The sequence below is a fragment of the Ustilaginoidea virens genome, chromosome 2, assembly GCF_000687475.1.
Source record: "Ustilaginoidea virens chromosome 2, complete sequence".
NCBI classification, from domain to species: Eukaryota; Fungi; Ascomycota; class Sordariomycetes; order Hypocreales; family Clavicipitaceae; genus Ustilaginoidea; species Ustilaginoidea virens.
The window spans coordinates 29,556-148,104 of NC_057317.1; the positions used below are offsets into that span (position 1 = coordinate 29,556).

General features: G+C 51.9%; 33 protein-coding genes across 33 annotated transcripts; 5 read left to right on the forward strand and 28 right to left on the reverse strand.

Annotated features, from left to right (window-relative positions):
• Positions 1-2,790: 2,790 nt before the first annotated feature.
• On the reverse strand, positions 2,791-4,645 carry UV8b_01771 (uncharacterized protein; the record flags this gene model as incomplete). The annotated part of the gene is made up of 5 exons (XM_043139269.1): positions 2,791-3,046; positions 3,120-3,134; positions 3,188-3,406; positions 3,476-4,432; positions 4,485-4,645. The coding sequence occupies 5 exons, from the start codon at positions 4,643-4,645 to the stop codon at positions 2,791-2,793; spliced, it is 1,608 nt and encodes a 535-aa protein (XP_042995203.1).
• Positions 4,646-8,458: 3,813 nt separating this feature from the next.
• On the forward strand, positions 8,459-9,342 carry UV8b_01772 (uncharacterized protein; the record flags this gene model as incomplete). Its single annotated transcript, XM_043139270.1, has 2 exons — positions 8,459-8,997; positions 9,081-9,342. 2 exons carry the CDS (start codon positions 8,459-8,461, stop codon positions 9,340-9,342), a joined length of 801 nt encoding a protein of 266 aa, XP_042995204.1.
• Positions 9,343-10,431: 1,089 nt separating this feature from the next.
• On the reverse strand, positions 10,432-11,812 carry UV8b_01773 (uncharacterized protein; the record flags this gene model as incomplete). Its single annotated transcript, XM_043139271.1, has 5 exons — positions 10,432-10,515; positions 10,586-10,650; positions 10,701-11,126; positions 11,203-11,378; positions 11,445-11,812. The coding sequence occupies 5 exons, from the start codon at positions 11,810-11,812 to the stop codon at positions 10,432-10,434; spliced, it is 1,119 nt and encodes a 372-aa protein (XP_042995205.1).
• A 3,034-nt stretch (positions 11,813-14,846) lies between these two features.
• UV8b_01774 (uncharacterized protein) lies at positions 14,847-16,714 on the reverse strand (the record flags this gene model as incomplete). Its single annotated transcript, XM_043139272.1, has 5 exons — positions 14,847-15,427; positions 15,493-15,793; positions 15,853-16,101; positions 16,176-16,433; positions 16,499-16,714. 5 exons carry the CDS (start codon positions 16,712-16,714, stop codon positions 14,847-14,849), a joined length of 1,605 nt encoding a protein of 534 aa, XP_042995206.1.
• Positions 16,715-17,678: 964 nt separating this feature from the next.
• On the reverse strand, positions 17,679-18,996 carry UV8b_01775 (uncharacterized protein; the record flags this gene model as incomplete). Its single annotated transcript, XM_043139273.1, has 4 exons — positions 17,679-18,262; positions 18,320-18,652; positions 18,703-18,829; positions 18,883-18,996. 4 exons carry the CDS (start codon positions 18,994-18,996, stop codon positions 17,679-17,681), a joined length of 1,158 nt encoding a protein of 385 aa, XP_042995207.1.
• Positions 18,997-21,091: 2,095 nt separating this feature from the next.
• Positions 21,092-22,773, reverse strand: UV8b_01776 (uncharacterized protein; the record flags this gene model as incomplete). Its single annotated transcript, XM_043139274.1, has 2 exons — positions 21,092-22,546; positions 22,615-22,773. 2 exons carry the CDS (start codon positions 22,771-22,773, stop codon positions 21,092-21,094), a joined length of 1,614 nt encoding a protein of 537 aa, XP_042995208.1.
• A 1,025-nt stretch (positions 22,774-23,798) lies between these two features.
• On the reverse strand, positions 23,799-24,989 carry UV8b_01777 (uncharacterized protein; the record flags this gene model as incomplete). The annotated part of the gene is made up of 1 exon (XM_043139275.1): positions 23,799-24,989. The coding sequence occupies one exon, from the start codon at positions 24,987-24,989 to the stop codon at positions 23,799-23,801; it is 1,191 nt and encodes a 396-aa protein (XP_042995209.1).
• An 863-nt stretch (positions 24,990-25,852) lies between these two features.
• On the reverse strand, positions 25,853-26,245 carry UV8b_01778 (uncharacterized protein; the record flags this gene model as incomplete). Its single annotated transcript, XM_043139276.1, has 1 exon — positions 25,853-26,245. One exon carries the CDS (start codon positions 26,243-26,245, stop codon positions 25,853-25,855), a length of 393 nt encoding a protein of 130 aa, XP_042995210.1.
• Positions 26,246-27,219: 974 nt separating this feature from the next.
• UV8b_01779 (uncharacterized protein) lies at positions 27,220-28,494 on the reverse strand (the record flags this gene model as incomplete). Its single annotated transcript, XM_043139277.1, has 2 exons — positions 27,220-28,316; positions 28,386-28,494. 2 exons carry the CDS (start codon positions 28,492-28,494, stop codon positions 27,220-27,222), a joined length of 1,206 nt encoding a protein of 401 aa, XP_042995211.1.
• Positions 28,495-29,808: 1,314 nt separating this feature from the next.
• On the forward strand, positions 29,809-30,885 carry UV8b_01780 (uncharacterized protein; the record flags this gene model as incomplete). The annotated part of the gene is made up of 1 exon (XM_043139278.1): positions 29,809-30,885. The coding sequence occupies one exon, from the start codon at positions 29,809-29,811 to the stop codon at positions 30,883-30,885; it is 1,077 nt and encodes a 358-aa protein (XP_042995212.1).
• Positions 30,886-30,923: 38 nt separating this feature from the next.
• On the reverse strand, positions 30,924-31,594 carry UV8b_01781 (uncharacterized protein; the record flags this gene model as incomplete). Its single annotated transcript, XM_043139279.1, has 2 exons — positions 30,924-31,419; positions 31,476-31,594. The coding sequence occupies 2 exons, from the start codon at positions 31,592-31,594 to the stop codon at positions 30,924-30,926; spliced, it is 615 nt and encodes a 204-aa protein (XP_042995213.1).
• A 1,652-nt stretch (positions 31,595-33,246) lies between these two features.
• UV8b_01782 (uncharacterized protein) lies at positions 33,247-35,813 on the reverse strand (the record flags this gene model as incomplete). The annotated part of the gene is made up of 3 exons (XM_043139280.1): positions 33,247-34,506; positions 34,607-35,308; positions 35,415-35,813. 3 exons carry the CDS (start codon positions 35,811-35,813, stop codon positions 33,247-33,249), a joined length of 2,361 nt encoding a protein of 786 aa, XP_042995214.1.
• Positions 35,814-41,618: 5,805 nt separating this feature from the next.
• Positions 41,619-41,960, reverse strand: UV8b_01783 (uncharacterized protein; the record flags this gene model as incomplete). Its single annotated transcript, XM_043139281.1, has 2 exons — positions 41,619-41,709; positions 41,776-41,960. 2 exons carry the CDS (start codon positions 41,958-41,960, stop codon positions 41,619-41,621), a joined length of 276 nt encoding a protein of 91 aa, XP_042995215.1.
• A 69-nt stretch (positions 41,961-42,029) lies between these two features.
• On the forward strand, positions 42,030-43,318 carry UV8b_01784 (uncharacterized protein; the record flags this gene model as incomplete). The annotated part of the gene is made up of 4 exons (XM_043139282.1): positions 42,030-42,267; positions 42,412-42,467; positions 42,567-43,003; positions 43,069-43,318. 4 exons carry the CDS (start codon positions 42,030-42,032, stop codon positions 43,316-43,318), a joined length of 981 nt encoding a protein of 326 aa, XP_042995216.1.
• Positions 43,319-44,659: 1,341 nt separating this feature from the next.
• UV8b_01785 (uncharacterized protein) lies at positions 44,660-44,978 on the reverse strand (the record flags this gene model as incomplete). Its single annotated transcript, XM_043139283.1, has 2 exons — positions 44,660-44,805; positions 44,879-44,978. 2 exons carry the CDS (start codon positions 44,976-44,978, stop codon positions 44,660-44,662), a joined length of 246 nt encoding a protein of 81 aa, XP_042995217.1.
• A 296-nt stretch (positions 44,979-45,274) lies between these two features.
• UV8b_01786 (uncharacterized protein) lies at positions 45,275-46,852 on the reverse strand (the record flags this gene model as incomplete). Its single annotated transcript, XM_043139284.1, has 1 exon — positions 45,275-46,852. One exon carries the CDS (start codon positions 46,850-46,852, stop codon positions 45,275-45,277), a length of 1,578 nt encoding a protein of 525 aa, XP_042995218.1.
• A 2,392-nt stretch (positions 46,853-49,244) lies between these two features.
• UV8b_01787 (uncharacterized protein) lies at positions 49,245-50,232 on the reverse strand (the record flags this gene model as incomplete). Its single annotated transcript, XM_043139285.1, has 5 exons — positions 49,245-49,645; positions 49,713-49,802; positions 49,893-49,942; positions 50,017-50,067; positions 50,183-50,232. The coding sequence occupies 5 exons, from the start codon at positions 50,230-50,232 to the stop codon at positions 49,245-49,247; spliced, it is 642 nt and encodes a 213-aa protein (XP_042995219.1).
• A 1,475-nt stretch (positions 50,233-51,707) lies between these two features.
• On the reverse strand, positions 51,708-52,925 carry UV8b_01788 (uncharacterized protein; the record flags this gene model as incomplete). The annotated part of the gene is made up of 1 exon (XM_043139286.1): positions 51,708-52,925. The coding sequence occupies one exon, from the start codon at positions 52,923-52,925 to the stop codon at positions 51,708-51,710; it is 1,218 nt and encodes a 405-aa protein (XP_042995220.1).
• Positions 52,926-53,908: 983 nt separating this feature from the next.
• On the reverse strand, positions 53,909-54,506 carry UV8b_01789 (uncharacterized protein; the record flags this gene model as incomplete). Its single annotated transcript, XM_043139287.1, has 3 exons — positions 53,909-53,971; positions 54,059-54,230; positions 54,400-54,506. The coding sequence occupies 3 exons, from the start codon at positions 54,504-54,506 to the stop codon at positions 53,909-53,911; spliced, it is 342 nt and encodes a 113-aa protein (XP_042995221.1).
• A 751-nt stretch (positions 54,507-55,257) lies between these two features.
• Positions 55,258-56,574, reverse strand: UV8b_01790 (uncharacterized protein; the record flags this gene model as incomplete). Its single annotated transcript, XM_043139288.1, has 4 exons — positions 55,258-55,655; positions 55,741-56,097; positions 56,154-56,244; positions 56,317-56,574. 4 exons carry the CDS (start codon positions 56,572-56,574, stop codon positions 55,258-55,260), a joined length of 1,104 nt encoding a protein of 367 aa, XP_042995222.1.
• Positions 56,575-57,619: 1,045 nt separating this feature from the next.
• Positions 57,620-58,447, reverse strand: UV8b_01791 (uncharacterized protein; the record flags this gene model as incomplete). Its single annotated transcript, XM_043139289.1, has 1 exon — positions 57,620-58,447. One exon carries the CDS (start codon positions 58,445-58,447, stop codon positions 57,620-57,622), a length of 828 nt encoding a protein of 275 aa, XP_042995223.1.
• A 7,038-nt stretch (positions 58,448-65,485) lies between these two features.
• Positions 65,486-67,318, reverse strand: UV8b_01792 (uncharacterized protein; the record flags this gene model as incomplete). Its single annotated transcript, XM_043139290.1, has 2 exons — positions 65,486-65,734; positions 65,807-67,318. The coding sequence occupies 2 exons, from the start codon at positions 67,316-67,318 to the stop codon at positions 65,486-65,488; spliced, it is 1,761 nt and encodes a 586-aa protein (XP_042995224.1).
• A 1,036-nt stretch (positions 67,319-68,354) lies between these two features.
• Positions 68,355-69,969, reverse strand: UV8b_01793 (uncharacterized protein; the record flags this gene model as incomplete). The annotated part of the gene is made up of 3 exons (XM_043139291.1): positions 68,355-68,850; positions 68,951-69,825; positions 69,922-69,969. The coding sequence occupies 3 exons, from the start codon at positions 69,967-69,969 to the stop codon at positions 68,355-68,357; spliced, it is 1,419 nt and encodes a 472-aa protein (XP_042995225.1).
• A 1,008-nt stretch (positions 69,970-70,977) lies between these two features.
• UV8b_01794 (uncharacterized protein) lies at positions 70,978-72,923 on the forward strand (the record flags this gene model as incomplete). The annotated part of the gene is made up of 2 exons (XM_043139292.1): positions 70,978-71,389; positions 71,530-72,923. The coding sequence occupies 2 exons, from the start codon at positions 70,978-70,980 to the stop codon at positions 72,921-72,923; spliced, it is 1,806 nt and encodes a 601-aa protein (XP_042995226.1).
• A 502-nt stretch (positions 72,924-73,425) lies between these two features.
• UV8b_01795 (uncharacterized protein) lies at positions 73,426-74,463 on the reverse strand (the record flags this gene model as incomplete). Its single annotated transcript, XM_043139293.1, has 3 exons — positions 73,426-74,079; positions 74,190-74,331; positions 74,417-74,463. 3 exons carry the CDS (start codon positions 74,461-74,463, stop codon positions 73,426-73,428), a joined length of 843 nt encoding a protein of 280 aa, XP_042995227.1.
• Positions 74,464-75,865: 1,402 nt separating this feature from the next.
• On the forward strand, positions 75,866-77,701 carry UV8b_01796 (uncharacterized protein; the record flags this gene model as incomplete). The annotated part of the gene is made up of 3 exons (XM_043139294.1): positions 75,866-76,298; positions 76,429-77,410; positions 77,671-77,701. 3 exons carry the CDS (start codon positions 75,866-75,868, stop codon positions 77,699-77,701), a joined length of 1,446 nt encoding a protein of 481 aa, XP_042995228.1.
• Positions 77,702-78,009: 308 nt separating this feature from the next.
• Positions 78,010-79,153, reverse strand: UV8b_01797 (uncharacterized protein; the record flags this gene model as incomplete). The annotated part of the gene is made up of 3 exons (XM_043139295.1): positions 78,010-78,052; positions 78,131-78,254; positions 78,319-79,153. 3 exons carry the CDS (start codon positions 79,151-79,153, stop codon positions 78,010-78,012), a joined length of 1,002 nt encoding a protein of 333 aa, XP_042995229.1.
• Positions 79,154-80,184: 1,031 nt separating this feature from the next.
• UV8b_01798 (uncharacterized protein) lies at positions 80,185-80,625 on the reverse strand (the record flags this gene model as incomplete). The annotated part of the gene is made up of 4 exons (XM_043139296.1): positions 80,185-80,198; positions 80,284-80,334; positions 80,420-80,523; positions 80,588-80,625. The coding sequence occupies 4 exons, from the start codon at positions 80,623-80,625 to the stop codon at positions 80,185-80,187; spliced, it is 207 nt and encodes a 68-aa protein (XP_042995230.1).
• A 2,765-nt stretch (positions 80,626-83,390) lies between these two features.
• On the reverse strand, positions 83,391-85,576 carry UV8b_01799 (uncharacterized protein; the record flags this gene model as incomplete). Its single annotated transcript, XM_043139297.1, has 4 exons — positions 83,391-84,679; positions 84,793-84,856; positions 84,944-85,030; positions 85,169-85,576. 4 exons carry the CDS (start codon positions 85,574-85,576, stop codon positions 83,391-83,393), a joined length of 1,848 nt encoding a protein of 615 aa, XP_042995231.1.
• A 2,935-nt stretch (positions 85,577-88,511) lies between these two features.
• On the reverse strand, positions 88,512-88,840 carry UV8b_01800 (uncharacterized protein; the record flags this gene model as incomplete). The annotated part of the gene is made up of 2 exons (XM_043139298.1): positions 88,512-88,665; positions 88,725-88,840. The coding sequence occupies 2 exons, from the start codon at positions 88,838-88,840 to the stop codon at positions 88,512-88,514; spliced, it is 270 nt and encodes an 89-aa protein (XP_042995232.1).
• A 3,519-nt stretch (positions 88,841-92,359) lies between these two features.
• UV8b_01801 (uncharacterized protein) lies at positions 92,360-93,974 on the reverse strand (the record flags this gene model as incomplete). The annotated part of the gene is made up of 3 exons (XM_043139299.1): positions 92,360-93,577; positions 93,647-93,866; positions 93,931-93,974. 3 exons carry the CDS (start codon positions 93,972-93,974, stop codon positions 92,360-92,362), a joined length of 1,482 nt encoding a protein of 493 aa, XP_042995233.1.
• A 383-nt stretch (positions 93,975-94,357) lies between these two features.
• Positions 94,358-96,161, reverse strand: UV8b_01802 (uncharacterized protein; the record flags this gene model as incomplete). Its single annotated transcript, XM_043139300.1, has 4 exons — positions 94,358-94,852; positions 94,939-95,498; positions 95,577-95,690; positions 95,780-96,161. The coding sequence occupies 4 exons, from the start codon at positions 96,159-96,161 to the stop codon at positions 94,358-94,360; spliced, it is 1,551 nt and encodes a 516-aa protein (XP_042995234.1).
• A 4,187-nt stretch (positions 96,162-100,348) lies between these two features.
• UV8b_01803 (uncharacterized protein) lies at positions 100,349-101,111 on the reverse strand (the record flags this gene model as incomplete). Its single annotated transcript, XM_043139301.1, has 3 exons — positions 100,349-100,886; positions 100,964-100,998; positions 101,070-101,111. The coding sequence occupies 3 exons, from the start codon at positions 101,109-101,111 to the stop codon at positions 100,349-100,351; spliced, it is 615 nt and encodes a 204-aa protein (XP_042995235.1).
• Positions 101,112-118,549: the final 17,438 nt, after the last annotated feature.

Consider the following 118,549-nt stretch of genomic DNA (forward strand, 5'->3'; position numbering starts at 1 on the left):
AGCGTCTGATGCATGAGTGCATCCGGGTCTGAGTCTGGGGGCGGTTCTTTAAGTTCGCGCCAAATGATTTTCTTCTGCGGGGTATCTAGATGCATCGTATGCCGGGGGTTTTTAGAAGTGTGGGGCGGTGACGCTTCTAAAAGGTTTAAAGGTTATATACCAAACCAGGGGGCCGGGCCTATATCCCCGGCTCGCATGCAATCTGCCCATCGGCTGTAAATGTACTTACTACATTGGCGGGCTGGGTTTCGGGCCGGCTTTTAGCACAAACTGTTCGACCAGGTGTTGCACTCTTTCGATCTCCTGGGTCCCCCTCCCTTAAATTCCTTTCATAAGCTTGGAGACCTTTGGCGAAAGCTGGTCTTTTAGAAGTGAAACTGGTGTACTCAAATTTCCATCTTACCGGATATACATGCCCTTGTTCCGGAAACAAGGGCTAATACATAAGTTGAGTGCAATGGTTGTCATTTAATTCCTCAATTCGAGCCGTACTACAGTACCTCTTTACTGTTGTAACTCTCACACTTGACCTTACTTTTCATTGGGTAACCTCCAGCTATTATACAATGCTGCGGGAAGCTTGCATCCTGGGACCCTTTGTTAACGATAACGTTGCCATCCCTCGCCGAGTGCATACACTCTGTTTGACGCTCCACTAGGCAGAAACTGCTTGTCGCTAGATTTGGATCCAAATGTCTTATTCCTCGTTGCTGCGAATATCTGTGCAATCGCTGGCATCACCGCGCTCGAATAGTGAGCGCTTATTTCGCCTCGTGGGTTTGTCCATCAGGAATCATTGTCAGTATCAGGCCTGTCGGCCACGGCAACATATCCACTGGCTTTCATATTGAACCGATGTGCCGGCGGGAAGTGTGTAAATCTATATCTTATCCTTCTCAAAAACTGCAATTTCTTATCGTAGAACCCAACCACAATCCAGGCCAAGAATTTCCAGCGCCATATAGCTAACTTATTCCACGCTCTCGGAATGAAGTTATACATGCCAGCATACTCGAAGAACCTGGAGTACAATCCTCCAGAATCCCAATCGATAATCCATCATTGTCCGTCAGGGTCGAGTACATATAATATTACGACGTGCCAAGTCATGGTGTGTAAAGACGAATGGATGACTGTATGCAAACATTGGTCTCGGGCAGGTCACATGCTCTTCCGGCGTCTTCTTGACCTCCCGGCCGATAGAGATGAAATTAGCCCAAAAGTTCAAAAACGCATCTACTTGGTGAAGAGATGGTCTGGTTAGTAAACCAAAAGAGCCTTCAAGGAAATACGATTTGCATTTGCCTATTGCCAGTGACCCAGGCGAGTCTGAAACAGCCGATCTAAGAGGGCGAACAGCGCCACGGAGTTGAAAGGCCAGTCGAAGGCTGCGTATCCAACCAAGCCTAGGCCACACCATATCCAATGTTGTGCCAGGAATCCGATCCATAATTTAGAAAAAGCCACCATCAGTGGGAACAACTCGCTGAGTGTGCGGAACGCGGATACCAAGCTGAGAAGAGAGTTTTGGGGCGCTTAAAGCATCTTCGAGGTCGTCCCCTGAATCCCTTTGGCCAAATACTTTGCAGATAATGGTACAACGTTTGAAAAGTCGGGTAAGGTGGGAAGAGATTTGATTACTTAGATAAGTTCTGCATCTGTGCAGTCAAAGAGCCTCGTGTCGTCAAAATTTGAATCCATCTTACTAGTATCGTTTGATGAAAAGAAAGAACAGGTTATTACCCGACGTTTTTCCCGATAATCTCTATGTAAAAATGTTAGATCTCTAGACGCTGCCTGTCGAGCGTATCGCCGAGGGATAAGAAAAGACCAATTGAATAGTTCCTCATTTCCACCCCTGTCCCTGCAACAAGTACTAGCTCGTGTAATAGCTAGGGGTCTAGATACTGCCTGTTAGGCGCATCGCCGAGTAGTAAGCAATGAACAATTAAATCCTTCCTCTTTCCTCCCAGAGCGAATTTGCTAGCTTGAGCTATAGGTTGTGGTTGGATGTGAGCAGGTATGGCTTCTGCAGACTGCAAATATTTAACCGTGGTTGTTTAATGGTTTTTGGGTCGCAGTCGTTATTTGCCGGGCACGTGAACTGCCCTGCCCGTCTATCTACATCGTCGCGCCAACCCCTTTAGTAAGGTGATTTATTCGGTTGGGCTCTAACTGGCTAGAATTGATGGCGAGACTTGAGCTACATTTTTCGGGAAAGTATATTAGTAAAAATAGCGATTTAAATGCATGGACAGAAAATTAGGTGTCTATCGCAGCAGGCATCTATAATAACATATATTTATCTTAAGAAAGGCCTTTTATCCCTTCTTATCATTATGAAATTCCAACAGAAGCTGGCTATTGTTTATCCCTCCGCTTTTTTATGAAGTTTAACCTATATAAATTGAGTAGACAAATGTGAAACTGCATCTATGTAAAAGGAATCAGGTCTTATTTAACTGGGCCATGATCGCAATCCAAACAAGAGAAAACCCGCTAGTTGTAAAGCCCCCACTAAGTAAATGTAAATATCAAGTTTCTCATTCAGTCGTAAAAGCATGTGCGAACATGACTACATCTACTAAGAAAGAGAGATTCTTGACCTCATGTGAAGGCTGCATATGCCGCCGGTAATAAATGCTTCGAAGTTCTGGCGTTTTCAGAGCATATTTCACTTCAAGCAAAGTTATACGCTCGTTCGGCGACACGACTACTTGACCATTGCACGTCTCATGGCGTTTATTAAAAACATCGTTTGGCGGTAATATGGACATTGATGCACCACGCTCAGCGAGTCTGAGCCTCGGCGCGCGCCGCATTCCGTTTCCCGATGCCTTGACGGTACTCGTCCCAGTTCCAGTGGCCGGTTGAGTGACCAGATTGGATTGGATTGACCTTATGCACATACATGGCGTCAATCTCCTCGAGGCTGCGATCCTTGGACTCGATGACGAAAAAAAACACGATGAGTACGAGAGCAGAGCAGCAGCCCGCAAAGACCAAGCCGTACAAGTAGCCAATTTTATCCGTGATAAAGCGGGTGCTATCAAGAGTCAGTAATTGTCTTGCCAGTCATAGCTCAAAAACGGCAGGTTTAAAGCGACGATGCAGCGTACAAGAACGAGATCAAACTAAGTACAGCGTTAGCACAAGTTCCGGATCATACTGTCGGTCGCACACTTACAAATTCCACAGCCAGTTGGAGGCCGTTGCCAAACCCATGCAAACACTGCGATAGCGCAGGGGATACAGCTCTGAGTTGACGGCCCACACCAACGGACCCCAGCTCACAGCAAACGCACCAATGGCGAAGCAGGAGAAGGCAACCAAGACAGATCCAGCTGCGGGGGTGTTTGTCGGGTTGCTATGATCGAGGGCAAATTGTCCGACAAAGGAAAATACGCTGTTCCAATATTAGCAAGCCACTTGATTCCGGGCCCCCGACTTACCCGCGCTTCGTCCTTCGACTTACAAGTAACATATTGTCATCAAAGCGGCGCCAATCATAAGCACGCTGCGGCGACCGAATCTCTTGGTTACCCATAGAGAAATCAAAGTGCCTGCCATATTGACGGAGCCTAGGATTATCATGGTGGTGTAGCTGTTTTTGACACCAGCGGCCGCAAACACGGCTGTGCCAAAGTAAAAGAAGAAATTCGCGCCGGTTAGCTGCTGTCCTGCCTGGAGGGCGATTCCAAGGACAGTACGATAAAGAATGCGCGGCGCAGTCAGGATTTCGGAGAAGCTGAATTCCGCTGAGCTTTGGCTCTCTTGGTGTAAGTTTGCCTGGATATCGGCGATTTCGCGAGTCACTAGTTGGGAATCCACCGAAAGCCCGGATAGCTTTGCAATCGTCTCACGAGCGCGCTCAACCTGCCCGCGGTTGCAGTCGTAACGGGGACTCTCGGGCATGGAAAGTATGAGGGTTCCGAGAAGAACAGCCCACGCAAACGACAAACCGTTGGTGGTCCGCCAAGAAGCGCTGCTCTCTTGACCTTGCGTCCCCCAATTCACCATTTCTGCCATCCAGATGCCCAGCGTAACGAAAAGCTGGTAAGAAGAAACAATCACGGCACGGATGACGGTGGGAGCAGATTCGGACTGGTACATGGGGACAACGACTGAGAGGGCTCCGATGCTGGCACCGCTCACGAAGCGTCCCATGGCGAACTGAATCCATTGGTTTGAAGAAGAAATTTCAATCGTAGTTCCAATGCAGGCGAAAAGGGCAGCTGCAGATATACTCTTTCGTCGTCCAATTTTATCAGCCAGCTTACCAGCGATGAGCGAGCCAACCGCGGCACCGACACTGAGCATACCAACTATGGTTCCTTGACGCGCTGCGCTGAAGATGTGTGCACCGTCGGGCTGAGGCTCACCAAATCGCCTGGCAAAGTCATCCATGAGGAAGAAGCCAGAAATCTGACCACTAAATAGAGATTAACAATCGCTCCGTATCCGATAGGTCAATCGAGACATACCTAACATATCCGAAAATGAGGCCACCAATACTGGCAATGGCACCTTGAGAACAAGCCATGAAAGTAACCTTTTCCTTGGCGAGTGAAGCTATTTCCTTTCTTTCATTTTCGGCATTAGCGCCATTGATACCTTCAACGAGCTTCTCTTCCGAGAACTGCATGCTGGATTGTTGTCTTCGTGCCTATTGACGCAATCAAGAGACTAGCCCAAGGGGATGTTTTGCTTTGGTAGCAAATACTCAATGTGTGCGGCTCTCAGGAAGGACTTGTGCAAAACTGAGAACGAGTCAATACAGAGGGGATAGGACATGTATTTAAATACAAGGAGGGAGATGGCAATACGGGAAGGAGAAAGGGAAGAGGGCGGATGAGCCGAGGAGAGCTAGGCAAAGATGCGGTCCTTGGGCATCGACCATTATAATCGGGGTATGAGTTGATGGCGGACAGAGGATAGTGGGCTATTCGACGTTAATCCCCAAAACAGAGAAGATTTTCTTGAACCTGGCCATACATTGGCCTTCATGGTAGAAGTTGGAGTTATCGGGCCGACGCTTTGCCTCAGAGTTTCGATGTTACTATGTCATTGACGGCGGTCCATTGGCCCCGTTGACCCTTTCCAACTGCCACGTGGGCAACGGGTATCGTCGGACACAACATTTGACTGGGACGTCATGAAGCAGAGAGGCGGAGATAACTTCTGATTAAAATGGATATGGACATGGCAATCAATGTGATGGCGCGCTGGACGACCTCCACAACACGGAGATAGTGGCGAGAAAAAAACCAGCGAGGGTCGCATCGATCTTGAGGAAATGCCGGTGTCGTTTCGGTGGAGAGGATAGGGTTTTCGGCTGTTGTGAGGTCAGAGTTGCGTTTTTGTTTTACCCTGGTGCGGGGTGGCAAAGCGGTTATGCCTCATACCAGCGACCTGAGACAGTCGCAGAGCTTGACGGTCTGGGCCGAGTGAAAAGACTTCTAAATTGAAATGGGTTTACTTTATTGCAAGAGAATTTTTTTTTTTTTCAGAAACGCTCTGATAAACATTTTAGCAGTTCCACCAAGGAAAAAGAGATGTAAACTTCCGCGATGCGGTGCGGCTTGGCGATTGCGGTGCTGGCGACCGTGGTGGAGCTGGCAAAGGGCGGCAGATGACGGAAACATTTGCATCCCGTGGCAAGCACGCTGTTGCAAGTCTTTCAGACGGCACGGCACGCCTGTCAGTGTCAAAGGCACAGTGAAAACGAAGGGGGCCAGGGGCGTTAAATATTACTCCGGTTTAGCTGCTATGTCTCGCTATTATCTATTATGCTCACCTACCTCCCTGCAGGTACCTTACCTCAATCAATAACAAATGTAGCGCAATCTCTGCCACAATCACCTGCGTCCTCCCCTTCAGGTCCGCGAATCGCAGAGGACGTGGAGATGTTTATGAACCATCTCCGCAATCCTTCTGAGCTCTGGTGGGGAAAGCGCCCCTGTGGTTGTCGACAAAATGTTGGACAATGGGAAGGTAGCACCAATGGTACTATTTAGAGGCATGAGCATTTTCCATGACCGCATTTGAACCCTAACCCTGTTGGTGAGGGGGCAAGGTGCTGCCAGAGAAGCGCACGAATTGCCTCGAGCCGGTCTGTTGCACATTTTATCCCTTTGACTGTGTTCAGGTGCAGCTTTTGCAACGGACCAGGGTTTAAGCCAATAGAAAACCGTAAATTAAAGGGTATAACAGCAGGCTAGGAAATAGTATAATAATATGAGTACCGGCAATTTCCAGATTTACAAAAAGCTATATCGCACTTATCGCATCTATAGGGCCCGGCATATAGCGCTATAAGGCTATTCCCACTATATTGGGCTATCAATTTAGCAGTAATAAAGGCAGTAAGAAATGCCAGAATTCCTAGTATAAGGATTTTAGTGATAAAGGTTTGGTGACTAGGCCGGTTGCTAAAAAGATACCTAGTAGGTATTTAGCAAAGAGTGGGTCTGATACAAAAGCCGCACCATAACACAGCCAAAGGGATGCATAATAAAAACGCTAGGGGTGTTAAATATCGCTATATAGTCCTATTAAGCACCTCAGGGAGATAATCCGGAGAGGAAAAGCCCGAGTGCCGGGTGAAAAATCTTGCTGTCTTGGGTGCTGCCCTGATTGATCAAGGGAAGCGATGTGTGCCCTGCCCGGTGCTAGACCCCCCCATGCAGATGGATGGAAAGACTTGCCCTAGTCCGCGGCTACTTTCCGGGGCTGGAGAGTTGGCAAAAGCCGCCTCGTGGAAATTAAAAGAATATCCAAATCAGATGGCTTGAAAGACAGTCGGCAGGTAAATGCCGTACGCACGACTGTATAGACTAATAGCTATAGATGCAAGCGAGATCTGTCGCATATTTGATGTTAGAACGACCAAGGAATGCCAAGGTCATGAATTAGGTCCGCAAGTAGTGCAAGGTCATAGTAGAAAGATTGGATAGACTAGAAGATGCCAACTGAGGAGGAAAATGAAGCTGGCGATGTGCCCTTTGTGTGGGGGTGCGGCGCAGCCAATTACAGCGTGCTTCACTGCAGCGATTCCGATGAGAAGAAGCCAGCCCGGTGACACTGGCCCTACATATAGATGAATCGTGCACTATGTTCTGCCCATATATACTATCCTGTTACTACTATTTATCCTGTGAAATGCAGCAGGACAATGATGCTATCTAAGCTATCTAGAAGAGGGGAGAAATGCCTATCTATATATCCGGCGCTGTGCCTAGTATGTGAGGCTGCTACATGACTCATAGAGCCTGTTAGCACACAGCTCGGCTAGTCAAACAGCGCGCAACAGAGGGCACAAAGGCTGCTCAAACAGGGCATCAAATAGAGCCTATGAACATAGCCCTCGACATATCCTCACTTACAAGAGTGACTACTACTATTGCCGGTTGTGACAGCTCGTAGTGATGTACGCGAGGAGTGTGCTGCCTCGCGATAATAGGCGATCAGGTGAGATCACAAGTGTGCGCTGCTTATTTTCTTCCTTTTAACAGTGGGCACGGAGTCCGGAAAATGGATACCCTGATTACCTGGGCTACGCGGAATATCGGGCCGCTTTAAGGCTTGGCGCAGCCCCAGTCTTGTGGGCACTAAAAGTTGACGACCTGATGGCTGCTTATAAGCGTCGTCGCGGACTCTCGGCTGGGTCTAAGAAAGGTGAGACTGATATTTGAAAGTCTTCGTTTGGGAGCAAGGTCCGAGGTTGCGGCTGATTTTTTGGAACCCTGGACCGAGGGACCGAGAGACCGGTTGCGGGGCTGAAGACGTCTCACAAGTGGTCAACTTCAATACCCTGGCCTGGTGCTTGCCCCAGATGTTTGTCGGTAGCCGGGTTTAAGCGACGCCGGGAAACATTCACGACATTTTGGTGGGGCACCGCAGGTTCTTCAGCTGGACGAGGGGGATGATATTGAATTAAATAAAGTTAAGTCCAGTTTCAATCGTGGCTGATAATGTAGAAACGTATGTATTCAAGCGTCTATGCCTCGTAGACTACGTGAGAGGCTACCAGCGACTTCACTACACAACCGTGCTCGTGAGTCGTGGCCTGGGGCTGTCTGTAATGCCAAGCTGAACAAGCGTTGACAGGCGCTTCCGTAAGCTTACGCTGGGGCTATTTGCTGACACTTCCGAATTCGTGATCGTGTGCAGTGGAACCGTCGTGGCATACGATGCTGCAATATTCTACTAATAGAAAGAAAAGAAATGTCCACCAATTGAAAGTTGACCCTCTCTTAGACCAAATCACATCACATCACATCGGAAGCGAAATCCACTCTTTACGAGGAGGCAGACATTGTTCCTTCAAGAGCGTATTATCCATCAGTTCTCGCATGTATAAAACAAAGCGATCCCCTCCATGCTTTTTCCCTCCATCCCACATCAGCAACCCTCGACCAGCATTCTACCTCTGCCATCCCAAGTACTTGCAACAACAATGAAGTCCATCAATTGCCTCATCACTTCGGCCGTCCTACTTGGAGTCCCCGCCGTCTTGGCCAACAACCCCGTGCCAGGCAGCGCCTTCACCAACAACAACGGCTTGGCCGCCGCCGAGGCTGCCGCTCCAATGTGGTACATGGCCTCCGGAACGTGCATGCCATCCGCTGCCGAGGACGGCTGGGGCCACCAAACCAACGGCGTTGATGCTGACCTTTGCAACATCGGGAAGCTGTCTAGTGGCTGTCCCGCCCAGCCTCGCTGGCAAGGCATCAACACCTTTTATGGCAATGTACCGGGTGAGCCCTTTGGAACCATCCCTACCTACTGGGCCGTCAAGAATTGCGGCAACAACTGGAAGATCATCTATTATGTGTACTTCAAGAAGGACACGGGTCACAAGAGCGACTGGGAGGGCATTGTCGTTAGCTTCAGAAACAACGGCGGTGACTCCTGGGTGCGCGACACTGTCAAGATGGAGCAGGACGGCAATCATAAGCAGATTGGATGGGGCGACATCAACGACACCTTTGATGGGTACGTTTTCAGGCCGTTTCACGCGGAGGCTCTTGGATGACGCCGTTGCTAGTGGCTAGTGGCTAACCACTATGTGAAAACAGTTTTGGCGACTGGCAAAACTTCCAGCAAAAGAACCGCGACCATGGCAAGTTCTACTTTGGCAAGTGGCATCACTCTGTCCATCAGGACTGGCACACAAACACCTTCAAAGACACATGCCCGCCCAACTCGGTAAGCGACTTCCGCAACGCCGATTACCAGTTCTGGGCCAGGAACAACCTCCGACATGTGTCCAACTTGAATCCCGGCTGGAACTGGGGCAAAGCGACTTCACCTGCGACGATTGATATCTGCAGCTACTAGGAACTGAGTGAAAGGCTCCGGAGCTTCTGACGAGTGTTGGCGTGATTGGTGATCATTGTTTCTGGGCAAGGGGTACCCTCATCGCTGGTGATGGCTTAATTGCCCGTCAGACGCAACTGCTAAAATCTGCGAATCCGGATACCTGTCGTTTACCCTAATAACTTGCTATGTAATTGAAAATGATAGCACGAATGTTCGATCTGGTGCTGGCTAAGTCATGTTAGCACTTATTGGAATCAATTGACAATTTACATGACATAGCCTTGGCGGGGAAAGGACAGCAACGATCGAAATCTGCTCCCGTTGGTATCGGTAGAAATCTTGATCCGCCCGACTCAACTTTTTAACTGGCTTATCCATAACCAGCCGCTGTATAGAATCTACAAGCTGAAAGCCAGAGAGCACTCACGTGGTACCTATGTAAGTACTCCGTAGGCTTGTACAATGCAAAGGGCGCCTAAAGCACAAAGCATCATGTGACTGCTTTAAATAAAAAAGCCAAGTGCGTATGCATGTTGAGTCAAAGAATGGTCGTCGCGCGCTATATTGCATCGACATCAATCAACTAGATCGGGGCTTTGATTATTTTACACGTATCATATCGCATCACTTGCAGAGTTTAGCGTTAGCGAATAAGCCTTGTGGAGCGTCCAGGAGCCAGGATATAAACGAGCACGGGCTGGAGTTGCAACTGCCCAAGAATAGCGAGAACTCAGACTCAAACCATATACACCAGGCGGGCATTTTCAAGAAGATGGCATGTCATGAGTATTTGAACCGATACAACACATTCAGTTTAGGGACCGTTTTATGTGTGGAAGGTGAGTGCGAGAACGAGGTCACTGTTTATATATGTATATTACTGGGAGCCCACGATGCGAGGTGCAGGAAAACCGGCGAGCGGTGCCGCAATAAGTAATGCTCAATATTAAGCATTTTCATACATGAAATGGTGGGAAAAGGGAATAGTTCTGGGGTAGAATAAGCTAATAATAGAGGAGGTAAGCAAAAACGCACTAATATTAGCGCATAAGAGTCGGCCTACACTTGCGGAAGTAGTGCATGAGACATAAGCTTAGGAAACCACCCTCAGATATAAGAAGCCTCGACAAGATAGCTGACTACGATTTTGGCATGGGTTAGAATAGTAGGCCACATAATCTTGTCATAGGTCTGCAATAAGTTAGCAAAGCTTTGGGAGAGATTTTCCAAACCCGGCTCAACGAAACATAAAAAGACTTACATCCTCTGCACTGTGAATGTAGGGACTGGCGTTGCTAAAAACATCGTCGGCAACAAACGCAGCAGCTAATATCAGTGTGAGCTTGGTGCACAGATCAACGACACGTAACACTTACGGAAACCGTTCGCTCTAGCACTGGCATGATCAGAGCATGCATATCCACAAGAAGACGTGTTGGGCGTAATCCCAAGATACTCCTTGATGAGAGTAGTGACGTAACGCGTCAAGGCAGGGCTAACGTAGTCCTGATACACAGCAGGAGTACCACTTGAAGAATATCCCGCCATGTCCTGATTGAGGTATGAAATTACGCTCTTCCTAGAAGTTTTGTAGTTTGCCCAAACGTCCGCAGAGCCCAACAAGCCAGCTTCTTCGGCTGCATACCAGTGGAATTCGATCGTGTTATTCGGCCTTAACCCCGACTGTGCGAGAACGCGGAGGGCCTCCAATATGACCACGGTGCCGGAGCCGTCGTCTTCTGCGCCGGGGGAGCGGCCGTTGAGAGTTTTAGTTACACTATCGAGATGTGCCCCAACGACGACTGCAGTATTTAAGATGAGTACTTGTACGCGCTGGAGGAAAGATGGGAAGACGGATTGGAGAAACGGGGGACGCACCCAAGTCGGAGCTATTGCCAGGCAATTGTGCAATGATGGAACGCTGATTAAAGGACGAGTGCCTGAATTGCTTGACGGTGATGGCGGAGTTGTTAGAGGCAATCGATTTTACTTGGCTAAAAAGCCAGTTGGCTGCTTGGACACCTGTCGAAGTCATGTAGTTTCGTGTGTGGAAGCTAAAATTTTGAAAATAGTATTCATAGTTAGCAGCTGATACGAAATAGCGATAGTCAATGACTTACTCGGAATATGTCTTTAGCCAAGACTTGGGTCCCTCTACGCTGGTCTTTGCAAGCAACTGATCGCCTTCATCTTTGTGCAAGGCCCCCTTGGGGTAGATGACGGCCCGGGTGATGAGCTGGGGCGACGACTCGCCACTGAGGATGGAAAGAACCTCTTGATCCCTGGTGTCGGTGATGTCGACAAAACCAATGTTCTGTGAAGTGAAGCGGTCAAACTTTTCTTGCTCGGTGACCCACTGTCCTGGGTCCGACTCGGACGTCTTGACGAGACGGAGGCCTTCTTTTGAAAGGGCAGCATTAGTGGCAGGAGCGGCGAGGAGAGGTTGGACGGCTGCGGTGAAAGCCAATAGAGTGTTGATTCGAAGCATCGTTGATAGCTAGTGAAAGATGATCGTGGACGGTGCAGATAATGCTACTAGAATATAATTCCTTTTCTAAATGATCATGCGTCAAACGAAGTGGCCTCGTGAGCACTGCAGCTGGTGGCTACAGTTCACATGCTTTTTCGTGGGGAACATAGCCAGCTATGGTGCACCTGTACCAGCAAGGTTGTGTGTGGCCCAGCTGCCATAACTGCGTACTCGACAGCTGCGTAAGGCCGTGAGAGACTGATCCATCCTGCCGCGAAGACCAGTGACTCTACACAGTTGTTTACTATTGAGCCCGGCAATTGGCATCCGCAAGCAAGGCTTGACGTGCCCTCTTATCGGGTGGCGCCTTCCCCAGAACTTTACTTGCCAAATCGGGCAGGGACTGTGGAGTTATTGAGGTACCAAAAGCTTGGCGCATTTGGAGCGAGCAAGTAGACGGATTCTCAAACTCTGCGTCCTGCCCACTCCGGCAACAGTATGAATTTCGCGTGACTAGCAACCTCGTCTGCCAGCAGGCAGCCAAGGTATCTCCTGCTCTTTTTACTCAAGGTTGCTGCACGCACTAATTTTCCGATTACTGCCTCAATATTCAATATCGCGCATAAAAATTCTCTATCTGTAGAAGGCAACCCTCCTACCTCCGTCTTTTTTTTTGGTGTGTCATGTCTGGATTGTTGTGTAACATAGGAAAGACCCCACCATAAATAAATATGTTCAGCTGCCAAGAATGCAACTCGTCCTTCTCGCTAGTCAAGCATGAATGGACACAAGGTGCCAGATAATTCCGGTATCCCGGAGCACCTCACTGTGCTAAAAGAGGGCAAAATCATGTCTCCTTCCTAATAAGCGTTTGCAATATTTCCTTGCCGGATGGTGGTTGGACGATATCTATCGAGTCATGAATGCAAGTGCCTTATTGAGCAGGTCGCATTCAAAGTAGAACCGATTTAATGAAGCACATAGATAATGAATTGATCCAATGCCCCAAAGCCGATGAGAAGCAGATTGAGTGATCCGCTCAACGAAATCACGCGCGACGAGTAAAAATGTAAATAATTGTGTAATATAACGGCACAATAATGATGCAAAAGGACGATGATAATGACTATCTAGCTAGCTAAGAAAGAAGAAAGGAAGCTATATCTATCTATAAGATATTAGGCAGGATGCCTAATATATGAGGCTGCAATATGCCCCTGAGTCAACTAGCAAACAATAGCTCGGCTAGTCAAACATCCCCTATAAAGGGCACAAAGGATGCTCAAACAGAGCATCAAACAGATCCTCAAGTGGTGCCCTCAATAATAATGATATGCATCATCATGTCCGAGCGTACATACGCACTGCGTCACGGTCCTGAAGCTCATTAGAGCGAACTCAACCTCAAGACTGTGCTTACTGAGAGCAGGCTTCTTCTTGAAAGGCGCTTTGTTAATAGTGTTGCAGATGTTGAGGCTACCAGGTCTGATGATGCCGTCTCTATTGGAGCTGTTGATTTGAGGTCTCTACAAGGTAGCCGTTGCTAAAATTTCACTTCTACCCCTGGCTCCTTGAATCACAGTGGCTATAGGTCATGAACTCCGCCTTCGGGCATCGCAACTGCTCCGGAAACAGCCAAATTTCGACTGGGAGTAGTAAATGGATCCATGCGTACACTATTTGTCCTCATTATAAGATTTATATACACGGAATACATGCTACGGGTGCTTTCTGATTGATATCGCAAAATCTTGTCATGTGATCCAAACTCAGCGCATATCCTTACAAACTCACAAACGCTCTCATTTTCCTCTAGGTTTTTGCAATCGGTGAACCTGTCTCTAATAAGTTATCGTGTCGGGTAGTAATGGTTTCAACTCAAGAATTGCGCGAAAAATGGCGCCCTACTGCTTGCGGCGTAAAATTTGTTGTGGCGATATAACTCCAGGATCGACTGATATTGCCCCGGTCATTTAGGGCGGGAAGTAAGAAGAAAGAAGCATTCTCGTGAAAAATAATGATGTCGTCATTGGCACCAAGTTCGATCTGAAGGTCAAGTGACGGAAAAAACCCTGCCAGGAGCAGACTCGAACGAGTAGTATCCGCTGCCTACTATTTGCAAGTCCAGTTCGAGCGGCTTAACTAGCTTGCTGTCCGAGAGCTTTACTGCATCCTCAGTAGCATTGAACAGATAACCCGTGGTCATGACGTCTCACACCAGGCACCGTGTCCGTCATCGCCATCAATGCCAAGAATAATGGCGCCCTCCTTGCTCATGGGATTGTAGTCTCGAGCGGAAGTAATGTCTCTGTAGAAGGATTTGAGAGTACCATAGGCAGCATTGCCGTCACAGCTGCCTACCTAGTTGCAGCGATATGTATTGATAGTACCTGATCTGGGCTGAGTCTCAGGAGCAACAGCAACGCATGTCTGGCGTAGTCAGGTAGTTCTTGACCAAGCTCTAAAACAACTCTCGCTGCAACAGGCAGTAAAGTTCAGCGTCATGTCTATTGACTGCATTATTTCTAGCGTTTGGTACTTTAATTGTCCGAACATCTATGGGCGGAGATAAAGCAATATGAGTCAAATGTATGGAAATATCAGCTGCACATATGTATTCACTTCTTCATTTTTTGACTTTTGACTCCTATCGCCGACTAAGTTAACGTCTCAAGAGGCGATAATATGGAAAAAAAAATATACAACATAATTAGGCCCTTTGTGCCGTCCAAAATCTGGAACGGACAGGACATTACTCGTGTAAAGCTAAAGGTAAGTTGAGATGCAAGTGTGCGGTCCGGCGAGGACTTTGCTGACTATTTTGCAGCTGGAGTCCGAGTCGCTCAAGTCCTTAAGTGTTTAGGCCGCAGCAGAGCGAAGGTCCATCTTTATTTAGTAATCTTCTGCTGCACTTGACACAGCTAATGTCATATAGGAGCAAGTGTTTCTTGATGTAAGCTCCTCGGCCAACCTGGTAGGTCACTTGCCCCAATCCTGCGACTATACAGCAGACGGTGGTCTTACACAAGCCCCCTTCCACGCATCATCCCGGTTACTCATTATCCCTGACATCGATGACGGTCGAATTGAACTTTCTAGCAGGAACCTTGCGGTTGAACAAGATATCAATCTCACGATAAGTACGATGTTTCAGCTCGGGAAGAAAGAAATAGGCAGTGAGCCAGCATACGATGGCGGTTCCACCCCAGACATAACCGCATTTGCCTGCAAGATTCCACCCCGTTGGATTGAGCAGCTGAGAAGCAAGGAAGATCATTGGGATTTCCGCAACATAATAGGCAGCGCGGCCAACACCCGTGCTGAGAGCCCGCAGACGGACGGAAGATGTCTCCGAGATGATGGAGTAGGAGATGGGCCCGAGGGAGCCAGCAAAAACGAAGGAGATTATTATGCCGAGAACGGCCTGGGCGTAATTGGTCGACGAGTTTTGTGGTATAGAGGCACAGATGCCGAGGAGCATGAGGAAAGTGACGTTGGCGGCCGTGCCCCACAGGTAGATGGTTCGGCGGCCGAACCAGGCCGTGAGAAACCACGAGAGGGCATTTGCGACGAACTGCAGGCACGAGTTGATCAAGTTGAGCTGGAAAGCCAAGTCGGACGAGATTCCAGCCTCTGCAAAAGCGTCAATTCTGTCTTGATCCAAGAGGCCGTGGGTGTAACGGAGGCAGACTACTCACGCTCGAAGAAAAAGGTGGCTTGGTTTGCAATCAAGTTTCCCGCAAAGTTCTGCGATGCGTACATCAGGCAGGTGATGGTTGTTCGTCGCAGATCTGTGCCCTTGAACAGGTCCAGGAGGGTGGGGGCTCCGCCCATTTGAGCCTCAATCTCGACGGTGCGCTCCATCATAGCAAGGGATTGTTGGGCGTGCTGCTTGTTCCCGAGGCGCTCAATGGAGCGAAGGGCTTCTTCCTTGCGCCCGCGACGGACGAGCCACCAGGGCGATTCGGGGGCTTGGAATATGAGAACCAGGAGGGGGGTCTAGGGCGCGGTCAGCTGTTACTTGCGCGCGTTTATACGAGCTGAAGAGGGAAACCGACGGGAAAGATCCACTGCAAGCCGATGGGCACTCGCCACGCCCACTCGTCGTCGCGCTTGTTGTAGCCGTACGTGGCGGCGGCGACGATGATCATGCCGATGGACCAACTCATCTGCAAGGTGGCCGTGCAAGCGCCTCGCAGGGCAAGGGGGACAATTTCGGAAGCATACGCCGGGGCGTTCGCAATGAAGAAACCCCACGGAAGACCTTCCAGTGCTTGTCCGACGGTAAGAAGCGTAAGCGAATTAGCCTGGATGGGTCAGTTTGTCAGAAGTAGACAAAGTGAGGAGCTGGGACAGCAACGTAGCCAAGGGGATTACATGCGAAAAAGGAGATGAAGATGGTGGCATTCATCAGGGCAAGGGCCAAGATGGTGGTCCAACGATAGCCAAGGCGGTTGGTAACGGGGCCAGCCAAGAAGACACCAACAAAGGCGCCACACTGGCCGGCTTGGAAGAGAGCACTTTGCCATTTGGTCTCGATGATGTATCCAGATCCCTCGACATAGACCCCGTATGTTCTCCGAAACACGGGCAGCGCGACAAAGTTTCCATTCAAGAACATGTCGAAAGACTCCATTACCTAGCGGCTGTCAGCTTTGCATTCGATGAGTGGCTTACGCGGGGGATGTAACGAGGAGACCTAACAATGGTAAAACACATGGTGAAGGCCCAGAAGCAAGCCCAAGGGTGCTTCTTGGCAGCCGCCCACACTCCCATCTCATGCTCACGGTTCTCGCCATCAAAAGCATCGCTCATGAGATCCTTGTTCACCAGGACGTCGGAATGAGATACATGGCCCGTGAGGCCATAATCCCGATCGGTATCATGCTTTTCATGTTTCTCCAACACATCTGTAGCCATTGTCTTCGGTTTTGGATTAGGGTGTCTGCCACGTCAGAATCGATGGGGAGATTTGGGAAATAGTACGTCCATGGAAAGAAAGACGGTGTCTGGAGAAAGGTGAGAGGCAGGTTTCCTGGGTAGCATCGAGTAATATACCTATTCCGTTTACAAATTCCTGTTGCATCGCGGTCAGCCTTGAGAGGGAGGGGGGAGGGGGAGAAGGGGTTGCGGGGCTCTGATTGGTGCGTGTGCATCGTGCATAAACTAACCCCAGAAGCATCGGAATTGCCTGTCATTTCCAAACAACTTCCAATCCACCCCAACACTCCACAAACTGAACCTTGCTTAAGGCTTTTCTCCCTTTCTCTCCGTACCTCTTTCTCAGCCACGATGGAGCAATTCGTCGTCCAAGCGCAGCATTCCGGGACCATCAATCACGCACACAGCTTCCTGATTTCCTCCAACATGGTTTCGCTCGCCAGAGAAATTCGCATTGCGGTGACCGTCGTCGCCGTTGCCTGGGTCACCGTCAAAGCATTCGGCATCTTCAATAAAAGGCCAGAAAAAAGACATGAGGGCTGACAGGCAGGGCGGCAGATTCGGCTCCCAGTCGCTCAGCATTGCGCATTCCACGGGGACTTCTACGAATCTTTCAAAAAGGACCACCCTGAATTGTATATCCTTGCGTAGCTTGGAAAGTTGGAAGGATTGGTTCTGCTCGAAATGCTCGCCGCTGGCTCAAGAATATCTTGCTCGCCATGGACGGGATTGAGATGCCGTCATACCCTCGCCTGCAGAAGAATCTACAACCATATTGGGCACAGCAAGCCTTTCTCTACAGTTGTCCTGTTTATCACGCTGCGCACCCCGACTGGAAAGCCGCAATATTACTGTTGACCTGGGTTCATTCTGCCCTGATCGATATTCCAGGGTGTTCACCCATCAACTAGCTAGTAGAGCAGGCATCTTTCATCTCGGCGCTTCATAACTCGTCCCTCGTTTCATGGCCAGTTCCATCTTGCGCGTCCGCCAAACCTCTCTTGACCATGGAGCTCAGAATCTCATACACAATCTGCGCAGCTGCCAAGGCCGTCTCCTCCCCGCGTCCCTGGTACGCAGGACTTACCTCCACAACATCAGCTCCCACGAGATTCAATCCCTCGATTCCCCTCAAGATTCTTATCAACTCCCTCATTGTCCAGCCACCCGGCTCCGGCGTTCCAGTGCCCGGCGCAAAGGCGGGATCCAGAACATCAATATCAACAGATAAATATACGGGATCCTCGGTTCCCAAAACCAACATAATTCCGTCAATGATACCCTTGGTTCCAATTACATCAATGTCATCAGCTGTAAAGCGAACCCAGTTTTGTGAAGTATCAGACGCGTGATCTGTCCAGTCATCCCCGCTAAGACGAGTGCGCAGTCCAGCGTGAACAGATTTACCAGTCGATGCATTAGATAGGAGTCCTTCCTTGTGGGCCATCCAGAACATGGATCCGTGGTTAAAATGCGTAGAGCCCCAGTGAGATGGGAACGCAGCGGGCTCCCACGTATCCAAGTGAGCTACTTTGTCAGCTTGCGCAACGCTATCCTCTGCCCTGCCCATCCAGCTCTACTTACCATCAAAGTGGAGAACGCGAGCTGGCACCCCGTAAATCTCCTTTAGCGACCTCAAAGCAGGTAGAGCCAAACTATGGTCGCCGCCGAGCGCAACCAGCTTCGGTTTGCCTCTGCTCAGCAAACTATCGGGCTTCCCTTGGCCCAGAGCCCTGAAAGCCTGTGTCATTTGCTCCCTCGCAACGTCGTTATGAAACGGTGTGAGGGGCATGTCACCGCAATCGATAATCTTGGCCCAGTTCTGGTAGGGATTGATGTTTGCGCGAGCATTAAAGCCTCGGAAGGAAGTTTGACGCGCTGATGCCGCTCTAATAGCCCTGGGTCCAAATCGAGCCCCTGGAATCATTTAGGTGCCGTCGTTCATCTTGGAGAGACGGGTTTCCTACCTGGCCTGAACGAAACTGCTGTGTCGAAGGGGACGCCGACAATGGCAATGTCGTATTTTTCACTGGGGTTGGTGAGGCATTTGACGTGGTTCAGATGGGCAAAGGAGCCGATTCCATTGAAGGACCACTGTGGAAAGTCAATGAACAAGTTGTGTGTGGCTGCGACGATCGCATAGTTACCTCGGATCCCCACTTAGCATGTAGCTCAGCCAGCTCCTCCTTGGACCATTCCCGCTCGTCGTGAGCATAACTCGAGCTTACGAGGAACAAGGGAAACAGCAACTTGGGCTTCATTGCGAATTTTGTGGGAATAAGAGTGTCTGGTGGCTCTGGGGACGGTAAGCCTTGGTATTGAGGTAAACGTCCGGCTCCACCAACACTTGCGGCTTCCCGGCGCTAAATCCCTGCAGGCTAGGTAGGGGAGCTCCAAGCCAACCAACCATTCATTGACGCTTGTGCAGAAATAACCTCAGATTAGACCCCGCATATATCGTCGGATTCATCATCAACGGTCGTCAATCTCTCATCCAGCGGCTACAATCTACGACTTGGCGACTGCAATGTGGTTTCTCCTAAATTAATATAATGCTTACAGTACCCGCATGGGTGAAAAGTGGGAATTGAATCAAGGACTTCAATATCTAATTTTTGGCTCTATTATTCTCAATCTCCCAACGATTAATGTACCACGCAGGGAGTTCTGTCGCGTTCGGCATGCCAACTTGATTATTGACGGATACGGAGTGAAAACAGCCTATTCTCTTTTCAAGGAGTAGTTTTTGCCAGTGAGCTACATCGCCCGTTCATACGGCCGCACTGCAACCCTCTTCTACGATCAAATTGTCTCGATGCCGGCGCCGACTGTAGACACGGGACAAGGTTACGACGATACTGAGCTTGTCGGGTCGTCAGTATATGGACGTCCTTTCATACAGGTCTCTATTTTGGGCTGCAAGGGCCTCAAAGGCTAGTTACCCGAGTCGCGCAGCCTCTTGGATAATTCATATCGGATTATTAGCTTGAGCGTCAGTTTGCAGCTCGTAAAAACGCTTCTCCGTCCAGTCGAATATGTTGTTGGACTGGAAAGCTCGCGCCGCGAATAAGTTACTAAACAGTCTGGGAAGGTACATATCATCCGGCGATTCGACATGCTGAAGTGACTGAGCGTATGTTAAATATGTTGCAAATTCCTCTGGAAGTCCCCTGCAAAGATCTTCCACGTTGTTCTTTTTCCGCTGAATTTGCTCCATCCGCTCTTTTTCAGTCAATGACTCTAAGCCCTGTCATGGTAGTGAGCCACGGGCCAAGTACACAAGGACATAACCCAAGGTTTCAAGATTATCACCCCGATATTGTGCTGCTTCATGTTAATTCGCAAGCGTCGTGATTGCTTGCTGGGTATGGCACACCGAGTTTCCTGTGATTGTTGAGACTAGCGTACCCGACGGTGCCTCCCAAAGGCCCGTAATTCGGGATTCCGTGGCCTTTGGCTGTACTGAAGTGCCTGGCTAGGCCAAAGCCGATAAAACAAATTATTTTGCCGTTACTCCCTACTCCCATGAGGCAGTTGTCAGGTTTAATATCAGTGCAGATGGCCCTTGCTATGAATATGTCCGATCCGGCGAATTGCTTGGTCGGCTACCAGAAGCACTGTCTTCAAGGAGATTCTCCGACGGGTATAATTAAAAAGATCTTCCAGAGACGGTGCCAGGGGCTCATGGACTAAAACTACCTTCTATCAAGCAGTTTAACAATTCGAGACAGGAAGACGCTTCTTCATCTCGGTGGCTGCAAGTCAACACACGAAAGAATGATGAAGTATCCCAATCATGCTCACCACCCATTCGTTTTACCCGGAGCTTGTGACCTTTGCTGATTGTCGTGGGTAGTTTCTGGGCAGCATCTTTCCAGTGGGCAGGCACATACGAACGCTACGAAATATCTTTTTAACGCGTCCAACTTTCAGAGAGAAATTCTAGTGTGCATACTGGGAAAAAGGAAGAAAAAGAAGCGCGGTGTGGAAACCAGGAACTTACATGGGATTCAAGATATGAAGCCGACGTGCATGGGCTCCAAATCTAGGCATTTGTCGCGCAAAATCAAGGATACTTATTCTACTTCGCAATAGACCTCTTTTTATCGCGGTGAAGGCATCATGGAACACTAAAGAAGATTACAGGAATACGTTTAATCTGGTTAGGTACGACTGCAGGTAAGACGTGACTAACATAGGAAATGCACCGAATTAAGCTTGTGAGATTCCAATCTTGAGACTAACTACTTGCAACAAATCATTCACATCTTTATGGCCGTTCAGCAGTTTCTGTGAGCCAAAATCCTAGTAAACACCTCGGGCTCGAAGTGTCGTTCATATATTTATGACTTTGTATCAGCCCCTGCGAATCGATTGCCGTTTAAACACCTCGGGTTCGGAGAGACTTCCATTATGCCGCCATTTGATGACGCAGATCCTTGAGCAAGTATCATTGCATCCAAACGCGAGCTTGAAGAATTCAGCATCCTCATAGGTAAACCGCCCGCGACGAATAAGGTGATTCCGGCAATATACAAAGGTAAAGACATCGTCGCGGAAATGCGTCAACAAATAAATTTCCTCTGTAGCTTCATGAATTCGAAATTCCGCCCGTAGGGTCGTATTGTCCCTGGAATCAATGAAGATGTATATCTTCATAGTTAGAGCATCATTTTGGTATTGCCCAGTGTAATCAATCAGGTCCCGGTGCGCTCTTCCCGCCCTTCTGTTATTCAGTAAATTGACCATAGTCTGGGGATTCCATTGAGTCGCTTTTTCGGCAGTTTCCCTTGCAAGACGCACATAGTCATTCTTCTTGGCAACCCCAAGATACGCCTCGAGATACATTTGCCCAAGCCAGTCGGCGACGTCGTTGAGACCTAACGTGTTTGTCAAAACAATGATGGCCCCCTTTGTCGATGGGACAAGGCTAACTGCGGCCAGGTTGCCCGACCGGCTCCCCTGGTTGTATAGTATGTACTGCGTTGGATGCCCAGTGGCCACGTCAGGCATTGGCCTTGGATGCATGATTCTCGGGTTGAGCCCGCCGACACCCATAGGGGCAGGAGTTTGCACCCTTATCCAGCCGAGCCCGGAGGATTCCCTGTGAGCATAGGCCTCGCTCATAGCTGCTCTCGGAAGCAGCATAAATGGAACCTGCTTCAGTGGTGATCCTGGCGTCTCTGTCGTATTGTTTTGCAACTGATACGCATAGTCTTCGAGGAACCTGCTGTACAGGCGGACCATGTCGCTCATGCAGCTGTACATCGATGCATCAGGGCCTCCGGCAAAATCGCCCGATATCACCGACGGCTCAACTTTCACGTATTGACCCCTTGCCATAAGAGCGCCGTACGTTTGTGAAATGTTGGTTTCACGTCCCTCCTCGTTGCGGCCAGGCTGTGTGGTAGTCCTCAGCATGGACAATGGTTGAAATATGCGAGAATCCAGGACTGCTGGGCAGGGAATTCCTCTCAGCTGGCGGAGAAGCATGCCTGAGATATCATAGCCAACACCTCTGTAGATAGGGCTGTTTCTGAAGGTTTCAAACTGCTGCAGACTGTTGGTCTCGTCGCTCGATCCCGTCGCAACCCAGTTCTGCGGGTGATTTATCCTCGGCCGCTGGGCGAGACAATCCACGGGGGTCATTTGCCTGAACAGGGGCGCTCTGGGGAATATTCCCGGAAGAAGCGCCTCAAGACGATCGTCCCAAGAGAGGTTGCCTTCGTCGACGCACTGCGCAACGGCTGCCGCAATGACCGTCTTGGTCAAGGCCGCGCAGGGGAACACGGTAAACGGATTGACTGGTAGCTAGCAAGAAACAGAGATTAGTATACCTTTGACCTGGCGAAGAAGAGTCCCTTTCGCACCCGACATACCTGTTGCGCCACATTTCGAACTCCAATACACTCGATATGAAGCAATCGTCCGTCGTGGATAACAGCAATGGCGGCGCCGAGACATCGGCCGGCTCTCATGATCTCTTCGGCATCGGGCCGCCGCATCTCCAGCCTACTTTTGATTTCACCGTTCTCCATGGTTGCTGAAACACACAAGATTGATTTGGCTTGATTCTCTCTCTTTTAGCTGGTAACAAAGTTGTACGAGATGTGTGCAGTGCATTCTAAACGGCCATGTGCGTCTTCTTATACCCATCCAGAATCTTCTGCGAAAAGAAAATAAATGAATTCTTTCCTCAACGCCCGAATCCTTGACATGACTTTCCTGGCGCGATTTGTGAACTCCTTTGCGGAACCGTATGCCATGCCCGACCAGAGGCCTCGGAATAGTATCCGCTTCATTTCGCAAAAAGTCATCTCCACGTTCAAGACTATGCGAGAATGTGCATATAAGGGAAAATCGCACATGGCGTAAATGACGACATACGCTTGCCTGGTCCCGAGACGTCAGAGTCTACCCCGGCGCTCGTGCCTCGTGCTGGCCGCCTCGTGGCCTTTGCGTTTTGAACGACGCGACATGCCCCTGAACCGGCTTCCGTTTCCGCCCTTACTGTTTTTGAACACAAAGAAAGCCATGTAGATAAGAAGGGAAGCAGCAATCCACTGTGTCGATTCACTCGCCTGTCTCATGGCAAGAACCCCGTTGCCGGGCCCCGTCCGAAATATAACCCGTGTGTTCAGAAGCATTAGGGTCCCCCGCTCAAACTACGTGGGATCTAAAAACTGTAGCTTTCAGAAGGCAGATCTGGCCTAATTCGAGTGATACCTTGGTCCGGTTTGACAGATCGTGTGCTCCGTATCACCAGCGAGATTCGGCCCCAAGCAGCCTATAACTTGTGGTTCTAGGTATGACGGGTGTGGCCATGGCGCCTCAAAATCGGCACTGAGCAGCGGAGCCAAGTCGGTCGATTATCAAATGGTGTATTGTAGACGAAATTTACAGTAGAATCAAGGCCAACGGTCAACATGCTTGCCAGATAACACCAACGAGACCGCATCAGGACCAGCAAGTCGAGCTTCTTGAACAAAGTTTGTGCGGCCCGTGTCGGAGCTTGTCTCCTTTTTCCACCGCCACTTGCAGTGATGCAAGCCGATCATTCACTCTAATCACAAGACTTCCTGCGCCTGTCAAAGCTCATCCCCGGATCCCGGCACACGCAGCTATTCCTGCTCTTATCATAATGGGCCTCCGATCCGCAGTCCTTCCAACAATGGCGACCATTCCACACTGTATCCCTGGGGCACTTGCACGCCTTGTCAACCGCGTCAAAAACCTGGCCGTGCAGTGTGCACACACAGAGCTTCTTCTTTTCGCTGTACCAAGCATCTGACCCGCAGTTGCGTGCGGCTTCACATCGATGGCCCGTCCAGGTCTGGCCGCCAGGACACACGCAAGTCTCGGTTTCTTTGGAAAATACCCGCCCGGTCTTTTTGCAATTGTGATTGGCGTTCTTTTTGCTGCAGTCGGCATCGTTTCCGCAGTCGGTGCGGCACTTGGAGCCGTTCCAGGCCGTGCCGGCAGGGCATTTGCAAGTGCTGTCCTTGACGTCAAAGACCATGCCGTTCTGGCACCGGCAACCGTCGGAGTGTCCGTCCTGGCTAGAATCCTTGCCGCAGGCTTGGGTGCATTGCCGTCCGTTCCAGTGCTTGCCGTCGGGGCAGCCGCAAGTCCGGGTCTTGTCGTTGAACACCATGCCGGGGGTTTTGCACTTGCATTTCTTCTCCTTGCCGTCGTATTTAGCTTCCTTGCCGCATTTCAGAATGCACGATTTGCTCTTCCACTTGGTTTCGGCGCCGGGGCTGCAAGTCTTGGTGCCGTCGTTGAACTTCATGCCGGGCAGCTTGCAATGGCAGCGTTGAATCTTTCGATTCCAATCGGCGTCTCTACCACAGTCGGGAAGACAGGCTTCCCCGTCCAAGACATGCCCAAGTGGACAACCGCAAGTCTTGGTCTTTTTGTCAAAACGCTTGCCCTTTTCTCTGCAGACGCACTCATTTTGTTTCTGGTCGAATACAGCATCCTTGCCGCAGCCTTTTTGTTCGCACCTGCTGTTCATCTCGTTCCATGTGGCATCAGCAGGACATGAACATTTCTTGGACCCCGGGTCGTAAATCAAGTCGCGCGACTTGGTACAGACACAAGCCCTTCTGCCGCTTTCCCACTTGGCCTCACTGCCGCAGTCGTTATCGTTGCGAGCTATCAGTATGCCGTGTGAGTCTTCCAATGGGCTTGGAAATGCAGCGACCAAGTCGCACGATAGAATCGTAAAGAAGAGAAAGTGCTTCAACAGCATGGCAGGCCGAGTTGGACAGCAAAACGGCAAAACAGCAGATGAGAACAGAGAAAATTGAACCAACGACAATGTGACTATACTCCCTTTATCAGTGGTGATGAGAAGCTAGCGGAGACACAATTGGAGGAGCGCAGCACGTAGAAAAAAGAAGGCAGAGACGGTCAAAGGCATTCAAGCATACTATAAGAGGGAAGCACGGTGCACAGCGTCGAGAAGGCGAGAATTTCCGAGACTATTCTGAAACAGTGGATAATCTTATCCTCCGGATAATAAACAGGCAGCCACTTTGGCACAGGCAGGAGTCGTTGAGTATCAGTCGCTTGCTAGGGAAAACGCGCGTGCTGGAGCATTCGCATAAAAGCCTCGCGCAGAACTGGGCAACGCCAGAGCATCGCGCAATCAGGCAAGTGGGCGAAAACGGATCGTATGTATAACGCAGGAACGAAACCTAAATATATTGAAACAACCACGCTATACATCCGCACTACCAAGGGGAATGTGAGGTATTTGCCTGCCGTGTAAAGAATGTGCGTAGAATATGAATTCTATTATAGAAAGGGTACTGGGAAAGTTTCTGTGCATGTACCAGGCTACCACAACCAGGAAGCCATGGGTGGCATTAATGCTTGCGATATAAAGCCGGGATGCAGCCCCAAAATGCTAATATAGTGACGTGCGTTGATTTGCAGTCTTTACCCCAACTGTCGGAATGATCGATTCTGCACCTCCGGGCTCACTCTTGGAAGGAATTGTCCACCGAGTCATGGCACTACAATGCAGTGTGTGTAACGTGTCGGCTTACAACTCCTGTGACTAGATTCTCGCAAGAAAACAGGGGTCTTGAAGCGTCATTATTTGCGGCGTCATCCTCGACCGTTGGTGCAATATCCACGCCGAATTCTGTTCAATCGAACACCACCACGATTCCGTAGTTTCAAAGATTCCATCATCTTCTGCCGCCACATGCTTAGCAGTGTTGGACGAGCCTGCCGCTGCAGCTGTGGGCTAGCGAGGCAGTTAACGAACGTCAGGTCAAGCTGATATCCGCGGTCCGGCGACCCAAACGCCTGCCGAAGCATTTTCGGCTGCCTCGTCACCGGATGGTGCTCCTGACGCTTATGGCCCATACCAAATGCTGTGAAACCAGCCGCAGCTTGGGCACGCTCAAGCGCAGCATCAACCTTGCCCTTGTATTGTGATGATGCTGGCGAGTCGGCACCTGGCAGGATTGCTCTCCATGGTGCTCTGATGATCATTTCTGATGAGCAGAGAAAGAATAAAACCTAGCGCATTACATTCACGCGACAGTCACGGTAGCCGTGTCTTTCACCGCAATCCGGTCAAGTGGGGACGGGCCGGACCGGCCGCTTTGCCGCTTCAAACGTCCTAAAACGGCGCCTCGCGATTCAAGTACTGAATCCGCTGGATTTCCGCCATGCAGAATTAACTTGAGGCAATAATTTAATTGCAGCTTCTGCGTGTTTGCAGTACTTGCCAGCCTGCTCTGATAGCACATTTCGCGAGGTTTGCATCCCATCCCAGTATATATCCATCATATAAAGCCAGCGCGAGTCGCGACTTATCTATTCCGTGGCACGCAAGGGCGGCGGCGGGTTCAGAGAGGGCAATAGCAATCACCATTAACTCCATTGAATTGCCGGCAAGGGTGCGTCCATCTCGGATAATCTTCAGCCCTGCTGGGACCAGGAAAAGTCGGATCGACGTCGGATACTCACGTCCTATAGTACGGAACGTAGGAGTGCATTTCTAGCCGTAGTGGAGTCTTTCCGTTTTTGAAGCTCATCTTTATACCCATGGAAACTGCAAGGACACCAGACGTCCCCTGTGTGCGTAATCCGAGCTGTGGCATATAGTATGTAATGTAGTGTTCGCCCGGCTGGTTGGGCGTCTGGTTTAAGTCGGCCAGAACCTGCCTGGCCTGGGGGGTCAGGAAAAGCTACGTATATCACAGGGACGAAAAGTTGATGTAAGAAGTAGAAAAATGTATAAACCAAAATATGTCTCTAACGTATGATTTTAGTCCTTTGCATCAACTTGCACATGTAGCTGCTCAAAACAAAATGCCAATATATATACAGGACGTCAAAATATATATACAGGAAAATGGAAAACAAGATATGCCTAGCGTGTAAATGCACACATGGTCTTCAAGTCCATTTTCTCCTTCAGCAGCAATGTTCATGCTGCTGAGAAAGGCCCGCTCTCGGCCTCACTGGCACTGGGACCACCATGGTGAATTGCTGACGCAGGCGTACGGAGACTGGCACTGCGAGGGACCTTGGTATCCCTGGCCGCCGCACTGACCCCAACGGGCGATAAGAATACCCGAAGGAGGCGTGTCGCTGCTGGGAGAGCTGGGAGAGCCGGTGGGAGTGACGGTCCTGGTGGGGGTTGCGGCGGTGGTGATGCTTGGAGGAGAAGTGCTGCTGCCAAGATCGCCAACAACCTCATTCAGGAAGCCGTCATTCGCGTACAGCTGGGACATGTCCCACATCATGACGCCCCCGAAGCTGCTAAACTGCTGCGCGTAACTTATCGCGGCCTTGAGCATAGCGCCGTTGACGAAGCCATCTCCAGCGCCAGGGGCGGCGGGGATGCCGAGAAGAAGCTTGACATTTTTGTTGGGGCTGGTGTTCTTGGCCCAGTTATCCCAGACGTCAAAGTTGAAGGCGCTCTGAGCTGCGGCCCCGGTCTGGAAGTTGGACACGCCGCAAAAGTTGTTGTAGAACTGGACCATGACAAAGTCAAAGGCAACGGCATTGAGGGCCGCGCCGTTGGCTGCGTCGGGGAAGACGCACTGCGGCGCGGCGCTGAGGTAGTACTTCTTCCCGCCGGCAGCATCCATCAGGCTGCGCAACTTTGCCCCAAAGGCGGGCAGATTGTTCGTAGCAGACTCAAAGTCAAAGTCGAAGCCGTCCACGACCGCGGAGCCAAAGGGGCGGTCGACACTCGAGCCAGAGACGACGGGACCAAACATGTCCCAAACCAGTTGCGCGGCACTCTCGGCATCGCTGGCGCTCGACCAGCCTCCCTGGGAGTATGTGGCACCGCCGAGGGAAATGATGATGGTCTTGCCATACGAGACCTGACATTGGCGAATATCGTCGGCAATCTGCGGGCAGCTGTGGACATGTTTGTTGCCGGGGAATGCGGTGCATTTGTAGTTCGCGTTGGCAAAGTTGGTCATGGGCGGTGTGATGCCATTCATAAAGGCCAGAGGAATGATGTCAATGTTGGTGTTGGCGCAATAGTAGCTTAGACGCTGCTGGGCGTACTGCCCGGAGTCTTGATTGTATGAGTTTTGCCCTATTCTTGGTCAGATGTGCTGTTCCAGATGAACCTTTCCCCCCTCTTCGTGCCTATGAATCTACTTACCCCAATACACCGCAAGACTGCTTCTGGATCCGGGGTTAAAGCCCGCCAAAGCAGACGGGAGCATGGCCATAATGCCGGCGGCGGACGCCTTGGAGAATAAAGATGCCATGACAAGGTGTGCCTCGACGAGTGTGTTGCAATTGCGTCTTTGTATCCGAGTACCGTAAAAGAACGAAATGCCTTGCTGATGGCTCTTGAGATTACCTCGGACAACGAGCGATTGCTGCCATCCTTATACATGCCGAGCGCTTGCATGCCAGTGCATGGCAGGCAAGCATTGGGGATGAACTGCACGCAAAGGTTCAAGCCGATTCATGTTGCGCGTCGTTTCTCTCCGGAAGCGTATACTGATGATGATGATGCCCACGAACCGTGTGACAAAGTCGCAAGTCAAGTCCATCGTAAAAGACTACCATGGGCGGACGGGTTGTCGGCGCTTGTCCCGAAACGTGGAACGGCTGCGGTGGAGGCTGTCGGACTGCATTCCTAGGCAAGGAGACGGAGGGTTCTCGTGGTTGGTATGTAGCTTGCGCAATGGCTCCTGCCCGGAAGCGGGCCGATGAGTCGGGCGGGCATCCCAGCGAAAGCGACCGCGTTTTGCGATGCTTCCGGCGAAAGAGAACAACATGGCGAGTTCGTCTCCTGGTCCACGGCGTCTGCACGAGGAGCATGCTCGTCCAAGAAAAGAAAAGTGCGCAAAACGGCACTCCCTGCCTTTGACGCGACCACTTGTTCCTGTTTTAGTCTGGTCGGGGTTTGCATCCAGCCCTGTTGCAGCTGGCAAGCAAGTAATGGCAATTGGTACCGAGTGCAGCTGATGCGTCCTTGCCATACCTCTTGCGCGAGCTCGACGTGATGCTATAGTTCGTGACTGCCGGATAGCGTTGCCCGTCCTAGGTATGTAGCACATCACCATGTGCAAGGAACATTATTCTGGACCTGGGGGGGCCGTCGCGTGCGGCACAAGAAGAACGAGGCGTTTGCAGCGCCGACGGACGTGAACGTGCGCGGCGCCCCACTACAATGGCATTGATGACAAGGCCAAACAAGGCCGAAACCAGCGCCAGCTGGGTGGCTTCTTCCGTGTTGGGGGGCCAACCACGCAGTCACATGGACCACCGGCTCCAGCGGGGCTTTAGCGCCTCGTTGACGGGCTTTCGTGCAGGACCCACCCACCCATTCGTGTCTGCATCTCATCGACACCGTCGGCAAAACTTGAACGATGCGCGAAAATATGCTTCCCTACCCGCCTCAAACCTGTTGCTCCTGTTGTTTCAAGCAGTGCAGTCGAAAAGCCCACGGGGATAAATGAGTCATGCGGTAGGACGTAGACCGAATCCGAAGCCCCTTTTTTGGGCCGTACTAGTATCTTGGCAGAACCATGGGCGTGTAATGAATGCCTGAGGCTGCAAGGCAACCGGAGATGCAGTGCCAACTTCCACGCCCACACCATATACTGGCCGAATCCATCTCGGCGGATTGGTTCCATCACGAACGACTTATTCGCCGGCTGAGCGACTGCGACGTCTTCGCTGACCATCCACTAGAGAGCCAATGGGGATATGCCGAAGCCAGGCTCCCTACGTTGACGGTCGAAGCAGCCTTTTCAGCGCATTCGGGTTTTCAACGTCTGGCTTCGTCAGATTCCCCCAGCTCTCGAGACGGCATGTCTCACAAAGCAGTTAGAAATGGGATACTCGCTCGGGCAATCGTCCTGTTGGTTTTCAAGATTATGAAAACTCGGCTTTTTGTACGGTGGTTCCCTCAGCCGAACTGCATCGTCTACGTGACATCCAAGATATGCATCAAGTCGACGTCATTCACAAGCCTCGCCGAGGCCGAGGCCATGAAATTCGTCTCGAGCGCAACAACAGTCCCGGTACCCAAAGTTTTCCTCGCGTTCGAGCACAAGAAAAGAGTCTACATCGTGATGGAGAGACTGCCCGGCCGGTCGCTCGATTACGGCTGGGCCCAGCGATCGGCCGAGTCGAAAGCCAGAATCTTTGATCAGCTTCGCTCAATGGTGCAAGAGATACGTAAACTACAGCCGCCACAAGATTGCGGTGTTTCCAATGTTTGCGGCGGGCCGATATTCGATCCGAGGCTTCCAAAATCACTCCACTGGGGCCCCTTTCGGTCGATTCGCCATTTCCATCGAGAACTTCGCAACGGGATTGAACTAGACGCCGTAAAGGATGTCAGCACCCTCCCGGAAGGGTTAGAAAATCTCATAAAATTCCACGAGCAGCCGTGGGACAAGCCTGTGTTCACTCACGGGGACCTGAGCAGCCTCAACATTATTGCGGACGGAGATACCGTTGTCGGGATTATCGACTGGGAAACAGCAGGATGGCTCCCTCCTTACTGGGAATACACCTGTGCATGGGATGCCAACCCCCAGAATTGGTTCTGGCAGCAAGAGGTGGATAACTTCCTAGAGGCTAGGCCGCACGACTTGGAGATGGAGACTATTAGGAAGAGATATTTTGGCGCTTTCTGACAAGCTTTAGTTTTTGTTTCCATGATCTGCTTATCAAGTCAAGGGGTCCGCTCCGCATTCTTAAGCAGGTCCCAGGTCGGCACTTTCTTTTTATCGAATGTCCCAGGTGCTGCTTGTCCGTCGAAACGGTGAGCAGCTCTCTTTTGCTCAACATACCAGAGCGCAGATTGGCGAACAGTTTCCCAATCCAACTGACAGGCCGAGCTCCCCAGTATTCCTCGGCCTGACCCTTGGTGCTGTTGCAATGTCTGGATTGCCTCCTTGACCCATGACACACAGTTCCATCCAGGTGTTTGAGCCCGTATTGGAATATTTCGCATAACTGTCTCGAGGCGGTCTTTCTTCTTCACCTTGCCTATCAAAACGCGGACCAGGATCATGGCTGTTGGCGCCATACCAATATCAGTCTCGTCAAACTGCCAAACTGATTGAGCCTGACCATCGATAAAACCCATCTTTTCCATGGCGTGGTACCGAGTCCCTTGCGACTTCTCATCTTCTACCTTTGGGTCCTGGATAAAAGACCAGTGATATCTGCATGGAAGAGATATCAGTACTGGAGCGTGATCGAAATTTGCTGCCTACTGTACTTATCCTCCCCGCTAGGCATCGTCGCCTTGCCACCGCGTGCATACAATGCAACATAGAGACGCTGGTTAGGAGACATAATGACGGTGCTTTTCAAGCCCTTTGTGACATCTAGAGACATGCCAGGAGGTCTTGGAGCAGACTGGTTTCTATTTCAATGCCAATGAGCCCCGTACGCGCCTGAGGGACTGTTATCACGCACGTCTCATGACGTGATAAAATGGGGGCAAGTGCGGAGTAGAACGAGCTAGACAGAGAATAGCAACAACATCAACATCGGTTATCCCCCGGATCCATGGGTACATATCGCACGGCCAAGCACAGCCGGCCCATCCTCACGGCCAAGCGTGGCCGCCCGGGGTAGCCTCAACGCACACAGTAGGACAGGTCTCGAATCCCATACGAGCGCAGACGCTACAAGCAAGCTCTAGCAAGATTCTTCATGTTCTTCATGGCCTTTCGAGCCCGCAGAGCAATCTGGGACTTCAACCATGTTGGCGCGCACACCAGGTACAGACTTCATCCGAAGCGCGCTGGGTTCGTCAGGCCGCTCGGCTTGATGGCCATGCGGAAATGCGCAAACGACAAACCACATTGCGGACGGGGTCATTTCACATACCATGCTGGATTTGAAGGCAGAGGCGCACACAACTGACGGCCACTATGGGCCGGCCAATGCTTTGTTCGGACGGCCTTGGCGCTCTCCAGGCCCGTTGTCGAGCCCTCCAGTCCCCCGTGCTCGACGCCTTCTCGTGAAGCTTTGTGATACAAAGCCGAGGGTGCCGAGGCGTCCCGCGTCGGCCGGCACCGATGGACTCGCCATGCCACGTTCCTTGGCAATGTTTCGGCTGATTCGGCTCCCTTGTTTGTGAAGGCCCGGATAAGTCGGTGAATAAACCCAGAATTGGTGGATGCAAAAGAGGGGCATCGCAATCTAGACGACCAAGAGGGGCGGCAGAGGTCCGGCGACCTAGATAGTAAACAGATCCCAGGGTCAAACGTAGCAACCCACGATAGTTGGTGAATGTATGTATACAGGAATTGCTCTAGACGACTAATGAGGAGCGGCAGAGTCCCGAAGCCCCATACTGCGTTAACGGGGAATCAATTCAGCGTCCAGCGTGGCAATTCATCGGTACGAGGCGAACAGACAGATGCATCCAGCGCGTCTAGACGACCAGATTCACACGACCTCCGTGATCAAGACATTTCCACAATGTACTTCATCAAGTCTAGCCAAAGCGCCATCTATAATAGTTGCTACAAACCGCCTGACGGCATATGCGCATTGAGCTCATGATACCCACCCCTCTCCCTGCCTCACACCACCCAGCCATTACACACATGCTCCTCTCATCCGGCAAAACCCAACATAAATATCCAGCCCGGAGGTCTTGTCAAACTTTGCAAAAGAAAAAAAATGGTAACATATGTCCGTTACGCCCATCTACAAAAGATCTCCCCCACATTACCAAGCTGCCATCCGACTGTTGCCGTACCATTCGTGCTGGTATTGGCTGGGAAACCCCAGCCCGCCTAGTCAGCGATGCTTCACTATTAGAGTTTGGCCAAGGGGGTTCGCCGGCATCACCATGCTTTCGTGTATGAAAATGCGTAAAATAGCGGAGATAAAAAAAAACGACGCAATCCGTCCCTAATGGGAAGGCAACAAGTAAATGTCGCTCATGATTTCAAATTCATCCTTTCGACTCTGGTTCGTCGTTTTCAAGTATGCCTCAATGATGGCCGCCTATGCTTGTAAAAGTTGATCGCTCAAAACATAAAAGAAGCCACGAAGCACAAGCATGTATACATGGTCGACAGCGTCAGTTCAAACTCGAACCAGGCAGCCTGCCCACCAAAGGCAATCTTCTTGCTCTTGGGCGTTGGGTGTGCGACCAAGGTCTTGGGATCGCGGATGAGGAGCTGCTCGCGTTCGGGCATCTGAGGTGGGTCAATTGCGTACGCAATGGGAGTCCACAGAGAGTTGCAAATGAAGATAAACGTCAACGGCGGCCAGAATGCGTGTGTGATCAAGCAGATGAGCAGAGACCGCAAGTCCGACGTCGAGACAAGGACGAAGCATCGGTACGAAGACAGCACCACGCCCACCAGAGTCAGGTACACAAAGCCGAGGTGGAAAAGACCCATGTAGCTAATCAGGATGGTCCACAGACGCTTGAGCATGTTTTTCTTCAGAGCTGGGTCCCGCTCGTTCAATGCAGAGGCAAGGGAACCGGTGGGTTTGAAAGCCTGCGCCTTGCCTCCCAGCCACTTGGGCAGCATGAACGCACGAACGATGCAGAGAGCGATGTACGGCGACATCCAAAACTGGGCCCGGGATCCACGTTGCCCAGTGTGGTAACCTGCGGGCGCGAAGAGGACAAACTCGCACAAACGATTGCTGATTGTCGCGGCGAAGCAGGCACGTATCAGCCACCGAAGCTGTTCCTCGGTCGCGTACGCAACGAGCGGTTTGCCGAGGACCAAGATGACGGGAACAGCAAACATCGAAATCGAGAGGATAATTGTGTGCAGGTTGAGGGTGGCGTACAGGAAGCCGGAGAAGCGCTGAACCCAAGTCATCTGACGAACCTTTTCACCCCACAGGCAAAACTTGAGCTTGAACGACGTGTCAACAGTGCCAATGGCCCATCGGGTACGCTGCTTCAAGTGACTTCCGAAATCTTCGGGAACCGTGCCAAACTGCAAGGGTTCATGAACGTAGGCCGTCTTCCATCCCCTTCCAAGCATGAGGGTCGAAGTGGCGACGTCTTCAGCCAGCGATCCGAGAGGAAAGTTGCCAATCTCATCCAAAGCCTCACGTCGGACCACATAACCAGAACCAGTGCACCAGGCCACGCCCATGGCATCCTTAATAGGCTCAATCACGTGCACGAATATGTCGAGACTCTGAGAGAGAGGATCCGAGGGTGGAGTGTTGTAGAACAACTGAGGAGGGCAAGCCAGGGCCATTTTGGGGTCGACGAGGAGGTGAGGCAGCACGGCTCGAAGCCAGTCGCGCTCGGGGATCTGTCCACGGTTAGCTGAATACTGCCCGGAACCCGGGAGGGACGCCCTGCGTTATCCGTTTCGTGAACGGCATGGTATGGGGTTCGGGGGCGATACATACCATATCAGCATCCAATGCAGCCATGAATTGGCCGGCGCCGCCGGGGAGCAGATGAGTTTGATCAAGACCGTAGTTGAGATTGCCGGCCTTGAAGTGATGTGGCTTTCCCGGAATCTTCTCACGCGACATATAGATGACATTTGGGTAGGTCACGGCCAGGCGGCAAATGGCAGCTTCGAGAGTCTCGGACTTGGCGTCATCCAGAACGATGACGCGGAACCTGTCGGATGGATAATCAACATCGCAGGCGCCTCGAACCGTGTCCATGACCAGGTCATCATCTTCGCCGCAGCAAGTGACAAAGACATCAACAGTGGGAACGTCGTAGCCCCTCAACCGGAGCTTAGGTCTATATCGCTTCTTCATGGACATCATTGTCCAGCTATTGTGCATCAAGGGAGGAATAGCCACTGAAATCTCGACGGCAGTGAAAACCCAGGCCGCGTAATACACCGTGTTCAGCGATTGTTGAGCCCAAATAACACAGGCAATACGCAAGGCCAAGTAGGTCAGGTACAAGCCGGTGTTGGCAAGAGTCAAGAAGGGAACCAATTTGTACAGATGGCGTCTCCAACCTTTCCAGATGTCGCTATCGTCTCGCTTGTGTACGACGTCGATGGTCTCGCGGTCAACCCAGTCTTTAGCGCCGGCCGGTGGTTGAGCTGTCTTTAGCAAGCCGGTCAGGCTAATGTGACTTTGATTCTGTTCCAACTCATGAGCATCGTGTTTGGCGGATTCGGGGAACATTACATTCAACATGCACCACAAGCGCAACACAGATAGGGTAGGGAGAGGACGAGCTTCTTACCATGGGAGTCGATGGGCCAGAGTCTGAGTGGAATGGAATACCATAACGAGTCGAGGCTAGCGAATCTACTGGGGTTTGTTGCCCAGTTTTCCATGAGCGTACGCTGGCACGGGATCCGGCCGTGCTGTCCACCAGCGTTTGAGATTCTGAACGTCCAACGATTGAAGGCGGCCAGCCTGGAGAAACATATTCTTCGGCATAGAGCGACGAGTTGGGCCGCGAATAAGAGTTTGGTCTCGCGGCCCCAGGAGTTGGTGTCGGAGTTCCTCGTCCTGGCGTTGTGTAAAGCTCTTCAATGTAGGCTTGCTGCTGTTGGTAGGGATGATGCTGCTCTCTTCGCTGAAACGTGCCAATGTCCAGCATCTCCTCCTCCTCCGAGTAACCTCTCATGTTCGACATTGCTTTGCAGACGAAAACGATCAAGCCACTCCAGAGTCGGAAAATGCAAGCAACCTTTTGGAAAAGGGGGCTAAGGATTCCCAGCTATTTCAAGTTCTGGATCCGGACAAAGAGTGGCAGCGACGACTCCAGAAAATGAACCAGCCAACGACGCCGCGTAAATCAGCTGATCAGCAAATCCAAGCCTAGTCCAAAATAGCATGCAGGTGAGGCTCTATTTCTTTCGTCACGCTTCGCAGATGTTTCCGTTGCGCCTTGCTTTCCGATCGTTTCGAGCCGGCTGTAATGTGTTGTGAGAGGGATACGATGAGATGACGGAAGGGCGGTGGCGTGCCGTTTTTGGACCGTTGCCGTTGTGCTGGAATGTCGACTTCTCTGGCTGTTCTGATTCGGGGCGGTGTGCGGATGGGGACAACTTCAGTGCCGCAAAGCGACCAAAACGGTGAATTAAGCAAACTTGCGATCAATATACAAGCATTCCAAACAAACGACAAACGAGTGTGGGTTGAGTGAAGGAGGGTTGCACAAGAAACGAATGTCACAATGAAGACAGACGCTTAGGAGGTTTTGGAAGAGGGGATACGGGATACGGATAAGAAGATGACGAGAAACTTGAGGATGCCGCTTGGGGAACGGAACGGATGAGAAAAGGAAAGCCCCCCAGCCTAGGTACCAAGGTACCTGGAGTCGGCAGGCCGGCCCTGGGTTAAAGTCCATCAAGACGCCCAGCATGGTGCATGCAGGTACTCGTACTGCCGTGTTCCGCACCAAGTGGAAGGGGGGTGTGGGAGGGAAACGTGAATACGAGTGAGCGGAACAAGGAAGGAGTGACTCTGGCGAGGGACTGATAGGTCCACGGTGCCTAGTGCGAACGCCACGCCTCTTGGAATCCTTCCAAGGCTCGCTCACCCCCGCGGAAGCAGGCTGTGCTCTATGGAGCCGAGAGCACAGTGTCTGGTACGTCTTGCTCTGGGGTCGAGGCGGCGAGTCGTCCAGGACCAGACAGGTACTGCGTACCCAGGCGGGCTGGGAGCCGTGGTGTTGTAACATGGGTTGCCGTCATCCTGCTACCGGTACGGAGGGCATTTCCGCCGTTGGGAGACGGATAAGCCGTTGACAAGGACATTGAAGCCAAATTCCATCGTATTGATCCAAGCGCCAAAGTTGGGTGCCGGAAAAATTCATCTTTCCGATGGGCCGTACGAAAGAATGCGTTATGTCCGTCAACAGTGGCAGTGCTCTACATGATTCGATTCCGTGAGCAGCTGACAGCTTGGCTGGTGGTACCAGCCTCTTTACTTGCCGGAAGGGTCCCAGAACGGCGGGGAATATCGCTAGAGCCACTTGGATTGGAGCTGGTTTGGTAAGCGCACGGCGCCTGTGCCTGACCACACCCGACCCCCCGCCCCCCCCCTTTCTTTCCCCAAGCGTTTATTTGGGTTGAGGTGCACGAGGATGGATTTCACAAGACCTCGGACCAGATCCTGGGCCTGGTTCAAGCGATAGGATCAAATGTCCCGCATGTCTGCCGAATGTGCAAGTTTGCAAAGCCCCAGGGCACATTTGAACGGAGGAATTCTCAAGGACGCTAATCCAGAATCAACAGCGGGTTTCAGCGGGCTAACAGGACAGATCAAATAACAGCAAAGAATCTGAGGTACATCCCTTGGACCAATCTTGATTGGCCCGCTTTCCTGCAAAGCGACTTCATCATGGGTAGGAAATTACACCAGCTATAAGCATCTATTATGGTTCACACTACCAGAATAGTTTGAGGTTTTTGATATGGATGCAGGCGAGCCCCATTTACTATGTAAAACGAAAAAAAAAAAAATTTGTCCCCTGCAAGGCAACCAAGCACAACGCACGGCAGGGAACGAACTGGTTCCACCAGCCCAGCGCGGACTGTCAATTCAGGGATACCAACGGCTAGCGCGATCCTACAACTGAGTCCTGCACAGCCAGGTCTCATCGAGCGGGTCGGTTTACTGGCTCGGACAGTGGGAGCGTACAGCCGGGATGGGCGCCAAGGCAAGGCCTAGCCATTTGAGTTCTGGGATGACATGGGATGGATGGTGAGACAGCAAGGAACCCCTGATTAGCACACTCGGTGACGGTCGCCCATCCACCATGTACTCGCTCCGGTTTAGGATAGAGCAGAACACTCGGTAGAGTCGGTACGATCGTGGCAGGATGCTAAGTCTTCCCCCCTAGGGGACGCAACGCTGACACCTCGGATGGTAACTGCAGGTGACGCGCCATTTTCAAGGTCGGCACTCCGTACTTGGAGTACTTTGTGCAGATTGTTACAGAGGTCATGCGGCTCACAGGTTGCGACCGCTTAGTTTCCTTACTTTGGCAACAGAAGACAGAGACGGCTGGGTTTTGCGCGATCGGTTGATCAAGCGGCACCTATGGGAGGGGAGTAGCTACATACCTCCAGTCTAGTACAGCAGCAGCACAGGTAGTAGGGCTAGCGTGGAGATTTCAAACCCGTCTCGTGTCTGGTGGCTGCAGGAATAACAGGTCTGGTCTTTGCTCCCTGTCTCCAGGCCTGTCAAGCGCTGTTGCATCATTAGCATGGGCGAGTCAGTCACGTCGCGGTAGACGCGGCCTCCAGCTGTTGTTGATTTCAGTGGTCAGCGCCCATTTGTTCCCCAAGTCGTTTGCATTTAGCCCTATTGTTGGAATCGGTCGTATTCGCCTAAGCTGAGCCTGGCTGTAATCTTGCCGAGATGCGCGTGCCTTTGCTGCTGATAAGCACTCAAGGGAGCGGCCGCAATGTCAGTGACGACATCTGCAAATGGGACTTGATGTTTGTTTGTTTGCCGCTTTACTCGTGTCGGCGTGCGTCAGAGCTTGGGTCGAGCCAGCGAGTGCCCGGCTATTAGCTAGTGGTGACGTTGGGATTTATCCCTTTCAGGCGCCGGCGTGGATTTTGTCATACACGGCAGAGAGGGAGATTTGCGTATGGAAGGACGTTCTGGAATCGTGAGCTTGGCGATGCCGCGAAGTGCACATTGAGCGCTAGTCTCTTGCCTTGCCGCACGGAAGCCCGTAACCACAAACCCTCCCCCCAAATAACCCCAAAATAAACCGGGCAAAGCTATCGAGCATCGCCGCCACAAACAGGCCCGGTTGGAAAGAGGGAGAAAAAACACGTTGTCCCCGAGTGCCGGCTCCCAGTTGAGAAAGACGCAGACCCGCAGTGACGTGTGATGGGGCCATGTTTCCACCGGACTCCAGTCATTCGTCTGCCTGAGCGTGCATCCATCGCTGCTTGACGAAGGTCTTGTTTGTCCTGGGTGGAATTCTCCACAAAGTCCCGCGAGAAAAGCGCGGCCGGCTCCACTCCCCGCGCACAAATTTTCTCTTATTGCCCATGCTGCATGAGCAGTGGGATGCACCACACACCGGTGGCTGCCTGCGACCAGCTCCCTGCCATCATTGCGCATTTCCGCCATCACCCGAGGGTTTGCAGGCATGGTGCAGGCAGCGCAAAAGAGAAATGTACGTCAGTACTGCGACAGTGACGGTCGATGACCATAGTTGGGGACTGTTCCATGTCCGTACGGAGTACTCAGCAGAGCCATGTCAACTTGCGGGACGAAGCACGATGAGGACCTAGAATCATGTCCAGTGCCTGTCCTTAACTATCTACGGATAAGAGATAGGTCAATAGCATCAAATTGTCGCTGACTAAGTGGGCTGAAAACAGGGTGCCGGCATCCACTTTTCCTGGCAGCGAAAGCCCTGCGCCGTGCGGTATCCCTCTCGGAAAGACCATTAACCGAGCAACCCTAATCAGTCCCTCCCGAGTCCAACATCGTTGCTCTTTCTTCCCATGTGGAACATGCATTTTATTAGTCTGACTTGGGTTACCGTTCCCCTCTTCGCATTGCCAATTCGTGCTCTCAAGGGTCTGATCCCCAGCCCAACTCAAACTTATGAGTTTTGGTCTGCAAGCATTGAAAGGGGGGCATTCACCCGCCCAGGGTAGCGATAGGTAGGTCAAGGTTTCCGAAATCAACCCAGATGATCCAGCACGGCATTCCAGCAATTGGTTTCACGTCGCCGAAAACGGAAGTCCACACAGCCCCTTGCAGCCCCTTGTAGCCCCTTGTAGTCCCTTGTAGCCCCTTGTAGTCCCTTGTAGCCCCTTGTAGTCCCTTGTAGTTGTGCGGAAGCTGCACAGTTGCCGGACAGATCCCTCACGTCAAAAACATAGCACGGAAACAAAAAAGAATTCGCATGGGGGACCCCATCCCATCTGACAAGAACAAAACGAAACGAAACAAAACGAAACGCTCAGGCTTGATGGATTGCGAACTTGGTCATGCAAATCGTTGTTGGACTCATAACGGAACCCTATCGACTTCTTTTCTATCCGTCTCGCTTCCTTCTTTGGGCGCGTGGTGGTCCAAGCCCCCTTGCGCTACCGCTCAGCATTGGCAGCAGCTAATTCGTTCGAGTCGATCTTGCCCCTCTGTGGCCCTCCCCTTTCGTCATCTCATCCAATCACGCGCTTTCAATGGCCCACTTTTGGCTCAGGAGCAGACACGCAAGTCTTCTCTCATTGGCACATTTGGGGTCCTCCAGGCCGTAGTAGTAAGTCCCCCCTCGGGAACGGCGGCTCATTACGCATTGGGATGGATCAGCAGTGCAGGTTTGTTTTTCTTTTTCCTTCGTTTTACCCATTGCATTGTCTCTTGCCTTTGCCCCCTTTTTTCATCATTCGCGACTCCAAACCTTAGTTGCTACAGCCTCCGTCGATGTTCATGGGCAATGCAATTCCGCAGAACCTGACCTTGTGCTGTCGGGAATGCCATCTATCATCTTTCAAGTTTCAGCGTCTCATGGTCTTGCGCTATGTAGTAGCTACGTCTCTGGCACTTCACTCTTAATACATGTGATGATGGCTAGAGCACGCGCCCATGCTCGGTCGGGTCTCGCCACCTCCCCGCTTAACCGTCAATCTTTTGAGCGTCGGATGCACCAGTTGACGGGCCCGGAGACTTCATTCTCCCAGCTCCCTTGGCCCCAACCAGACGAGCCGACCTAGTATCCTACCCATACGTATCAATGATAAATCACGGCATCGGAAACGCCAAACGAAGCTCTTGCCAAGGCATCACCGTACACCTGATCGTGCTGGGTCCTATAATTGCCATAATTGCAAACCTGAATACAGCCTAAAATGTACAGACGCGCGTGCAGACGTGTGTCCAGCAACATGAAAAAACTGCATCATGAGGCGAGGCGTGGGAGGGGGGTGTACTCCGTAGATTGCGCACAATACTTGGGAACGGAGCCGGAGCAAAAGCCATCGAGACAAGGGCAATGCAGGCTACCCGTTGCATCTAACCACACAGATCAATACGAAAATTGACCCCTAGCAAAATCCTTTTCCTCTCCAGGCGGCGGCTGTTCGTATACTTCCATGACGTGGTCTGGCCCCTGCTACCAGACCCCTTCCCCCCCTCACCACCCTCCCCCCCCCTTTTTCCACCCTACAGGGTGGTCGTCCGCTGGCGCAGGCTGGAGCCGCCCCTTGGCCGGCCTGTACCGGTACAAGTTTGCGTCCAGGCGGGCAAACCGCAGACGCCATAGCCACGCAGCTGACCTCGCCGCCAGTTGCCATCCGGCAGAGCCACTGACTTGCTGCTCTCCAGACTCTATTGACCTGCGGGCCAAGCCTACCTGCCCGCCCCCAACAACGGATGTACGGACCAAGTCAATACAAACTGGCACCAAGCAGACCAAGCAGCACCAAGCAAAGCAACAAGCAGCACGCGGCGGCACCACTCAGCCATTGCAAGTGCCAAACCCTCTCTGATCGTATTCCCAGAGCATCACTTTTCCCCTCGTTCCTACTTGACCGAAGTGGTTGAATCCGCTGCGTCTCCCGTGCGTCATTGTCTTTTGTGGTTTTTTTCTTCTTCTCCTCTTCGCGTTCCATGACTTCGATATCTCAGCGTGCGCCGCTCGTTTTGTCCGCCTAATTTCGAACCGCAGCGACGAGTAGTTAATTCCCTTTCGATCCGTCGTTTGCCCGTCTTTCGCGATACTCCTTGCTCGCCGCTGTCCTCTCGCGCCCCCTTGCTCTCTCTTTGTTTCCCTCGTTAATTTGGCGCCCCGAACTCGCATTCATCCTTTCTATTGTCTTTTTTTGCTATCGATTTATTTTTCCGCGCAACATATTCTACACCGGAAGCCATGTTTAGGTGGCTAGTAAGCGCCGTCTTCCTGGCCCTGCCCATTGGCACTACCCTCGGGATCTTGCTTGGTCTGCAGGCATGGCGTCAAGCCAACGGTCAACCGCCTCCATTCTCTGGCGGTGATGACGGTTTTGGTCTACCCGGTATTATCATACCAAAGGGCAAAGATGGCGTTCGGATATTCTGCGATGAGTCCGTCGGTTTTGACCCAGTGTCCAAGAACCAGAATTTTATTCGTGAGTGCTGCTGTCCTTCGAGTCCAACTCTCTGAATCGCGAATTGGCCATGGTCACGTGGACGAGAAGCTTGCGGAACCTGGAGTGACCATGCGGCCTGCTGCCACCGCAAGTTTGTATTGCTAACCGTTTGCTGTCTTCTAGTGAACCCAAATCCTTGGGGCTGGAAAGAGGGTGAACAGGGTAACATTTGCATGCTGGTAGGTCATATGTCTCGTGACAAACTATTCATTGGAAAATGCCCCTCCCTTGACCAGCATGGACGTCTGGGGTTTGGCACTGACATTAATGAATGCCAGGTGGACTATAATGCAAACCGAACCTACGAGACGGCCTTTTCTGCACCAGTGTTTAATGTCACATGGAAATATCCGGTCATGTCGGGAACAAACAACGTGCACGCTTACCCCAATGCCAAGGTTGACAGCAAAAAGCTGCCAGCAAAACTCGGCACCATCAATGCACTTCGGGTCGAAGTTGAATGGCATGTAACGTTGAAGAACGATTCCCAAACAGAAATTACCGACGCCGAGGTCGCCCAGAGCCGGATCAACGCCAACGTGGCCATCGACATGTTCATGGACAAGGACAAGGACAAGTCTAGCGAAAGTGCAAAGGCTAATTACGAAGTGATGGTGTGGTTTGCTCGTTTTGGGGATTCAACCTGGCCAATTGGCAAGGTGCAAGGTGGCAACGGTGGAATAGTGACGACAAAGATGGTTTCAGGTGTCTCTTTGTGAGTTGTCTCTCGCCGGACAGAATTGGGAAACATGGGGCCCGGACCTAACCGTTGGGAAACAGCAACCTCTATGCCGGCCAAAACCAGTTGACGAACCAGACGGTCTTGTCCTGGGTGACGGAGACACCAGCCAACAAGTTCGCAGGCAAAGTAACGGATCTGTTGGAAGAAATCTTTGCACTCAACGACACAAAATACCCTCAAAAGACGGATTACCTTGGATATGTCGCCTTTGGCCAAGAAGCATACAGCTCGGATGTAAACGTCACGTTTGCGGTTCCTCAGCTGGCCATTGATTTCCAGACAACGTAATCGACGCAGGCGTTGGGCGTATGCAAGACCCTGCTCAGCCTGGGTGGTCGCAGACGGTGTGTCGAGAAGCCCAACCGACGGGTGACTGTCCACCTGGCTCTGCGGCGAGACATGTGGCAATGATGAATTTTCTTTTTTTCCCTCCTCTCTTCGCACGAGTGGGAGAAGATTTTAATGGCGTTTAATTTGGCCCACGCAGCCATGTTGCATTGTTTTTTTTTTTTTTGCGACCTCTTTTTGCTTGGAGGCCTTTACTCCTTTTTCTTGTCTCCTTATTCGCTAATTTTGACATATCTTGCCACTATGCATGGGCCATCTGGGATGATGTTGTATATTCGGACACGTTACTGTACGGCGAGGTGGACAGTATATTTCTGCTGCTTTGGGGGCTCTATCATTCATCAGACTCGACGGGTGCAGGAGGTTTTATAATGTACAGCATGACCATCATATAGAATTGAGCATATGCGAATTGGAAAGAAGCGACGCAGGGGTTTGGGTGCGTCTGGCGCCCGTCAGCTCAGCTGGCGGATGGGCGGGAGTCGATGCTGTGTCGACGCTGTGCAGAGTGTAGTCGACGATGTTGGGTTCTCCAGCATGTAGTCGGTCGACTGGCTCTGAATTCGATTGTCTAAGCTGATTCCAGACATTGTCTGGCTGCCAGACTTGCACTGCCTGTTGTCATTCTACATCTATGGTCATTCATTCTGAAAATCTGGTCAGGAATATCAGGTCCAGAATTTCCACTCCTATCTAATTCCAGACATGCCAGTCCCACTGGCTTCGGATCCAACAGCCTCATCTGATTCTAGCCCTGCCAGTACGACTCGAGCTGTTGCCGCGAGCACGAGCTCTAGACGGAATAGACTTTGCAAGTGGCCATGTCCACAACATGGAAGAGCTACATCCTCGGTCCAAGGCACCATCCTGCCGCTTCCCCCCTCCTCCTTGACTATGTACCTTGGGTGGCCTCGGTGGGCGAGCCTCGATCAGCCTGGGCCCGGCTCTGATGGCATGTGCATATGTATCTTGTATAGCTGTTCGATCCAAAACTTTCTCTTGCAGGCTCGCCACGCCGCCGTCACACATCCCTGCCGCTCGGCCACGTCGCCGCTCCCCATCTGCAGTCCAGCTCCCTCCACGGCATCTGCAGCAGCCGCAGCAGCAGCATGGTGGCGAGAGATGCACCGTTTTTTTTTATTACCCCACGTTTTGTCCACAGTCCCATTTCTTTGTCGGCCGGCATTGATTGCTTTTAGTATTGCGTTCACGGGCCATGCTGGTCTGTGCCGACTCGACTCGAGTAGGTCTTGCCCCTGTGACGACACCTGGACGCTTCGTTTAGCCGGGCCCCTGGATTGGAGGGGAAGTAGAGGCAATGGGCTGCTCAAGCGGCGCTGGCGCTGGTTTGAGGACGTGAAAAGCGCTGCGGAAAAGCGCGTGGTAGAGATGGACGAGCCCATTGCGGGGCTGACACCGCCGGCTGCCTGTTCAATGTGTCGTCAATGGAGAAGGGCTGCTTGCCTCGGCACCAGCGGCTTCACTCTGACAAGAACTGACCTTCTCCCGTCACGCCTAAGCGGTATACAAAGCCGCAAGGAATCATAATCATGTTGGAGATTCGGCGCCAACACGGGTTGTGGCATGATGCGGCAGCCATTCCGACAAGGCTTGTCGCTTCGTCCTCGGACGCGTTGCCATCCGGTCCTCACTCCAACTCAAAGCAGACAGGTAGAATGCCATCCGAGTACAGGTTTGCATCACTATATAAAACGTATCAAAACATGGCGTCATATTCCGAACACGGAAGCACCGCACCACCTAGCGCCTAGTCACGCCGCCTCTTTGAGCGAGGAATGGGAAAGGAAGGCCGACGGGGGGAAGCAACAAAATGGGTTTATGATTTGCAAACTATCAAAACGCGCAAAACTCGACAGTAGATTATCCACGCTCACGCTAGTTTCTCCGCGGGGGTGCCGTCCCGTTGTATCCGTAGCCTCCCCGTTGTTGGCTGTCGGTAAAGTTTCTTTGTGGGCCGTTGTTCGTCGGACTTTGCGGCCCCAGGCCGGGAGACGCCACCCGTGAGTAGGCGTTTGGCGCCGAGCCGCTGCGCAGCTGGTGCATCTGGTACTGGTTCGGGGATCCGGGGGGCGAAATCGTCGGGCTTTGAGAGCGCAACATGGTCGGCTGAGAGCGCCGAGGCGGGTGCCCGGGGCTGGGAGGAACGCCGAAATCGAAGCCGTGGTGGTGTTGCGAGGGGGCAGGGCTGGCGGTTCGACCGGGCTGGCTTCGCAGGGCGGCGGCCCCCACCATTCCACTCACGTTGCTGGCACTGCTCCCAAGCCGCGAGCTCTCGTCAAAGGGTCCGCTGAAGGGGTCAGACGGGTTAGACTCCGGGACGTGGTACGAGTTGCCGTCGCTGAGGCCTTGGGCGCGAAGCTTGCGGGCGTCGTACTCGTGCCCGTATTCGGCGAAGCCGTCCGGGTCGATGCCGTTCTTGTTCAGCAGCTCGTTCTCGCGCCTCTCCTTTTCCTCGCGCTCGGCAGCCGCCCTGGCCTCGGCGGCTCCTATACGGCGCTGGCGGATGTAGAACCACAGGAGCGCGCCAAAGGCCAGGGCGCCCACGGCGCCAGCACCGCCGTAAACGGCAGCCTTGGACCTGGAGGGTAGGTCGTTCCACTTGTCGCCGAGGGATTTTTCTGGCTGCTTGTTTAAGGCGTCGAGCGCCGTGGAGTTGCCCGGGGTGGACTTGATGCTCTGCCAGCTGCCGGAACGGTCGCCGTAGGTATACTCCTGGCCACTGCTAAAGTCGGTGACCTGGGCGCTCTTCAGATGCATGGTGTAAGGGCCCTTGGCGTAGTCGGTATCGCCGCCAGCCCACTTGCGGGTGCCTTCAGGCAACGAGGGGTCGCCGCCAGCCCAGATGCCAACGCTCATGCGCATCGGGGTCTGCGGATAGTTTTGGGTGTTGTTGGCATCCTTGGCCTGCAGAACACGTACCTGGGCGCCGTCAATGTACCACCCGATCGAGTCCTTGGTCCAGACGGTCGTGTAGTTGTGGAAATCGTCCTGCATGCCAGTCATGGGGTGCGAGCCGCCGTTCTTGTAGTCCTGGAGGCCCTTGCCAAAGTAGTTTGTAGTCGCAAAAGTCTTGTTGGAGCCTAGAAACTCCCAGTCCACCTCGTCGAGGTCGTCGCTGAGCCACATCATGGAGCTAACAATGCCCTGGCCAGGCGCAACCTTGAGCCATATTTCGGTCCGGCCAAAGAAAAAGTAGAACTTGGTGCGGAGGGTGGGCGAGTCGCCCTGCTTGTTGATGGTGAAGGCAGCGCCCGACTGGGCGTCGTACGTCACGATTCCAGCCGTAGTTTCCCACAAGGCGTTGTCAGGGGTGGAGTTGAAGAAGAAGAGATGGTCGGTGCCGAATGCTGGGTCTGCCGGACAGTCGCGCTCCATGGGGTTGCAGCTGGTAAGGACTTGGGCGGAGGCGAGGCCTAGCAAGGCCGTGGCGGCGAGAAGAAGCGCGCACAGCATGTTTACTGTCGTGAAATTTGCCACGATATCGTTTGTCCAGTGGCGAAACGGAAATTAACAGCGCGAACAGTGGGAGGAGGCAAGAGAAGGGGGGAAATAAAAGGCTGAAGAGCTTCTGCTGTAGCAGAGATGCTTCGAATGCTCTCGGTAGTCTTGACGACCAAAGGAGAGGCCAATCCTGGCCATACGAACGAGTGGGCGGGCAGTTGGATTCGTACGGGCGTCGCCGACCAAATGTTGCCCAAGATGCAAAGGCACAAAAAGCAGCTATCCTGTCGCTGACCGGCGTTTGTGCTGCAGCAAGAGAAGCGAACAGAGAGGCTGTCGAACGGCAGCGCGCAAGAAAGGCGAGAGATGAAAGTGGAGCAGCGTGCTCGCTCATGATGAGATGGGCAGGGCGAGCAACAGCTCAGAGTGTCTGTGCGGCCATTCCATCATGGTCACTGGGATTTGCCAGCCGGCATGCGGTGGCCAACCTGCGAGTACATGGTGAGTGGTACGGGAGCACTCGGCGTCAGTTTGGTGTCGCAGCAGACTGGCATCACACGATGCAAGTGCAGGGAAATCCCACCGACGATCGCCATGGCGGCAACCGGGTTTGGGCGTGCCTCCCAAACTTGGCCTCCTCTATTTTCCTTGCCTGTGCCCTTGCTGCCGTCAAACAAGGTGCCAGTCGTGCGTGCGTGGATGAAGCCAGCCCAACGTCAGGGGTAGACTTGGGGGCCGCGATTCTCGAGAGGGGGGGGGAGATGAAGCAGCAGCCAATGCCAACCCCCGCTTTCGGAGAAGGGTTTCATTGCCCCTGACGCTAGTGCTCTTTTGGTCGAGGGCAAGTCGGCACAACAATCCTGGTTTCTTCAATTTTTATTCAGGGTCCATCATCACACCGACTTCTTTGCCGATGCATATGCTGCGGCGGATATTGCTGGCATTTGAAAACTCAGGGTTGGCGTTAGCGGTACAAGCCTCCCAGCCTGCAGATGAACGACGGTGCAGCTCCACTGCCTTGACCGTTGCAGTCGTTGCAGTCAGGACGTTGTCCGGTCCGCAACTCCCTGATTCATACTAGGCAAGGCCATGTCAGTTGCCTCAAGGCTTTCCCCTTGAGCATCTCTGGCGATGCAGTAAATCAGCATCAGGGATACACGTCAAACTATGATGGGCGCTCACACGAAACAGTGCCCAACCTCGACAGTAGCCCCTCGGAAGCCAGGACAGGTCAACTCCCTACCTCTGTGCCCGTCATCTCTCCATCTATCGGTCGAGGCATCAAGTTTGAGGAGCCTGGAGCCTCAGATTGCAAGGCTCGGGCAGAAGCCGCACCACGGCCGCGTGCCCGAATCACGGGGGGTCATTCGACAACACCGTCCGACCAGTCCTGCTGCCCTTTGTCATCCGCCACAACGCCGAGGAGAGCTACCGCGTGACTGCGTCTTACTACGACCCTACGAGGCAGAAGTCATATGACGGACTTTGCGCAAAGACTCGGATGAAATCACCAGCAGCAAGTCACCCTGGCCTGACGCGCCACCTTGCCAACCAAGGTCTCATCGCTACCTGGTATGAATCAACTCGATCGAGCTGACAAAGACTCACGGCGAGCGGCGAGTTGGCAGTATCCACTGTGTAATTCAAGATTTGCGTCTGCCGCAGCTCAAGGATGATTGCTTGCGTGCGGCTGTCTTTAAGAATCCAGCCGTCCTTGGCACCTCTGGGCAGTCAAGTGGGAAAGTGAAGGCCTCTTGGCGCAGGATTCCTGTAGGCAGATTGACATAATACAGCCATCACGAGACGGGCGGGTATATGGAAGAGAAAAAGACTTGACAGGCTGGTTTCGCCAGATCTAAGCCAAGCCAATGCAACCGGGCTGTCTTTTCCATGCAAAGCCCCATGAAACAACTCCGTGCCTTGTTCCCTTGTTCCCAGAAATCATCAAAGGTAGAAATGACGACAAAAGAAGATATTAAAAAAAGAAGTACCCGTCAGATCAAAGACATCTTCTCCATCCCCCGCATATTGGGCCGTCTTTACCGCCCCTTCCTTGCAAAATATGTACAAAATAAAAAAGAGTAGAGCAATTAAATCATCATCAATTCGCAGCAACCGAGGCCCAGATAACCCGACGCAACAAGGCAGAAATTAGGAGGGTTTCCACGTTCGAAAACACACGAGAATAGGGTATTGAAGTAACTTGGAGCAATGCCGTCTGACAGTCCGCGCTCACGCCAGCTTGGCAGCTTCAACGAGTAACAAGTACTGAAATGGGATCAGAAAACATGGAGCAAGGAGATATGGGGGGGGGGGGGGGGGGGAGCGAGTCCAGAAACACGCAGCGCAGACGCAAATCGGTCGGGGGTATTCGGTTTTTCGTAGTGCTTCGTGGCAGCGCGCCTCACATGACGCTGCACTTGTTCTCTTCCCTTTCCTTCTTGACGCTCAATGCAACGCGCGCCGCCTCGGTAAAGGCTTCGTTGACGCCGCGGTTCTTCATGGCCGAGCACTCGAGATAGCGCGAGGCTCCTATCCGCTTGGCCACTTCAAGACCCTTGTCGTATTCAATCAGCGGTCCCGAGGGACGTTCTATCGCCGCGACCTCGGGGGGGAGAGTTGCGCCTGCGCCGTCTTCGCCGTCGTCGTCGTTGTTGCCCTCGCGGAGGTCGCATTTCAGGGCGACGAGGACCAACTTGACGCCAGGGCAGTTGTCGGCAATCTCGCCAACCCATTTCGACTCGACGTTTTCGAGGGAATCCTTGCTGTCCACGGAATAGCAAAGCATGATGAGATCGGTGTCGTCTACGCGCCCCAAAGTCAGTGCTGCGCTACCCCAGCAATACCCACAAAACACCAGCTCTATGCATACCGTAGGATAAAGACCGCAAGCGATCAAACTCCTCCTGACCGGCTGTATCCCAGAGCGAAAGCTCAATGTGAACATTGTCGACAAAAATGTCTGTTGCGTCCCGTGGTCAGCGCGCGCGATCCGCATAGCCCAATGTTTAACCTATGTGCAGCTCGTGCACCAACTTTCGCCTCGTCTTACCGTGAACGTAGTTTTCGAAAACGGTAGGCTCGTACACGGTCGGAAAGTAGCTTTTCTCAAGTCAACATGCCATCTCTTGTAGCGGCGCGCCGGGAGGTGGCAGCAAGTGGAAACAGAAACATACCCTCTGGTAAATACATTGAGCAGCGATGTTTTACCGCTGGCGCCGTCGCCTCTGGAAAGAAAGATGAACGTCAGCATATTGGTCCAGCGTGACCTCTGGAATCCCCCAGCCGGAATTTCGCGGCTCGTTTTTTCCCGTTGGGTCGATCGGCGGCAAAACCACGTACAAAAGCACCAGCTTACGCTGGACCGTTTTCGATCCGCCGCAGAGAGGCATCTCAACGACGCTCCGCTCAATTGACAGCAGAGTAGTATAAAGAGCTCCAGCCCAGAAAAGCCGGAAATGGCGGCAGTCGTGACGTCGTGGGGTGACGCAGGGTACGTGTGTGGAAGTGGAATATCTATCGACGGGGATTTTGGTTGGATGCGTGCAGCCAAAGCTACTTCTCTGTAACAGGACGAAACAAGGAACAGTTCGGTGGCTGGCTGGCTGGCTGGCTGGCTCCTTGGTCGATACCTAGTTGCCTTGGTAGCCTACCTAGAGTAGTGAAGATTGTGCAGATTATTTATTATCGTTCAATTTTGGGGGAGAAGAGAACATGTCAGGGGAGGGAGCTGCGCAGCGCGAAGGAAGGAAGGAAGCGGCTAGTCCCACGCGGGCCAGCGACGTCCCAAGGTTATGGAGCCTGGGGAATCCGAAAAGCGTAACTGCCAACTTATTACTAACAGCTACGGAGTACCTTACCTACCTCTAGGTACCTGCCAACTGCCAGCTGGTACATAGCCGTAAGCAGGCGCTGGCTGTTGGCAATTTGAACCTTGTTCCTGTGCACCGGTCCACCTAGGTACCTTCCTGATGTGAACAACCTAACCTAATGCTACGGTACATACGCGGTAGCTCAAAGATGGTCGAGGGCGGTGCAATGCAATCCTACCAGACATAACCAGCGCGTCTCCTCGCCCCCTAAAACGTCTCGAGACAAGATGCCACCTGGCAGCCGATGGCGCCAAAGCGCAGGCTAGCTCACTGGTGCCGCTGCCTTCTTCTACTTTTCATGTGGGTGGCTGATGATGCTTCGCAGGGTACGCACTGATGCTAATGGCCAAATTCCCGCCGTGGTATGTAAGTATGGCGTCTGGTCGTAGCCGCTGCTTGCTGCCGCGAAACCGGGCAAAAACCTCACCTTCATCTCGCCCTGCGTCTCTGACATTGCTCATCGACAGCTGCGCAATTATACGATGGCAACCGCTTATAGGGGCGCAAAGTTACTCCGCAGTCCTACGTAGGTATTTAGCATCCGACCCGGAATAAGCTGGGATGATGTAAAGGCAGAAAAAGGCCCGTCCAGGCTACACCCAGATCAAAAGAAGCTCTCCGGGACGATGGGCAACCCCGACGTAGATCACTCTTGCCACTGGCCGTACGGACCCAGGCAGCTGCCCATTGCAGCCGGGCAATAGCAAGACGTATTCCTGGGGGAGTCGACAACCTGTCACCTTGCCAAACGCGGGAAGAAGCAAATCCCAGTGCGCGAAACAAGCAAACAAAAGGGAGAGAGAGAGAAGGGGGGGGGGGAGAATACCAGATGATGGCTTATCCAGTATTTTCATCACCTGCAGACTGCCAATAGCACGAGATTCATTTGACTGTGACCCCCAACGCAAAGCGCCTCGCACCCAAGCCAAGCCTCAGTTACAAGTCTGCCACACAAAAGACGCAGCATGCGCACCGCCCAACTGCCATCAGCACACTTAATCGTCCTCCCGCTGGTACGCTTGCCTGTTTCGACCTATTCGCTCGCCCAGATCCATCTTGCCAGCCTGTTTGTGCAGGCCGTTCGCAAAGCCTCGCTCGCCGTGCCGCTCCCTCGCTCTGTCCTCCGCCTCCCTTGCCGCGCGTTCCTGCTCCTCCAGGGCAGCGAGACGCTTCCCGCGGTCGTGATCCATCTCGGACGCGGCAGACTGCATGGCGGCTAACCTGCGCGCCTTTTCAGCCGCTCCGTCTCGGTCGTGGTCCCGCCACGGTCCCGCCGCCCGTCTCTGGCCGTGTCGGCTTCCCCCGTCCAAATCATCACCGCCCCTGTGGTGCCCATCGGACCGTCTCTCCCGAGAATCGTGTCTTGGCCGTCGTAGGCTGTCATCATCGCCCGAATGTCGACGAGGCCCGTGTCTCTCCCGACGCTCCTCGTCCTGCCCGTCTTGACGGCGCCACTGCCGCGGACTGCGCGACCGTGAATACGATCTGTGCCGCCGCCGCCCCCCATGCCGCCTCTCCCCCTCGTCCGATTCCCTTGCCCGACCTGCGCTTCGTTCTCTGCGACTACGTCGGGGTCCCCCGTCTTGCTCATCCGAGTGTCTCTCCCTGCTTCTGCTCCTGTGTCCGTGTCGGCCATGCCCATGCTCATGTCTCCTGCGCCTGCTTTCCTTATCTCGCGACCTCTCCTTCTTCTTCCTGTCATCCGCTGCGCCCATCGAGGACAGCAGCTTCCGCCGCCTGACAGGGTCGTTCATCATGGCCTCGTACGCAGCCTGCTCCTGTCGCTTGATGGCGAGCAGCGGGTCGTCGCGAACCTTGGCGGCGGTGTCTCTGGCGCTGTTGGCGTTCTGCAGAGCCATGAAGCTCTCCTCCCCGGCCGCCTTCTCCAGCTTCTTGTGCTCGGTTCCCTTGATGAGGTTGTCGATCCGCCGCTTGCCCAGCAGGTAGGCCTCCGTCTCCTCGGTGGTCCCAACCTGGCCGTCCGTGGGGCCCTGGTACATCCAGTCGACGCGGTCGACTCGCTTCTTGCCGCCGGCGGCCTCCAGCTGCCGCTGCAGCTCCTCCTTGGCGCGCTCCTCCTTGATCTCATTGATGCGCTGCTGGGTGCGCTTTCGCTCGGCGAGCGCCTTTTGTTCTTCGTCCCAGACGGCCTGCTGGTTTCGCCGCAGCGTCGGATGAAACGACTTTTTGAGGTTGAGATCGCCGCCACCCATGATGTTTGTGCTCGAAGCAAGCAGCCGGGCTTTTGTGATTTTTTTCGCCTTTGGTGTTTGGTGTTGGGGGATGAACACAGGAAATGGCGGAAGCGGCGAGCTTGCCCCAGAGGCGAGGCTGCCGTTGGTCCACTTTTTTTCAGCCGGTATTGATACGGTAAGTGGCGTGTAGATACGGACGGAGTACCGCGGCCTAGAAAGTCACCTCTGATAACACAGGTCGGTTGACGGCGAATATACGCCGCCATTCACCTCTCACCAACTGCTTCAAGTCATCTCTTGATTGGTAATGGGCTGAAAACAATAACTAGAACTCAAGCTGGCGCTCAATGGAAGGTACCTACCTACCAAGAAGGTGGGTAATTGCGCATGTTCTCAACTCGGTATTCCGGCCTTGATGGACGAGGAATCATGTCCAACAAATGTAATGCATCCAGCGACGCCTGGACTCGCAGTCTTTGACGACCATTCGGTATAGCATACTGGCCGGAAAACAAGGCGTAGCCTGACGTAAGCTGACTTGAATTCAAGAAATGCTGGTAGGTTGTCGAGAAAGCAGTCGTGTATGGCAGTGGGTGGGAACTGAAGTTGACCTCTGTTCCTGTCTTGCAAGTGCGATGCCATCTTGTCGTGCCCGCGATTCGCAGACCAACTCCATTATTCTTCTTCGAAGGAAGGTCATTGGATCCCGCTGCGCCAACAACTGCTCGCTCCCCGTGCAAGCTTGGTGGCTCCCAAATTCATCAGAAACCTACTCGCCAACTTCTTGATACCGATATCCAGCTGACCTCCACCATCCACCCGCAAACCGCAAGCCGCAAACCGAACGTCCTTTTCCTCCCCTCAACCCCTTCAGGACAAGACGATAATGCCCTCGACACTCGTCAAAACCCACCCGAACCCAATTACAAGCTCATCCGCGCCTCGCAGCCAAGCACTCGTACACCGCGCAACATTACATCATACAACTCCCCACGACTTGTTCACCAACTCGCCCGCTTCACACCAGGCAGATTCCCCGCCATGGCTTGCAGCCTGAAGTTAAACTGCAACAAGGTCAGCTTTCCCGCGCCACCAAGGCGCCGGCCAACCCGCCAGGCTAATCCCTCCAAGAGAGCGCGTTCGGTCCTTACCCTCGTCATCTTGAAATCGCTCAAAACACCACGTCCCTGCCCTCCCATGATGCATCTGTTTCGGATCTGCGTGGGCCGCGTGTAGGCGTGCATTTGTGTAAGCTGCAGCTGCGCTTCGGCTCGGACGCGAGGAGCAAGCGTCGTGTTGCGGATAATGTACCGGAGGGCTTGCCTAGTGAGGGGAGAATGAAAAAAAAAAAAGAAAAAAAAAGACTCCATCAGCACTCTTTTGAACGCGCCTCTTGAAAATTGGCGATTTTCTCGTAGAAACGGGGCTTTTTGCGCGGGTAGCGCGGCATCATGGGCGAGAAGCCGCGGGGGGGGGGGGAGGGGGGGCGTACCTCTCTGCCTCGAATTGCTCAAAGACCTTGCGCTTCGTGTGGTCTCTTATCGTGCGAACCTTGACGAAGCAGCCCAGATCGAGCTTTTTCGCCCGAAACATGGACATGGTGGGCAATGATGGTGAGTGAACTGTAATGTCACGGCGCTGAATGGAAAACGGGAGGAAGAAGATGGCTGGGTCGGGCCGGGGTTTCGCCGAAGCGTCTGATTTGCCGTTCTTCATACACACAACTCATTGCGAGAAGACATCGAGCGTCGCGAATGCTTCTACAGAGGGCATAAAGCGGCTGATGGATCTAGGCAGGCTTCTCCGGAATGATGAGTCCAGTCCTTGATGGAAGGGGTAAATTGACAGGGTGAAGAATATGCCAACGTCCTACTACAGTGCAATCCATGCTGTATGCCCAGTTATTACGCCAAAACTGCACTCCCATGTCATCTCTTGTTGTGATTAGTCCTAATGTCACCCATGAAATTTTTGCCGACACCGGTAATCCTTGAGCCAGATGTGTGTTGTATATCTCCGTGCCCTCGGTCAGACTCCCAGATGTGGCCGCCTCAACCTCACTATGAGGGCTAGAAAACCGAAACGCCAAACCCAAGTGCAAGACCCGTTCGAGTCATGTCCCGCACCTCAAAAAATGCGCTGCCCAAAATGCTCAAGGTCTTGCCAGTATAAATACAAGATTTAAAAAGCCCGCCTTGACTCTAGGATAGGGCGGTCAAAGGCCGCACTCGATAGTAAGCCAGCCGCCCTGAAAAAGTATCCCTAAAACACTCCGTCACGAAACAAGAATCCAACACCTGCCAAGCCGCAAGTCGGACGGCAACGCAATCCAGTGCACTACAGAAGCTGTTCACATCTTGTTGGTCAAGGGAAGTGCGGGCTTGGGCTTCTCCTTGTTCTGCAGCTTGGCCACCGTATAAACGATGCCACTGACGAAACCCAGAAAAATAGCCGAGACACTGCCCAAGGTGACCGGTGCCGCGAAGAATATGATGCCCAAAACAGCCACGGGCAGCTTGTTGAGCGCGCCAACCATGGCATATGTGGTGGATGAAGTGGCGCGTATGCACCAGGCAGTCGAGTAAGAGATGAAGATAGCTCCGAGACCCGAGTAGATCATGCCTATGATCATTTTGCCGCGAGATGCTTCGGGGAAGTTGCTGTTGAGGTTGGAAGAGGACCAATCTTCGACGAGGAGGGAAGACAGCATGAGCACAGGGATGGTGAGCAGGTTGTTGTAGTACATGACTGTTGGAAAGGTCAGTAAACTCTTTCTCTCGTCTTCACGATTCGCCCCCCGGATATAGACGAGTGGGAAGAGCCAGCAACAAACCTTCCCAGTTATTAAACCCCGTCTTCTTGATAACCTTGCGCATGCTCAAGGCATACGACGCTGCGCAGAAGACGTTGATTCCCATCCAGCCGTAACCAGCGTTCAAAGTAGCCACGGCAGCAGCACTTTCCGCAATCCTGGAATCTGCCCACGCAGCCACCACGGAGCTAAAGACCATCATGGCAAAGGAAACGAGAGTCAGGGGGCCGACGCTGCTTCCAAACCAGAAAACCTCCCCATAGGCAATGACAATAATGGTCAAGTTCTTGAAAATGGTGTACACGGGCACAGACAAATACTGAAGAGCTTTGTTGCCGGTATAAATCATGGCCACAAGGAGCAAAGCGATAGGGAACCCTGGCTGACGTCAGCACTTTTTTTCCCCCAGTTATTTCGGAGTCGGTGAAGCATACATGTCTTGGCTTTTTGCGAATCAAAAGGGCCGAGGTCTCTGACCATGCCCGCCTGTTTGCACATTAGAATGGCAACAGTGCCGACAATTGACTGTCCACGTTAGCGCATGTTGGTCGACAACTTCCTTGTCCCTTTCCGTTGGCTTGAATGAGGGAGACACACCTGTACAGCAAGATACAGCAAGTTCATATTCCAGCTGGATCCCGAAACAACGTACTTGTTCACAATGGTCATACTCATCGAACTCAAGCAGTACGCGAACACAGACGCGCCACGGTTGTTATCCAAAGACGACATGGACCCCCTGAGCGCGTCCGTCTTTGCCTTGGCGGGCGAAAAGCCCGGCAGCTGCTTGCCATTGGCATGGCCATTCCCCTCGGGCATGCGAATCACCACGTCGTCGCTTTTCTTGTCCGACATTTTCGGGGGTTGACGCCACGGGCGAGGCGTCCAAAGTCGAGGGGAAAAGGAGCAAACGGGATATACGGGATAAATGAGTGTAAAGAATGGGAAATCCAGAGAAAATTCTTTGACCCCGCCCAGCAGCGACGCGTGGAAAACGTGAACAATGATGCGACAATGCAGATCAAGGGATGAGTGAGCTTGGTTGGGAGACACGAACCCCTTGAATGGGGTTTTCGACGGTCGGTGTGGCGCAGCACCACAGCACCGCCACGACATGCAGGCAAGGCGTCCGGTACCTTGGCCAGTGCGCCTGTCGACCAATCGCCACCATTAAGGCTTTTGTCAGGTTCAGTGAGATTTCTCACAATCGAGTTCGACCAAGAGATTGCCATTTTACCCGGCTCAATCGCATTTATCATATTGTTTACCCTTAAGGCGTCTCTATCTGTCATGTTCTGTGACTGTTTTAGCGGCGGGCTCCAACCTCACGGACTTCCATCGACAGGACGGCACCAGTTGAGACGAACCATGTATCACCAAGATAGGGAGATGCAAGTTTCCTCAACTGCGCCAGACTTGGGTGTTCTGACTCTTGGTATTTATTCCCTGCTCTCAAGTTGCATAATTCGGTAGAAGATATCGTCTTCTGGGATCGGAATGCTAGCCCAAAAGATTGCATCTACACCAGCAAGATCAATTCGAAGCCATTAAGACGGAAGCTTGGATGCAGACGACGCGGTTGAGGACTAGGCAAGTTGATTCCGTCCTGAAATGGAGAGGAAGAAGCGAATTGCGTTCATACGACATGGTAGACTAAGTGGCCGAATTCGACACTGTCCAGCTAACCGCCGCATAAGAAAGTAAAGACAAACTGTCCAAAAAAATCCTTCCACCTTATGATACATTGAAACCATTAACGGAACGCCAATTTTCCTGTCGTTCGGGACATTAAATTTCGAAAAATTTCCGACATTTTGGGAAACAAGATGCAGCATCCATGCGTTATCAAACCAAGAGTCTTCTGTTTACCCATCAAAGCTACCGGGCTCACGATTTGCATTTACAGGAGAGCAGCGACGACAGCCATGGCGAGAGCCCCAGCGGGAGCCAGGAAAGAGGCACCGGCGGTGACGATGGGGGTGGTAGTGGCAGTGCTGTTGCCGTGGGAAGGTCCAGCACAGCCGGTGCCGGAAACGAAGGTGGTAACGGTGGTCGCAGGTTCAGAGGTCTTGGAAGCTTCTTCGGCGTGGCTGGTGGAGGCAGGGGCAGAAGACGAAGCCGAAGCAGAAGCCGGAGCCGAAGCCGAAGCGGGAGCAGAAGCAGAGGGGGAGGAAGCGGGCGTGGAGGGGGCTGCGGACGGCGTGCTGTGACCGGCAGCGTTCTTGCATTTGTCCTCGGAGAAATCGGATCGGCTCTGCTCAAGCACCTTGCTCAAGCCGGCGGCAAGGCTGGCGGCAATGGTCTGAGCATCCTTGGGAATCTTGGAAACAACAGACTCGGTCAGGTCCTTGGAGCCGTTGGCGATGGCGGCGAGCTTTGAGCGAACAATATCGCAGGCGCCAAGCTTCTCAACTCGGGGTCTTGAAGCCTTGAAATCGTCGGCAAGGTTCTGCGACTTCTTGGTCAAGCTGGTGACAGGCTCGGTCAGGCCAACCGAATCGGCAAGGGTGAGGTCCTGGGAGCCGTCGACGGTTTTCTTGCCGTCCAGGATGGCAGCGACGAGGGCATCAGACTTGGCCTGGAGAGAACTAACATCGCCGCCAGAGTTCCTGGTAGCGGTCTCGAGAGCATCAACGGCGGCGGTGATCTTGACGAAGACTCCTTGGATGACCTGGAGCTGGGCAGCCGCGCCAGTGGCGGCAATAACGGCGACAGTGGAGAACTTCATACTGTTGGTAAGGGGCTTTGCAAGGCTCTTTTTCGGTGTGGTTAAAAAGAGTGTTGGAGTCTGTGAGGTGGGACCGGAACTGAAACGACTGTAAGGTTTGCAGAGTGAATATAGAGCAGGATGAGGGAAGGACTGACAGACCGGGAAGGGGGAGATGGGAGGTTTATGTTTATACCTTTTTTTTTCCTTTCCCCGGTTATGGTTATATGTCCTTGCCCCCCTCGTCGTTCATCTACATCCTTCCTCACGGGTCCGATACTGCATCGTTGTACATCACAAGCTCAATACTAATTTCCTAGAAAAACACCCTTGCTGAGGCCGGCTCCCAGCCAGCACCACATGTCGACCACGAAGTCGAACCAGGAGCCAAGCGTCACGGAACGAACAGGGACTGCCTTGGGGGTAGCCCAGGCCCCAATGTAAGGGTGGTGCGAATGTGAAAGGGGGGCGTGCGTTTGCTCCCCAGCGCCGAGAGTCGAATTCAAAAGGCTTTGCGAATAACTCGGCCTCAGCTTTTTGACCACTCGGCCGTTCTGACGAATCCTTGTGGGGGGTCAATTATCCAGCCCGCACGTGGGAATAGTAACCTGAGGGTGCTGAGGATGATCCTCGGTAGGTTTATGGCAAGATACCAAGCAGACAAGATGCTCCTCGCCTCACCGTCCGCCGCCAGCATGCGACACGGGAACAAGTCCCCAGACGCCCCCATTCAAGCGGGCCCACCTGATTGCAGCGGTGGAGGATGCAGCAGATTCGGCCGTCAGGTCACTACAGGTGCGGCTTTACGGCTTGCTGAGTTGCTGTGCGGACATAACTTTCTGTCGCCAGACGAGAACAATAGCTCAAGCTAGCTTAGCAGAGCCGGAGACGTTACGGACGGCAAAGGGGGCCATCGCGCAGCTCAGTCGGCCAACCAGCGAGTCAAAATCGTGCCCTCGGCAGGGTTGGCCCCTTAGCGCTGGCTTTTATTAGCCAGATCTCAACAACCCAACCGCAAGCCGCTGATCAGTGAAACACTGCTTGAGCGCGGGTGAAGTAAAAAGAGTCAGGAACTGCGCAGCGCACAGAGATTGTTCTCAGGTGAGCGAGGAACACCTGCAACAGCATTCACGAGCCCGTCCGCGTTGCAGCAGGGCCGACGTAAAGGCCGGGGAACTGCAGGGTAAAACAAGAAGGAAATAGAAACCACGAGAAGGGAGCTAGCGGTGTCGAGAGCCCCCCCCCCCGCGCTGGGGGTGTTCAATAGCTGATTGCCACCGCCGGTCGGGACCTGTTGAGTCTGTGTCTGTCTTGGTCTGTCTTGAGGAAGACCTCAGGCCGTGCAATACAGATATGCTGGCTCCTGCGGCGAGGCGACCCGAGGCGGCAGACCGTGCCAGTATCCAGGCTGGGTTGTTCCAGGCGTGCCGGGCTGGGGTAGGCCAATGAGATGCTGGTCGCTCTCATGCTACTGGACCGATGTCAGGCCCGTTTCCATTCACCCCTCTCCCCGGCGATACCATCACGTGATTGTTGTTCCTTTGATTCTTAGTTCGTAACGGCGACCTGATGACAAAAGTCCCGCGCCCTGTGCTGGATAAGAGGCGTCGGCACAAACGCAGTCGGGTTGCGCCGATTTCAGGGGCGCTCTGTGACGTACTGTACGTCCTCGACGGCTTCATCAGACCCGCTAGCCGGACGAAAGAAGCAGACCTGGAACTTTTTTCGCTGAGGCTGTTGATCCACGTAGTAGCTACTCCCTACTCCCTACTCCCTCTTCTAGTTTAGTTTACTAACATTGATAAATGCGTCTTATTGAGCCATGCATGGGCCCTGCCAATCATGGGGCCAAGATCGACTCTCCATGCCTATACCACCAGCCTGGGCGGCCTGGGGTAGCAATTGAGTAAGGTAATTGATGAATTGAAAGTTTCGACGGGACCCCTCAACTTCTAGCGGCTACATACCAGGAGGTAGCACTAGGCACGGAGCACCCTACATAACATCAGTTCAAATTGAAGCCAACCCCGGAGTCTCAGCTGGCGCAACAGTCATGGGTAAAACAACGCACAGATCTGCTGAGCAAACAGCAATGGGGCTTGCAGAGTGCGCGAAAGCATCAATGCCGAAAGAAGATGGGGAGATGACTTGTCTCTCTACCTTGGGTACCTACCTAATGCAGGCTGACTCGGTCCTGACGCGGATTTTTTTTCCTTTTTCTTTTTTTTTTCGCTTTTTCCTCGTGCAAGTCGGTGCGGTGGCATTGGTTGCAACGCAGTCGCACGCTTCGAGACATGTGCACCGCTTGACGCAGGGCTTCACAGTTACAGGCCCGGGGAAATACATGAGCCCTGGTTGCATTGACACCACCTACGCTGACTTCGATGTTGCCTGTCGAATCAAAGGGCTGTCAGTGCTTGCTTGCTGCGTACCTCTACCTACCTAGGTGCCTACCTAGCGTGTACGTACGGCGTAGCTGTGAACTTGGCCCATCCCGGCGCTGAACCAGGTACCGAGGTATCTCCAATGTCGTCAGCGCGGCCTCGTTGAATCTTGAAACAGCTGATGGTTACATGACCCATGTGGCTCTGGATTTCTGAGATGCCGCTGTAGAAACAGGGCCGTACATGTCGCAACGCCCCAGCCGTTTTGCGTCAATGTCCTGAGCAGATTGCTGCCTGGCCCTTGCTGCTTGCATGTGGAATGCGGCACATGAGTGATGGATGGATGGCACGACGCCCAGCGTAGCGGCAAGAACCGCACCCCCCTGATAGCTGATAGCCGACGCGAAACAGCTGGCACGAACTTTGGTAGATTCGCTGGCTGCTGGCAACATGAAAGACGCTGCCATTCGTTGGTTAGTGGCCGGTCTAGGCCTGGCTCCAGCTTTATTAGTTTGCCGCCTCGGAGGAGGATTGGTGTCTTTTTATGATATCAACTGTAAGGGGTAGAGTCAATGCAGAAGAAACAGTGAATGGCAGGCAGCATTCAGCATTGCGACGGGGCCTGTAACTGGCGGGGCAAAAAAAAAAAAAAAAAAAAAAAAAAAAAAAAAAAAAAGAATTGCCTAGTGCTGCTAGTTCCTCTGGGAATGGATGCAGGGCAGTGGCTGAAGAAGACTTGGCATGATTCCTCTGACTTCCTTCTTCCAGCTCTCACGCTAGCTATGTACATCATAGATCCCCGGCAGAAATCGCCAGACCATAAGCTTTTCAACGGCGTTGACACATCTGGTACGGGCAAGCCCCTCTTCGCTAGCGAGGAGGACCCCGGCATGCGAAGTGGGAAACAATTCATCGCAACGGATTCGCCTAACCTCGCCCCTGCCGTCCGCAACGTCGGGCGCTTGCTCCTGGCCACAGGGTAAGCTCTGGAGGGTGGCATGTCTAGCACTTGGCCGCCTGTCGCCGGATCCGACTTGAAGTGGAGAGGAATGGGGGCCGGCACAACTATGGCGATGCATTCTGGTCGCCTAATGCTAGTGCCCAGGGCTGCCTCAGGATCCAGCGGCCCGGACCCCTCCCTCCGCTGGCGAGGCAGGAACGGACGGCAGCTCTTATGTAGGTAGGTATGTATGGTTCTTTTTACGGACAAGGGTAAAAACTACATGCGCTTTTTCTCGTTCCTTTGGCATGTCGACGACAAGTTTGCCAGCAGCGTCGCCGTGCATCACGCCGCACGGCGCGCCTGAATTCCTGCCCCCATCAGCCGTCGACGCGGACAAGAGTTTGACTGCTTTCCGCCGCGCGAGCCGTCGTCTCCCATTTGTACTTGGCCAACAGCCAGCCAACAAACAACCGCGCCAGTGATGCCTGGCACCAGACCTTTTGAGATCTGTGGCCTCGCTACTCCTGCGCTGTTGCCTTCGAGGTCTTTGCGTTGCCGTCCGGGATCGTGCTGGCCGTTGCGGCGGGAATGGGAAACCGTGGAATCGACAAAAGCAACCCTGCTAGTCTGGTGATGCGCATACAACTGGATCGCTTGACAAAAAAGACATGTCCGCCGGGGACAAGATCGTCTCTTACACCATCAGGTCCACTCGCTGCGCTTGCGCTTACATCTTCCCACTACCCACCGATCTATCGGACCCAATTTCCGCAATGGCTGGCGGACTCTCTCGCTACAGAAGGGTCAGATCATCACCCTGGCCAATCCTTGACTTGATCTACGATTTTCTTCTTACACTCATCTCCCCCCATTCTTCAATCTCAAGCAGGATAAAACTTCTGTCAACCCAGAGACTTCAAGTGCCCTTTGGGACCCCCACATCAGGAAACCGGCAGATGAATCGTGGTCCACAGGGGTAGGCCTTTGCTGCTTATGGATCTGCGCAATGATGCAATGTACAATAGTCTGATGTGTTTACTGCGCAACTCGGGCGCACCTACTAGAGCCAGGTCGAGTGCAGACTTTCCCACTGGTGGTCTTGCCAGCAGCGTCAAGCACAAGTCGTTCATCTCTACCAGCCAGTGTCGTCAGTCAACATTACACGGACAAACCCACCCAGTTTGCAGCAAGGCTGAATTATGGCTCTTTCGCCATTCTCTACGGAGCAGTTTGGTCGCCATCTACCATCTACCCCACGGGTATGGATCTGTAATCTGCGAAGGAAGCATGCCCTTGTCAAGCTCAACCCCTTCCAGCACACCCACAGCACCTTCAACTTCCCCGTCACGGAAAGGGTCTTGGCCGATGGCTCGTATTAGTCGACAGAGCGAGAAGCTACCTAGGTAGTTGGTATACCGTCTGCGGCCCGAATGGCCCATCCCTCTATCGTAGCAAAGGAAATTTCTCAGGTACAGACAGAGCAAGAAGTTGGCGTGTTCTGCCCCGATTAGCCATACCATGATCGGTAGAACCAACCAACTCCCACAGCAGCCATAATGCATTATAGCTCGGTCATGCGCCATGGCCTTTCGTGTTACGCCTCTCTCACCAAAGGGACCGAAAAGCAGAAACTTCTCGTATCCGCGGTCACCTCGTCAACGAGCGTTTATTGCCCTTCTGCCTTTCGTTGTTGGACCCTCGTTCAGTACGAGTCTTGTTTCCTAGCAATGCCCAGCATTTCTCGTTCGACAATCGGCCCAGCTTTGGCAGCTCTTCCAGCGGGGCGGCTAGGCCTCTCGACAGGATTCTTTCCATGAGATGCTTTGACCGGTATGGGTAGTATTTCCCAGCCCCTAAAACGATCTTCAGTTGTCCAAACGCGCCACCTAACTGCACGTTGGAAGTCGGTGTCCTCTTTTAACAATTGGCTAACGTATGGCTGACCTATGACTGACGGGGCTACAGTCTACTCGACATGTCGCGATGCGGGACCGCAACTAATGAAGGGGACCATACCCTCTCTGAGCATATTTCCAGTTTCAGCACAGAAAGCCCAGGCTCGTGTTCTCGTCTTGGCTCGGCTCTGACCCGACATGGGTCGATGACGAGCGGGCAAATTTGGAGGGGTAGATGATCAACAGTCGGCTGGGAATATGGTCTGGCTCCTCCAGCGGCGGCGGGCCGCGCCGCTGCCAATGTTGCCACATTTTGAGCAGCGAGGCCAGCGAGAAGCAATGCGGAAGGATCTCTGGGCGTGAACAAGTGCCGGCGGTGTGAACGGAGCGTCACGACCGGGCTCGGCATTCCAAGACTCGGGCCTACGATACCACCACGTCATCCGGCTTAGCATTCAGCGACACCTTGCTTTGGGACCGCACCCACCGCGGGAATATATCGTGAACCAGGTTGGCCAATCGAGCGAAAGTCCTGAGACGATGCGACCTTTACAGAAGCTTGCCAAGAGGCATCCGGCAAATCTTTACATTAACTGTGACATGGAGTTTGCGCAAGGAACGCGAGGTCGAGCATCGTGTTTGATATCTAGCCTCGGGAGGGCCTGGTAAATCCCACGTCACGCTGATTTGTGGCGGAAGCCTGGCAGCCATTTTGTCGCCCCGTCGACGCAGACTTTTGAGCGACCCCGTCAAAGTCAATGATTGACGATGGAATTGCGAATGAAAAAAAGGAAATATCCAAACTATGGTGCGACAGCACATCAAGTGCGGCTCTAGCGGGGCCTCTTACGCATTGCATTGACTGTGACTTGAACCAAGGAATGTCTCGAAAAGGGTGTCGTAGATGTCCCAGCCCGATGACATGTGGCATCTTCTTCTTCGACATCCGGAACACAACGTGGATAAACCGGGGGGTCGTTGCCAGTCGGAAATGGCAGCTGGACTCTTGCGCAAAGAGCTGGAAAACCGTCCATAGTCAGCCCCCCCGCCCTTCTTTCTACTCATTGGAGCGTGGCCAACAGAAGGACCTTGCCGAAGGGGGTGCCACGGTCCACGGACTCAGTAAGCAGCAGGTCAAGTTGCAGAGACGCCGAGCAGTCGACCAGGGGGTACCGTTTTAGAACAACAACAAGGTATATTCAAATTCAGCCCTGGGCCTACTTGCTCTTCTCGAAGAACAGCAAGCGAGGGCACGACGCAGGTAGACTTGGCAAGTAAAGCCCACGGCGGATGGAAGACGACATGACCAACACGGGCAATCAAGGGTCCTGGAGCCGCGGCCACCCAGACACGAAGAGTGGTCGTCCCGGGAGCGGGCGCATGTCTGCCATCCCAAGGGAGCCGTGTAGTTGCCGTCAGGAAACCTGTTGCTTGCCTGGCTGTGAGAGCACACGCGACCGGATCACGGTGCCTCGCTAGACAAGCACTGAATCTCCCTGCAGCTCAAGTAGTTTTACTCGCATTGCCCATTCATGACAGGTTTCACTCGATGCAAAAGGAGCTTTTTTTTCGTTCTCAGTCCGATACTTTTGCCGGCGCTGTTGCTTACTTGGCTCTGGGAGCACACACGACCGCATCATCCGGTTTTTATCTGCTGCTCCCTTTTCTCAAATCCCTGTAGTTATTGACTGTCTGTTGCACAAAGCACCACGCGGCACACGACGGGCACAGACACGCCCGCTCAACCAAATGCACAGCATGTACTGTACAAGGTCTGCGCCGCCGGCGGCAGCAAACAGCCACCCAAGCATCTCGCGCCCGCCGCAGAAAGACGCGCTCAAACGCGGTCCTCGTCGTCGCTCTCCAGCCCCTCGCCACGGATAAACAGCGACACGCACCAGCCCACGAGGCTGAGGCCGCCAAACAGACTCCACGGCAGGGCCTCCCCCCTCGGACGGATATCGACGGACAGCGTGAACAGGGCGCCCGACACGACCGGGCCGATGGAGCGCCCCAGAGCGGAGAGGGTCTGCGCGACGCCGTTGAGGGTGCCGAGGCTGGCGTGCGAGGGGGCCGAGTTGGTGATCTAGGAACGGCGGCCGGTGGTGAATTAGCGCTCGCTGTGCTTGATGAGCAAAACAGGGGTGGGCAAGCTTACCAGCAGCATGACGCTGGAGAGGCCGCCAACCGCGCAGATGTTCTTAGCGATCAGGACGAGCGCCAGCTCGGCGTGCAGCCAGGCGCGGCCGGAGCCCCAGCCAAAGGGCGGGTCGTCGTCGAGGGCGCCCACCCACGGCATCAGCAGCATGCTCGTGCCGAGCCCCAGCAGGGCGAGGCGGTAGGAGCCGAGGTTGCCGATCCGGGACCTGATGCGCTGGAACAGGAACGCTTGGAAGGCAATGGTTGCGACGCCGGCGGCGCCGAGGCTGAGCCCAATCGCGGAGGGGTCGAGCTGGCGGCCCGTTGGGCTCGGGGCCGCGGCGAAGATGGGGTACAGGCTGTTGAAGCTGATGTTGGACAGCTGAAAGACCAGGTACGTCGCGAGGAGGATCAGCGTGGTGTGGTTGACCATGTCTTTCCACACCGGCCGGCCCTCGGGCGCCGCCGCCTCGTCGTCGTCGTCGTCGTCGTCGTCGTTGCCATCCCGAGAGCTGTCCGACGATAAGGAGGAGGAGGACGACGACGCCGGCGAGAGCAGGGGCTGCGCGGCACTCGCCTCGGCAAGTCGCGAGGCCCAGGATTCCCTCCGCCGCCCTCGCGCCCGGCCCGTCAGCCACGCCACCCATTTCGGTCTCCACGGGCTCCGACCCTGCTCGTCCAGCGTCTCCTCGAACCAGACGCCCACGACCACCACGCTCGCGGCCAGGAGCGCCGCCCCCAGCACATTCGGCCCCAGGTAGGGGAACCGGCCTCCTCCCACCCTGCCCGCGAGGACGCCCCCCAGCGCGGGGCCGGTGATCCCCCCTAGCGAGTAGATGACCGGGAGGTAGGTGAAGGCCCTGCCCTGGTTGGACCGGTCCGTCACCTCGCCCAGTACGGTGGGCACGCACGCCGCGTTCCCGTTCAGCAGGCCCATCAGCACGTGCACCAGCACCATCTGCCAGTAGCGCCGGCAGAAGCCGAACGCGGCGAAGCAGCACATGAGGGAGAAAGAGCCGGCCAGCAGGACGGGCTTGCGGCCCACGACGTCCGAGGCCCACCCCCACAGGAAGTTGGTGGACAGCTGGGCGAGGGCGAAGGCGCTGGCCAGCAGGCCGACGTACAGGCCGCCCTGCCGCTCGGGGATGCCCGGCATCGAGGCCACCATCTGCGGGAGGTACGGCCCGATGGAGTTGAGCGCCGTCTGCTCCGAGAGCGAGAGCAGGGCCAGCAGGAGGAGCTGGCGCACGGGCAGCGGCGTCTCCTCATGCTCGTGCTGCTGGGCGTCGGAGGGCGCCGACGCCGACGCCGACGAGGCGGAGCTGGCGTCCGAGTCGGACGGCGCTTGCTCGAGGGGCGTTTTCGGCGGCTGCACCGGCAGCGTGTGGTACCGATGGGTGGTGGTGGATGGGCGGCGAAACGAGCCGGGGCTGGGGATGGGGGCACCGGCGTGGAAGGAACCCGACGGCGTGCGCCCGGCGAGCTGGGGTTTCGGAAGGGCACCGAGGCCGGGCCGGCTGGCCTTTGCCATGGCTTGGGCTCGGGGGGGGGGGGGGGAATTTTCCGCTTGTCGTGCTGTTGCCGTCTGGAAGTTTCTTCGCTGCGTCTGTTCGTAGATGCGTCTGTTCGTAACTGCGTCCAGCTGGAAGATGCTTCGTTGTTCGCTGATTCGTAGTTTGCTGCTCTATGCTCGCTACTCCGTTTCTCGCTGCTTCTGTTCGTCGCTGCTGCCGGCCTGACCAAGCTTGCTTCGCTGCCTTCTTCCACAGCTAGCAGCTCTCGACGCGATGCGTTTCCCTCGTCTCCGCGTCGCAGACATTCGCGCTCTCGTCGCGTCACCTCGAATTACAATTTCGCATGACCCTGGCCGCCAGGACTTCTTCTTTTTTTTTTTTTTTTTTTGGCCCCAAAACGTCACCAAAAAAAGACGGCACGACGCATCAACGACCGGGAACAGGGAGAATTTGCGTGGGATTGCAAAATCGCGCCGGGATGCGATTGCCTGGGACGAAGCGCAAAAACCAAGGTTTTTGCAAAACAGCCAGTCGCACCCGCACCGCCTGCCGTTTCGGCGTGTGCCCCCCCCCCCGGTCGTGGCTTGATTGGACGACGTCACCTCCTCCCCGAGCAGGCGGGTGATTGGTAACGGCGGGGGTCGCAGCGGCCCGCTAGGCTGGTTCGGGACAGGGCCTCGGAGCCGGCTCCACAGCCGTCGTTTTGAAGAAACAAGTTTCGGATCGAGCTGGTCTGGTCCAAGACACGCAAGTGTCAGCTGCATATCTGATATGGATGTTGTCGAGGGTCGATTTGAATGGCGCGGTGCCGACAACCCGCCGAGACGAGCACCACGCAAGAACTAGGGAAGTACCCCCCCAATAGCAACTGGTGATGTTATGGCACATATGTGACGAGCTTATCATCACCTGTTTCTCGTCGGATCGCACAAGGTCCATTACCCATTACTGCTCCAGCATCAATTCAGGCAAAAACCACGCAGTGCATCTATGATATTACATTATCTATCCAATTCAACACGCCGGCTTTTTCTTTTAAAATACACCAGTCTCCTACTGCGTTTCGACCTGCTTGAGGAGACCCTCGAGGTTGATGCTCTTGGGGCGCTCGATGGGAAGGCCTAGGGCGCGGTCCCAGATCAGCTGGGCGAGAGGACCAAGGCCGCGGGAGACGCCAAACGTGGCAGTGTAGTACAAGGTCTCGTGGAAGCCGTAGTGGTGGAAGAGGACGCCAGAGCTGCTGTCAACGTTGGGGTAGGGGTTCTTGGTCTTGCCGTGCTTCTTGAGGACCTCGGGGGCGATGCGGCTGTTCTTCTCGACAAGCTGGAACACGGGGTCCTTGGCGATCTCGGGACGCGAGGCAGCGTAGTCCATCAGAGCCTCGAAACGGGGGTCCGGCTTGCGGAGAACGGCGTGACCGTAGCCCGGAACCACGCGGCCCGAGTTCAGCGTGGTCCACAGATAGTCGTGGACATCTTGTTCGGTGTAGCTGGCGGGGATGGCGTCCTTCATCTGGAGAATCCAGCGGAGAACTTCCTGAGCGGCGAGGCTGCGCACGGAGAAATAGTGAAGAGAGGCAAAACGGGTCAGCTTATGGGAGGACGGCGCCATAAAGACGGGAGAAAACGCGGCGACCCAAGGTGACTCACCCGTGGAGAGGACCAGCCAGACCCTGGAGCCCGGCACTGTAAGAAAGAAAGGGATCGCTCAGAGCGCTTCCGACCAGATGAGTGGCGTGGCCCGAGACGTTTCCACCCTCGTGGTCGCCGTGCAGGGCGAGGTACAGGCGGAGAAGGTCCTGGAAGTTCTCATTCTCCTTGCCGCCCTTGCCGAGCATGGCGGCAAAGTTGTAGGACCAATCCTGCGTGACATCGACCTCGGCAGGCAGGGCACCACCGCCACGGTAAGCGTTTTGGTAAATCTTGGCGGCAATGGTGGGCAGCTTGGCCAGGAGGGAGATGCAGTCGTCAAAGGTAGGCTCCCAGTAGTCAGCCTTGGCGAGTCCCTTCTCGTACGCCTTGGCAAACTTGGATTCGTAATTGAGGGCGGAGACGGCAATGGCGAACTGCGTCATGGGGTGCAGATCCCTGGGGAAGTCGTCGAGCATCTTGGACACGAACTGAGGGATCTGAGCCTTCTCGGCCAGCTCGCGAGAGAAGACGCGGATCTGGCTGGTGGAGGGGACCTGGCCGGTGAGAAGGAGCCAGAACATGGCCTCGGGCAGCATCTCGGTTCCCGACGTGCCCTTTGGCAAGATCTTTTGGCAGTCCTTGATGGTCTTGCCGTGGAAGCGAATGCCCTCGTTGGCATCGAGGACGGACCCCTCCCAGACCATGGCCTTGAGCCCGCGCATGCCGCCGAGGGTGTTTTCGACCTTGACCTCGCCAATGGTCTTGCCACCGTGCGCCTTGACTTTCTTGAGAAGCTCGCGTTTCGCGGGGATGACCTGCTTGAGGGTGGCCTTGAGGTCGGGCTCCGAGGTGGCGTAGCCACGAGCACCGGAGACGGCCACTCTGGCCAAGGGCTGCAAAGGTTGTCAAGTCATCAGCGTCAGGATTTGGGAAAGGGGACAAGGGGAAGCGTCCAGGGCGCGGCTCAATCAGTCACTGTGAATTCATACCCTGAGGGAGCCAAAAGCCCGAGTCGACGTTGCCAAGTTCAATGCCATGGTGAGCTGTGAATGATGGGGTGGGTTTCGGCGATGCGATACGGAGTTCGTGGATCAGTGGAATGAGCAGCAGCTTGGTCTGGGGAGTGGCGGGAGCTTAGGAAGAAGACGCCGGCTCGCAATGGAGGGAGGTGCTTGATGGGGACTGGAGGTTGCCGAAAAGGTTATGCCGAGACACCCTGCAATTGACGACGGGAGGTTTTATTGCCGTTGCCGCAAGCCTTCGGCAGGTCTGCCTGCTGCGTGTTTACCCGTCTATCCCGTGATTGCACGCAGAACCAGCCTTGCGGTTGCTCCTTCCCCGCCACCCACAAGCCAAACAAGGAGGGAGGCAAGCCGAGGAAAGCCGCGTGGCCCGCTCGGCGGTCTTTGGCTCTTACACAGGTACCTACCCCGTACAGGTGCCCATGTATAGGGTCTGGTACGTATTACCTGCCAGGCTTAGGTACCAGGCAGGTTCCTTATGTAGGGGGCTGCTTATTTCTACTCAAGAGATCCGCAAGCTTACTTGCCTCTTGATAGAGAAACTTCTCATATTCAAAAGCATCACGACGCCATCCGGACGCTGGAGGCCATGTACATACAGCGATTTTTTCGGGGTCTCAAAGGACCCGCCAGCGAGCCAGGCTACATCCAGTCCTCACCAACCATTGAGACCTCCCCAAGCCAGGCCCCAGCACTTGCAGCAACGCTGCGTTGGCCCCACTCCTTACCGCTAGACATCCTCGGCTTTGCCTGGAGCCCCGCCCGTTCCGCCCGAGCTCCGAGCCCTGGAGCCATTTCCAACTTCAAACCCATCATCAGCCTATTCCGCCTTTCCCGCATCTTCCTCCCAACGTCAACTTTGGAAAGCGGTGCAAAACGACATCTGCTTCCTTGCCGAGAAATCCCCCCCCCCTTCCCCCCCCGGGAACGACAAGACAAGCCGGTCGGGTTGGTAGCTGCAATCCCGCCAAAGCCCACCGGGGCCAATAGTCGTCGCCGCTCGTTTCGTCACCCACCCTCACGATGATGCGGAGGCCCGTCGCCGCAGCTTCAAGGCGCCTGGTGTCGCCGACAACTGTGCGGGCGAGCCTGCCACGCTCAAGAGCCATCCGGGCCGTTTGCACGACATCCGCCATGGCCGCCCCCGCGGGCAATCCCTACTCGCACGCCGTCCCGGCCGCCGATTCGTTCCAGCTTCTGCCCGAATCGCAAAAGGCTGGCGAGGCCGAGGACGCCCTGTACGAGGCCCAGGTCAAGGAAGTGGAGGCTTGGTGGTCCTCGCCGCGCTACGCCGGCATCAAGCGGCCGTACAGCGCTGCCGACGTCGTCACCAAGCGAGGCACCCAGAGCATCTCGTATCCCAGCTCCGTCATGGCCTCCAAGCTGTTCAACCTCATCCAAGAACGCCAGTCGAAAGGGGAGCCGATCCACACAAGTAAGCACCAGCATGCATCCCACACACGCGTCGGATCCGGAAATGAAGGCGTTCCCGCAAGGCGTCCCTGCCCGTTTTTCTTTTTCTTTATTCTTCTTTTTTTTTCTCCCTATTTTTTTCTCCCTAACCAAGCAATCCAGTGGGCGCCGTCGACCCCATCCAAATGACCCAGCAGGCTCCTCACCAGGAAGTCCTGTACGTCTCCGGCTGGGCCTGCTCGTCGCTGCTCACCACCACCAACGAAGTCTCCCCCGACTTTGGCGACTACCCCTACAACACCGTCCCCAACCAGGTCCAGCGGCTGGCCAAGGCGCAAAACATGCACGACCGCAAGCAGTGGGACGCCCGCCGCAAAATGACGGCCGAGCAGCGCGCCAAGACACCCTACGTCGACTACCTCCGCCCCATCGTCGCCGACGGCGACACCGGCCACGGCGGCCTGTCCGCCGTGCTGAAGCTGGCCAAGCTGTTCGCCGAGAACGGCGCCGCGGCCGTGCACTTTGAGGACCAGCTGCACGGCGGCAAAAAGTGCGGCCACCTCGCCGGCAAGGTGCTCGTCCCCACCGGCGAGCACATCAACCGGCTCAACGCCGCCCGGTTCCAGTGGGACGTCATGGGCTGCGAGAACCTGGTCATTGCGCGGACCGACTCCGAGTCGGGCAAGCTGCTCTCGTCGGCCATTGACGTGCGCGACCACGAGTTCATCCTCGGCGTCACCGACCCGTCCATCCCGCCCTTGGCCGAGACGATGCAGGCCATGGAGGCCAAGGGGGCCCAGGGCTCGCAGATTGACGACTTCGAAGCCGCGTGGGTCAGGAGCCACAAGCTCGTGACGTTTGACGAGGCCGCCGTCGCGCACATGGACAGGGAGGGCGTCCCCCAGACCAAGATCAGCGAGTACCTGGCCGCGACGGCCAAGGATCGCAGCATGGGCATCACCCGCCGCCGCGCCCTGGCCGCCCACTACGCCAAGACGCCCGTCCACTTCGACTGGGACGTGCCGCGCACGCGCGAGGGCTTCTACCACTTCCGCGCCGGCATGCCGGCTGCCACCAAGCGCGCGCTGGCGTTCGCCCCGTACGCCGACCTCCTGTGGGTGGAGACGGGCGACCCCAGCGTCGAGGTGGCCGCCAGGCTCGGCCGCGCCGTGAGAGAAAGCTACCCAAGCAAGGGGCTGGTGTACAACCTCTCCCCGTCGTTCAACTGGATGGCCCACGGCTTCACGCCCGAGACGCTCAAGTCCTTCATCTGGGACATTGCCAAGGAGGGTTTCGTCCTGCAGCTGGTGTCCCTGGCCGGCCTGCACTCCACGGCCGCCATTTCCTGCGAGCTGGCCCGCGGCTTCAAGAAGGACGGCATGAAGGCCTACGTCGACCTTGTGCAGCGCCGCGAGAAGGAGCTGGGCTGCGACGTGTTGACGCACCAGAAGTGGAGCGGAGCGAGCTACATGGATGGTATTCTGGGGGCCATCCAAAGCGGCAGCTCTAGCAGTAAGAGCATGGGCGAGGGCAACACAGAAGGCCAATTCAACTAGGGGCATGGTGTGGCTGGTTTTTTTTTTTTTTTTTTGTATTTTTTTTTTCTTTCCGGACTTGCGGGAAAAGATGTGACTCAGGGGGGGCACGCATGGTTCCGGAGTTTGATTGGTTCGGGCAATGCGTTTCTTCTGACCCAAGGACCAGATTACTCGGTCCCGCTGATAAATTGACACAACTCATTCTTCCACGTAGCGCATAGCATTCTCTGCAGCCATGTCATCAAGTGCGTTCCTTTGCTGGCAATCATACCAATGACAGACGGGCTGAAACTTGCACATCGCCGGGTCCATCCAATGGTGTATGCCCTTGCCGCCAATGCCAACCAAAAATGCCCTTGGCCAATCAATGCCCTTGGAGCCAGCGCAAAACAAAGCAATCACTCGTCGCAAAGCGGTCATCAGGCGTAATCATTCGCAATGCGGCTCACCATGAACTGGCTTGGCTATCCGTCATTACAGCTCCAACCTCTGCTCCCTACCAAACCAGCTGGGTTTGTCTTTACTCGAGCGAATCCTTGCTAGCATTGTTGACCGGGGCGGCGGCGGCAGGCCCCTCGGGCGTCACGTAGGCCTTGGTCATGCCGCCATCCACCACGAAGTCGTGGCCATTCACAAACGTCGACTCGTCGCTGGCCAGGAAGACGACGGCATGCGCCTGCTCGACGGCCTCGCCAAACCTCCCCGTAGGGAAGTGCACCTCGCGCCTGTGCCTCTTGGCCTGGTCGTCGCCCAGCCAGTCCTGCAGGAGCGGGGTGTTGAGCGGCGCCGGGCACAGGTTGTTGAAGCGGAAGCCCTCGCGGGCATGGACCATGGCGAGCTCGCGCGTCAGGGCGAGAACGGCGCCCTTGGAGGCCGTGTAGGCGAGCTGGGGGGTGGCGGCGCCGACGAGAGCCACCACCGACGCGGTGTTGATGACGGACCCCCGGGACTTTTTGTGGCGGCGCAGCGACAGCACGGCGTGCTTGCTGCCGAACCAGACGCCCTTGACGTTGATGTTGTGGGTGAGATCCCAGATGGCTTCGGGGGTGTTGACGGCGTCGTCGTCCTGGGCGTGCATGATGCCGGCGTTGTTGAACATGACGTCGAGGCCGCCCCAGGAGTCGAGGGACTCGACGAGGGCTTGCACCTGGGCTTCCTGGGCCACGTCGCATTTCTACCGGACGCCCGCGTGCTTTATTTCAGCGTTTTGCGGATGCCAACGGCCGTCGGTTTCGGGGAAAAGGTAGGGGCGGGGGGGAAGAACACGGCGTGCGTTGTTGTTACCTTGGTTTCGATCCTGCCGGCGGATGGAACGAGCTGCTTGACCTTGGCAAGGGCCTTTTCAAGAGCAGGCTCTGAGATGTCAGACATGAGGACATTGGCGCCCTCTTTGGCAAAGAGGATGCTCGTCTCAAGGCCAATGCCACTATGCCGTCGTCAGCAGTCCAAGGACGGGCGTTCAAACATGGCTCCCCCGAGGGGAGGCGAGGGCGAGACACGGGACAGCATACCCTGCGGCACCGGTGATGATGGCGTTTTTGCCGGACAGACGACCCATGGCAGCGGGAGGCGCGGAGGCTGTTGTTGGAGGCGCAAAGCGGGCAGGTTTGAAGGAATCCCCCCCGGAAGAAGGAAAAAAAAAAGAACGAACGAGCGAAAGGGCTGGCAGCAGACGGGAAGGGACGACTCTGGAAGAGGCTTCTGGCCAAGATCCAAGATGCAAGAGAAAGATTAGAGGTCCGAAGGGGAGTTGGGAGGGGGGTCATTTGACCTCGCTGCTTGACGTGCCTTGACGTCTCCGACACCGCACGCGGTCAGGTTAAGGTGCCGAGAGATGGGTGGGGCAGATAAGGCTGGCATCCCGTCCAGCTTGCTTCAATGCTTGCTTGGCAGTTGCTTGCAGTGGATCAACCATTGGCCCCCCGCGGGTACGAGGTCCTTGCTGAAAGCGCGCCCAGGGCAATAAACTCCGTGCCTCTCTGCATTCGCGAGGCAACTAGCCGCGGAAGAGCCATCCAGGAGCGTAACCCGCGTTGGCCTTTTCTTTTCTTTTTTCTTTTTTTTTTTCAATTATTTTCTTTTATATATAATTTAATATAATTTAATTTAGTGTTTTATTTTTCTACGTCGGCCATGGCGAGGACTTGCACACACTGCCGGGCCGCGGCGGTCCTGCAGAGCGCGTTGCGGGACACACGTGCAGTGCCGGACAGCAAGGGGGGTCGCGGCTCGACGGCATTGACTTGTAGGGGCAGACCGCGGCTCCCAGCCGGCAGCGGACGAGAGCGCCCAGCCCACTGCAAGTCACGCCGCGCTGGCGCCTGGTTACAGTGGACGTCAACCGGGGGGGGGGAGGGGGCAATCACTGCAAATGCCAGGCATGCGCACGCATGTATTAACCGCCCCCTGGTCTCTGAACCGCGCTCTGCGCTCCGCGCTCCGCATCCGCGGTCGCTTCAATGACAGCCACCGGAGCCCAGACCCAAGCAGCCGCGCTAGGCCCGCGTCAGCTGGCGGTCCCCACGCCCTGGCTCCGCCCCGCCTCATCCCTTGCTCCTTGGCTTCAATCCCTTCCCACCAAGCCCACCAAGCCCACCAAGCCCACTTCCCCAACCGAGTGATGACGATGTTCCCCCCCGAGCTTCATCATCTCCCATCTCCCCCTCCAGACGACAAGGCTTGATCTGACGTGCTGACCCCCGTCGCGCTCGCTTCTCCGTCCGCCCCTGCGCAGCTTCTTCCTGCTCCGTAACCCAGTTCCGTTCTTTTATCCGCAGCCCGTCCCGTCCCGTCACGTCACGTCTCTTCCCCCAAGCTGACCTCGGGCGCCCCTCAAGCAGGCTTACACCCTCTCCCTTCAAGCCGAGCTTTCCTCGCTTCTTCTTCCCCTTCCCCTCCGCCCACTCGTTCGCAGGACCGCTCGCCAAAAAAAAAACCACCACCACCACCACCCGCCCGCCATGGCAGACCAGGAGATCAAAAACATCACGCCGGAATCCCTCCCCAAGCTTCTGGAGCACGACTCCTGCGTCAAGCTCGCCGGCATCGACGTCGACGGCATCCTCCGCGGCAAGCTCGTCTCCAAGTCCAAGTTCCTGTCCGTCGCCGAGTCCGGCTTCGGCTTCTGCTCCGTCATCTTCGGCTGGGACATGCACGACAAGACCTACCTCCGCGAGCTCAAGGTGTCCAATGCCGAGAACGGGTACCGCGACATGCTGGCCGTCCCGGACCTGACCACCTTCCGTCGCGTCCCCTGGGAGAACAACGTGCCCTTCTTCCTCGTCGACTTCTTTGACCCCAATACCAAGGAGCCCATTGCCGCTTGCTCGAGGGGTCTCTTGAGGATGCAGCTGGAAAAGCTGCAGGCCAAGGGTTACGGCGCAATGGCCGGCGGCAAGTCTTCCCTCCCGCAAGGCAGCATTCTTTCATGTCGCCCGGCCTCCCGCCCGCAAAACAACAACACCACTGGCATTCTCACCCCCCCCCCCTCCCTCCTCTCTCCGTGGCTAATCTGACCACCCAGCCGAGTACGAGTTCTACACCTTTCGCAACCCCCAGAGCGACTCGGCCTCGCCGGCATCCTTCCTCCAGCAGAACCCGCCTCACCTGCTCCCCTCCCTGACAGAAGGCATGTTCGGGTACAGCCTCAACCGCCCCGTCCACAACAAAGACTGGTACTACGACGTGTACAACACCTGCGCCAGGTTCCGCTGCGACATTGAAGGATGGCACACCGAGTCCGGCCCGGGCGTCTACGAAGCCGCCCTCGAGTTCGGCCCCGTGTCGCAAATGGCCGACCGCGCCAGCCTCTTCAAGTACGTCGTCAAGTCCGTCGGCATCGGCCACGGCATCACGCCCTGCTTCATGGCCAAGCCGCGCCAGGGCCTGCCCGGCAACAGCGGCCACATGCACATCTCCCTCGTCGACGCGCGCGGCAAGAACCTCTTTGCCCGGGACGCCCCGGACCCGCACGCCCCGTGGCCCGACGTCGCCGCCCTCTCCGACCTGGGCCGCCACTTCCTCGCCGGCCTGCTCGCCGGCCTCCCCGACGTCATGCCCATGCTCGCCCCCACCGTCAACTCGTACAAGCGCCTCGTCGAGAACTTCTGGGCCCCCGTCACCGTGTCGTGGGGGCTGGAGCACCGCGCCGCCTCCATCCGCCTCATCTCCGCGCCCACGTCCAAGCCGTCCGCCACGAGGTTCGAGGTCCGCACCCCCGGCGCCGACTCGAACCCCCACCTCGTCCTCGCCGCCGTCCTCGGCTGCGGCTGGCGCGGCGTCGACAAGAAGCTCGAGATTGCCTGTCCGCCCCTGGCCATGGGCCGCGACACCGGTGGCCCCAACGACATGGGCGAGCGGCTGGCCAAGAGCTTGAAGGAGGCTACTGCGCGCTTCATGCGCAAGGAGAGCGTTGCCCGCGAGATTTTCGGCGACGATTTTGTCGATCATTTCGGCGGCACCAGGGAGAATGAGGTGCGGTTGTTTGACGAGGCTGTTACGGATTGGTGAGTGCACTCTGGGCTAACCTGTCCCGTTTTTTTTCTCTGCTGCTTGCTTTCCTTCCCTCTTTTTATTTTTCTTATTTTTTTTTAAATTTTCTTTATTTTTTTTAAATTTTATTATTTTGTTATTTTATTTAATCTTATTATATTTTTTACTTTTATCCCCAACCCTCCCCTTCCTTGCTCCTTTTTAGAGGGCGACGTCCACTTCTCATTTCAACCCCCCCGTCATATGATATACTAACCAAACACACGTCAAACAGGGAAATGAAGCGCTATATAGAAACGGTATAAGAGGGATCCACGTGTCTGCGCCGTGGGGCCAACCTGACGATGTATAGATATATACCTTTTTTGATTTTGTTGTTAACGACACTCTGGACTGCGCTTTTGTTCTTTCTTTTCCCTTTCTTTCATCCTCGGCTTTTTCGCATCACCTCTGTAAATAAGTACATGTCCGTTCGTGGTCTTGCCAAACTTGGCAGCTGCCGTCACATCTAGAATACACTGTATGGCATTAATGACTTCATCTACCCGAGGCATTCCATCCAATCAATCCGCAAGTTACCGGCTGGCCCCTCCATTGCGCATGTGACAATGCGTTAGGAGTCGTCGAATTCTGGCTTGCTGGCCGTAATTACGTCGCTACGTCGTGGCACTGCTGGTTAGCATACCCCCTAGCTGAGAGAGGAAGCAAACTCTGCCCGAGGGCCGCAAACTCACAGCTTCAAACAGATTCTTGCCTGATCGAGCCTCTGCTCCTCCACTATTCTCGAGATGAGATCCCTCGTGTAGTCTTCTCCTAGACCTCCCTTATCGAAAAGCATGATTGCCCAGTTCTCCAACACTAGCAACGCCAGTCAGCCGCCTACAACTTCTCCTTGAGTGCGCATCTCAAAACCATGACTTACCAAGTGGGAGAAGGATTCCACCTAGCTCTCCGACATGTCTATTCCGTGCGGAAACAGCATGCAGCGCATCTCGACCAATCCAGGTAGGCAACCAGCGAACGCGTGAACATATGTTTTCCGCGCCCATCTCGTCGAGCCAAGCAGGCACACTTGACGCAGGGTCGAAATCCAGCCCCTGCTCATCACACATCCTCTGCAGTGTCCTCTGATACTCCTGCAGCGCGTCCGGCACCTCGTCCGCCGAGGAGCTAGCCTGCGAGGACTCGCATCTGAACTGGACAAACTCAAGCTGTCCCCCGGGATAGAGATGCGCAAATGCCGACGACAGCAAACCCTTCCAATCGCGGATCCCACCCCCCACGAGATCCCGCATGTTGATGAAATGATACTTGCGGTCGTCCCAAGGTTCGGCCGCGTCAAAAACCTCAAACCTCACGTTCGGCGGTATGTAATGGTGCAAAAGAGCGACACTGAGGTCTGTGCCTAGTATGTTGGCAGAGGGGTACTGCCGTCCCATCTCATGTGCCCAGGTGCCAGCACCTGTGCCGACATCAAGGATTTCAAAGTCGCCATGGCTTATTTCGTCTGGCAGTCTGGTATGTGTAAGACGTCCTCGGTGGAGTTTTTTGAATAGTAGGTGCTGTAAATTAAGGCGAGAGGCCTCGCTGACGTCGTTGGGCACCCAAACTCTCCCTGAGCCGTGATAAGTATGACCGTAAGCGTGAATAGGCGGTAAGTCATCTTCAGATACTGATGTAAAGTCGGAATTGCTGTCATTTTCATTATTTAGTCTAATGGGCTCAGGGCCGGACCCTGAGTCTGTAAAAAAAAACATTCTGCCCGGGAAGGGGACCGGGGAGGGGGGGGGGGGGGGTAACAGAAGCTTGGGTTTGGGTTTGAATGACTTGGTAGATGTGCAAGGACAGAAGAGCGAAGAAGGGGAAATTTTGTCAATTTAACAGAGAGAAAGTTGTCGCAGCAATGAAACCCAATAGACAGCACTGTTGCCTGTTGCTATGAATGGAAAGAGATTTTAGCAAAAGACAGGAGCATCTCTCGCGTGAAAGGGGATCTGTCTGGCTCCTGCCTCTGAATCGGCGCGAATATGGACAGGTGTCAGCCAGCCCGTTTTCTCCTCTTGAGCATTCCGGTCGAGGTCGGGTACTCATTGCATCAAAATGAGGTAACTGACGCAAAGACATGGGGCCCAGGAATCAGAGGAGACAATGCGAGATGGGCAACATCGACGGTGTTTTCCCGCGCACGAGGCCTTCAGCACTCATTGCCAATGAAGCAGTAGCGCATTCTGTATCCAATAGCGCCGAGGCGACCCGTCATTTCCGAGGCCGACTCGAGCGCCGAAAGGACTTCTACTTAGCGTTCCCGTCTCGAGATAAAACTAGCACCTATAATCACCACAAACAGGCGCGGGATGTGCTCCTCAAAGGCAAGTAGGCGCGGCGTTGACCAAATATGGCACGTTTCGTGGCGCAGCGGGTTCCACGTCGGCATATGAGCGAACCTCGAAGCGGTCTAAATTTCGCGAGACCGTCGGCTCCCGTCCTCAAAGGGTAAGAAAACGGGGCCTGCTACCTTCTCGATTATAACACGTGGCGCGGCGTCGTCAGTGGGGAGCTGAATTGTTTGCTACACATGGACTAGGTCCACGTCTTCCCAGGCGGACGTAATTGTCTCTAGATTCAATCGATGATTCAATCGCTGGACCGACATATCAACCCCGATTAGCCAGAGGCTAACTGTTTAGGCCCTGTGATTGACCCATTGATAGATTGCTCGTCTTCCAACTGCCCCTCCGTGAATCGCTTGGCTTGAGTGGAGATGCTTGGTATCCTTATCAATACGTGGTTAGAAGCTTTCATCTAACAAGGGTGGGTCAGAAGTTAGAACCCAAATGTTTCTACTTTGGCTGCGTTTGCCACGACTATGTGCGAGGCACAGACTCACGCAACGCTTGCAAGTTGCAACGTCGAGGCAACAATCCGTAGTTTGGAAACACTAGCGCTTGTGCTTTTCTCAATAAAATGTCCTTGCACTGACTATTTCCCGTCGCCCTTCCCCGAGTCTGCTCATGGCCGCGGACCATTGTTCATAATAGGATCCAGATATTGAACATGGATAACGTCTGCTCGCGCGATGCCCCAATAGTATTTGTCTGGCCGAGACACAAGGTTTGTGCTATCCATTCTGTTCGACAACCTATTAAGCATGGCCTTTCCACCACATGATTGTTGAATTGATGGTTTCTTACATAGGGCATAGTTGTCTCATTTTAATTGTTGGTAGCATCGCGGAAAGTCGGCTATTACGCGACCTCGTTTGTCCACCGTGGCGAAATTTGTTGGCATTGGTCTGCAATATCCCTACGTCGCTTAATACTGTCTCACTCTGAAGCTAAATAGAGGATAAATTTGCTGAAAGTGCTGTCGTCTTCGTGTCGTTCTTTTATTTTCAACTTATTTATTTTTTGAAGAATGTGTTGATGATAAGCAGACATCTGGTGGTGGAAGGTCCTTTTTTTTTTGGGTGGGGGGAGGGGAAGGGGGCAGACCCCGCTTTTCCCCTTTCACCCAGTCTTCTGACTGCATCATCAGTCTTCAGTTTCCATCCATTCAACTTGCCGAGTCTTCATCTTGCTGAGCTCGCCCGACCTGCGACTGTGGCGCGGAGATGTGATTTGGCCTACTCGAACCTTGGTCAAAAACCACGATGCGACTATGTGACGCTTACGACCCGACAAGACGTCGCTTGTTGCAAAAAAAAAAAAAAAAAGGCATCGCCCAGCTGCGTCAAAGATCTTGCTCAATTTCCGGAAGCAACATGCGATACTAGCCATGAAACGAGTTCTCGTTGAGCCACGGTGAAGACCCTGTAAGTGGTAGGGACTCTTCTACGAAGACGCGGGAATGATGACCAGTTCAGGGTGGGTCTCGAACCGGACGACATCGCGGCCTTGATGGGACTACTATTCAAATCGCAGGACTGGGCCCTCTGCAGCGAGGTGGAGGCGAATTCGTACGAATCAAAAAAAGGCCCCTCGAAATGATTACACAGATCCCGTGTCGATAAGTGGCCTCACGTCCAGCAACAACAATCAGATGGCTGGCGATGGATTCCAACCCGCGCAACCAAGCCACGCGACCAATGCACCATGCAAAAGCCCTAAAGACTTTTTCGGATGTGTTGAAGAAGACTCTACGCCCGTAAAACCCCTTCGTGCTGTTTTACCATCCAGGGGGGTGAAAAAAAAAACGCCCAAAATCGCGGCCCAGGCAGAAAGATTACAGCGTCTGGTACACAAGAGGGGACCAGCACCAGTGTTGCTCAATGGAGCAGGCAGCTGAGGTTCTTATTCTGGCAGATGTATGCAAAGGGACATGCTCACTGTTCAATGATGACCAGAGGGCCATAAACGGAAAGGACCCTGAGAGCAACCATCTTTTCTAAAGCATGTCCGTCAAGGCAATGGCTACGCGATATTGCTCAAAGGCTTCATTGTACTCAGCCATGTCCTCTGTACTAGTTCCCGTTTAGTACCCTGTCATCTCTCAATACTTAACGCGACGCTTTCGCAGCAGCTTCGGAGACAACCGTCTAACCACCTCATCCATCAATCCCTTCTTTGGCATGGCTCCCAACTCCACACAAAGCCACGATTCTCACCGCGGGTGCTGCAACAAGCACCAGCGCCTAGAAAACTTGAACCAGGACATATCCCAGCTTACCCAACCGTGACGTGTTCCTTACGAAGACTCCAAAGTGCGCCGCATTTCCAAGCCACCAAGTGAGAGAGACTGAGCCAGGGATTGTTTTTTTCGGCAAGTTCGTATTATCTGACCTGTAACACGGCGGCACCTAGGTTGGGAGTCTTCCGCAATGTAACCACTTGGTGGCATCTGCACGCTACAATGCCAAGATGGAGCGCAACTAGACGTGGGTGACACGCTGGGGACTACTTTTGCCCGGCAGATTGAATGCATGCTTTTGCCGCCCCCCCCCCCCCCCCCCCCCCCCCCCGTCCCAGGGGAACCATTACGTGCCCCCAATGGCGAATACAACACCCCAAGCATCACTGTGTCGAAGCCACCATGCACCGGATCGAAGCCTGTCATGCACGAGGTTTCGTCTTTCAAAGGACGCTTCGCAATGTCCGTCGCCAAACCCTGCTATCCCCACCATCTATCGGAAGGTTTCGCCCGGGGAGGAGGCGACTCTGTTCCTCGGCTGATCGGAGGTGATTGGTGTTTCGGGATCAAAATCTAGACACGGGAGAGAGCTACTGGGGTGACGAGACTTGTGGTGGCGGTTGCAGAGATCGGTAAGGCGCACGCACAGGTCGGGGACGTGACTCCTGTGTGTTCCAGGGATAACCGACTGAGGAGCGTAACACGGCTTGTTTCAACAGATGAGAGGAGATATGTGGATGCTGTCATGAACGAACCTCTTTTCACCTGAGCTACGGAAGACGGCGCCTATGATTGGCTCGATAAAGATGAGTTATTGCCGATTAATATCCTTTTTACCGTCTGGTATTTACCCTCCACTGGAACAACGCTGCAACATGGGTTGCCAGCCGTCTTCATCAATTATTGACTTGCCTGCACCACTGCCATGCATCAAGTCAACCAGAGTCAAAATTAGCGACTTGGCGATCCCGTCTCGGTGATATTCCTTTTTCATTGGACGACGAACTAATGCCTAATTATGCGTGTCATAATTTCATGCATGCCCCATTTACTGCGTGATAAACCCTGTGCTATTTTGATATTGTCTTTACTCCGTCACCCAAACGCCCAAGTGCAACCGGGATTCCCTGAGATAGTGTCTACCGCAATTCCAGCGATATACGCGGTATTGGAAGCCTCTTTTCCGTCGACAAAAAGTCCGCTGACTCTGTCCACATTGACAGCCAGCTGTTCTCGTGATTTAAAAAGCCGGCGGCCATAATGCAGCTGCGTAGTGGCGTTACTCTTTCGTGTGAAATTCACCGTTGTCGATATGATGTAGGCTTTCAAGAAACAAAACGATAAGCGTTAGAGAACCACGTGCAAGTGTTAGTTTGAGTCTTTTCGGGCTTTCTTCTTCCCCGACAATCGGTGATCGATACTGTCTTCGTCGGGGTTCCATTCCTCAGGCTGAAAGTCCGGATTTCCGTAATGCGCGCGGTTCCAAACGCTATTCTTGAAAGTGTTTGTCGTCACTTGAAAAGTCGGCTCGGGGAAGCTATTGCTTTCATATTCTAGCTGATGGGGACTGAACCGAATGGGATAGCCTGCTCCTGCAGCGGGTGCAGGGACGTGCTGGGAAAGCTGTTGAGAGACCAGACTCAGGCTTGGAGCCATTAACGACGAAGATGAACACATCGGTGTGGTGGGTGTTAGTGGAGCAGGTGGTGATGACGGGTGAGCCGACGTAATCGCCGAGGGTGGCTGCGACGGTGATGCTTCCTTGCTGGACGACACTTCCGATCCGTATGGCGTGAGCCATGGGTCTTGATGAGACGATGAGAACCCATCGCTAACTATCGGACTAGCTGCTCCAGATGCTGCTGCCATTGATACCAATCCCGTAAGTCCGGCCCCACCTCCGGTACTGAGCCCCGGTATCATGCTCAAAGTACCATAGTCAGCTGTTGCAAAGGCCCCCAAGGTAGCGGCTGTGCTCGAAAATGCTGTGTCGTGTGTAAAACCAGTGACTCGGTTCACTTGCACGGACAGTTGCGGCGGAGATGATGTTGCTGGAAGACTGACCGGCTGCGATCGGTACAGGATGTCGTAGTGATCTGGTCTGTAGAGAAGGTAGATTATAGGACCCAAGCCTGAAGCATCCTTTTCATTCGCTTCCTCCGGGAAGCGATAACGGTTGACTTGGGTGCCTGGACTGCGATCTAGGTATGCTATTTCAAGGACGAAATTGACAGGCTTGAGGAGAATGTTTACCAATGCAATAATCCCCAGCTGCTCAATCTCCCGGTTCACGACTTCGATATTTTGACTACAGTATGCAGCAACGCTCTGTCCTCCAGGGATAAAAGGTTCGTATGTGGCGGCATGTGCTTTGAGATATGTCGCCGCAAGCAGACGAAAGTAGAAGATCAGGCTGCCTTCGACTGCCGTCTCGTTCCATTTCTGGTGAATCAAATCATGTGCCGTCTCAGGTCTTTCGATGATGACTGCAACTTCACGCAAGAGATCAAACGCCTCATCGGCGAAATCTTCAAAATAGTCGTAACCTCCCACAGTGGCCAAAAGGTGGTTCAAGCTTTTCAACCGAGCAACCTCTCCCTCAATCTGGTTTTGATCACCAACATTAACAAGTTTCTCAAAGTATGAGAATCCGATTGCTGACAGATTAGGAGAGCTGTTAGTCAGAGTCTTGTATGTAGCCATGGCAGTGAATGCCATCGAGACGGATCTGCCAGTGACCGTGATAGAGTGGGGAAGGGCAGAAACTTACCTCTCCAGCCGCAGTTGCCGTCGCCCCTAACAGGACGATAATGAGAGTAAGTTTGGGGCAGGGCCTAGAAGACAATATTCACTCAGTCAATGCCTGGTGGTGCGGCTACGATTTGGTATGCACCAAAGGACACTGATTATGCGAGACTCACGACCGTTTTCTCCACATAGACTTGGTCAGCTTTGGCGTATTCATGTGTGATGGCTTCACAAGGAGCTTTGTCTCCGACTAGGGAATCCTGATCGAGTTCGAAAGTTAGCTAACGGAAAGAGTTGGTCCATCGTGTCAAAGTCTCTTCATCAGTGTCGCGACATGGATGTGATTCTAAGTGAATATGGTGCGCCGGGATCCATGGAGTTTCGGTGCTCGTGCTTACCTGAAGATCGGGTTGATATTCTTCTGCTGCCTGTTGCTGAGAAGCCAAGTCATGGCTGTTTTCTCCCTCCATCCTTCCGTGCGGCTTGAGCTGATGTCGAAGTTGACTATTGCCGACTTGGGACGCCTCTGGAGGATGGGGGTGCTGCGACAGTCGTCGGCTCAAGTGCAGATGCTGTTGAGGTGGGTGGAGAACGGCTGTGGCACAAGATGAGGACAACATGTGGGTATGATGAGCCAGGTCCTGAGACTGCGGCTGTTGCCCTCGATTGGTGGGGCTAAGCGCCCTTTCTGCTGCACCTGTGGCTTCGGGCAGGTCATAGACACTGGAAAAGTCTACCCCATGAAATGGAGGCAACGAAGAAAAGAAAGACGAGGGCGAAAACGGCATCGATTGGGGCTGAAACATGCCTCCTTACTTAAACGGGGCGAGACTGTGAGTAGGAAATGACTCAGAATCAAGAATGGGAGACGCGAGATTCAACTGGTGCAGGAATCTTCCGGGCAATGCAAGTTGTCCTGGGTGATGTGTTTTGTCAACCGAGTACGCGCAGCACTGTCACTCAGTTTCAATAGCAAGCGAAAGCGGTTCAGATCGCCTGGTTGAGTCAAGTATGGCGTTCAAAGAACAAGGATGGAAGAGTGGCAGCAACCGTTAATTACCGACAGCCGAACCGCAGTCTTTGCCAATGTCCGTTGGTGTTTTATGTCCACAAAGGTTGTTTCCTGCAGGTACGGTTGCCTTGCGACTTGGGATTGAGGAATTGATGCTAGCCGGAAGCCCAGCGAACTCTCCGTTGCTTGGTATAGGCGGGAAGCTTTCTGATTGAAAGTGCGCTCACTGGTCTTGAACAGTGGTTGAAGCTTACTGAGCCCTGAGCGGTGAAAGATTCGGTGTCTGGCGAAAGTCAATCGATTCGACGGAAAAGGTAGAAGAGAGCTTATGGTGTAAAGCCAATGCACTTCGAGAACCCCACGGTTGAGGATCGAGATTAGGGGATTTTTAGGTTGGCAGATCGACCTGCAGCTGAAAGAAGAGAATGTTCTCAGCTGATACGCCCACAGGGTACGGGGTGGCTGGACTGAAAAAGAAAGGAACGAAAACCCCAGGAAAAAAGCAACTGATTCGGCGAGGCAGGAATTGTGTTGATAAGGGCCTTCCTTGGAAGAACCAGGGTGAGGAGGGAAGGAAGGAAAGAGGGAAAGAGAGAGCAGATAGAAAGAAAGAGGGACAAACCGACAGACTTGTAAACAGAGATATACTGCGAAGGGAAGGAGCTACTTGGGTTGGGAAGAATGCGCGCTTGCCTAAGACACACTCACAGCCGGGGAAGTATTGGGGCGGCGAACCGACAGATCAAGCCCTTGACAAGCGAGGATGTCGTCCTAATAAATGTGTCGGAGGACCTGAAAGACAAGATTCAAAGTGGATTCGTGGATACGCAAAGCATGCTGGCGATACCGCAGGCAACGGTATGCACCCAGGATGTAAATGTGAGTGATCAAGTTCAAAGCCAAAGATCAGATTTCTTGACGTACTTGGGAGGTAACATACACAGCATGGGTTACTACATATCCGTGCAGCAGGCCGCAACCAATATGAAGGGAAGGGAAAAGAATTGAAACCCACAGGACACACGCTGTCACAGGATTGACAGGAGAAATCAATGGGGCTGCGGTTTGGAGAAGCCCTTGGCTGACTTGCCACAGGTACATGAGGGGGGGGGGAAGCATCTGCCACAAGATGGCCCGTTGGCAGCTTGGATGGCATCGTCAAGGCTTTGCATGCACATGCAGCCTCCCTTCCTACACCCTCTTTTTCTGGCCACCACCCCGCTTCCCGGGCGGCCCGTCTTCAGACGTACGCTTTTTCTGACACGATTGCTCGTATGGTGGAAGGCTTGCTCAGACGTGTGTCCAGTTCAAAGCCGAGCTCCTAGCATGGGGTTATGAGCAGATCATGACATGGCGGGGGATCCAGACTTGCTCTGGGCATGCTCTGAGGCTGCCTCCCGTTCATATCAGCAACGAGCATTCGTGTAATCACACTGTAATCACGACGGAGCGCTCCGCAGAGCCAAGAGATTCTCCGCTTTTTGACGGTTTCCCGCCTCCTCAGAGTCATCACACATCCCAACGTCCAAATTAGGTGTATTATCGACAGGGACCATGTTGGTACGAGGCATCATTGGACAATGACAGGGGCCAAGCTGCGAGTTGCGAGGGTGGAACAGGCATGGGTTCTCGTGCCAGTCAACGGAGCTGGACGATGGGGCAGAAATTGTCCTGGCCTCGATGAGTATCCTCCGGTGAAGGTCAGGGACCCTTTGGGTCCTGGGACAAGGAGGCCAACAACTTTCACGCGTCTCCTTTTTTTGACTGCCGCGAGCAAGGCAGCGCTGAGCGGCATGTCCCCTCCCCACGGCTAATCTCGAACTGCTCTTGCATGCAATTCGGCGTGTAGAGGATCCCGTCTTCGCCCCCAGTCCTGATTTCTCCTTGTGGCATGAACTAGAGGCTAGACACACAACTCATCGTGACATCGACTCACCGGCCAACTTTTCCATGCCATCACTTCACCGAACGACGCCATCATCGCGACCTACTTTACATGACGTTTCTCATGGGAAGAATTGCCATTCCATCACGTGAAAAATAATTGCGAAAACAATTCAATCGGTCTCCTCGATGTATAGCGTTGCAAGCTACAAAATCCCAAGAGAAACCCATGCAGTGGCATGCACCACACCAACCAGTCCTGCCGAAGACATGGACGAACGGACGCACCTTTTCTCTTGATACAGTGCCCAGAGTCTAGACCCTCTGGGGGTTGAAGGAATTATATGACCCACCATGCACAGCTTCTAGACCGTGGCGAATCTAAATGCCTGTGAAACGTCTCTAGAACAAAGATGCATGCACCCGTGTCAGAGCTACCGAAAAAGCGTTTTTATTTATTTATTTATTTTTTGGGAATGGGTGAATTATCTGAAAAACTGGTCCAAGGCGGCTTGCCTAACGGTATCTCATCAACCTCCGAATGGCCTAGCCTCAGAAAATAAAAACACCATTAATTACTCCGTCTTTATCGCGAGTTTGGAGTCAAGCTGGCAATGTTTTAAATAGTCATCGCAAAAAGAAAACTCCACCCTGACTGGGAAACACCGCTTTAAACCGTGTACTACAAGCGTAATTGAAATCGAACTCCAAACGCTAAAGCCAGTCGCTTCCGTTTCTCTTCAAGCGATTTGGGAACAGGCTCTCCTAGCTCTCCTAATATACGACTAGCTATTGTATCTATATAAATAATACTAGGAACTATTTACATAGAGTCTGGTTGCTTATTAAATGTACTTACCATTGCACTGCTCTAAAGCAGCTAATGTTTGGGGACAATTGGCTATCTCATTGCCTGTAAAAATATTATACATCGGCAATAGCGACACCCCGCCGGAAACTGCCCATTGGTTGGCCTGTCGTGACGTAAGATTCCTGTTCCTATTATTGAATTAATTCTCATGCCTGTGTCTATTTTGTGATGTGGATATACAACTTACATAGCTTGGAACTTCGCGTCCATTGCTTGGAACTTCGCGTCCATTGCTTCGAACTTCGCGTCTATTGCTGTAAACTGTGAACGAACCTCCTGACGGAACGATGTAATCTCATGCATCAATTGGTCTAGACGTTCTAATATTAGAGCGCCATTATTGAAAGCAGGAATATTTTGGAAACGTTCAATTTGGTCTCCAATTTCTTGAAAATTATTCGCCAAGGTAGCGCAATCGGGTTGTTCGCCTGTGTGTGCCGTCATGTTGTGATTTTAGTTTGCTGAAACGATAGGAATATCTGAAACTTGATAAGTAGCGTCATTAATTTGTTATTAGGGGAGAGGGGGGGGGGGGGAGAGGGGGGAATCTAGAGGATCTACTCCGTACTTACGATGGTTCGACTGGTGTGGGTCGTGGCAGCCGTGCGGAACTAAGGAGCAACCGCACTGTAGACAAATCCTGCCGAGAGCTTTCCGGCCCTAAGTGGTAGTTGCCCACCTCTCTAGGCCAGTCCGGACGCCTCACTAAGCCATTCAATCGGTAGTAGCGACGGGCGGTATATACAAAGGGCAGGGACATGATCAACGCAAGCTGATAACTTGCGCTTACTAGGGATTCCTCGTTAAAGAGCAATAATTGCAATGCTCTACCCCTAGCACGACGGAGTGTAACAAGATTACCCGGGCCTTCTGGCCAAGAGAGTACTCGCTAGCTCTGTCAGTATAGCGCGCGTGCGGCCCAGAATATCTAAGGGCATCACAGACCTGTTATTGCTTTAAACTTTTAGGCTGCATAGTCTCGGGCTGGCCTAATAGCTAGCGACTGAGCAAGAACCTGGTTTTTATTCGTTTATCAGGGAAAGCGGAGCTTTGCCTGGAGATTTGCGAAGAAATCGGAAGGCAAGCAGGAAGAGAAGGCAGTAAAATAAGGCAATACGGCAGTGAAGTTAAGACAGTATTTCTTTTAAGGTGCTGAGGTGCAGCTTTTATACTGGACCAGGGTTTAAGCCAATAGAAAGCCGTATATTTAAGGGGTACATCAGCAGACAATAAAATAGTACAATAGCAGAAGTACCCACAATATGCAGACTTATAAAGCGCTATAAGGCGATTTTCTGCTAATTTAGCCATAGAAAATAGGCAATATGCCCTTACTGATAGGACGTATTTAGCAGGTATTAGACCTCCTGGTATTAGTTATCACTGATATAAGGAGTTTAGTGACTAAGGGTTGGCGACTGGACTGGTTAAAGGGAGGTACCTGCTAGGTATTTTGCAAAAAGTGGGTCCAGTACAAAAGCTGCACCTTGGCACCTTCAGAGGGATGTATGTAAAAGTGAGGCAGCAGCTAGGTCGGGACTAATATTTACCCGTCTGGCTGCCTTCGCTTTCACTGCACCGAAGAATTCGGCGGCACCTACCTAGTATTGCCAGAGTCACCAATTTTGGATTGTCTAAAGAGGAAGAGCCGAAACCCACCAGCATCATACACAGCTTGATCAGTTGCGTCATGGTTCTCATAAAATACAGCCGACAGTGAGGTGACATTTGTCGCATGCTGGTTTTTGTACAACCCAAACGTCCCGCCTAGTTTGGAACCAACCTTGAAGGGAAAAAAGGCAACGGCTTAGAATGCTACAGCTTGGCCCTGACGGGCCTGACCAGACACCAGACCTTATGTTGTCACCCACATCCAACAATGCCACCGTGGCTGCCGAAATGCACAGGATACGGCTCACTTTCGGGCTGTAACGGCTGCAACCCCCCTTTCTTTCCAAGCTGGGCCGTCCCATCTGAAATCACCTGCAACTCAAGAACGGGGCAAGTTTGCAGATGCAATGCCCCAAGATACACTCCACATCGGATCACAACGACTCGTGTCCTGGCCGCCACCGATCGGCCCCCCTAATTATCCACGATCCAAACAAAGTCTCTCAAAAACCGAAGACTTGGTTCCACGGCTGGATCCGCTTCTCAATAAGCCACACATGGTTGGCTGCAAGTGGCCCTGCAAAGTACCTGGAATCCAAGCTCCGGGAGTAAGTGCTTGGCCGATCCCCATTTCTTCACATGTAACTAACGGCTGAATCGACCACCCGTATCCCAAAGTTCCCGTTATTTTGCCAACCGACTACAAAAGTACCCCGGTTTCAGTCAATCTCACTGGCGAGTTTCGCGCGCTTCGGGGAGAGAGCCGCTTAGTTTCTCTGGCCCGTGCCGCACAACAACAACAACAAGACGAAGGACTGTTCTTGGTGCTCTAAATGCAAGAATCGAGGCAGAGGCAACCAAGAAAAACCAATTAAGAGAAAAGAAAGAAACATGGTCGCTTGGTGGCAGCACAATCCAGTTTTTTTTCTTCTTTATTTTTATAAGCATGCCTTCAAGTGCCAGGCTTGATGTGTTCGGGTCACCGGTACTCACGTTTCGTTTTCCTCAAAAACCCCGGAATAACAACAGAAACAACAACAGAAGAAACACTTATTGACCTGGGCGGGCCAATTCTGCTGGCTTCAGCAGTTACGCAATGCTGCTCGGCGAGGCACAGATATCGAATTTTACATCTTTGCCTGTTCCACCATATCTGGTAGTCCGATCAATGCCGCCTCGCCTTACTCTTCAGTAAAACCATGCTGATTTCTCCAACGGCAAACGTCTGTGGAACATACACAGACATATATAGCGGAATATGTCGATGCTGATGAAGACAAAATAATTGGTTTGATGGTCCGCAGACCTCGCTCCGTTACGGAGTTCTGCCAAGCCTTTCACGTCACTTTCGGTAGCAGAAGTGCTCCATATCTCTACTGCGGAATGATCCCTGCCGTGCTACGCCTTGGGGTAGGTCCATGGTGCCGCAATGATCTCTGAGGAATGAGGGAGGAATGGCTGTGCCGCACATGACATTCGATCGAATCCCCCATCTTTCCTCGCCCTTGAAATTTCTCATCGGCGGCCAGCTGCCGGCCAGACGGACCAAGGCGAGCCACTGGGGGACATTGAAGGAAACGCACCTTGTGAGATGGAGCTGCGACAAAGCTAGAAGGTGAGCACAATGTTAGGCTAACGTGCATTTAGCCTACATACAGAATCGATAAGTGATATTGTTCGGTGCGCAAGCAGGGCACGTACATACAGGCATGACACCATGATTGCCACCACGACATACGAATTTTTTTTTCGCATGGTTGAATAACAAATCAACAGATTACCACGCTGCGTCTCACACAGTCAAGTAGGATGGGCCGCCATTTCTTCAGTCTTTGTAATACGCACCATCTTTGCTGGCGTTGCTCGACTTGGTTCTTGGGCTGTATGCATCCCCGTCAACCCCTCACTCAGCACACCGGTAAAGCCACACCCCTTTGCGGCATGAGGAGAGACTTTCTATTTTGTGCAACAGAATGAAATGATTTTCATTGTTGGTGAAACACAACAGACGGGATTGCCGTTCAGGGTAATGTTTTGACGAGGTCAATGCAGAAGTATCAACCCTCAAAATGACGCTCAAAAAAAAGGAGGCGGGGGAGAAAAGAGAGAGAGGGAGAGAGAGAGAGAAGGGGGAAAAAAAAAACAGACGAATTAAAGATACTGCTCCGCATCGTCAAATTATAAGCTTCCATATTGGTTATTATTACATTACTACCACAGCGTTGCACTTGAGCCTTTTCCCTTTTTCCCTCGTTGTTGTATTTGCCCTCGATTCCCCAGGGCACGGCCCATGTTTAGGCCTTGGAGATCCATCTTCTGATCAAATGAAGCAGCATCTGTGCCGCGAAAAAGCCCATCGCCGTCCTTGAAAACAGCTTCGTAAAGATCAGAGATGGATGCGGACAAACGGCTCATGGCTTGGGTATGCTCCGCGTCTGCGTCCGAAACGACCTCTAAAATCTCTTCTTGTTGGTTGATTGTGCCATTGATTTTCCCGTCCACGATCAAGAACCCCAATATATCTTGAACCTCTGGCAGGGATACCTTGAGCTGCTTTGCAATCCAAGGTAGCTTCATCCTTGTGTAAGGAGCGATCAGTTTCAGAATACCCTTGGTGCGCATGTTGCGAGTAACTTCATCAATGTTCTCAGCAATGAATGGATCGTCCAGAATATCTTGGTGTGTCTGCAGCACCTTCTGATATGCGTGCACATCATCTCTCTGATAAGCATCGACGAGTTCCGTCATGGCGGAGATCCTCGGATCGGACTTGTACGGTTTTGTCTCTTGCGAGTCGAAGGGATTGATGTTGGATTTCATGAGCATTGTGGTCAGGAGTAGATACTTGAGAACCTGGATGCGCTGTAGTGAGCCTGCTTCGTCGTAGTTGCGAAACGACTCGAAAAAGTCACTCTGTGCTTCCTTCCAGTTCTCCTCGGCCATGTGCATCTTGCCTCCGCACTCGCGTATGATGCCCATGATGCGGGGATGTGGGACGGCTGACTTGACTTTGAGTGCTCGTTGATACAGCGCTTTGAGCTGCTTGTTGTGTTTGGTCTCGGCCAGCATCTGAATCTCAAGCGCGTACACCTCGAGCAGGTAGGTTCCTTTGCTCGGGTCGTCCGTGCCGTCGGGCCGCTGGCAGGCCCTGTGAAGTTCTCGGAGCTTTCTCGAGACGGAGAGGTATTCCTTCCGGTCGAGCAGCAACTTCAGAAGCTTAATGTTGGTCTTCAGCCAGAGCCGTTCATTGTTGGTGCTTTGGAAGCTCTGAAGGGTGAGGGAGTAAAACCTCTCCATGCTCTTGGCCGCTTCTTTGCCATCAGCACCCTTGTCGATGTAGTCGAGCATGTTGTTTATCGACTTTTCGGAGTAGTTGCGGGTCACGGCCGACTTTACATACGTCAATAGTTGGGCGAAATGGTCGGCGGCCTGGGCACTCGGGTGAATAAATGGCGGACTTGGTTTTACTACCCCGGCGCGGGAGCGATTCCTTCTTACCTCGTCGTATCTCCCGAGGTTGAACTCGAGCTTTATTGCTTGCTTGAGTCCCTTGAAACCCCATTCGCCCTTTTCCTTCTCCAGAGACGGAATGCTCAGGAAGTCGGAGATGGCTTCGTCCGCATCGGTCAGTTTCAGCTGTTTTGCATTGTAGTACTTATTCTCGATGTCGACATCGCCGGATTCGTCTTCCTCGTCCTCCTCGTACTCGAAGTCATATCTGAAACGAGCTGGTTAACCGTGGGGGGCTGACCCAATCGCTGAGCGCGAGAGGGCGCGCTTACTGTTCTTCCTCGGATTCCTGCATAAAGTCCTCGTCGTCCGACATTTTGAAGGACTGACTGCGAGGTTGGATATCGAGAATGAGGAGACTGCAGCGGGGGTGGGGGATGTACCAAATGCGGATGCGAATGGCGTGGTGATGGCAGGCAATGGTCGTGGGTTTGAGGTTGCGACATCCGCCTCGGAGGTCGCGTGGAGCTGGAGTCTGGCGGTTGGTGGGGAGGTGGTTAGGTGCCAGGCGGGGCTTACAGGTGCTAGCTTTCTCTGTGATGCTCCGCCCAAACAGTCTGGTACCTGCAATGAGGGGTCTGGGTCTCTGCCTGAACCTGAAAACGCTTCAACGCCATGTAAAAAACCATCCATACTAGAAATGTCTCGTTTCTCTAATGCACATGAATTCCTATTTTCTCAAATCCTCAAGCCTCCCACCTAGTCCGCCTGCGCGAATCCCCGTCGAAGCCTAAAGGCAGCAAGCAGTAATCCCGATCCAATTGCCAATGCGCCACAAACGAGATACGGCAGTCCCATCCACAGTCCTCCAAGATCCATGCCTTTGCTGAGGAGCCAGCCTAAAACGGGGGATCCGATCAAGCCCATCATGGTTTCCAGCATGGACACAGTCGTGTTCAAAGTAGCTACGGTGTGAGGCTCAACAATGGCATTCAACAACGCCCGGCAGAGTGTTATACATCCCACACCAAGACTGGTGATGATGAGAGCTGAAATGTACAGCCACGGCACCGGGGCAATAGCTGTTAGGAGCGACCCGACAATGACGAAAACGACAGATATGCGGGTCAGGAACAGGTCGCGGCTCAGAGGGCCGAACCCGCAACGGTTGACAAGGAGCCAAGAACTTGCTGGCAAGAGAAGCAAAAGGGCGACCAACGCTGTAATGTTGCTGATGGTCGAGACATACGTTGCCTGGTTTCGCGTCAACACTGTGAACACGCACACACGCACAAACGCACACACGCACAGAGAGAAGGGAGGGAATTCCCAAAACTTACCGTTGACCACTTCCATTCAAATCGTTTCGTCATGTACTGGAGCGAGTTGGCAAAGGCATTCAGCTTGATGGGAAAAAGCAGCGCGTACGCCACCATGAGAATCATGACGCTCGTCGAAGCAAAGATGAATCGCCAGATGTGGCTCATGTCGTTTGCCGCAGTGAACACAGCGCGCTGAAACCATGACTTGGGCAGATGGTTTGAAACGTGTGTTGAGCCGCCAACGCTGGCTGGTCGGGTATCGGCTGTTTGTCGAAGATGTAGCGTCTCGGGAACCAAAAGAGAGGCGAAAGTACCAGCCACGAGAATAGCGAAACCCAGCCATATTGCGATCCAAGGGTCGATGCTCAACAAGGCGGCTGTGAGTGGGTTGATGACTACGGCCGATATGAGGATCATGGCATATAGCAAGTAGTAGATGCTTGTTCGCCTGGCCACGGGAATAGCATCGGCGATCAGAGTCCAGACCATGGCCCCGGCCATGGTACCGCCACCACCAATCAGGTAGGCGATGTTGCCGTACAGAATGGACCAGACAGAGAAGGTCTGGGGCAAGCTCACTGTTTACGGTAGACTGTTAGCCCTCGCTTTCTGCCTGGACCCGTCAACTACCGCTTCCGTGGCGCAACAACACTCACAGACCATGAGAAGCCAAGCCGTCTGAAGACCGGCTCCAAACAAGGCCAGGAACAAGACTGGTCGGCGCCCATACTTGTCGGCAATGATGCCATACGGGATTTGGACAAAAAAGGCTAGGCGCGGCCGCGATTCAGATGCGGCTCTCCTGACGGCACAAGACGGCTGGACAGCTTCCAGAATGGGGCGGATGCCTTGCACTCACGAACAAACATTTCCCCCGAAATCTGCCACGACCGCAGCATGGCCAGCTCCTTCTGGACGGCCTTGTCCTTGCACCTACCATCGTCCTGTGTAACCAGCCCCAGCTCGTGGTCGGGATAGAATTCGCCGCAAATGCGATCCTCCGCGACTTGCTGCAGAGGCGGGCCCATGATGAACTGGCTGGCCTCGACAATGAACAGGAATAGCACACACATGCTCACGACAACGTTTTGAAATGACCGGCTTGGGACAACATGTGGCGGTAGATCGGTATCCAAGAGTCGGGTCTCTTCATTTGCAACAGCGGGCCCCAAGCAATCCCGAGACTCAGTCTCAGCGGTTGAGCTCGGTTGGGTCCCGTGGGATTCATCGTGAGCAGACATGGTGCTGCTGGGACTGTTTGACAGCAATCAGCAAGTCGGCCGCGCTGAAGGAGCTTCGAAATAAACGGTTTGGACCTCGATCATTCACCAGCAGTCGTCGCGACCGGAGGAGATCGGGTCTCAAGCGCAGTTGTAGTCCAAGACTCTCGGCGACTTTGATTAAGAATCAAGCCGATGCAAATGAAGACGCATGCCGGTATGAAAGAGCACAGGAAAAAAGAAGCCGAAAACGAAACAGAACCAGAAAAAATTAGGCGGAGAGGTTGTTACGTTCGTCAAGGCGCAGGGAAAAGCCAGACGAGGGAATCGCGCAGCAGACTGTGCACTCAAACTGGGATGCCCAGTCCATAGGAAAGCCGTTGATGATGACCCAGAGAAGCCACCAATGCAAGGATCTGCCGAGGATGGCAGCCACGTTTGCAAGATGAACAAACGTTTGCGAACAATACTTATCCCCTGCATTTAAAGAGGGGCACCGCAGCCACGACACGTTTTCTCACACCCGAAGACAAGATGACACAGCTTGTTACGCGGGCGAATTCATGATCAATTCAGGCAAAGTCTACAGAACAATCGGAAGCTGGCCAGCCTGTTTACAGTCTTTGGGGGGGCGCATAACGACATAACCACCGCGCAACGCAATCAGCATTCAATGGGCAGCAAAAGGCCCGCGGAAGCTGGAAGAGGTTCCGGACCTTATTGGCAAGTAGATAAGTACAGTGGTGCCCAACATTGGACGGCAAACGACAGGAGCGGTGGCAAGGAGTCAAGGACCAATGCGGAAGAGTGCTGGAGTCTTGAACAGTGGGCCAACCGGGGGATGCGGACGGCATGGCGAAAGGCCTGCTTCCTTCTGATGCACGATGCACGCCTTCATCACCTAGGAAATCTGAAACGAGTGGAACGTTTGGCAGGAAGACGACCGATTTGGGCATTGGCACAGCCTGCAAGAAGCTGGCTCGTTCACTGGATGGCGCTTCAAATGCTGCCTCCCGAAAATGAGGCGGCTTGGCTCCGAATCCAGGTAGAGCCTGTCAAAGTACCGAGAATGCGCACTCCATTCCTTTGGCGACTTGGTCGGGGTGACTTGGTCGGGCTCAAGAATCTGGCACTTCTTAGGATTTGAGGCTCCGGACTCTGTTGCCCAACAGAAAAGGGGTGGAGAAAAACAAACAACGCATCAGGAAAGATCCGCGAAAGCTTGTCTTGGATGGAAAAGCGCATGGATCTGATCTCAAGTCATTTCAGCCAACAAACAGCCCGATCGATCAACACAGCCAACGACTAACGGAGTGACCTGTCTTGAATCCTTGCAGGGCTGCATGAGACGGGGCACAATCGCCGTTAGAAGCCTGATCACTCGTTCTGTGTGTAGACTGAAAACCGAAAACTGTCTCAAGGCCGGCTTCTTTACAGGTGCCGATTCCTTCCCCTCGTGAAACGGCCCGTGAGGTTGGTTGCAAGGTTTGTGGGCTGGACCGGGACGAGCACACGCACACGCACACGCACACGCACACCTTTGGGGCGCGCTGCGTGTCAGACGCCATCTTTGCCCCGGTCAAAACGATTTGACACAGGAGGAATTCCTTTGGGCGGAGGAAGCAGCAAACCGTCCAGCGGTTGAGGAAAGCAATGCAGTGCTTTTCGTGTACTCAACGGGCAAGCAATGGTGACGGAAGCATTTGCGTCAGTGTGATGACGCGATGGCATCTACTTCCGTATACGCGCCGCACTTTGGTCTCTGCCGTCGTGCTGGCACGCCTTGTTGCGAGAGCCTCGCTTCTAGCCCAGCTCGGGTTGCTGTTCACACCACCAGGCGTAATGTCCAGGTGGCGGGCGGTTATTTGTCGAATGAAGAAGTTTTACTCTTTTGCCAGCAGTGTCTCTTTGGGAGAGCTGAGCCTGACTGAGCCCGGGCGTCGAGACTCAGCCGCATCACGATGCTGAGTCAGAGGAGCAATCCAACACACGGTCAGGCTGCAGTTTCCCTGAGCCTCGTCTTGATTATAAGAAAAAAAATGTATAGAGAATCCTTCTTTGCAAGAGACGAGTCGATTGGCTACGGAGTACATGACCAACCATCACCTCGCGAAGGAAAAAAAACCCCCCCCCCAGAAAAAAAATGACATCTTGCTCCTGGCCCTCCGCAATGCTCAGCCACGTCCCTGCTCGGCATCAGCGTCCCGCTAACGAACAACCTTCCGTCAACCTCGCCACGGCTTGATTCCTCCTTTCGCGCCTCATCTCCTCACTGCCTTTGGGGGCCCACGTGGCGTACCCGGTGGAGGAGGGCACGTTGGATGCCGGCTTAGCGGGAATGTTCTCGGGCAGTTGCATTTCGGACACGGCGATCCTTTGACCTGGGTGATTTGCCTCGGGGCGCAGCTTGCATGCGGACACTCGAAGCCCGTGTTTGGCATTCTCGCGGATGGCGAAGCGATGCGCAAGCCTTTTCGGGGTGTTGGTCCCAAAGCTGGCACGACACAGTTAGCCTGGAACCAAGGCCGCCGGCTCATTTACATGCCGGGATGACATGGAGGGAAAGATGACCAACCCGTGGTACGTCGTGGCGGATGACGACGCCGTGGAATGGGCCCCGAGGCAAGAGGTCGGCGACAGCACCATATACGGGCTTTATAGAGCTGCGGAAGCGTGAGAAGGAGAGCCGCATGGACGTAGTAGCGTTGTTCGCACACGCTTCTGCCCCAACACTCGCTTCTACCCCCAACACTCGCGCATGGAATGTGCCGGCCGTGATGGAGCCGCTGTCAGAGAACCCATTGTGCTTGCCTCGTCAAGAGGATTTGGTTGCCGGGTCAATCTGCTGAAGCGCGAATTCGCACGAGCCGCAAACGACAGTGTGTACGTGCAGATCCGCATTTTTTCTTTCTTTCGGCGATTGGGGCTTAGCAGTGGATATTTAAGCTAGGAAAAGATGCTGATGGCGAGGATGCCTGTCCGCAGCCGCATAGAGTTTGAGACCAGCGTCCCGTGTCCCCTCCCCCCTCCGGACGGCGTGACAGTAGGAGGCGCTGCTGCGTCGTGGTCACCGTTTTGTCCCAGCCCCGTGGCCCGGGATGGATCCTGACAAACGCAGCTGAGTGAGCGACGGCGGTCCTGGCAACTTATCCCTTCTTGGTGGTGTGAGCGCAGAGCCTCAGTAGGCAGACTTGGTGGTCATGTGGGTGGATTTCCAGATTCTGCGTACTCCGTACATTATTGGGGATAAAATCTAGCACCGAGCACGGAGTACTTCTGGCCGCATTGAAGATGCAGCCGGTGACCATGCAAGATGCCGTCTACCGTCTAGGGCACAAGAGGCAAAGGGACGTTGCCGAGCGATAAACCAGCGTGCTGAGCAACGACAGAGATGAGATTTTGCCCTTGTCACTTTCTCCCATGGGTAAGTGCATCTGGGGTCTTTTTTGTTCCTCGTACCAAAGCCAGCTCAGCTAGCTGCACGTGGCTGAGGCGTTGATGGGAGAGTTGCTCACGGCAAGCCAGTCGCCGAATCCTAGTGCTGGCGCCCGATCAAGGACCGGTTTGTCATGGACTGCAATGCAACCTCACTCCTCGGCATCCCACAACGCCATGTATGTACTGTAGCTCAGCAGCCGCGCCCGAAACGAATCGCCCATCCCCAGTTCTCTTCGCCCCACGGAAACCATGTCCCTAGACCGCATGCCCGCTCTCCCGGTCTGACAACGGAGGAATTTCAAAGTCCCTTGCCGCCAGTGGAGTAAGACGCCACCGCCCAAGATGGCAGCTGTGCGGGAGGGAAGGGGTTGCCGGCGGGCCATGTTTCCCAGGCGGGGGCTGCGACGGGCACGTTATATATAAATATACCCGCGAGAGGAGGATTCCAGGAGACATGTTGGAGGAGTGGAGCCGGCAAGCCAAAGGGGCTAAAGTCCGAGGGGCAAAGATCACACCGAGGTTGGTTCGCATGAGGATTTGAGAAAGGGGGGGTGCCGCCTAGGGAGGCGAGATATCTTGGCGTGGTGGCTCTATGGGAGGGATTGAAGAGGGGACAAGAGGATCTGATGCCACGCCCGCAAGATCTAGGCCCTCCCCCCCCTTTTTTTTCTTTTACTTTTCTATCCTCTACTTTCTATTTTTCTTCTTCTTCTTCGCTTGGTACGTCTAGTGCATCGTCGTGGCGGGCCCTTGGATGCCTTGAAATCTCCTCACAGCTTCATCCGCTGCGCCAGCAAGATGCCCTCTGCAAGCGTGCCGACCCTCGCGTCGATGGCACAGCCCTCCTCCTCGAGCCTCTTGCACTCGTCCCACAAATCGGCCAGCCTGACGGTGAAGACGTCGATGAACTCGCCATCCTCCAGCTGCGGCGCGGGGTCCTGGTTCTCGGGCAGGCTCAGGTCCACCGAGACGTGCACCATGCACAGGTTGGTGTTGCAGAACCCGGGGTCGTTGTACATGACGGGCGTGGTCTCGGTGACGACGCCCACGTAGCCCGTCTCCTCGCGCAGCTCCCGCACGGCGGCCTCCTCGGCGGTCTCGCCCTCGTCGACCAGGCCGGCGGGCACCTCGATGGTGATGCGTCCGACGGGCGGGCGGAACTGCTTCTGGAGGACGATCTCCTTGCCGGTGGGCTTGTCGAGGATGGCGACGATGCCGACGCCGTCTAGGGGGGCGTTGGTGGGCCGGGTGCGGCGCTCGGCGGATTCCCAGGTGCGGTGGGTGCCTCTAGGGTCTTGGTACTTGATTCTTTTTGGAGGGAGGGAGGGGTCAGCTCGCTTGCCTGTGAAGAACCGGGGCGTGGGAGGAGGGAGGGTAGGGGTTACTGGGTGAGCTTGATCCATCGGGCTTGGTCGTCGGGCTGTGCAATGGGTAAGTTTTGGGTGTTCTTGGTTTGGCTAGTTTGGGAGGGGGATTGGAGGCTTGTCGCACCAACGGCCCGGTCGAGAGGATTTTGGCGGTTCCCGAGGACATGACGATGGCTGGGAGAGCGGGCAACGGCGGGGGAAGCGAGGTTACTGGTTTCGGCTTTCAACTTGGACGGCTGAGGCTGAGGCCCTGAACTGGTGAAGCTGTGAAATTAGTAGGCCGTGCCTGATCTGTGCCACCCCGCCAGTTATGTCATCCCGTCTGCGGAGAACGGACCGACGAGTTGACGCCTCAAACGGAAAAGCGCGCTCCGATCTCGGATACGCAGTGCGCAAATGTCTGTTCTCGAAAGATACTGTACGCCGTTCTATGCATTGACTTGGACCTCGTTTTCTCTTACCTGCTTGCTCCCTGCCAAGTCGGTCAAGCCTTTCCTTCAGGCTCCAACAGTGTCTCCATGCGTCCGCATTGGGACCGCTCAGATTGATTGCATCGTCCGACAATTACTGCAAACATCTCGGCGGCCCAGAGATGGAGGTGGCTTTGAACAGCACGGAGCCCTGGACATAGCAGCCTGATCGGCCGGAAAGGTACTCGACAAGTTGACGACCTGAACAAGTGTTGGAGGGAAATTGGCTTGTCTGTAATGTGGATATCGGTCATATCCGAGGTCGGATGTGCCGAGTTCTCCCTAGATCAGTAAGCCCTTAGGGGTACCCCCTATCCCACTATAAATAGCTGGGAACACAAGTCTCTTAGAGAGGACTTGGTTCCTTTAATCAAGCATTATCGCATTTTCCCTATGCATTCTGATATGGTAGCAATTGCGTAAATATTATAATAAAACCTTATTGTTATCCCTTACCTTATGGCCCAGCCTTAAGATTAACTGTTATCTTTATTTTGCTATAAAAGCCACTATTTTCCGGATCCTATTTGAGCAAGCTCGGGATTCCCCTTTAAATCCGTTAAAAGCATTATTGCTAATATACTCGTATGGCCTTATTAATCAAAAAAGGAGGCTATTTAGGTAGAAAGTCGCGATATTTCCTTTAAAATTAACTAATAGATATTTTGACTGCTATTTTCGTTAGATTAATTCATGCCCTGAATATCGTTATTAGCGAAAATGGGTATTATTACTAATAATAGCTCTAAACCAGTAGTTAAGCTGATGTCCCGATATAACTAGGATATCTAGTATAATTATATTTAAAAGCATGCTTTAGATGATGATATTTGGATATTTGTTGATCCTAAGGGCTCGGAAATACTAAATATACCCCTTCTGCCGGTATAGGAATTAGATAAACCTATCTATTCTACGCAGGCATTAGCATCAACACTAATATCTGCAGTAATAGCAGATTCATTAATAGAAGCTGTAGATCGTGCCCCTTCTGCAAATACCAGAGCTGTATCGGCAGCTAGGGCATTATCGGCAGTACTATTAGTAAGAATAAGAATAATCCGGCCGTAGTAAGTCGAGAATATTAAAGAAAACCACCACTTTAAGCCGATATAACGCCCTAGTGGTATTAATACTGCAGAATGGATGAAATAAGCTAATATTTAGTATAACTTTTAGAACGACCGTTATATGATATTTAGTCGGAATCTTCGAGTGTATATAGTGTGGTTCGAATTAATGTTAAGCCCTAGCTATAAGATATTAGTAGTAGGCGATCGGAACGTTTAAGGAAAAATTTAATGCCTAATAAAATATATACGACCGGTTTAGCTTATTATCCGGGAATACCTCAAAGAAAATTTTAAGTAGGCTATACGGCATAACCTCGCAAGATATAATATAGAGGAATGGTTTAACGAAATCTCTATATTGTATAAGTGATTAATACGAATAGATTCGATCCTGTCACAGACTCGGGCTATGCCCGTGTTATAGATTGACTGAGGCTCGGGCTGCGCCCGTGCCTAGTCCGAAACGGATGACATTAGGTAGACGCGCGGGCCCATAGGGCAACATTAGGGCTCTAGCCCGCGCTACATACGGATGTATATAGACTGCGGAAGGGACCCGATTCGGGCTCTTCTCCCTTCCTCCTTAGTTTTATCAATATATCCGATTAACGCCTATTCGCAGTCGCCCTAGGGCCAGTCCGTTATAATTAATAAAACTCTTTTAACCCTTATTATTATACCATATACAACCGCCGATAATAGATATAGGGCCCTTATAGAATACTACAGGCTTAGATGATACCCGACGCGCCTCCGCTTATCAATAGGCCGCTTAATGGGAGTTAATTACTAATGCTATAGAAGTCCTTAATATAAGGTTCTAAGAATAGCTATCCTAAAGCCAGGAGAGTGAGCATTAGATATACGCTTAGGCCGAATAGACCGAGTATTAGATACTAGCCCTTATCGACCAGATATAATAATAACTATCGCTAGCCCTTATAATAACCCCTAACTGGTTTTAGACTAACTCTATCTTAACCCCGGAGGAAACCCGACCTAGGCATAAGCCGATACCGGTCGGGGAACCCTTTAACGGTAAAAAGGCTATATTTACCGCATAGAAGACCTTTATAGAGCATAAATTAGAGATCAATTAGGACTTTATTGGTAACGATAAGACCTAATGGATATTTATCTACTAAAACCTCTTGGCTATGGTCTAATCTTAAGTTGCGGCATTCTTTAAGAATAGTGCGGCCCTTTATTACCGCCCTATAGCTTTCTTTAACTACCTATAGCGACTCTTTGAGGACCTATATCGGGAGGAATATATAATTAGCGAGCTTAAGTATACCTTCCGTTAGGCGCCGAAAGAACCCTTTTCTACCTTTTTTATGCGTTTTAAAGAGAAATTAGTATTAGTAGGGGGGCTTAAGTAGCCCGAGTCAGTTAAATTAGAAATGCTTTAATCCGCCTTTAACCCTTATATATCGGATAAGATTATCGGCCTAAGGGTCTCCCGTAAGGACTATAAGGCGGCCGTCATATAGTATTATGAAATTGCTATCGATCTAGAGATAAGTCTTACTATAAAGTATTATACGGACCCTTCCTAGGATTATAATAATAACGCCCGGGATCTGCAGACAACCGCTTAGGATAAAGATAGTAATACGCCTATAATAGGCGTTTATAAGCTAGGTTCGAAAGGTAAGCGAAGGTTTCCTAGTAAAAGGGCGCTATAGGTTTCGAGGGAAGTCCTTAAGGAGCGCTACTAGAAGTCACTTTGCATCCGATGCGGGGATACTAGCTATAAAATACTAAAGTGCAAGCTAAGGCCGGCCCGGCCCCTACTAGAGATAACTATAGCTTCTATAGACCTAAAGGCTATAAAAGCCTCGCGAATCGCTAAGCTTAGAGATAGCGATAATAGCGATTCCTAGGGAAAAGACTAGCCCTTAAGCTAAATCTCGCGAGAGGGCTTAAAAAATATACCTAGCCTTTAGCCAGGTCATAATAGGAATACTATATAAAGGAGATCGATAATATTAAGGACTATATAGATAGATACCCCTTTTTAGTCCCAATATTATATAATAATTCTACCTTTATCGATACCCTAATTAATTCTAGTTGTAATTACTATAGTATAATAAGCGAAAGAACGGTCTAAAGGCTAGGACTCTAGCCTATCTGCCTATTATCTTATAGGAAACTTAAGACTATAGTAGATATAAAGAGTCGATCGGGGGAGCGATAGGCTACCCCCTTAATTACCTATATCGTTTATATCGATATCGATATCGATAGATAGCCGTTATCTATAATACTATATATCGTCCTAGGTTTTACCCATAATATAATTCTAGGGTTGCTTTAAATAAAGTACCGCGATATCGAACTATAGGTAAAGCGGTACTAATTAAGAATTAGAGCCGCTAGCGGCCTCCTCATAAAGGAATCAACCACTTAATCCTCTAGGCCTACCGCAATTAATATCCTTAGATCGGTCTTTTACGGTATACTATAATGCGCGGTATGCACTTAAGATAACTCGACCTCCTTCTTCTCCATAAGCCTATAAAAGCTTATATATATCCTCCGTATTATACTCCCGCTTTATTAGAATTTAGTTCCCCCCCTAGCCTAGCCGTAGACCCTACCACTTAAGCTCTAGGACTTCACCAACCTCTTTGATAAGATAAAGGCCTCCGGCCTCCTACCGCACTAGGGCATATTTAATCACTATATTAAGCTTAAACCGACCCCAGACGGGGGGCTACCCGACCTCCTATAGAGACCGCTATATAATATACCGCAGGATTAATTACTTAAGGTTCGGAGATAGGTAACTAATCTTATAGATAAAGGATAAATCTACGCGAGCTCCTTATCGGCAGTAGCACTAATCTTACTCGCAAAAAAAGCAAATAGCAGATAGCATTTTTACATAAATTACCAGGCCCTAAATAAAGTTATAGCATAGGACCGGTACCCCCTTCCCTTAATTAAGGAGACGCTATATTCCCTATCTCAGGCGATATAGTTCATAAAGGTAGATATCTATACCGCGTTCTATAAGATCTATATCGCTAAGGGCGATAAATACCTAACCGCATTTTAGACCTACTTCGGCCTCTTTAAGTGGTTAGTAACCCCCTTTAGCCTAACCGGGGCCCCTATAATATTCTAGCGATATATTAATAGGGCCTTAGGGGACTTATTAGGGGATTTTGCTACTATTTACCTAGACGATATTTTAGTTTATACTAGAGGCTTACGGTAGGAATATATAGACCGCATTAGGGTTATCCTTAGGCGCCTATAAGATACCAGCCTAAATCTAGATCTTAATAAATATAACTTCGTAATAAAGGAGGTATACTACCTTAGCTTTATCGTAACGGCAGGGAAGGAGATCTAACTAAATCCTAAGAAGATTAAAGTAATTTAAGAGTAAAAAGCCCTTACAAAATTATAGGGCATTCGGAGCTTTCTAGGGTTTATAAACTTCTACCGCGATTTTATCCCAAACTTCTCCTACCTAGTAGAGCCCCTAGTTCGATTAATACGGAAGGATATCCCTTTTTAATAGCTCGAAGAGGAAGAAAAGGCTTTCTAAGCGCTTAAATAGTACTTTATTTTATACCTAATCTTCGCTTAATAAGACCCTAAGAAGGAAACGATCCTTAAGGCGGATAGCTCTAATACGGCTTTCGGCGGCTACCTCTCCTAGATCGGGGAGGATAAAGCGCTCTACCCAATCGTATACCACTCGGTACGGCTTATAAAAGCTAAACGGAATTATACTATTCACAATAAGGAGCTGCTTACCGTTATCTTATATTTTAAAGTATAATCGGCAGAACTCTATTTTATTACCGCTCTATTTATAATCCTTATAGACTATAAGAACCTTAAGTATTTCGCTCGACTAAAGGAGATATTAGAATGCTAGGCGCAATAGGCCGAGACCTTAGCCCTCTTTAACTTCTATCTTTAATACCAGCCCGGCTTATAAGCCTAATGCCCTAACGCCCTCTCGCGATAGGAGCAAAAGGCAGACGGCATAACCCTAAGATTTAGCTAAATCCTTTATCTACTATCTATTTCTACTATAGAGGCAGACCTAATAGAGGTTTAGCCAGACCTAATGGAAGACCGACTAACTATAGACCTAGGTATAATAGGGGATATGCCGCCGGCGGCTTTATCGATTAGCGTCTCCCTGCCTAGCAGTTCTCGGGTCTTCGCCGATGCATACCTATAGGCGCTTTAGGACTAGGCTATAGCCGAGGATAAACTATATCGGGCCCAGTAGAAGGCCGTAGCGAATAGAGAATAATAATTCCCTATAGAGGTAAAGACTTGTTGAAATCAGCGCCTTTTTAGCTGTATTTTGGTACTGGTCTCGCTACTGTACGACGTCTTTACGTTGAGATATCGCGGTGGCTATACCAGGCGCTATGGTGGGGCACAGCGCCCTACAACGCCGATTACAGTGGGCCACAGCGCCGGTCACGGCACCGGCACAGCGCCCCACAGCCGGCCACAGCGGCCGGTCACAGCGGGCCACAGGGCCCACAACAGGCGGCGCATTTCTACGGGATTACCAAATGGGCAAACCTTGCTAATATCAGCACTTTCGGCCTTCTATATATAGTCACCCGCTACACCGGTCATTTACAGCAAACCGATATAGGGCTTCCGGCCCGTACGGCAGGCTGTTATAGGGCATCCGGCATACCGCTATAAGCCACTGGGCTTGGTTGGGTAGGCATTGGGTAGGATATTGGGCACAGTTGGGCAGACCGACTTTTCGTCGGGTTTTTCGCTATTTTTACGGTTTTTTATTATTTTCAACCACTTCTTCAAGATGGTAGAAATATGCCCAAAATTCCCTCTTTCTAGCTAGAATAGTCACCAACAATTAGAATCAGATTTCCCTGACATCTTTGCTTTGGTCAACCTCTTGTGCGCTTTAAATCTTTAACCAGCTCTTTGTTTTATTCTGCAACGCCTTATACGCTACTGTCGGTATCCAGTACATTTCCAACAGTGTTCTAAATTACCATTTTGCAACAGGTTATGAGCCCGGTGTCTTAAGGCTTCCAGCTTAAGACTTTTTTACGCTAACTTAGGATTTTAACGCATTTGGCAGCTAACCTTCCAGAAATCTACTAATAAGGGACTGATCATCCCAGATTTAGGAACCTAGCTACCATACCAAGCTGCAATACATCCTTTTTGCAACAGGATTTTCTAAGGTTATTCCTTAATGCAGCTTTCTTCTAGTTTTATCTAGATTTTCAGTCTTGATTTTCTTCGCATTTTTAAGACTTTCCGGCACCTTTTCTCTTCCTATAATGGCCAGTCAGAACGTTCCTACCGATAACCTAAGCTATACGGCAGAGGTAGAAGAATCTAATAATAACCAGGAAATTGCCTAGCTTAGGGAAGACCAATAGGAAATGAGAAAAGAATTCAACCATAAATTTAATCGAATTAATTCTAAAATCGATTTTTTGGCTGATAAGGTGGGCACCTTAGTAGACAGACTAATCAAGCCTGCTACTAGCCTACCATCCCAGGATATGATGGATGTAGATACCTTCTAAACCCCTGTGGGTAAAGGAAATAACCCACTATTACTACCTAAAGCCTAGCAACCCCTGCCGGTTCTATCCAGCATTAGCAGCCAAGTCAGCGCTATAGCTATTAAGGAACTAGCTAAAACAGCCAATGGATTCCAGGAATCCTAAAAGCTAAAAGGGGCATCTAACTTCGACCAATGGAAACAGGCCCTTATGATTCAACTTAGGGCACTTAATATCGCCAAATTTATTGAAGAACCTTCTATTGCTAGCAAGTTTAACGATTTAGAGTAAGCACTTTTACTATTACTTATCAAGAATAGTTGCACAGAAGGACCAGCTGCCGCTATCAACTGGTGCACTAACCTAGAGTCAGCCTTTACGTTACTCACCAAATAGTATTCTCACACATTAGACGTACAGCGGACCCACCTATACCCTGCCTTCCATCAACTAAATTTTATAGGCTATAAGGGTACCTTAGAATCTTTCAACGCCTCCTTTAATAGCTACCTATCTAGGCTGCAAATTTTAGGCTCCTATATACAACCTTTCGACTAAATCAGCCAGTATTTACATACTATAGAAGGGGTCTTTTTTCAGTGGGCAGAACGGCACCGCATAATGATAAGAATCGCCTATACTTAGGGAAATACATCAAATATTAACCTGCAATTTTATATGGTTGATTTACTGGAAGAATAACGCATTAAAGGATCATTAGTAGCAAGGGCTACCACCCACCTCGCAAAGATCAAAGGTGCCGCTACTAATACTAACAATAATAGCAAGCCAGCTAGTAACAATACTAGCAAGGGTAGTAAAAACACTACCAACGCCAACAAAAAGAAACAGGGGTCTTCTACCCAATAAGGGTCTTCTTCAGCCACATAAGGCAAGCCGGAAAATAAGAAGAAGAAAGAAAAGAAAGATTCAGCTAATAAAACAGATACCCCACAAAAGACCGACAAAAAGACTATTGATTCCTTCGTACTAGGGAATTATAACACTCTAAGTCTTACACCCAGTGAGACAGCCTATTCTTCCTTCCAGGACCGCAAATATATGCAATTTTTAGCTACCAGCTATAGTGTATAATCCGGTGGGAAAACGCTAATAGATTCTTTACTCTACGATACTGGTTCTACGGTGCATATCATCAACGATAAGAAGCATTTCACTTACTTCTAACACTATACTGGAAACAGACCAGTCATTAGCATAGGTGGTGGCCCAATCAAGCCTAGTGGGTGGGGCACAGCGCGTTTTACCGTGCTACAGGCTACCAACCCACCTTAGTAGGGCACCTTAGAGCTAACCAACGCCCTTTTCATACCAGCTTTTAATATTAATATCTTTAGCGGCGTTAAACACTATCTGAATCGTGGCAGTATTTAGGGCTAAAGCCTAGTTAACAGCAACAATAAGTGCATTAGGCTTCTTAATTTTAAGAAGTATAGCTTCTTTTTATAATAAAAAGGGGTAGATTCGCCGTCTTTACACCATACCAGCTAACTGGCTTTACATAGTATTTCGGTCGAATTACCTGCCCCAGCCAACCCAAAAGAATACAAGGAATATCCCCTGCTAGAGGATTTACCTACCCTACTAGCTGACTCGGACCATCTACTAGCTAATTCTCAAGCTAATCCACCAGCTAATTCGCAAGCTACCCTACCAGCTAGTCCTGGTTTTTCGGTGGTACCAACAGAGGCTGCTATTCCTAATACAGCCCAACCACCACAGAGGGCCCCAGTCACCCTCGACCCAGCCCCAGCAGCTGATACTGAGTATCAAAAGCTGCTATTACTAGCCGGACTTTGGCATATCTGGCTTGGGCACATTAGAATCCAACTTTTAAAGAAAACCTGTGCATTAACCACAGGGTTACCTAATCTCAGTAAGGTAAAGGATTCTGATTTTAACTACATCGCCTGTAAAAGGGCAAAGTCAGTTCGGCGTTTTACATTAGGGGCTATACTAGACCCGATGCACTATTTGGATATTATAGAGGGTGATATTTTCCAAATTAATCCTCTTCTATACAACAAACGCCCCATTTGCCTCATTTTAGTTGACCGGAAATTATACTTCCATTAGGTGCATTTACTACCCAATAAGGAAGGGCCCACGGTATTCCCAGTATTACAAGGGTTCTTCCAAGGTCTTAAGAATCGCTATAGCAAATCAGCTGTTGAATTCCACTATAATGGTGGCAAGGAAATCAACGACGTCATCACAGCCTGGCTAGCTCTTAAGGGCATAGATTTTTTAACCTCTTCCCCTTACATTTATAAGCAAAATGGGTTAGCAGAACGCTCTATACGGGTCATCGTTAACCGACTTAGAGCTACTATGCTTTGGTCTCGGTTACCTTCTTACCTTTAGTCTGCAGTGATTCTTAGTATTACTACCTTAGTAAATCTAATAGCAGTCTTAAACCGTTCCTTATCACCTTTTGAGGAATTAAAGAAGGACTTTCCAGAAATTACGCACTACTACCTACCCGACCTTACTAGCTTTAGGGCTATTAGTGCGGCTGTAGAGGTGCTAATCCCTCCAGAAAAACGGGTCATCAGCCATAAGCTGGCCCCCCGGACCGAGTCAGGTAGGTTACTAGCTACGCTAGGTAACGGCACCTACCTCGTCTATATCCCACATCGCCGGGTCGTTACTAAAACCTCTTTCATTACCTTTACCTACCAAAATGAAGGTATAGGCCCTATTTTAAGTGGCCTAGAGGGCACTTTTGATTTCCAACCGCCTTCTAATTTAGAGGGGGTAAATATCGACCAAATTGCTTTAGAAGAGCCTATTTAGAAGTCGCCTCGCCTAAATATGCCTATTTCAGGCTTAGCCGAGGGCATAGGCCTACCACAGGCCACGGATCCAACACAGCCCACAGGCCCACCACAACTAATGGGCCTAATACAGCATACGGATCCACCACAATCAGCGGGCCTGCCACAACCAGTGGGCCTACCAATTGGCCCGCCACAGCACTCTGCAACATTTCCCAGCAATTCGCCGTTTTTCGATTCTAAATCGCTTCAGCCTAACTCAGCTTTTCAGCTTAGGCAAGATAGTCCGCTTTCACCAGCTAAGGAAAATGCGCCTTTTTCCCATACAAAAAGGCTGCAAATGCTAGGAAATGCAGAAAGCTCTCGTCACTAGGAATCTCAACCATAGAGATTTTCCGAATCCGTCACAAAAATAGGCATAACCCACACAAGTGAAAATTCTGACTTACCCCACACAACAAATTTTCAATAGTCCGAATCTCAAAGCCCCACACACACTGATTTTCTGCGACTTTCCGACACAATAGATTCTGCCTTTTCGCCCGGCTTCCTAGTAAATGCAGCATTTCACCATAGTAAAACGCTGCCTATACTAAAATATCTAAAATTCGAGAGTCCAGATATCGCATCAAATGAGAGATCGTAGGAGAGAATGTTTCGAGTACCAAAAAATAGGCCTATTACGGCTACTAGGGGTAGAAGAAGAACGCACACACGGATACGAGACGTGCAAGGTATCCTAAATTACGGATACTATAGGTCACTTTCTGGCCCACAAGCGGACCAATAGGGCTTTTTCCCACCCACACAGCCGGAAAACAACGGCATTTTCGGGTTCCCACCCACCCAGCCGAAAAACGACCAGATTTTCGGATACCTAGGCAGCCCCCCAGAGGCTCCCACACAGGATTTCCCCCCTTCCTATGCTTTTTACCAGCAAATATACGATATTTGCTATGCAGCAAAGATTAAGGCTGCAAAACGGGCCCCAGAAGGTGTGCCTAATAGCTAGAAGGAAGTCTTACACAACCCACATAAAGATAGCTAGGTTAAGGCCTTATTTTCGGAATTCGAGCAATTAATCGACTTAAATATCTTTCAATTTATACCAAAGGCTAGTATTCCTACTAGTAGGAAGATATTGCGCAACCGGCCTATTTTTCGTGTAAAGAAAGATGCGAATAATAACCCGGTTAAATATAAGGCACGATTAGTTATTAAAGGCTTTATGCAGGTATCTGGGCAAGACTTTACAGAGACCTATGCCTCTACTTCGATCCCACCAACATAGAGGATTATCCTTACTCTTGCTACTGCAAATAACTAGGAAATAGAGCAAATCGACTTTATTAGTGCCTTTCTAAATAGTAAACTACTAGAGACGATTTATATAGAGATTCCAGCTGGTTTTCTAGAATTTGCAGAAAGCCTACTCTCACCTAACCCAGCCTTATGGTCTGACCAGCAGCGTCATCGACTTCTAGCCTTGCTTACTAAGGTTGGATATAACCCCTCTGCATCACAGGTCATATTATTGAAGAAAGCCTTGTATAGGCTAAAACAAGGCCCTCGCGAGTGGCAGTTACGGTTAAAAGACCTTCTAGTACAAGAAGGCTTTAAGCCGTTACTTTCTGATGCTGCCGTCTTCTATAATAAAGGAACGCATACCTTTATTATGACCTATATGGATAACTACTTGATTGTTGGTCCGGACCTTAGCTATATTGACCAGCTTAAGGCCAAATTCCATAAGGTTTATGCTATAGAAGACCGAAGACCTGCCTCCTTCTTTCTTAGAGTGCAGATTATTAGGGATAGAGAAAAGGGCCTATTATAGCTACACCAATCGCAATTTATTACAGAAGTCCTTAAGAAATTCAACCTTAAGGATGCACGACCGCATCTAATCCCACTACAGCCCGGTATACTTACTGAGTCTAAGGCTGGTAATATGCCGCTGGATGCTAATAATCAACACTTATTCCAGCAGCTAGTAGGAACAGCGATATGGTTAATGATAATGTCAAGACCTGACCTTGCCTTTCCAACGCAATACCTATCACGATATATGCAACAGGCTTCCACTACACAGCTTAATGCTGCTAAAGGCGCTTTTCGCTACTTAGCTGGTACGGCAAATACAGCCATTTGTTACCGTTACCGAGCCGCTAAAGCTACCGTAGTATTAGCTGCATTTTCTGACAGCGATTTTGCTAGATGCCAGCTAACTTCTAAGTCCACTAGTGGTTATCTTACTACCTTGAATGGTGGGCCTATTAGCTGGAGGTCAAAACGGTCTTCAACTATAGTTTTATCAACGCTTGAAGCCGAGTCTGATGCAATGCTTAAGGCGCTTCGCGAAGTGGAATGGATATCTAATTTATTTAAAGAAATCCAGGTCGATATTCAACGCCCGATACCACTATATTGCGATAACCAAAGGTCTATTTCTAATGCAAATGACCCAAATCAGCATGCCCGCACTAAGCATACCTTGCTTAAATTCCGGTATATACGTGAGAAGGCCTACGGTGGCCTAGTAAAAATATCTTATTTACCCACGACAGATATGCCTGCGGATGGACTTACCAAACCACTTCCAAGCCCGAAATTCCCCATATTTCGGCAGCTATTAAGGCTGCAATCCCTATAGCATCATCATCTTTTTTTTCTGATTTTTTACAGGGTTTCTTTCTTTTATTCTAACGCTAGGATTAGCCATATTGCTAATCAGAGGGGGTGTTGAAATCAGCGCCTTTTTAGCTGTATTTTGGTACTGGTCTCGCTACCGTACGACGTCTTTACGTTGAGATATCGCGGTGGCTATACCAGGCGCTATGGTGGGGCACAGCGCCCCACAACGCCGATTACAGTGGGCCACAGCGCCGGTCACGGCACCGGCACAGCGCCCCACAGCCGGCCACAGCGGCCGGTCACAGCGGGCCACAGGGCCCACAACAGGCGGCGCATTTCTACGGGATTACCAAATAGGCAAACCTTGCTAATATCAGCACTTTCGGCCTTCTACATACAGTCACCCGCTACACCGGTCATTTACGGCAGACCGATATAGGGCTTCCGGCCCGTACGGCAGGCTGTTATAGGGCATCCGGCACACCGCTATAAGCCACTGGGCTTGGTTGGGTAGGCATTGGGTAGGATATTGGGCACGGTTAGGCAGACCGACTTTTCGTCGGGTTTTTCGCTATTTTTGCGGTTTTTCATTATTTTCAACCACTTCTTCAAGATGGTAGAAATATACCCAAAATTCCCTCTTTCTAGCTAGAATAGTCACCAACAATTAGAATCAGATTTCCCTGACATCTTTGCTCTGGTCAACCTCTTGTGCGCTTTAAATCTTTAACCAGCTCTTTATTTTATTCTGCAACGCCTTATACGCCACTGTCGGTATCCAGTACATTTCCAACAGTGTTCTGAATCACCATTTTGCAACAAGACTAAAGAGTAGATCGCAGATTATACTCTGAATGCCTATAGAGTACTACTTTACCGGGGCCGGATTTAGCTCCCTTTATTCGAGCTATTAATAACTATAATAATCTAATGATGCTATAACTCCCCTACTGCGGGGCACCTAGGGAAGAATATAACCTTCTAATTCCTATAATAGGACTACTACTTCGATAGCATATCGTCTGAGGTAGCTTAATTTATTCAGAATTGCTAATACTGCGGGGCGCATAAGAGTCGCTAGTTACAATAGGGCCTACTCCAGCCCTTATTAATCCCAGATCGGTTTTAGTCTTAAATTTCTATTAATTTTATAACTAACCTCCTAGCCCGTAATGCCTCCGACCTATATTACCTAATAGTTATTACCGACCGCCTATCTAAGTACGTTCAGCTTAAGGCGATACACTCGATACAAGTAGAAGATTATATAGAATAGTTTTTCGATTACTAGTAGCGATACTATAGGTTCCCCGCCTAGATTATTAGCGATAGAGGTTCGGATTAAGTAGGCTAATTCTAGATTACGATATATAAGGCTATCGGAACCGACCAACTCCTCTCGACTATATACTACCTATAGACCAATAGTAGCATAGAGCATATAAACTAGGAGGTCTAGGCTATTTTATGCGTTAAAATAGCGTTTAATTAGTACGATTGGCCTTAATATCTTGCGATTTATCAATACGCTCTAAATAACCATACTTCTTTAGTCACCAGATATAGTCTGAACCATCTCCTAAATAGCTTTAATTCTCCTATTATAGTACCTTCCCCCGATATTATACCGAGTTTAACGACCCCTAAGGGGCGCGCAGTATGCTTCCTAGCTATAATGCGGGAGGGGGGTAAACTCGCTTAGGCTGCTATTGCCTTTACTTAGTAGCAGTAGTAGGATGCGACGAACCGCTCCTAACGCCTAGCGGAATGCTACTAAATCGGGGACTAAGTCTAGCTAAGCCTATAGAATATTAAAACTAACCGGCCTTATAAGAAGCTCGACTAGGTATCTGCTAAATATACTATTGTAGCTGTTCTATCCCCGCTTAATATCCGACTCAATATTCCTAATAGTATCTACCTGGTTTTTCACGTTAATCTTATAGAATATGCCGCTTCTAACCCGCTGCCGAGCCAAATACTTATAGATACTAGACCCAGTCCCCTACTAGTCCTACTAGAGGACTCTAATACCCCGCACAAGGAATTCAAGGTTAAGGAGATACTAACTGCTAAAAACGCTCGGGGTTATAGCGGCAAATATAATATGCTAGTAAAATGGAAGGGGTACGATTCGCCGACTTAGGAACTACTAGAGAACTTCGAGGATACTATAGCGCGGGAGGCATTTAAAGCTAAATGGGGGGATATTCGGATATATAATAGACCCGGTCGAACCCTATAGCAACCCCGATATAGAAACGGATGAAATTTTTCCCAGAGAAGGGGGGTATATTACAGACTCGGGCTATGCCTGTATTATAGATTGACTGAGGCTCGGGCTGCGCTTATGCCTAGTCCGAAACGGATGACATCAGGTAGATGCGCGGGCCTATAGGGCAATATTAGGGCTCTAGCCCGCGCTACATACAGATGTATATAGACTGCGGAAGGGACCCGATTCGGGCTCTTCTCCCTTCCTCTTTAGTTTTATCAATACATCCGATTGACGCCTATTCGCAGTCGCCCTAGGGCCAGTCCGTCACAGATCCTTATTAATGGGAATATGCCTACTAAATAGCTAGTAAAAGCTCTTTATTAAAAGTATCCTGCCTTTAAGGAAAAAATCCTCAATCGAATAGTAAAAGCATAAGAATAGAATAAATATTTTGATTTTCTAATAACTATTAAATATATTCAGTAGAAATAAAAGCTAGAAGAGAAAGGGAAGGTTAGTAATAGTCATACAGCATTTATAACTAACGATACTAAACCTTTATTATAAGCCGCTTCTAGCGATACTTTAGCTTTATCTTCGGCAGAGAAAAAGACCTATAAATACTATAGTAAGCCCTATATAGTAAAGGGGCCTTATTATAAGAATTATTAGATATTAACTCTATCGATAGCTCCAAACTACTTAAAAGATAGGATTAATAAGAAAAGCCAGGAAGCCGTATATAAAAAGATAAAAAAGGAATCTAAAGAGGTATAAGATATATTTAAAGCCTTTTAAGATAAATATAAAGGCAAAGGCAAAGGCAAAAGTAATAATAATAATAATAAGGAAGAAGATAAATTAATAGAGAAAGAAAAGGAAGATAAAGTATTTATAATATCTATTCTTTCCATAGGAACTCACCTAGATAATTTAGGCCTTTTGAAGTCTTATATTATACTCGATAGTAGCGCTTTAACGCACGTTTTTAACGATATAAAGTGGTTTACTAATATCGACTATAATATCGACGAGTATATCGTTCGTGATACTTATAATAATATTTTGAAAGTCCTTAGTATTAGCTCTATTCGAATTATATTATAGGATAGAAGGGCTATTACCTTTACCGATATTCTATATAATCTGACGATTATAGCGAATCTTCTTACTATAAAAAAGATAAGAAATAAAGGATTATTCTAGAATAACGAAATCGATAAAATTTACCTATAGAAAAATAGTTAATAAGAAGTGATCTTTTAAGTTTCTTAGGTGGAAGAAAGGCCTTATATCCTCTATTAAAGTAGCGGAAATAATATGCCTATAGATGAATTCATCATAAGGGCTCAAAATAAAGCCTTAATTATTAATAAAGCCTATTTAGCTCGAGGAGATAGCCGCTAGCCCAAAACTTCGATAAAAACGCCTTATGCTATCTAGCATATATATTTTAGGCACCTAGGTCGGGATTTAATAGATCGTATCTTTAAGGATATATTATAGATGCCTAAGGAAAAAGAAGCTTTAAATTATAAGGTTTATAGCAGTATGAAAATCGTGAAGTAGATATTACGATTATCTTATAAGCTCTCGATACCTTAAAAACCCTTTAAAGTGGTCTTTTCCGATCTATTTCTATAAGCTATTACTTTTAATAGTGATAAATATATAGCGTTATTTACCTGCTGATTTATAGGAATAAAATATATTTTTATGATACCTAGAAAGACCGACCTACCTAAATGCTAGCTAATCTTCGAGAATCGAGTTTTACGCCTATACGATATGGCGATCGCGATGGTTATCTCTAATAACGAAATAGCGCTTTAGACTAGTAATAGTCGGGAAGAAGCTAAGCGGAAAGGCATTATAATTCGAAATTCGAGCCTTAATTATTAATATTAGAATGGTTATGCTGAATGTTCTAGGGGGGTGTTAAAGACGAAGATGGCCCTTCTCAATATATAAGTAGGCTTTCCTAAGGAGTTATAGCCCATTATAGCCGAAATAGCGGTATATTTACTAAATTAAAGCCCTAGGAAGTCGGAAAGACCTTACGATAACTAGAAGTTACCTTTTTAAATGCTTCAACTTTAGCTCCGTAATAATAAGCCCGCCTGGAAATACCTACCGGTAGATATTCGTCTATAAATTTACTACCTCCGCGCCTATAGATATAAGGCTTTCGTAATGACTCGCGATAGGATATTGCAAAAAGGCCCGAAACTTAACTAAAGAGCTTACATCGGGTATTTAGTAGGCTACATCTCGACTACTTAATACCTAATTTAAGTGCCTTCGTTAAAAAGAAGCTGCTAGTTTAATTCTAGCTATATTATATTCGATAAGACTATATTTTATTAAGATAAATGCCACTTACCGATTTCTAAATAATAGAAGGAGGCCCTAAATAGCCTTATCGGTAATATTGAAGAAATACCTATTGTTAACGACTTTAAACTCGTATTATCTAGAAATTTAATTAAAAATATCTTTACTAACGATCCTATTATTGAATAGGCACTAGAGGTATAAAATGAAGCTACTAATAATGCCCCTTAACCGATGGAAATTAATCTTAAGGTTATAGATTACCCTAAAGAAGCTATCGCTTAAGCGATATTGCTATCCCCGCTATTTTTGCCTAAGCCTAACGATAAACTTAAGCCGATTACTCCCTTTAATGATATATTCTTTATAAAGCTTGAAGGAAACGCTTATAATATTTTCGCAGCTTTTATCGCGAAGCCTTTAGCTATAATAGAGGCACTATATATTATAAATATACCTAAAGAGCCGGCGATATAAAAGGAGCTTAGGAAGCACCCTAAACGTAAGGAATTTATTACTGCTGCGAAAGAAGAATAT